The 144,179-nt window shown below is 34.8% G+C and overlaps 4 protein-coding genes and 1 long non-coding RNA gene across 7 annotated transcripts in view; 1 reads left to right on the plus strand and 4 right to left on the minus strand.

Annotated features, from left to right (window-relative positions):
- The window catches only part of LOC111051439 (opsin, ultraviolet-sensitive-like), a 21,861-nt gene extending 5,232 nt beyond the window's left edge, over nt 1-16,629 (minus strand). Inside the window, exons 1-6 of the mRNA XM_039429298.1 lie at nt 16,420-16,629; nt 13,101-13,280; nt 10,732-10,947; nt 8,023-8,153; nt 5,509-5,681; nt 3,206-3,366 (exon numbers count right to left, since the gene is read on the minus strand). Of these exons, the coding sequence (XP_039285232.1) occupies nt 3,206-3,366; nt 5,509-5,681; nt 8,023-8,153; nt 10,732-10,947; nt 13,101-13,280; nt 16,420-16,511 (953 nt within the window). The 5' untranslated portion in view covers nt 16,512-16,629. The remainder of the gene's footprint in view (nt 1-3,205; nt 3,367-5,508; nt 5,682-8,022; nt 8,154-10,731; nt 10,948-13,100; nt 13,281-16,419) is intronic.
- Nucleotides 16,630-25,691: 9,062 nt separating this feature from the next.
- On the minus strand, nt 25,692-44,502 carry LOC111058462 (pollen-specific leucine-rich repeat extensin-like protein 1). Its single transcript, XM_039429612.1, has 7 exons — nt 44,465-44,502; nt 42,619-42,720; nt 41,327-41,497; nt 38,620-38,716; nt 33,377-33,500; nt 30,976-31,311; nt 25,692-25,814 (listed from the first exon to the last, which is right to left on the minus strand). The coding sequence occupies exons 1-7, from the start codon at nt 44,500-44,502 to the stop codon at nt 25,753-25,755; spliced, it is 930 nt and encodes a 309-aa protein (XP_039285546.1). The 3' UTR covers nt 25,692-25,752.
- A 3,384-nt stretch (nt 44,503-47,886) lies between these two features.
- Nucleotides 47,887-85,802, minus strand: LOC111060840. Of its 2 annotated transcripts, XM_039429296.1 has the most exons (11): nt 85,614-85,802; nt 84,667-84,785; nt 78,393-81,000; nt 76,481-76,596; nt 72,591-72,695; nt 70,158-70,274; nt 66,802-66,879; nt 66,181-66,406; nt 64,362-64,508; nt 52,145-52,271; nt 47,887-47,953 (listed from the first exon to the last, which is right to left on the minus strand). In XM_039429296.1, the coding sequence occupies exons 1-8, from the start codon at nt 85,726-85,728 to the stop codon at nt 66,194-66,196; spliced, it is 3,471 nt and encodes a 1,156-aa protein (XP_039285230.1). In that variant the 5' UTR covers nt 85,729-85,802; the 3' UTR covers nt 47,887-47,953; nt 52,145-52,271; nt 64,362-64,508; nt 66,181-66,193. The 2 variants fall into 2 exon arrangements, with proteins under 2 accessions (XP_039285230.1, XP_039285231.1); XM_039429297.1 differs by lacking the exons at nt 47,887-47,953; nt 52,145-52,271 and adding an exon at nt 56,708-56,864.
- Nucleotides 85,803-86,092: 290 nt separating this feature from the next.
- Nucleotides 86,093-112,508, plus strand: LOC111060837 (post-GPI attachment to proteins factor 2). 2 transcript variants are annotated; one of them, XM_039429300.1, is made up of 5 exons: nt 86,093-86,372; nt 90,178-90,417; nt 99,690-99,936; nt 104,537-104,752; nt 112,359-112,508. In XM_039429300.1, the coding sequence occupies exons 2-5, from the start codon at nt 90,208-90,210 to the stop codon at nt 112,484-112,486; spliced, it is 801 nt and encodes a 266-aa protein (XP_039285234.1). In that variant the 5' UTR covers nt 86,093-86,372; nt 90,178-90,207; the 3' UTR covers nt 112,487-112,508. The 2 variants fall into 2 exon arrangements, with proteins under 2 accessions (XP_039285234.1, XP_039285233.1); XM_039429299.1 differs by having other exon boundaries at nt 86,094-86,372; nt 90,183-90,417.
- Nucleotides 112,509-142,446: 29,938 nt separating this feature from the next.
- LOC120351532 overlaps nt 142,447-144,179 on the minus strand; it is a 2,722-nt gene continuing 989 nt past the window's right edge. Inside the window, exon 2 of the long non-coding RNA XR_005571450.1 lies at nt 142,447-143,187. This is a non-coding gene — a long non-coding RNA (uncharacterized LOC120351532). The remainder of the gene's footprint in view (nt 143,188-144,179) is intronic.

Consider the following 144,179-nt stretch of genomic DNA (forward strand, 5'->3'; position numbering starts at 1 on the left):
ACTCTTCAAAAATATCTCTCGCTTCAACTTCTTAGTCCCTCATATTAATCCAAATTCATTTTTTTTAATAAGAAGATGGTCACGTGATATATGACTTTAACACAGAGTTCCAAAAGACAATGAATGACGAAAGCCGCACATTGATATAATATCAACCCGTATCAGTTCATTGATGTAAAAGTTGTAAATTATGTTGTATACTAGCTTACCCGGCGAACTTCGTACCGCCAAAAAGTCAATGTATCTCATGTCACACTCGACTTATTTGGTGAATCATTAAATGTATCTGACAATCAATATTATTTTTCGCCCCACTTGGATGTAATGAGCTGGGTTTCGTGCGTCATATGGAGGCCGAAAATGATTGTTTTCCGACCAGGCCGGTAAAATTTTTATGGCCCTAGGGCTGTAAAATAACCTTGAAGTCAGCTGATTCTGATTCGATGTGGACGTGTTTACAAAATAAGTTATGAAACGGAATCAGTTTATGCTTCTAGAATTGAATAAAGTATTTTGCAATAAAATACTATCATTTTATTTGGATGAATGAAATACAGATAAGATATATTATAAACCATTCAAATTCGATTTTTAGAGTAGGATAGAACTTCTAACCTAAACTTCCACAGTCGACGACAAAAATCATTGTTGAAGTTGACATTCAGATTGGCCAAATTTCAAGTTTGCTAAAACAGCTGATCAAAAAACTTTTCCTTATTTGTGTTTGATATTTAAGAATCAAAACATTTATAATAATATCATCTCATTGTCATTTGAAAGAATTTAAAAGTATAAACTCAACCGACCACATTAAAACATAATAATTGAACATAATCTTTTAGGTTATTTAGACAAATCAGAATAAAAAATAAAAATACTTGGAAAATTTCCTGATATTCAGACCTAAGATTTGCTAGAGCTATGACCTTCCAGTTTTGCTCTCGTAAGTGCCTAATAAACAATAATTATTCTCATAAATATTTATATTGTTTTATTTTTCTGTGTGGCGAAAAATAACGTTCGCATCACGTGCAAAAATGTTTTTCCAGCACTCAATATTTTCTAGTCCTCTGCCTACGGCCTCGGACTTGAAAACCGATTTCGAGCCGGAAAAGTCTCATTTTCGGCCCTAGGTGCGAAATATACTATTTCATCTACATCTCAATACAATACGGACTTCCTATGTGCTTAAAACTACCGTTTTAATACCAGTAAACAATTTTATCACAGAGTGATGTGTTTATTACAGCTGGTAAGTTTAGATGCTAAATCATATTATCAAAACATGATCTTGAATCATGATGATCTTCCCATTCTACGTTAGCCGCTCGGCCGACAATTTCGAAAACATAGGTCTGTAAAATGGAGCAATATATAATTATCATTAGCCCCCCTATTAAAATTTATGGTCAGAATCCATCCCCAATATTCACACAACATATTCCCAAAGTTTCATGCCGTTCTGTCAAGTAGTTTTCGAGTCTATAGGGAACAAACAAACTAACACACCAACAGACATTCATTTTTATATATAGAAGAAGATTAATTAGCTGAAATCATGTGTCAGCACATGAAGGACTGTCTGTGTGATAGCTTCCAAATAGCCTCAGCTGATGTTATCAGTGGAGAAACTGTAGTAATTGCATGCAATTGGTTCTTCAGCTGACTAAATGATAAATTACAACAAATTCTTTTCTTATGCACTTTCAATTATATTTTTATATCCTGAAAAAGGATGAAAGAGTGAGTCAATTTTGATTTTCAACGAACTTGACCTGTAAAAAGGTTTGAAGAATACGTGTTCAAAATTAAAAGCTAATTGATCAATTCTTTCTAAAGTTAGTGTAGAATATACAAACAGACGGACAACGACTTTGACCTACAGTGAGTCAAAAGTGAGAACTCGCTGACGCTGGTTCAATTAATGTTAAAAAATGATTTTATTTATCATGGTAAACCCCCATTTCGCCTAATGGAACCCTTTCATTTCAAGGGAACTGCTGAATCTTAAGGGAATATACGGTTTTACATTTGTCAGTTCGATTGTGAAATTTAGAATGAATGAATCCTATTATATTAAGCGAGCAATTTCTGTATGTCTGTTTATATTTTCATGCATTCATCATTTAATAAATATCGGGGCACCGAGCTTTGCTCGTTATCCTATTATATTGAGCGAGCAATTTCTGTATTTATATATCTGGTTATTTTTATATATGGCTATTTTTATATCTGGTTATTTATGTTCAACGGATCTCGAAAACGGCTCTAACGATTTTCACGAAATTTGGAACATAGTAGGTTTGTGATATAAAGATTCAATTGCACTAGGTCTCATCCTTGGGAAAACTCGCTGAACGACATTAAAATGATAATTCATCCTTGGCTGAAACAGCTGAGACTTTCGTCGTCTGTGGATAGTAAAAAGTGAGCGAGTGATTCTGTGAAAAATCAAAATATCGCATCCCCGAAATTCATAAGCTGAAGTATAGCTAGCTGTAAAATATAAACACGATCATTTTAGAGAATTGTGTTCTGTTTATCAATGAATAAAAAATATCGGGGCACCGATCTTCGCTCGTTATTTTTATTTATTGATAAACAGAACACAACTCTCTAAAATGATGTGTTTATATTTCACAGCTGGCTGTACGTCATCTAAAGTCATCAAATGAATTTCGGGGATCGATATTTTGATTTTCCACATAGTCACATTTTTACTAACCACAGCTGTTTCATCCAAGGATGAATTATCCTTTCAATGTCGTTCAGCGAGTTTTCCCAAGGATGAGACCTAGTGCAATTGAATCTTTATATCACAAACCTACTATATGTTCCAAATTTCGTGAAAATCGTTGGAGCCGTTTTCGGGATCCGTTAAACATAAATAACCAGATATAAAAATAGCCAGATATAAGAATAACCAGATATATAAATACAGAAATTGCTCACTTAATATAATAGGATAACGAACAAAGCTCGGTGCCCCGATATTTATTAATGATGAATGCATCTGAATGCATTCACAATTTGATTAGTAGGATGCATTTCAACTGCTCAAAATCAGTTTAAATTTATTTTATTCTCAGAAAGTGTAAATTTTGTAATACATTCCCCGGAAAATGACACGACCTCTAATATGGAACAAGTCCGTGTTCAATGAACGAACGAACAGAAGTTGAATGAATGAATCGTGACAACTCACTGATTGCCGAATGCGCCAATTAGAGCAACTATGGCATAGGGCGTCCAAGCAGCCACAAATAGAGCGCATATTGTGATGGCAACCTTGGCTATGCGCACCTCTGCCGACATGCTCTGCGCAGCTTGATTGCTCCTCAAAGAGTCTACATTCATTTTCTTCGCCTGCAAACAATTTATAAGTTCCATTAATTCTAATAGAGCTACTAATTAAGTTATCTCAAAGAAAATAGAAAGAGTACTAGTAAATCTATGTGATAAAAGTAGCTCATACAGTGAACTGTATCTCCTCAAATCTTTAAATATCTCTTGACTTTAAATGTCTAGAAAATCCCAAACTTCTCCGTGCAAATGAGGTGGTGCACCGTCATGCTGAACAAGATGAACAAGTGTCCTTTTACTTTCAGCATGACTGTGTACCAGCTCATTTCCATGGAGAAATTTGGAATTTTCTAGACAATTGCTTTCAACTTCGCTGGATTCACCATGCAGGGCCAATTGCATGGCCACCTCGCTCACCGGATTTAACACCGATGGATTTCTACTTGTGGGGTTTCATTAAGGATAAGGTTTATGTTCCGCCTCTACCAGACAATCTTAATGACCTCCGAAATCGGATCACATTCGGATCGTTGCGGTTGCACAAGTTACGCCTGATATGCTGGTACGAGTGTGGCAAGAAATCGATTATCGGTGGGATGTATGTCGCATTACCAACGGCTGTCACATAGAACCAAAATAACACCCACACCTTAAACTTGAAGTGTTTTGTAACAAAATGACACCTTTCTCAATTCTGTAGGTAATTCCAATAAATATTTATGTTACAGATGGAATTGGATAGAGAATGCATTTATTCAAATGCTAATTAATATATAATTATTATTTAACGAAAATCCTAAATAAATGCTGTAAATCACCCCGAAGAAATTGTCTGCAATGTCTGCAGTAGCAGAAGTCTTCGGGGTGATTTACAGCATTTATTTAGGATTTTCGTTGAATAATAATTATATATTAATTAGCATTTGAATAAATGCATTCTCTATTTAATTCCATCTGTAATATGGTTGGCCGCTATGGCTTCGAATAAAATGAGCGCTGCTATCCAGAGATTGTCAGTTTGGTGTAAGGGTTCCTGACTGGCAATTGGGAGGTACCGGGTTCGATTCTCGGGCTGGCAACTAATTTTTGGATAGTAGTTCTCATCGAATTTTCATCTAGCTGTTAACCCTGTTGTCAATGTCTGCAGTAGCAGAAGTCTTCGGGGTGATTTACAGCATTTATTTAGGATTTTTGTTAAATAATAATTAAATATTTATGTGATTTCAAAGTTGTAAATTCCTTTTATAAACACTCTGTATTTTATTAAACAAGAAAATTATATTTTTCAATAATTTCATAATATATTTTCATAATTAAGATGAGATATATTGTTTATGGAATTCGTCTCTGGGGCAACTCTTGTCATGCAACAAAGGTTTTTATTTGGCAAAAAAAAGGCAGTGAGAGTATTGAATAACTTGAAGAACAGAGAGTCTTGTAAAGAGAGTTTTCGAAGTCTGAAAATTCTAACGTTCCCTTCTCTCTTTATTCTTCATACCTTGCTATATTATGTTAAAATGAATATAGAATCTTTTCCGCGTCTGGGAGCCAATCATTCTTACTCCACCCGACGTGGCAATGATCTATCACTGCCTCAAATTAGACTCTCCAAGACAAGAAATAGCCATATTTTTCAACAAGCCAAAATTTATAACAATCTTTCTTTGGAAATTAGAGAGCTGCCAATCTATGAATTCAAACAAATTTTAAAAAATAAATTGACAGAGAGTATACATCGGTAGATGAGTATTTTCAGTCTACAATATAATGAATGCTCATGATGCAACATTTACCTTTTAATTTTTGGTAAAACTGAATAACTTATTAATATGAATTGTAGTTTGTTCCTAAAACTAAGACAAATTGTTATTGTAATATCTTCATATATTATACGATTTATTTTATCATATGCTTAATTTTATATCATAATTTATCTTTCATTTCACAAGTGTTATATTATTGTTATTATTTTTTTGACGTGCTCATACTAAGTAAAGTTGTTCTGGCAATAAATAATCTAAAATCTTGAAAATCTTATAAATTATTTATTCTACATTGTTAAAAGACGATCTAGCAACAGAGCAAAGTGAGAAAGACATAGCGCTGTCCCCTTTGTTGAATGATAGACAAGGATAGCAATACCATTGCTAATCAAACACTGCCATTATAACGTGGTCCTCATTATAATATGACATTCATGCTCACTTGTTTGCGTAGTGCCTTCTCATGGTTGACCACGTGACTGACTATTTGTGAGTAATAGTAGATGATCATACTCATGGGGATACAGTAGCAGATCACAAACATGGTGGCCGTCCAATAGCGTATACTATCAGTCTTGGTCAAGTAATCGAAAGAGCAGCTCGTCAGAAAACCCTCTGCAAAACACAACAAATTATCAAAATGGGAATACATGGGAAGCGCCTTGGCGTTTCAAAGGAAACATTCATCTTATAAATACAACATAAATATTCAATATATACAGGAATTTTGATTCAAAGGGCCGGTTTCCGAGCTCGGGATTCAGCTAAGTTCAAGACTTTAAACAGCTGGAGTCAGAAAATTGGCTTTCCGAAACGGGGCGTAGTCGCAGTTTTAATGATAATCTTCATTTTATCATTTTATAAATATCGGGGCACCGAGCTTCGCTCGTTATTTATTTATTGACTTTTGATAAACCGAACACAATTCTTTGAAATGATTGGGGAAGAACTAACAGGCACAGCCCAAAACTGTTTCTTTCCCGAATTTTAATTTATACACTATAAATAGTCCAGAAAGTAGGTTATGTTCCATAAACTTGAATTCAGGTTCAATTTTCTGATCAAACATTTGCAAACAAAAAATTTATAATTTATATTATATACAAACCAAATTGAATAACAAAATAACACTCACTAATCACTTGAAATTGTTAAATAATGATCAACTTTGAAAATTATGATATACTCTAGTTTAGGAGGATTATCATGTCATTTCAACATATCAGATTATGTTGATCAAATCGATTAAATTGTCTAGCTAGATAAAATTTCTCGCTGATTGATTATGATTACACAGCTGGAAATAATTCTGTCTCTTTCCCACACAGGCACACGCATCTTCTGTTATCGATAGACGACGAAATTATCATCCTGTTTTCCAAGGATGAATTATCCTTTTAATGTCGTTCAGCGAGTTTTCCAAAGAATGAGACCTAGAGCAATCGAATCTTTATATCATAAACCTACTATGTTACAAATTTCGTGAAAATCGTTAGAGCCGTTTTCGAGATCCGTAAAACATAAATAACAAGATATAAAAATAGCCAGATAAGAAAATTACCTAATAAATATAATAGGATTATTGGAAACAGTTTTCCTTGACGAAGTGAAACATTCCTGAATAGCTGAAACTTTACACTATTTTCTTTTTATTTTATTTTGTGTTTAATCTTCTAGTTTTTTTCAAAATTTAATTCAAACGTGGACTGCGACCACGCCCCGTTTCGGAAAGCCAATTTTCTGTTTAAAGTCTAAAACTTAGCTGAATCCCGAGCTCGGAAACCGGTTCTTAATATAATTTGTTTTTAATAGTTCAGTTGTTCAAACAGGAGATATACGTCTACAAAATGTGTAAACATAAAAACTGTTTAACATCAACTTGTGAACTGAATAGAGAATGATACTTTCTGTCTTGGATGTAAGAAAAATTTATTGGGTATCAAAAACTGAATGTGTAGCCTAATAAATGTGAGTATGAATGTTGTAAGTACATATAAATGTGTGAGTATTGAAGTTTATTTATTTATTCAATCATTCAGAATCACACAAGTTACAGAAAAGTACCACTGGATTACGCCCAAAACTGTTCCAATTCTAAAGTGCGAGATAAATTACTTTTAACATGAAGAGGAGAAACCCATTTCTCCCTCCACAGTTTGTAGCGTAGACACAGACGGACATCCTGCGCACAATTGGATGCGCCGTGTCATTTTGCTTCATGTTCTTGTAATGAAAACATCTCTGTAACATACACAAACCAAATATACCTGCTGACCAGTACACTACTTGGAGCATTGCCAGCAATAGATGGAGGGGAGTGTTGCCGCGTCGTGTTACAAAGCTCTCTCACTCAGACACAAAAGAAGGTGAATGCTGCTAGGTAGTGGGAGCGATTATTGGAGGATAGAGCATCGGACCTCTCCGTCTTCGAGAAAGAGCCGTGTTGAAAGTAATTTATCTCGCACTTTAATAATTGATACAAGTCCAAATGTAGCACAATAAAGAACAAGGAAAAACATAAAAGTCATATTTGACGATTTGAACGTTTGCCTTTTTCAATAAGACGGCAGAAGTTTTTAAACTTTTTCAGTTAGTTATTCAAATTTTAAAACAGTTTTTCAACGTTTTTTGTTAGTCTCTCAACTCTACTTTTGGTAGAGAGTTAGTGGGGAGGATATTTTTAATATTCTTTCCGAAGAATGGACATTGATATGTCCAAAGCTCCGCCAATTTATGTAGATGCATAACAATATAATTATCTATAGTTATTATATTACAAATTACTTTTTCATATCATATACAGTTCAATAATTATTTTCTTAGTCTATATTATGTAAATTCATCTATAATTTTGCTGTATTGTAAGCTATTTTATATAAGTGTATAAGCCAGTATATATTGTAATCTACATAAATAAAGTACTCAATCAATCAATCAATCAATCAATCAAACTCACCCGGCACAAATCGGCTCCATACTTCCAGCAGTGGCATTATAGACCATGGAGTGACGTAAGCCCAAATCAGTAGAATTATAAGAAACGCTTTTCCACGGCTCATCTTTCCATCAAACGGTTTTGCAATGACACTGTTACAGACATGTAAAAAACAATAAGTATCAGATAGCTTGCAAATTCAAAAGTAAAACGGTTGCAATAATCAGATATTATACTCATGTTTTTTTAGATATCAACTGCAATATTATTTGATAACTTGCAATGAATGATATCTTTCAAGTTCACTGATAACTTGCATAGAATGATATCTTGCAAATTCACTAATAACTTGCAATAATCCACTTTTTACTTTCCTTGCCCTATTACCATAGATAAGGAAAGTATTGCTTTCCGAAAAAAATTAAGGTACACAAATTTGTAAATATCTATAAATTACGTATGTATATATATAAATAACGTTTCAGTCCCCTGAGTCCAAAAGAGTGGTTTTTGGGTATTGGACTGTGTGTGTGTGTGTGTGTGGTGTGTGTGTGGTGTGTGTGTGTGTGTGTGTGTGTGTGTGTGTGTGTGGGTGGGTGTGTGTGTGGGTGTGGGTGTGGGTGTGTGTGTGTTGTGTGTGTGTGTGTGTGGTGTGTGTGTGTGTGTGTGGTGTGTGGTGTGTGTGTGTGTGTGTGTTGTGTGTGTGTGTGTGTGTGTGTGTGTGTGTGTTTGTAAAAATTCCAGGAGCTCCGCCCCATCTATACAAAGTTTGATTTTAGATTCTCAATTATCAGGATTTTGATACAATTTAAACAAGAAATTTCAAATGGAAAAGATTGAGCATGAAAATCTCTACAATCAATGTTCAGTAACATTTTCACCTAATTTTCAAAATAAGCTCGAAATTCGAGAAAATTTTTTTATTTCAATTGCAAACTGTTGATTCTATTAAATCATTCACTATGAAGAGATAGAAGACTTCGTGTGTCTCCAGCGTTATTGTCCTGTCACCAACTGGCTCAGATCTTTGAATAGTTGACTTGAGATGCGCGTGAACACTTGCGTCAGTTGATCAATTTTCATAACGGCAAGGAAAGTTGTGTGAGTGCGCCACACCAGATTTTTTCATGTGAAATAGGTCTTTCAAAAAACGTCACTCAAGCTATACGTACTGCGTTCTGGAGCGGACTGCCAGTGTGTTCCCTAGATATTCACTTTCAAAGAGTGTAAAAATTTTTTTGGACCCCTCTTTCAGAGAAAACAGAACTGTACATTCAAAGTGAATTATATGTGAATGATGTTGCACTTTGCAGGGTCGGTTCCCATTGAGAATCTCTATGTTTTTGCAGATGATACGACTCTGGTGACAAAGAGCCAAGACTTGAGAAAATTGGAAATTGAATCCTATGTTAAGATGAATAGTCTGTGCCAATATTTTGCAAATAATAAATTGATGTTGAATGCCTCGAAAACAAATTATATGTGTCTACAAACCCATCAGAGTAGGAGGTTGAGACACAATGAAACACCTAAATTATTCATTGGAGAGTCGGATTGGGGACCAAGAGCTCAACGGACTTCTTAGGAGTGAAACTGGAGGAAGGGCTGGGTTGGGGGAACAATTGGATAGGATTGAAAGTAAAATAGCGAGTGGAATTTTTGTCTTAAGGAATTTAAGTAAATTAGATAATAAGCCTCTATTGAAGTCGGTCTATCATTGCTTGGTGGAGTCACATATTACATATTCAGTGGCTCTAAGGGTAGCTAGAGAGATTAACCTTCAGCAAATTTTCATTTGTTAAAAGAAAGCACTGTGCACTCTGTTTAGGTTGCATCAACAAATTTATATTGTAGGGACTATTTTATTGAAATGGAGATTCTCAGTGTCCCCTGTCTCTATATTTTGTAAATGTAAATATAAATCAGTGGTTTTTTGAGAATTTCTTAGTCTTTTTCATTCAATTTTGGAAATATGTTTATATATTAGAAGGTGTTCACTACAGACCATTAACAAGATGCATGAATATAATACACGGCATAAGAGTACCTTCTCTGAGTATCATAGATTGATAAACCCAGAAAAAAAACCCAGTTATATTGGTAGAAAGATTTACCAAGTACTACCAATTCGGTTGCGGGAAATATTAGAGAGTTTGAACAAAGTTTGAAATTATTTCTAAAGGAGGAGTGCTTTTATAGTCTGAAGGACTATTTTGACTACTGTAATAGAGTTAAAGACAAATAGTAACTATATACTAGATATAAATTTCATGAATCATTAATGGTGTCTCGCTTTTTGCTAGCACTTTGACTTGTCTGACGCCGTTGAGGCCAACCACACGTAATATATATCTATCTCTTTTTGTGTAGTTGAGAAGTTGATATTGTGATAATTATATTCATATTGAATGAAAAAGACTAAGAAATTGTCAAAAACCACAGATTTATTGATACTTAGAAAGACTGGTTTCGGTTATTACACCATTGTCAATCTCTTATGAACTTTTTAGACACCATTGTCTTTAAGAGTTTATCAGAGATTGACAATGGTGTAATAAACGAAACCGGTCTTTCTAAGTATTAATAAATCTGTGGTTTTTTGACAATTTATTAGTCTTTTTCATTCAATATATCTATCCATCTATCTATCTATTTTACAGTGTAAAGCTTGAAGATCGTTTTATTCTATGCCCTCTCTGTATCAGAGTATTGAATGTGGCGACAACTCACTTGTAGCGATCATAAGCAATGGCCGCATTAGTAGCACTGGCGCCAATGCCTGAGAAGGACCCGATTGTGCCGAATATCTGGCAACCAAGATGGCCGGCCGCGAAACCCAGGTTGAACGAGTTGTAGATGAAGATCGGAATTTTCACCATCATCAGCAGGTCACAAATGGCCAGGTTCACCACGAACATGTTCGAAGGTGTACGCAGGGTTTTAGCTCTGTAAAAATCATAAAAATGTTCATAAGATCATATAATTTATATAATAGTTTATAATATTATAATTTATATATTTCCTTCTGCTCTTTAGTTTTTCGGTCAATATTTGCAGTAGTAAAAGTCCTTAGTTCTATTTATATAACTTTCATTGGATATTTGAAGTAATCATTATCTATATAAATAAAAATCGAGCCTCAAATTTTGACATTCAATAACTTTTTTATGTGTGCACCGAATTCGATGTTTTTTTTAGTTGTGTTTGTTATGTTCAGGGCCAGGTTTATGGCCTATCAAATTTATAATCCGACTTCAGGACTCTTTCCTACGGTCCTTCAAAGTTTACATGCAATCCTTATGGGAGAAGATTTGTGAGCTGGCCACACACAGAAATAAAAATCAGCTGTTATAATCATTGCGTCATCCAACAGCCGTCGGTAGATAGTAGACAAGAGTGTGCGCTGCTCCAGAACCGCCCATGTATTTTATTATAAACGCCCCGACTAGAAACAAAATGACTAGTTGTGTTGTGTATAGAAAAGCTTTAGAATAAAAACATTTTTTTTCAAATAACTGTTTTTTTGAATCTATTTCAGAGTTAAATAAACTATTAATAATATAAGATACAACAACGTCTGTTGGGTCAGCTCTTGGGCAACTATGAGCACATTGATGTGTCGGCTCAGTAGAGTGGTTTTTCTTATAAGATGTCTGAGAACTCTAGTTCCTCAGCAACATTTGAGGACGTCCTACTTCGGGTTTTTTCAGAGTTCAATTCAATATGGGCTTATTCTATGGGGCGGAGCAGCCAATACTAGTAGGGTGCTGCTTCTTCAGAAAACAGTAGTAAGGCTTATGGCCAATGCTGACTACCTCGCTCATTGTCGTCCAATATTTGTTTCGTTGGAGGTTATGACTGTGTTCACCCTGTACGTCATGCAACTCCTGGTCAGAGGCAGGGACGAGTTGGATGTTCTTGAATGTAGGTCTGAGATACACGGGCATTTCACCAGACAAGCCTGTCATCTGAATGTTTCTTTTGTCAGGCTAAAAAAACTTCAAGGACATTATAGAATATTATCAATCAAGGCATTCAATAAGCTGCCTGTTGGTGTGAAAAATATGAATTAAGCCCGTTTTAAAACACAAGTTAAAAAGCTGCTAACAGAGAACCCATTATATAATGTAGAGGAATTATTCAATTTGCCCGTCGATGTAGTAAATACTTATTTTGTGTGATGATAATAATTATATGTGTATGAATTGGCTCAGTAGTTTCATAGGATTTTATTCTTGACGACACCTAATGCACATTAAATTGTATTTGTTGGTGGATTAACGTATTCTATTCTATTCATTACAATTATCTTTGATACATAGATTTTTCCTATCCAATTTTTATTCGATACTTTACTGATATAAAATTTTAATACTATATGTTCGAGGAGAAAAGAATCACTTTCCAAATAAGTAATTAAAAAATACAAACTTTTGCACAATTAACTGAATTTAAAAACTAAATGTCTGAGGAGAATATAATCACTTTCCAAATAAGTAGGCTAATTAAAAATTACTAACTAAGCACATAGAAAGTCCATATTGAGATATGAATGTAAATACTGATTGTTGGACAATTTTCATAAAAATATAGTAATGCATCAGATTTAGCTACGGCTAAGAAGCACACCTGAGGAGGTGTGGCTTGGTGATACAAAGTATTGATCTTATGGAGATTGCCTTATCACACCATTCCACGCCATGCCCGATTCAGTGTGTGTGAGTTCTTTTATTCAAACCAATAAGCAAGAAGCACCTGGATGCAAAATGCCGCATCGCGCCTCCTCAGGTGTGCATCCAGCCAAAGTTTGTCATGAGATGCATTAACTATTTGGCGGTACGAAGTTCGCTAGTCACAAATAGAAACGTTTGTATTGTATTCATCCACTCATCCTCACCTGGGCTCAAAATTCTTGTGAAGAGTTGGTTGCCTTTGTAAATAAATACATACATTTATCAATAAATTAAGGAATAGTGAAAATGAATTATGTTTCTTTCATGAGAGACATAATTTTGGGAGTTCATTATGGTCCCTCATTATATAATGCATTATGTATCTTGTGACGTTATAATCATATATGAAAATAGTCCAATACTCACGAACTGAATATCCATATTACAAGACCATTGCCAATGAAGCTGAAGAACATGTAGAACATATAGACGAGTCCCAGTACGTAGTTGTAGATCGGCTCTGGGGCCGGATGGTTGAACCAATGCTCTGGTACATGTTCCAATTCCTCCAACGGGACGTTCCATATTAGTGTTCTCTCGGCAGTTCTGAAATAGAACAAAATTATAATGAGTAATATTTACTAGTAGTTCTGTGAACAGTAGACCTCACGCAGTATTTTCATCCACAAGTACCTGATTGAAACTATAGACCTTATGGAAATATAGCAATAGACTGGCTTCTCCACACATCTGTGTAATCACTTGTCAGCTGATTATGATGAATAATTCTATTGTCTGATTTTCACTCTAATATTGGCGTATGAAGGAGGCTCCTTTTTCCTTTTATATTATCCTTGAAATGCAAAATTTCCAAAAACCTTGTATATAGGCTACGTCGACGCGCGATTAAAAAAGGAACATACCTGTCAAATTTCATGAACATCTATTACCGCGTTTCGCCTTAAATGCGCAACATATAAACATTTACACATTAAGAGAAATGCCAAACCGTCGACTTGAATCTTGGTCAATAAAGATTCGATTGCACTAGGTCTCATCCCTAAGAAAACTCGCTGAAGGACATTAAAAGGATAATTATTATTCATCCTTGGAAAAACATCTGATAATAATTATTTCGTCGTCTGTTGGTGATGGAAGTGAGTGAACGAGTTCATGTGTGTGGGACTGTGTCAAAATTATGACTCAGCTGTTGAACTTTTGTAATCATTCAATCAGGTACTTAGTGCCGGTTGCAAAAAAGCCGCGTTATTTTCAATCCTGATTAACTCCAGTAGATCCATCTTTTTGAAATGGTCTTCTCTGATTTGGTTCACGTGAAGTTAATCAGGATTGAATTCTAACCGGCTTTTGTACAACTGGGCCTTTGTGAGGGAAATTTTTGAATTCCTCTGGGAATTAATCTCAATTTACTGTTATTAGTTGGAACATTTCTGTATGAATGTTATTATAATTTCATCTCTCGTAATAATTTTTTTATGCTTTTGTACTCCAGAGCGAAGCTCGGTCCCCGATATTGCTAAGTAAAAAGACTAAGAAATTATCAAAAACCACAGATTTTATTGAAAGTTAGAGTGACCGGTTTCGGTTGTTACACCATTTTCAATAATTGATAAACAGAACAGATTGAACAGATTGACAATGGTGTAACAACCGAAGCCGGTTTCTAACTTTCAATAAAATCTGTAGTTTTAGACAATTTCTTAGTCTTTTTATTCAATATGAATAATTACGACAATATCAACTTCTCAACTACACGAAAAGTTGTTATCATTAAACGAAAATCCAAATTAAATGCTGTATGTAATTCACCCCACAGACTTCTTCTACTGCAAATATTACAAAAATGGATTTTCGTTTAATAATAATTAATTCATTAGAATTTGAATAATTGCAATATCTCAGAAATTTCCATCTGCACACAAAAAGTGTTCACATGTTCTTTATTTGTAGTTTATTAGATGCTGCTATATATCCTGTTTATTGTTTGTCCATTGAAGTGACAGATATAATTTTGAATAACAATTTTCTGAGAGATGACCTTGAAAAATAATCTCTCATTAGAATAGCACTGAAATCAATCAATAATCCTTTTTTGTCATAAAAAAAGTGTTGTAACAAACATCAAAGATACAATAAAATTAAAAACAATCAGAAAAATTTGTGCAGTACATAATAATCATACCACAATCAATGTAAATGATAGAGGAACATGGAACTAAAATGAAAATTGAATTGATTGTCAATCAATTTTTCATCTGATAATTTTCGTTTTTCTCAGTTGAAAAACAGACACTGATCCTCGTGGACACTAGATAACGTAGTATTTACAGCAAACTTTACAATTAGAGAGAAATTTTAAATCAGAGATTTAAATAAATTAGTCGCTTATCAAAGTTATCCAAGTTTTCTAATGAATACCGATATTAAATGATAAATCAAATAGGGAGAACTACAACAGTTATAAAGATAAATTTGAATTCTGTGATTGAATAAATTGATTTCTAGAACTTTTTAATGTATAGCTTCAATGTACCTTCCACCATAATTTATGAGACAATTAATAATTCAATAAATCGATAATACCAAGTGTTTAAGAAAGAATGACGCAGTTTTAACAGTTATATTTATTTTTAAAAAATGGTGTACACAAACTAATTTTACATGAAATTACTCACAGAAGTATCAAGTTTATGATGATGTATTATAAGTGTTCTATGTGCCCTCCTTTTGAGGCTCGGACGACATTTAAACGGTAGCCAAATTCATCCCAGACTGTTCGCAAGATGTCTTCTCGGACTGTAGGCCTATAGCTACTGCATCAGTTACCCTTGTTTCTAGCTCCTCAATATCTAGTGTGCTAAGGGAGGAATATAAACAAAATCTTTAAAGCTGTTTCTCCCTTAGCACTTGATATTAAGGAGCTAGAAACAAGGGTAACTGATGCAGTAGCTACAGTCCGAGAAGACATCTTGCGAACAGTCTGGGATGAATTTGGCTACCGTCTAGATGTCGTCCGAGCCTCAAAAGGAGGGCACATAGAACACTTATAATACATCATCATAAACTTGATACTTTTGTGAGTAATTTGATGTAAAATTGGTTTGTGTACACCATTTTTTAAAAATAAATATAACTGTTAAAACTGCGTCATTATTTCTTAAACACTTGGTATTATCGATTTATTGAATTATTAATTTTCTCATAAATAATGGTTAAAGGTACATTGAAACTACCCTTTACAAAGCTTTAGAAATACATTTTCTCAATAACAATTCAAATTTCTCTCTATAACTGTTGTAAATCTCCCTATTTGATTAATCATTTAATATCGGTATTCCTTAGAAAACTTTGATAAGCGACTTATTTATTTCAATCTCTGAATTGAAATTTCTCTCTAATTGTAAAGTTTTTGAAATAAATATAACTTTAAAATTGGGTCATTCGTTTTGAAACACCCGGTATAATAATGCAATAATAATAAATTATTAATAAAAATCTTGTAGTACCCGTTATTTTTTAAAAACTTTAAAATATTTCAACAAATTTAGTAGGCTACCCTTTATTTTTCAAAAACTTTAAAATTGTTCATTTGTTGAACTATTTTAAAGTTTTAAAAAAATAAAGGGTACTACAAGATTTTTATATTGTTTTTATTAATTTGTTAAAACGTATCCCATGTGAGTGAAGTGTTTTTTCAATAATTATATATTTTTTGTGAACTCACCTAAAGCTGACCTGAGGACCCCAGACAGATTCGTTGGGACAATCGCTGGCCCCACGGAACACCTCCATTCTGTGGCTGCCGCGAACTGACATCCGATCAGCGCAAGAAATAGTATTTATAAAAGCCAATCTATCCAATTAGAGTCCATTGCGAACTGCATCTAATCTAATTACACTGGATGTAAACAATTGGATAAGTAATTGAATGGGTTTGTTTTGTGCATGTAGACCTAGGTAGCTAACAAAATAAATCGGTTTAACCGGATAAAGCTCAAGCTCTCCGATCAGAATCGACCAAATGTTTAAATAACAAACACAGAGAAATCCCATTGTTCGGTAGACGATCCATCGATACCTTAAAGCCGTAACTTCTGCTTTATTTTCTGTATATCTTTGAGTATCAGAGGTATACTCTTTTGGTAGAGAGTTAGTGGGGAGGATATTTTTAATATTCTTTCCGAATAATGGACATTGATATGTCCAAAGCTCCGCCAATTTATGTAGATGCATAACAATCTATAGTTATTATATTACAAATTACTTTTTCATATCATATACAGTTCAATAATTATTTTCTTAGTCTATATTATGTAAATTCATCTATAATTTTGCTGTATTGTAAGCTATTGTATATAAGTGTATAAGCCAGTAAATATTGTAATCTACATAAATAAAGTAATCAATCAATCAATCAAGTATCCACTTTTAGAAGTTGAAATGAATTTTATACATTTGTATTATATTTTAGTGAATAAATAAAAGCTTTTCGATTTGATTTGTAGCGTGTTGAACTAGGGAGGAAAGCCGAAACATCCACATTAATTTCAGTGAACTTGAGAAAAATTATTAGATCTAGAAAAATTGTAGAATTGTCTCTCTAGAATACCTGCCATATTATTATTCTTTATTGATTCATACAATAAGTACATCATCGAAATGATAGGGAGAGAAAAAATAAGGTAAAGCTGCTTTTACACTAAAGTTATAAACTTAATCCTTATAGATTCTATTAGATTGAACATAACTTATCATGCACATGATGAACATATGTGTTTGTCAAGTTCCGTTCAATCTAATAGAATCTATAAAGATTAAGTTATTAACATTTTGTTAATAACTTTGGTGTAAACGCAGCTTTAGGGACGGAAAGCCGAAACTTCCACATTAATAACTTATCATACACATGATGAACATATGTGTTTGTCAAGTTCCGTTCAATCTAATAAAATCTATAAGGATTAAGTTATTAACATTTTGTTAATAAATTTGGTGTAAACGCAGCTTTAGGGACGGAAAGCCGAAACTTCCACATTAATAACTTATCATACACATGATGAACATATGTGTTTGTCAAGTTCCGTTCAATCTAATAGAATCTATAAGGATTAAGTTATTAACATTTTGTTAATAACTTTGGTGTAAACGCAGCTTTAGGGACGGAAAGCCGAAACTTCCACATTAATAACTTATCATACACATGATGAACATATGTGTTTGTCAAGTTCCGTTCAATCTAATAGAATCTATAAGGATTAAGTTATTAACATTTTGTTAATAACTTTGGTGTAAACGCAGCTTTGTGGACGGAAAGCCGAAACTTCCACATTATTTTTCAGTGAACTTAGGAAAAATGATTAGATCTAGAAGAATAGTAGAATTACCTCTCTAGAATACCTGCTATATTATTATTCTTTATTGATTCATACAATAAGTACATCATCAAAATGATAGGGAGAGAAAAAATAAGGTAACCTTGTGCTATTCCTCTCCCAAATTTTTTGGTAGAGAGTTAGTGGGAAGGATATTTCTAATATTCTTTCCGAAGAATGGACATTGATATGTCCAAAGCTCCGCCAATTTATGTAGATGCATAACAATGTTATCTATTTTATCTATAGTTATTACAAATTGTTTTTTTTCATATCATATACATTTCAATAATTATCTTCTTAGTCTATATTATGTAAATTCATCTATAGTATTGCTGTATTGTAAGCTATTGTATTTAAGTGTATAAGCCAGTATATATTGTAATCTACATAAATAAAGTACTCAATCAATCAAATTCAGATAAGGTTACACATAGTCCGAAATAGGTTAAGCCTCTCTAGAATACCTGCCATATTTTTATCATTCATTATTGATTCATACAATAAGTACATCATCAAAATGATAGGGAGAGAAAAAATAAGGTAACCTTGTGCTATTCCTCTCCCAAATTTAGATAAGGTTACACATAGTACGAAATAGGTTAAGCCTCTCTAGAATACCTACCATATTTTTATCATTCTTTAATGATTCATACAACAAGTACATCATCAAAATGATAGGGAGAGAAAAAATAAGGTAACCTTGTGCTATTCCTCTCCCACATTTAGATAAGGTTACACATAGTCCGAAATAGGTTAAGTCTTGTAGTTTTTCAGTTCTTAATTATTTTCAGAAAGTAGATTTTTGAATTTAGATGCTTCAAAACCAAACATAGAAGAAATATTATACATTATTATCACTAAAATATGAGATATTAACATACAGGATGTTTCAGACAAACGGGAAATTTTGAAAGTTAAATAATTTCAAGTACGGTAAAACAAATCTATAAAGTTTTTCATATCATTCAATAGTAAAAATAATGCCATTTTAGAATAAATAATTCCGTAACATTAATTTTTTGAAGATGACATCTTGCAGGTATGTTCCTTTTCTACGCAAACATTCCTGTAGTCTCTTCATTACATTGTCGATGGTTTGACGTAACATTACAACCGGAATTTCTGAAATCGCTTCTCGGATCTTGGCTTTCAATTTTGCAACAACGGAAGAATTGAAAGCCAAGATTCGAGAAGCGATTTCAAATTCCGGTTGTAATGTTACGTCAAACCATCTACAATGTAACGAAGAGACTACAGGAATGTTTGCGTAAAAAAGGAACATACCTGCAAGATGTCATCTTCAAAAAATTAATGTTACGGTATTTTTTTATTCTAAAATGGCATTATTTTTACTATTGAATGATATAAAAACTTTATTAAAAGATTTGTTTTTCTTGAAATTATTCAACTTTCAAAATTTCCCGTTTCTTTGAAACACCATATATTAGAGAAATAATTTTGCAGGAGCAAAAACAAACTTAATATTCTGAAGATAATTATCAATAAATTATATTAATTTATTGATAATTAACATGATTGATGAGAGACATAATTATTTAATACATGAAGATTCTATTACAGTACCTTATATACCAGTATCTCATATGAATTAAATTTCAATGTATGAAATGCACCAACTAAAATAGGTAATGCACCTAGTATTTAATAATGTAATTAAAGTTTGCCTATAAACAATCTATTAATTTTTTTAGTATAATGTATATTTGGACAGTAAATTTTTGTAATATTTATAAAAAAATTCTTATAACCTCATTTGGACTATTTTAATCAAAATTAGGGAGAGAAACATTTTTGGGTCTACCCTGTTGATTCTCTCCCAATCGTTAATTTGATATTGTGGAATATAAATCTATATATATATATATATATAAAAGCGAAATGGCACTCACTGACTGACTGACTGACTCACTCACTCACTCATTCGCATAACTAAAAATCTACCGGACTAAAAACGTTCAAATTTGGTAGGTATGTTCAGTTGGACTTTTAGAGGCGCACTAAGAAATCTTTTGGCAATATTTTAACTCTAAGGGTTGTTTTTAAGGGTTTAAAGTTCGTCTTTTAGCATGTATATTCTTCTTCTCACAATCTCTTTAAATAATGAAATTAACGTTTTGGTAGAGAGTTAGTGGGGAGGATATTTTTAATATTCTTTCCGAAGAATGGACATTGATATGTCCAAAGCTCCGCCAATTTATGTAGATGCAAAACAATATAATTATTATCTATAGTTATTAGATTACAAATTGCTTTTTCATATTATTTTCTTAGTCTATATTATGTAAATTCATCTATAATTTTGCTGTATTGTAAGCTATTGTATATAAGTGTATAAGCCAGTATATATTGTAATCTACATAAATAAAGTACTCAATCAATCAATCAATCTCTTAATTATTATAATTGAAATTTCCATATCATATGTTACTATAGAACTATAATCTAGATAGAGTACCTCTTCGAAACAGTTGTTAACTGGCAACTAAATTAATAATTTTGTCAGGTTGGCATTAAGTTGAGTTGACTTTGTTAGGTTGGCACCAAGTTGAAGATTTAAATGCATTTATCGCGGGAAAATTGATTGGGCACTGCTACTTCAATCCTGGGAATATTATATTACTAGCCGTCAGGCTCGCTTCGCTCGTCATACCGTTTAGCCAGACGTTTAGTCTGGACCCCCGACTGGATTGTCCTAACATATGATAAAATGCCCAAATGAAAATGCAGGCGAGCGAAGCGAGCCTGCTGATCTCATTCTTGGACGATTCAGTCGGGGGTCCAGGGGGCGGAGCCCCCTGGCTAGACGGATATGGCGAGCGAAGTGAGCCTGACGGCTAGTTATGTATATTTGTACAGTAAATTTTTGTGATATTTATAAAAAAATTCTCATAACCTCATTTGGACTATTTTTATCAAAATTAGGGAGAGAACCAGTTTTGGGTTTACCCTGTTGATTCTCTCCCAATCATTAATTTTATATTGTGGAATATAAATGAATAAATTTATTTATTGCATTGTGGAAAGCAATAAATAAATAAATGCATAGAATAATTTATTTACCACTTTCATTTGTGAGTTGAGGCTAATAATACGAAAATAAGTACGAGCAAGTTTCATGAAAGAAAATCTTTAATTTCACGAAATGTTCTTACGTAACAAAAATATTCAACAAATTGAAGCACAAGAGTTGTTCAAGTTTATAATAAGATATTTTTGACTTTATCACTTTTAAATTACGGTCAACGCAGACTCTGTACATCCTATTTAAACTGGAATACATTTATATCTTTCAACAAATTTTGTTTTGGAAGATATTTTTTTCTCTTTAGTTTGTAATGTACCTACGGTACATCAAATAACTTTCAAGTTATATTTATAATTTTGAAAATGTTACATTTTGAGAATAAATCTTCGAAATCACAAGCTTCATATTCACACGATGTAGGCCCTACATTTTTTTTGGTAACAATACTCTTACACAAATTTTTCCAAGATGTTTGGAAAAATAATATTGACCGAACCATAAAAAACAATATTTAATTTGAGACCAATTTTGCAGAGGATTATAACGAACAGTACTAAGTGGGCTCTAGTCTATTGGCAATATTATTAACCTTCCGGCAGTCGCGCTATTGAAAAAAGTACAACAGTGTCAGATTTTTTGCTGTACAAAACTATTGAATGGAGTGGTATCAGTGAATGAGTCACCTATGCATTCAAAAGCTTTCCTCCCATCACTCCACTGAGTTGCAGTATCAACCGAGCAATGGTTCAGTCTTTGGGTGCCATTTAGTCGCCACAGTGCATAAGATAGACTGTAAACGAACCAATAACACAGAATTGATGGCTTTGATTGATGTACCTTATTGGGCTATGAAATGGTTATCATCCAAATTTCATAGGCGTAAAATAATCCAAGAAGATGGAAAAAGTAAATATACAATTAATTAATATGTTTTGACAGTAAACAGAGTACATAACACTTAGAAAATTGGATGTTGTAAAAAATACAACACGCGACTGCTCGTGTGATTGAGTAGGGCGCTACTACCGGAAGTTTAATTAGATGATTACTGGGAGAAGAACGATTCTAATTCCTTCGAGTTCGTGATACTTTAATGCTTTTTGATAGCCCGCTGAAAGAATAATTTTCATACTTTTTGAATACCATCGTGTTCCCTAGTGAAAAACTTTCTGAAAAGTTGGGCGGCCAGGAAAAATTGTAGAAATTGTATCATAAATATTTACAAAATAGAACAACAAAATTGAACGCTGACTTTCAATGAATCACAGTTTTATAACTTCAACAATGAATAATCAGATCTTGAAATATTTGTCCTAAAAAGTAGTATTCTTCCCATCTTGAAACGACCTCTATGTTTTTGAGAGCCTGGAATAATTATATGATTACTGATTAGTTTTAAAGGAGCATAATTAGAAGTCTTTGGATTTTAGGTGTACGTCAAATAATACAGTTTACCTAAAGTTTAGAGTTAGAACTACAAAATAAATTATGAAAGAAGTACTTTTTATCCAAGTAAGTCTCATCCTAGTTTATTTTTCACTGTGTTCCATTATAGATGGAGATCAAATTCCTTATCAAGGGCCAAAATGAGCTTTGCCTTATGATCGGACCCATCAAATACATTTTCAAAATACAAAACGATAAATATTTCTGAAAATCGACGTTTCTCATTAGACTATTAATTATTTTCATTTGAATTTAATGTTTGCTCCTATTCCAGAAGAGGAAGATTTATTTATAGTTTTTACAAAGAAGCACTGTTCAATTTATATGTAAAATCCTCACCAGTCCTTTTAATGACTTATTATCAAGTTTTTATTTGAATTACACAGCAAAAATCACCGAGAACCTACAGAAATCAGTCATTTAATTATTATTCAGACTTGAATCGCAGGTTTCTTACCATGAAACCAGAGTTAAACATCAATTAAACAACTACGGTTTAAGGCAAGTTTAATAGTGAGGTCCACGTTATAATGGCAGTGGAGAAAGATAGGAGAACAACGTTGCCGATCCTCTGTCTTGCCAATGCCTTCTATAGACGGTAGCTGATACAGGTTTATCGATGTAATATTAACTGTTCATTCTCGTTTAAAATAATCTATATAAATAGAAATCGAGCCTCAAATTTTGACACTCAATAACTTTTTTATGTGTGCAACGAATTTGATGATATTTTTTAGTTGTGTTCGTTATGTTCAGGACCAGGTTTATGGCCTATCAAATTTATAATCCGACTTCAGGACTCTTTCCTACGGTCCTTCAAAGTTTACATGTAATCCTTATGGGGAAGATTTGTGAGCTGGCCACACACAGATAAAAATCAGCTGTTATAATCATTGCGTCATCCATGTAATCCTTATGGGGGAAGATTTGTGAGATGGCCACACACAGATAAAAATCAGCTGTTATAATCATTGCGTCATCCAACAGCCATCGGTAGATATTAGACAAGAGTGTGTGTTGCTCTATAACCGCCCATGTATTTTATTCTAAACGCCCCGATAAAAAATAAAATGACTGTTCTGTGTGTAACCATCCAGCAGTGCGGCCTCAGGTTGAAGACATGCGCTAAAGACATTGCTTTGTTTCGAATAATTGTGCTGTCTTCCGTGTTTAGAATTAATTGATTTTTAGTAAATTATTTATTTTGCAGTTGGAAAATTATCTATATAAATAAAATCCATCAAAATTGATAATTGGAATAATATGAATAACAGGATCTGCTATTCAAAACCAATGAGCAAGAAGCACCTGGATGCAAAATGCCGCATCACGCCTCTCAGGTGTGCATCCAGCTAAAGTTTGTCATGAGATGCATTAACTATTTGGCGGTACGAAGTTCGCCGGGCCAGCTAGTCAATTATATTTTATTAAGCAAGATTAATTATATTTTTCAATAATTTCATAGTGAATTTGCATAACTAAGGGTGCGTACAGATATACGCGCCGCGAACATGAGCAATTCACTTTTAATCAGCTGATGCCAAGCTTTTTATATCTATATCTTACCGTTTCTGTAAAAATACAGATATAGTCAGCTGATTAAAAGTGAATTGCTCATGTTCGCGGCGCGTATATCTGTACGCAACTTAAGATGAAATATTTTGTTAATTAATTAATTCTACATTGTTGAAAGACGATCTTGCAACAGAGCAAAGCGAGAAAGAGATAGCGCTATCCGCTTTGTTGAATGATAGACAAGGTTAGCAATACCATTGCTAATCAAACACTGCCATTATAACGTGGACCTCACTATAGAGTTGTCGCTTATAGTGAGGTCCACGTTATAATGGCAGTGTTTGATTAGCAATAGTATTGCTATCCTTGTCTATCATTCAACAAAGCGGATAGCGCTATCTCTTTCTCGCTCTGATCTGTTGCCAGATCAAATCAAATCATTTTATTGCCACAGACAAACACTTTACAATTTGTATCGGCCACGTCAATATTACCAACTAAATTTGAGATCATACAACAATAGCAATTACCTAAAAATCAATGTTAACATTGAAATATTCATCTACATAGATATTGCTGATAGTTGCAGTGATAGTAGTTTAAATTTTTCTGCTCAAAATTTTCAAGTTTATTTCAATATTATTGAAACTTTCGGATTGTTTATTGTTATTTCCCGCTCTTATCAACCCTTCGAAATTCAAAATTCATCAGTCATATCTCGAATACGTATTCTCTGAGAGTCAGTTAATCTTGGTGAAAACAGAAATTTTAAACTTAACCTCACTTTGGACTATTTATGTGCCAAAATCAAGGAATTGAAGAAGCTTTGGGCAATTGCCTGTTTCTCTTTCCAAATATCGTGTTTGTGACTGTTCTAATAAATAAATAAATAAAAACACTATGAAAACAATTTTTTAAAAAAAAATCTCAATTCTTAGTTTAAATTCCCTGAGCGTCAAACCTCGAACATTTGGTGGTAAATTGTTATAAACTTTATTGGAAAGGCTTTAAAACTCATATGGCTGAATTTGTAAGAGCAGTACTCATTCCTCAGATTCGATTTATTCCTTGTGTAATAAGAATGAATGTTGTCATGAGTTGAGAATAAATGTAGATTTGACTTTACCAAAATCAGTCAATTAAACACAAAAATACAAGGTAAGCTCGTCTTTCAACAAAGTAGAATTAATGATAACTAACAAAATATTTCCTCTCAATATGAAATTCATCATGGATTATTGAAAAATAAAATGTCTTGCTTAATAAAATATAATTGTTCATTTTCAAAACGAGAATGAACAGTTAATAACCTTAACAGCTACCGTCTATACCATTATAACGTGGACCTCACTATAGACACCTGGACTGGTGTATCGCCCAAATATAACACTGTTCCACAACACCCAACTCCTACCCTAATTTCTTACAAACCTGATACAGTGATTATTATCACCAGAAGGCATCCATAGTATTTCAATACCGGACTGAATTTCATCGACGTCAAAACGAGATTTATTTTAGAGTAATATCATAGCACACAATAAGTGGCTTTTAAACTATCTTGTGATTGAAAAACCCTACTAGTAACTATGGTAATAAAAGTACAATGTAGAATAGTTTTCATTCGATATTTTACAGTACTGGATTCAACTTAAAACTATTATAATCATAACTACTATCTTTTACTTCTTCGATTTGGTCTGTCGTGGTGTTCAGAATACCCAGGAGACATCGATTCTGAAAAAAACACACACAGAAAAGCTACGTCAGCAATAATTGGAAATATTGTATTGAGAGATTTCATGTATCAATGTGAGATAGATTCACAAATTCTTTCAGTTGAAATACAACTCAAAACTAACGATTTTTTTAATTTTAGAAGGAGGTCGTTCATTCAAAACATAAATTGAAAGCGTATCAATTCAATTTGGTTTAATGTATATTGAGTTAGTGATAATCCTATTATAATAATATTCCTAACTCCGCCTTATAAAGATTTTTTTTATTTTATTTTCATATTATAATGTAATACGAGGGCTATTTTTTTTCAACTTCCGATGTGGTATAAAAAAGAAATGAGTGAGAGTAATTGAATGAATTTATTATCAAAAGTTATTTACATTATTAGTTACTTCTTAACATAGTCACCATTCAGATTGAGGCATTTTTCATACCTGGGTACAAGCTTCTTAATACCTTGTTCATAGAATTTAGCTGCCAGTGATTTGAGGTGGTTTTTCACAGCATCTTGCAGCGCATCGTCTGTTCGGAAGCTCTGCCCTCCTAGCATTTTCTTCAGTTTTGGGAAAAGGTGATAGTCGCTTGGTGCTAAGTCTGGGCTATACGCCGGATGGTCAAAAACGTCCCATTTTAAACCCGTTAAGAAGACGCTTCGTCACAGCAGCACTGTGAGGACGGGCGTTGTCATGAATGAGCACCACTCCCGATGTGAGCATTCCTCTCCTTTTTTTTCTGAATAGCTCTCCGCAAACGTTGTAATGTACCGCAGTATCCTTCCGTTTCATTCTACGGTGAATTTCTGCTGTGGATAACCCTTCAGCTTGCAAAAAACGAATTACACTTCACAACTCACACGATGAACTGGTAATGACGACAGATGGCCGAAAACGAGTGAGGTTATAGTGTGAGATGTGACTAGTCAGCTGCCGCGCATTGTTGGCCAATGCCGCTCGCATTGCCATCTAGCGGCACGATCGGAAGTTGAAAAAAAATAGCCCTCGTATTTTCATGTACTGTAATATTACAATGGAAAACAATTCATTCCAGGGAAAGTTGAACAGAGTACTACATGCTTTTAAACGCCTTTGTTAGCATTTTAATGAGATCATATAGATTGAAACCAAAGGCTTTATGAAGATGTAACTTTTTTGCTAGAACAGAATATGTATCAACGAAATATTCAACTGCAATGTACATACACCTAGTCTAAACAAATATTTAAAGTTAATAATGGTTAAATTGAATGATAAACGATTTAAATAATAAATTGTGCTCATTCAACAGCATTAATCCTGAACAAAGTAAAACAAATTTAACGAATTTGACTGAAAGAATTTTTTTGTTCGGTGTGCTTTTCATTTTTATTAAAAATTGTGCCATGTGCATGGACAAATTTCAATATGAATGTAGTTGTCTCAGTAATAATGTTCACAATAATTCATTCATTTATTGACAGTAATTCAATACAAATTTGGGGTGTACCAATAGGCATCGCCCAAAATTATTTATGTTCTTTTTTCAAATAAAATAATCTCAAGGTTATGTTCATAATAACTTTATGATATTACAGTTGAACTATCAATATCCTCAATGTTGTTTTCCATCACGAACTGCTCATTACTAAATCACTTTCTGCTATTAAAAAGAACGACTAGCAGTCAGATATTTTACAATAAATGAATTTATTCACTTACAGTGACAACGAGATCTTTCGGCAGGTCCGCCTGGTTCACAACCAGGAAGATGGCAGACCTGCAAAAGATCTCGTTTCACAGTGAATGATTAATTCATTTATTGTAGAAAATCTGACAGCTAGTCGTTCTTTTTAATAGCAAAAAGTGATTTATCAATATCTTCTGAATAACAATACAAAAAATAGAATGACAGATTATTACTGCATACATTGCGATGGTTGAATATGGAATTACTCGAAAATATTCTAATACAAAATTTGAAAAATAATACATAGGCCACCTTTATCCATTGGACGTTTGTAGAGTGCTCCAGAACTGTCGAACCTTATTAAAATTGTTTTCTAAACGTGCAAGCATGCAAAACAAGACAAAATACAAAATTATTGATTGTAATACGACATATACAGCATGCATATAAATATGATAAACATTTGTAAAATGAAAAAAAAAATACAATTGCATATAGAGAGGTCCATGTTATAATGGCAGTGGAGAAAGATAGGAGAACAGCGTTGCCGAACCTCTGTCTTGTGCCTTCTATAGACGGTAGCTGATACAGGTTTATTGATGTAATATTAACGGTTCATTCTCGTTTGAAATAATCAATTATATTTTATTAAGCAATAAATTATATTTTTCAATAATTTAATAAAGAATTTTCATGATTACGATAAAATATCTTGTTAGTTAATTATTAATTCTACATTGTTAAAAGACGATCTGGCAACAGAGAAAAGTGAGAAAGAGATAGCGCTATCCGCTTTGTTGAATGAAAGACAAGGATAGCAATACCATTGCTAATCAAACACTGCCATTATAACGTGGACCTCACTATAGAGTTGTCGCTTAGTAGTGTTTGATTAGCAATAGTATTGCTATCCTTGTCTATCATTCAACAAAGCGGATAGCGCTATCTCTTTCTCGCTTTGCTTTGTTGCCAGATCAAATCAAATCATTTTATTGCCACAGACAAACACTTTACAATTTGTATCGGCCACGTCATTATTACCAACTAAATTTGAGATCATACAACAATAGCAATTACCTAAAAATCAATGTTAACATTGAAATATTCATCTACATAGATATTGCTGATAGTTGCAGTGATAGTAGTTTAAATTTTCTGCTCAAAATTTTCAAGTTTATTTCAATATTATTGAAACTTTCGGATTGTTTATTGTTATTTCCCGCTCTTATCAACCCTTCGAAATTCAAAATTCATCAGTCATATCTCGAATACGTATTCTCTGAGAGTCAGTTAATCTTTGGTGAAAACAGAAATTTTAAACTTAACCTCACTTTGGACTATTTATGTGCCAAAATCAAGGAATTGAAGAAGTTTTGGGCATTGCCTGTTTTTCTCTTTCCAAATATCGTGTTTGTGACTGTTCTAATAAATAAATAAATAAAAACACTATGAAAACAATTTTTTATAAAAAAATCTCAATTCTTAGTTTAAATTCCCTGAGCGTCAAACCTCGAACATTTGGTGGTAAATTGTTATAAAACTTTATTGGAAAGGCTTTAAAACTCATATGGCTGGATTTGTAAGAGCAGTACTCATTCCTCAGATTCGATTTATTCCTTGTGTTATAAGAATGAATGTTGTCATGAGTTGAGAATAAATGTAGATTTGACTTTACCAAAATCAGTCAATTAAACACAAAAATACAAGGTAAGCTCGTCTTTCAACAATGTAGAATTAATAATTAACTAACAAAATATTTCCTCTCAATTATGAAAATTCATCATGAAATTATTGAAAAATAAAATGTCTTGCTTAATAAAATATAATTGTTCATTTTCAAAACGAGAATGAACAGTTAATAAACCTGTAACAGCTACCGTCTATAGAGGATCGGCAACGTTGTCTCCTATCTTTCTCCACTGCCATTATAACGTGGACCTCACTATAGTATGATGTAATGTGGTGTACCTTTGCGGTCGTTGGGACTCATGTGGGGCGGCTTGGGCAGAGGCCTGTGAGGCAGCGGCGGAGGCGGGGAAGGCGAGTGCTGCGGGTGGGGAAAAGGGGGCGGGTCGAACAGGTAGGGCGGGTGCGGGGGCGGCGGCGAGAAGCGGGGGTGGTGGTGGTCGAGGGGCGGCGACGAGATGCGGCCGAGGGTGGGCGGCCGCGCGCTGGGGGCGGCATCGGGTGAGGGGTAGAGCGGTGGGGGCGGCTGGAACATCATGAAAGGCGGCGAGGTGGGGGGTGGGGGCAGGAAGCGAGGCGGTGGGCTGGACGGGTCGCCGTTGCTCACTTCGCTTATACCTGTCACATAAAATCATCAAACACAATGAAAATGATCAAAAGTACCCTTTATTTTATTGCAACACTATTATAGTACGTAAAAAATTACTTCTGACTTGGAGGAATCTGCGGCGCAGTGAAATGGAAGGAGAGATCAGCCAATTATAGTGAGTCATAGGTAGAAGCGCAGTTGCCAATTTGTCAGTCGTCTGACTGCTTTCAGACAGGAAACTTCGCATCTGTAGCATGAGCACATAAACAGTCACTAGATGTTGGAGATCGCTGGCCGCTTCAAAACGGCAACATCGCACCTCTTTATCCCTCCCGCTGTATGATTTCTCTGCTGCGCATGTCCATCCCAAGTAAGAAGTAATTTTGTCCAGAGTATAGTCTCAACTAGTTTCAATTAGAACTAAAATCAGTATTTCTATTATAGTGCATGGAATAAAGAATTGGCAATATTATTTGTTTAGATCTATTTTTTAATAAATTTTATTCCATGTACGTTGGACTTTGTTTATATTTTTCCTTATTTGTTTCTTTATTGTAAAATTATTTTTATTTCTTGTGTTGTAATTATGTATATCTACTTGCCGTGGGAATCTAGATTCGTTAGTTTTTATATAATTATAATATTGTCCTATAAATGTACAGGCTGTACACAGTCATGAACTTTAACTTACTGAAGAATGGCTTGCATAATTGCTCTCTATCAAGATTTAGAATTATTCTTTTTGTAATAGGAGTATTTTATATATCTCATATATACCCCATATAGTTCATAAAAAAGTGATATTTTTGAAAATTCGATTACTTGTTTATTCTAGCGTAAATCGCGAAAAAACGCATATTAGAATAGAGCCAATAATATACTGAATGTATAAAGAAAAAAACTTAAATGGAAAATTCGAAACCGTTTATGATCTGGAAAGAAAACGGAATTAATATCTTCAACAAGCCATAACTCGCTTATTAGACCACTTAAAAATTTCAGTTGCCACTTTTTCTCACTCTTTCAATGATCTTAACAATTATATTGAAAATGATTATCGAATTTAGATAAAAAAGTGTACCTATTACATCAATAATCCTGAATCAGCTACCGTCCATAGAAGGCATTGACAAGACAGAGGATCGACAACGTTGTTCTGCTATCTTTCTCCACTGCCATTATAACGTGGACTTCACTATAGTATGATGTAATGTGGTGTACCTTTGCGGTCGTTGGGACTCATGTGGGGCGGCTTGGGCAGAGGCCTGTGAGGCAGTGGCGGAGGCGGGGAAGGCGAGTGCTGCGGGTGGGGGAAAGGGGGCGGATCGAACAGGTAGGGCGGGTGCGGGGGCGGCGGCGAGAAGCGGGGGTGGTGGTGGTCGAGGGGCGGCGACGAGATGCGGCCGAGGGTGGGCGGCCGCGCGCTGGGAGCGGTATCGGGTGAGGGGTAGAGCGGTGGGGGCGGCTGGAACATCATGAAAGGCGGCGAGGTGGGGGGTGGGGGCAGGAAGCGAGGCGGTGGGCTGGACGGGTCGCCGTTGCTCACTTCGCTTATACCTGTCACATAAAATCATCAAACACAATAAAAAATGATCAAAAGTACCCTTTATTTTATTGCAACACTATTATAGTACGTCCAAAATCACTTCTGACTTGGAGGAATCTGCGGCGCAGTGAAATGGAAGGAGAGATCAGCCAATTATAGTGAGTCATAGGTAGAATTGCAGTTGCCAATTTGTCAGTCGTCTGACTGCTTTCAGACAGGAAACTTCGCATGTGTTGCATGAGCACATAAACAGTCACTAGATGTTGGAGATCGCTGGCCGCTTCAAAACGGCAACATCGCACCTCTGTATCCCTCCCGCTGTATGCTCTCTCTGCTGCGCATGTCCATCCCAAGTAAGAAGTAATTTTGTACAGAGTATAGTCTCAACTAGTTTCAATTAGAACTAAAATCAGTATTTCTATTATAGTGCATAGAATAAAGAATTGGCAACAGTATTTGTTTAGATCTTCATTTAATAAATAGCTTACATTTCCAAATTGTAGGCCTATATTATGAATACTTGAAAGAATAAACTTTATTCTATTATGAGGCCCGGTTGCACAAAAGCCGGTTAAATTTTAATCCTGATTAACTTCACGAGCACCAATCAGAGAAAGCGTTTTTAAAAGACGGCTTCTCCTATCGGTTCTCGTGGAATTAATCACGATTAAAATTTAACCGGATTTATGCAACCGGCACTATTAGTTTCAATCAGAACTAAAATCAGTATTTCTATAATAGTGCATAGAATAAAGAATTGGCAATATTATTTGTTTAAATCTTCATTTAATCAATAGCTCACGTTTCTAAATTGTAGGTTTATATTATGAATACTTGAAAGAATAAACTTTATTCTATTATGAGGCCCGGTTGCACAAAAGCCGGTTGAATTTTAATCCTGATTAATTTCACGAGCACCAATAAGAGAAGGCCTTTTTGATAAGACAGCTTCTCTTATTGGTTTTCGTGGAATTAATCACGATTAAAATTACACCGGCACTGACTCTGCAAGAGCCATTTTTAAATGCGATTAAAAAAAGCTGGTGTGGCGCACTCACACAACTTTCCTTGCCGTTATGAAAATTGATCACCTGACGCTAGTGTTCCCGCGCATCTCAAGTCTACTATTCAAAGATTTGAGTCAGCTGGTGACAGGGCAATAACGCTGGAGACACACATGAGGTCTGCTATCTCTTCATAGTGAATGATTTAATAGAATCAACAATAATTTGCAATTGAATAATCACATTTTCTCAAATTTAAAGCTTATTTTCAATTTTAGGTGAAAATGTTATTGAACATTTATTGTAGAGATTTTCATGCTCAATCTACTCCACTTGATTTTTTTTTGTTTCAATTGTATCTGAAGCCTGATAATTGGGAATCTATCTGCATTGATGGGGCGGAGCTCCTGAAATTTTTACAGATATGGGACTTGTGGCAGTTGATAGAGCTTATCGATGACTATTTTAGGTATGAATTTGATCAAAATCGTTGGAGCCGTTTTTGAGAAAATCGCGAAAAACCCTGTTTTTGACAACATTTTCGCCATTTTAGCCGCCATCTTGAATCGCATTGGATCGAAATTGTTCGTGTCGGATCCTTATGGTGTAAGGACCTTAAGTTCCAAATTTCAAGTCATTCCGTTAATCGGGAGATGAGATATCGTGTACACAGACGCACATACACTCATACACACACACACACACACACACACACACACACACACACACACACACACCACACACACACACACACATACAGACCAATACCCAAAAACCACTTTTTTGGACTCAGGGTACCTTGAAACGTATAGAAATTTACAAATTGAGGTACCTTAATTTTTTTTCGGAAAGCAATACTTTCCTTACCTATGGTAATAGGGCAAGGAAAGTAAAAAGGTGGACCATCCTCTATTTTATCTAAAATTGTAAGACTATCCAACACATTATTAATAAAGTATTTGTTTAATTTATAAATGATAAAGGGGTAACAGAACTCCTTTCTAAGACAACCTTACAACTAATTGCTTATCCTAGTTTTAAATGAATAATTTTTGCAAAAAATGGTACTGACTCTGCTTTAGATCGTCCGTACTATGATTGGTGGAGTTCTTCTCAATCATAGTCAGCATATTCCTCAGCTGAGTTGCTTCACCTTGAGATTCTTTCAGTTTTCTCTCGAACTGGCGCGAAGTTAACTGAAACATAAACAATAAATCCATTAAATACGATAGCACGTCCAGAAAGTAAGTTCCGTTTCAATTTATATCAGCTACAGCGCTGCGATCGCAGTTCCGCACATGTGCGGTAGACGCTCTGTATCAAGGAGAAGAAACGTGCGCCATTTGGAGATCGCTGTCAGCCACGTACGTTTAGTTGTGCTTGTTTACAATGTCAGTGTTGATTAAAAATCCCGCCGCTTGTGAAATCAGGTCTGTGATTCATTTTCTGAATGCAAGGAAAGTGAACCCAAGTGAAATTTATCTGCAAATTTGCGATGTTTATGGACAAAGTGGGATGAGTGATTCAATGGTGAGAAGATGGGTCCGTCAGTTCAATGACGGACGTAGTGATGTGCTTGATGAAGAACGAAGTGGGCGTCCATCTTTGGTTACAGAAGAACTGGTTCACGCGATTGATGACAAGATCCATGAAAACCGAAGGTTTACAATTAGTGCTCTCGCTATGGAATTTCCCCAAATTTCACGATCACAAATGCATGAAATTGTTACCGGAAAACTGAAATTTCGACAAGCTGAAAGAAACTGTTCCCAACTGGTTCCCAACTTCTGACACAGGCGGCAAATTTCTATGAAGAAGGCATACAAAAACTTGTGCCACGCTATGACAAATGTCTGCAAAATTTCGGTAGTTATGTGGAAAAGTAGTTTAAGAATTGTAGAATTTTGTGCAATAAATAACTTTTCTGTATCTGTACACAACTTAATTTTATTACCACATTATCTTATATTACCATATATTATTTATTACCATTATTCATCAATAAATTTACAAAAAATAATCGACCAAACGCAGTGAGGTCTTGTTTTTAATTCAAATTTTCTTTTGTCTGTCTGTATGTATTTAACGCATTTACAGCCAAACGTGTTTATAGAATTCTATGAGATTTGGCAGGAATATTCCTTTCTTAACTGCGCGTCGATGTATACACATGATTTTTTTGAAATTGTATTATTTTAAGGACAATATGAAAGGAAAAGGAATTTCCTCCATACTCCGATATCACTGGTAGATTAATCCACTACCTCCTAAACAAAGCCATAGTGCATTCGTGTGATGTCAGCTCTCTCTCTCTCTCTCTCTCTCTCTCTCTCTCTTGGGTTAACAGCCGTAGGGCTGGTTGGCAGCAGCTCTCCATGCTTTTCTGTCGTCCGCTTTCCGCTTCAGCTCGTAGTATGATCCACATCTCATATCCCGTAGCAATTGTTTCATATACTCCAGCCTAGGTCTTCCTCTCATATTCCCTCCCTCAACCATTCCCTCCATTATCCTTGTCAGTAGAGTGTCATGTCTGATGATGTGGCCAATCAGCTGTGCTCTTCTTTGCTTGATGTCAGCACAGGTAGAAAAACTAATAAAAACTCTAGCTGATATAGATCAGCTGAAATCAACGAATTTTTATTGGTGTAGGAGCCCTGCCTACCTGTGCTGACGTCACACGAATGCACTACGGCTTTGTTTACGGAGATAGTGATTAATCAGACTATAGATTTATTCATAATAAATCAGCTGACAAGTTGATTATTCATTGCATGCATTACACAGATGTCTGAAGCCGGTGAACAGGTGACACCAGATACTTGTGGATGAGAAAACTGCGTGAGGTCTACTGTTCACAGAACTACTAGTATGGATATGAATATGACTGGGCGAGAATAGAATAGAATAGACCAGTGGTTCTGGTCACCCCCAAAGTGTGGGGCGCGATGATTGCTCAGGGGGGGGGCGCAAAGCTTGGTTGGAATTTTTTTTTAATTTACTTCAAAAATAATTACGATAAGCAATCTTTTTATTTTTAAAATTACTGTGAGTAGTTTTTACTCATAAAATATTCATATCAACCGTATTGTAAAACTCAAATTCTCAATCAATAAGTGCTCCCTCAACATGATAGAAAAAGAAAACCTCATTGATCTCCAAGGTGACTTTTAAAATGAAGTTTAAAGAACTTTTTTCTTCCATCCTTCTGGATTGGTGTGCTAAAGGAACACCCAATTTTGAGTAAAAAGTCATTGAAGATATAGATTACATTTGCTACAATTTATCCGTGTGAAACTGGGTTTTCTGCTCTAGCTGCCATGAGAAGTGAATATAGACCAAGACTGGATGTGACCCAGGAGCTTAGAGTAGCGTTATCGGAGCTGACTGACACCTTGTTTCAACAAACTCCGTGCGAAAAAACAAGCTCATCCAACAACTATGTACTATAGTAGCTGTAATACCTGGATAAATTATAATTTATTGTTTGTATAGTGGATAGCCCAAATTACAAGCGAGAGCAGAGGACTGTCGATAAATTTAAAGAGCAAAATATTGAATGATAATATGCTAGAATAAAGAGAGCAATAATTAATAGATTGAATGTAGTAAGTAATATTTTCAGCATTAAATTTATACCAGAAGTGACTTATTTGGTTACTCACCAGCAAGTAGTTTTCTTCAAATACTAAATACCAACTTACTCCAGGAATTGGAATTAGGTTTGTGGCAGGACAAGACGGAGTCGGGAAAAGGTGTTGGCCTCTCTTGTACATCTGCTACCCCTATCCGATGTATGTTAATTCTGGCATCAATTTAATTACTGATCAGTCCGAAAATTTCTTGGAAGATAACTTTACTATATTGACTATTACTTTACACTGCTGTACAATTCAAAGTCCGATCGCACTAGTTGAATATTTCAATTTATATATTCACAAATAACAAAGAAAAACTGTACTTTTCCCCAACTTGGGACAGTTAATATATCGATAATAATTTTAACACAACGACGAACGTGTAAAATTGAATTTCAACGGCAACAATCGAAAAAACAACAACGATCCTGTTTTTTCACCGTCCGATCCGAGCTGACGACTTCAACTAACGATTATGCGATAGAATAATCTAAATACTAACTTATCCGCTAGGGCGCAGCAGCTGCCGGCCTCGCCACTACAACTACCGCGACTTAAAACTAATTTAAAACTAGACTTAATCTAAATACGCTAAAGGGCGTCACCAATAGAATTTTTTGTTTTATTATGATTGAAACTATTGCAACATTGGGTTATGTATAGAATGTGCAAAACTCAACTAAATAAATATTGAGTGTAAAATATGTAGGTATTGTGACAACTGTTTCTGGAGCCAACGTTTTCTTCAGTTTCAAGTTCCAACTTCTACCCAAAATCTGCAAGTTTTGTCATTGCTATGGCAAGGGAGTGTAGAGGTTGGAACAAAAACCCAAGGACAGGCGACAATGCCAGCAATTAGTCATGCTGAGGGTGCGAGCTGGCACGAAGGCCAAACACCAGCAACAAAACACATGTACCACATTCCAGCCACTAGGGGCAGCACCTCCCGGAGCAGTTGAGGGATGAGACAATGGGCCAGGGGAAGGTGACAACCACGAGGAGTAACGAATTTGGACAGTCTTAGACGAGCAAGGCAAAGAGCATGTCATCTAAGGAGTAGACGTTTCCAAACCCGCAGCCCGATGGGCTGAAACGCAGCCGCCTCCACCTCAATACAACCCACCACCATTCTTCATCATCAAGTGAACCACCAGCAAATTCGTGCTAAAATAATTAAATTGTGTCTCGTCGTAATAATGCTTTGTGCTTCGTAAATAGTGTCGTCGGGGAAAAAAAGGTTAGTTTTAAGATGTCATTATAATCTATTATTTGTTGTTGTTTGTCTGCCACCAGAATTGAAATAATTTATTTGTCTATTGTTGTTTTTTAATTTATTTACAGTGGTTGTAAATTCACCAGTATAGTAATTTCCTAATGCATTTGACTTTATTCATTTATTTTAGTCAATGTTTCTTAAGAGTAAAACATGTCATAAGGGACTTGCCCTACATCAACAGATGCGTTTGATTCTAAAATAAAATGAACAATTCTTTATCAATCAATGTAAAACATAAAGGGTAAAACATAAACTTAAATTATGTAAAATATTCTGTTAAATTATTATTAAATTTAAATCAATTATTATTATTTACTTACGTTGGTCAACTCTTGTTTATTTGTTTCATGTTCATGTACGATACATATGAATCGATATAATTTGTGTGCTTGTAATAATTTGATCAAATTTAATTATTTCAATATAACGGCGGTATTTGAAACACTTCGTTTTCATTCTAACATCCACGTTATATCCCCTCCCTTCTGGACTTAGTTGGGAAAGTAATGTGTAGATCACACTTATTGATTGCAGGTTTTCTTCATTTTTTTTTAATGTTTATAATTGTTTAGTTTTCATGTTCTGCCAGAGGGCTAGTCGAGGTAAATTTAAATTTTGTTTTCAAGGGTCGTTCCTTCTAATTAACGTGGCGCCAGGGGTTTTTTTTATTATTGTTTTATTTCTTTGTAAATTTCTTTAATTAATTAATAACCAGCAGTCAGTAGGTGTGAACTAGACAGTATATACGTACGTATACGTACGGAGAACCACTGGAATAGACTATTGGTTTGTGAACAATCAAAATTCGAAATTTTGTTTTCAAATATTTTGACTGATAATTGGACTTGAATTCAAATGTGTATGGAACATAACCTACTTTTTGGACTATTTATAGTGTATAAATCAAAATTCGGGGAAGAAACAGTTTTGGGATGTGCCTGTTGGTCCTTCCCCAATCATTTTAAAGGATAGTGTTATGTGTATCAATAAATAAATAAATATAAACTATGTTTTTATGCGTCTATGCTTTTGTACTACAGAGAGAAGCTCGATGCCCCGATATTAATAGAAAAAACAAGCAAAGGAATCTGTTATGTAATACCATAGAGAAACAATAGCGTAAGTAGATATCCCATGGTATAGGGCGTTTATGTCGCAACTTTTACTGTTATATCAAGTCGATTACTGTTGATTATTGTCGAATTTTACTGTTTTGTTGGGGTGAGAGTGTATGAACGGCACAATATGAGAGACTACCAGTGTCACACAGCTTCACTGGAAAGAATTACATGAACTATGGGCTTGAGATAACAGTAAGAGTTGCGACATAAACGCCCTATACCATGGGATATCTACTTACGCTATTGTTTCTCTATGGTAATACATTGATAAGCCATCACTTACCCAGTTTTCATACGATTTCTGCTCAGCTTTGGCGATCTGTGATTTGTAATCTGTCTCTGATTCACGTATTTCTTTTTGTAGGGATTCAAGTTGCGACCTGAAACATCAAAATACAACTTTAGCACTGCAACAAGCTGAACATTAGTGCAGTTCATTTTTCAACACAATAACTAGTTGTTCTGTAAACAGTAGACCTCACGCAGTTATAAACCACAGTCCATTCTGTCCATCAGAGTAAATTCTGTCTTGTCCTGTCGTGTCGGCGAGAAATCAGTGTGTAAACGGCTATTGGCTGTTGGGGTTGATGTATCAAAAATGCTAACATCAAAAGCTAATCTCCTTCAAGACATACTGGGAACAGGTCAGTCCGAATTGAAAGCAGAGAAAGGTCGAGAGGGAATACCATGTTACTTTCAGTTATTAATTGCATGCGTCATTGCATGCAACTAATAGTCCACACAACAGCTGAGTTTCTACTAAGTTACATTGAGATATTGATTGCATGCAATTTATAATCCACTCGACATCTGATTTATAATGAATAATTCTATAGTCTGATTTTTACGGTAATATTGGCGTTTGAAGGAGACTCCTTTTCCTTTTGTATTATCTTTGAAATGGAAAATTTCAAATAACCTTATATATACATCGACGCGCCTTGTTTCAAAGTACTTGTATACCAAATCTTATCCAAATCGGACAATAACTGCGACTGTAACTGCGGTACAAACAAACAACCAAACAGACAAAAGCCGATCGAGTTGAAACTAAGAACTCAGCTTCGCTTCGGTCAATTATCCAAGCGAAACGTTATTAAAGGTATAGAATTATTCAAAAAGTTGCTTAGTTGAGAGAGGTATCCTTTTCATGTTACTAATTTTCATTTCTATCAAATTTGATTCAAAGTAGGTAGGCTACACCTATAGCCTATGCTATTTCTTATAAATAGAATGTTTCCTCTGGAACCACATCAATCATTGCTTTTATTTATTGAGAACCACATTATTCTCTCATAGTTTATGTTGATAATCCGCTGAAAAATATTAAGTTTCAACATTTTTTAATATACAATATTACAACTGTAATCTAAAAAAGTGCTCGAAAAAAGAAAATGCTATAAATATCAATTACTAAAACAAAGGAACACATCTACTAAAACATATAAGATAATTTTTCCAAGCTGAAAGATTTATGGAGTGAGCTACAAAAGCAGTTACATGAAATAAATTATGATCAGAAATATCGAAAGCCGTATAAATTTAAGTAAAACAGGGTTCTCTTTTACTATGACACTACCTATGTATCTCACCAAGAGTGTATAACATGTTACCCTTAAGGTGCGTACAGATATACGCGCCGCGAACATTAACAATTCACTTTTAATCAGCTGACTATATCTGTATTTTTACAGAAACCGTAAGACACAGATATAAAAAGCTTGGCATCAGCTGATGAAAAGTGAATTGCCCATGTTCGCGTATATCTGTACGCACCTTTAGAATTGAAACAGCTGAATAATATGGTAAGCTTCAAGGTTAAATTGAAAGTCTGGTTATTAGAAACGAATGATGTTGAAGTCTTCTTCAACAAGTTAACTTGAATCCTGATAGAAATAATTTTGTTAAAATATTTTTTTTAGACTTCGAAATCTACAGTTGATTCCAATGATGTATAATTCAAGTAAAGGACTGATTCTGAATAATATTGACAACACAAAATTTAAATATCCCAATCCTCCGCCATTAAATTCAAATAGATCTTACAAAAATGCCAAAATATTGCTTAGATTATATGATTAATAATTTCTTTGCATTCGAGCCATATTGATAACATAGATTACACAAATTTTTACACAAAATCTAGTACATTTATATAAATATATATAAATATTTTTGAATTGGCCTACAGTTGCCGCCTATTAACTGCCGTTTTACTATTGGTGCATGCAAATTTTATTCGGTATTCATGCGCCTGGTAACTCTTATTTCCTGAATACATTAAATTATTTTTATTTGGTTTTTTATTTATGCTCTTTGCATGCTAGTTAATATTCTATACATTAATATTAATTCCATGCTACCTAATAATTAGCCACGTGGACGGGTGTTTTTTCACATTGCACACCATCCGATTGCAATAAAGCTCTGCCAAGGGTTTTGGTCAGATTCTACGTTCTTCGGTTTGATCGATCTCTAGGTCACCGATCTGTGAATACATCTACCTAACCTCAATCTTCAAATATTTTATAAATAATCTATTTATGAGTAGTAAACTTCCTTCAAATCCTTTTTAAGTTCTTGTACCATTTAGCCAGAACAAGCTGATGCTATCTAATCTTGTTTATTATCTGCTTGGCGATATTAGCCAATTACTTTATTTTTAGACCTATTACTATTTCTGTTAGGGCTTTTCATCTACCCAGATTTAAATATGTTACAACTTTTAAATGGCAATATGTCGATATTATTAGAAATGTTTAATTCTTGAATAATAACCACAAATAATGAAAAGTTATCTAATCAGCTGTTTTAGCACACTTGAAATTTGGACAATATGAATGTCAACTATGCTTGTCGTCGTCGTCGACTGCGGAAGTTTACGCACAAACGAAAATGCACCTTTAATTTTCAAAATAGTAGACACTCAACAAAAATACGAGGATAATTATCTAGGAGGGGGGAAAGGGCTTTTCAAAATTGATGTGTACCCAGGAGCCGGCTGCAACGATCCAGGGGGGTTACCCTTCACTTTCTTTTTCTTCTTCTTTGTCACACACAGTACGCCGTTCGGTGAAGCTTGCTGATTGTGATGATTTTGATGATGATGGTGCTGACTAATGAGTTGCCCCTGACTTGCATGCTGTTGCAACTGATTTGTTCTGATGGAAATAGTTGATTAACAAATTCAATAATTGGTAAAAGTTTCAATGTTGAAGATGAATCAAATAATACATTTGTGTATAAATTAGACAGGTTGATTTTTAATCGTGTTAACCAATATTTAATGTAATTTATGAAACGTAAATTCAGTCGTACTAAAAATGAATGGTTTTTAAATACAAAAGAAATTTGATATTTTACTATATTTACAAAACAAAATTTCCTTTATTAGAAATAAATAGCCAAACACATACAAAATGGTAAGGTAACATGAATAAAACCTTGTCAACTTGCAAAATCACCCTGTTTATGCTTTCATTTGATAATATACATCAATATTTTCTTCAATATTATGACAACTATAAGAATATTGTCAGCTGTTATTTATGAAAAATGTCAGCTGTTGTAGCTATGGAGAAAGTGATATTTTCGAGCTCAAAATTTAAGTGATTTTATTCTATATTTTGTGAATATTTGAAGTTTGGTTTTTGTTTTAACGGAAGTTTCATTATCAATCTATCTAAATTTGAAATTCTTTGTTTTATTCTGATTCATAGTTTCAGATTGAAGATTTGGTGTTGAAATTGAAGTGAACATAACCTACATAATATTTGGACGATTTGTGACAAAATCAGGAAATTGTAGAAGTTTTGGGCAATAGCCTGTTTTTTTCTTTTCCGACTATTGTATTGTTCGCTCTATCTAATAAATAAAAAAAAAAAATAAATAAATTCTTGTCAAGAGTGTGACTCAATTCTATAACCTGGAATGAGTGTCAGAGGAACGTATCTTGACATACGGCTGTCTGATTCTAACAAGATTGTGTTCTTGTTGTTGTCAAAAAACTGTAACTCGAGGTAAGTTTCTTTCAAATTAACGTTTTGTGAAAAATATTGGAAATACGGTTTGCTATCTTTTTATCCATGAAGCCTGGAGATACGGTCTTTTGACAGTAAATAAAAGGCTTCTCTCTGAATCCAGTGGTGCTTTTAGGTAAAAACACGAATTTTTGTAGATACGTCTCTTTGACACTAAACCCTCACATATTATGAACATATTATGTTCTTGAGATAAAATATGAAACAATAATACCAATTATTTACGTGAAAACGATACTTACTTGTACCGTTCATTTTCTTCTCGTAGAGACTTCATCTGTTCATAAATCGTATTATCATCGCTCTGTTTTTGAAGCCACATCGATTCTTTCAGACCAAGCTCTCTGCAAAAGATACGACTAATTAATAAAAACTCTTATAACCCCAAAAAATAATTAATAAATTGCTTGAAACTAGTAAAATGAGTAATTATTATTAAACGAAAATCCCAATTAAATGCTGTAAATAGCCCCGAAGACTTCTGCTACTGCAAATATTGACAACAGGGTAAACAACTAGATGGAAATTCGTTGAGCGCCCGGAAATGACAAATAATTTTTGTACAGTAGTGCTCATATCGAATTTCCATCTAGCTGTTTACCCTGTTGTCAATATTTGCAGTAGCAGAAGTCTTCGGGGTGATTTACAGCATTTAATTGGGATTTTCGTTTAATAATAATGAATAAAAACTCTGCTTATATGTAATAGTATATTTCGCACCTAGAGCAGTAAATGGAGAGGGTAACAATGTGTAAGGATCTTGGTATTGTATTCAGTTGTACATTGTCCTTTTCAGCACATCATGTTGATCACATCATTGGCAGAGCGAACAAGCTATTGGGCTTTGTTCTGAGAAACTCTACCGGCTTCAATAATGTTGAGACTGTTGTAACTCTGTATCAGTCGCTAGTCAGAAGTGTCCTAGAGTACGGATCTATTGTCTGGAGTCCCTCTACTCATCAGGATACATTAAGAGTCGAGCAAGTACAGAATAAGCTCCTTCGCTTCCTATTCTATATGCAATTTAGAAGAGCCTGTCCCTTGGGTTTTCCTTCTGGACGTTTGAGATCCCTTTTCAATATGGACTCTTTGAGGGCTAGACGTGACAGGTTTTCATTGATGTTTGTGGTGTCACTTTTGAAAAATTACATTAATTCACCCGCTCTCCTCTCTAGGATTGGTTTCAATGTCAGAAGAGTTAGGACCTTTCATGTACCAAGATCAAGGACCCTTCATAACTTCTGCTCTCCACTTAATAGAGTTTTGAGGCTATTCAATAGCGTTTGTGAAGTTGTTGATGTGCATGGCCCTGTTAGTGAGGTTAGAAGGCGCATTATTGAGGCTATTCATAATTAAATTTGAATTCAGTTTCTGAATTGATTCAATTAATATGATGTCCGTGATTCTTATTAATTTTATAGAGTTGATCAAACCTACAGTTTAAATCCCTTAAATTTTATACTTGAATAACTGTTGTTGTTAAAACTTTTTCTTTTCTTCTCTGCTTTCATCAATTTTCTTCCCACAATGTTTTCCCTTAACCTGTTTCTATGCTCAATTGTAGGCCTATTCTTTTTATAACTTATTGGATAAGTTTTAGATGAGTTTTATTCTGTATTTATTATTTATGCTTAGATTGACTGACTGTGGGTGGAACAGGGTGAGTGAATCACCCTAATTGGCAGTGCCTTAGGCTGGTTTGCCTTATGACTGCTCATAGCATTAACAGAACTGAAAATTTGGGGTTGCTCCTAGATAATAGACCTTAAGTGAATTTGGCTATAATATATATATATATATATATATATATATATATATATACATATATATAATATAATATGTTTTGTAATATGGAATAGTTGTAAAATGCATCACCGAATGATTGAATAGTCAGTTATAATATTGAATATTTGTAATATATTTGTATCTTTGAATATTTATCTATTTTTCATTAAGTATATATTTGTTCATTTGACAATTTATTTATAAATTTATACATTTCATTTTTTTCCCAAATTCACTTTTTTGGGAGAAGTGTGATGGAGATGTGTTCACCTCAGGGGAATACGAGCTGTTTACAATGGTGACCTTAAAGTCAAGTTGCTGACCATCAGTCTGGCCACCATTGTTGAAAAGGGAGTGGCTTTTTGGTTTGAACTGGTCATGGTATCTCGTACATCTGCCTTACTGATGTACGCCACGACATTGATGCTGTGTCATGAAGTTTTCTTGATGTGAGCTGAATGAAGTCAATCAGTTGGGGAGTGGAGACATATTCATAGAGTAGCCTATTGTTCACTGTGTAGTGAAAGTTGCAAATGGTTCTTATGAGTTTGTTTTGAAGGCCAAATAGTCGTTTTCTATTGGTCTTCGATAGGTATGGGAACCAGACAGGGGCGGCATAGGTCATGTATGCCCTGATGATGGCTGTGAATATGAGCAGCCGAAACTTCAGGGGGAAAGAGGGGGTGATAAAAAGAGGGAATAGTTGTCCAAACAGCACACGACAGTGTTGTATTTTCATGTCAATGTGTTGTTTGAAGGTAAGGTTTCTGTCCAGAGTAACACCTAGATACTTGACGGTGGGGGACCATGGCAGGGCGTGGCCATGGATTGTGAGAGTGGGAGGAAGTTTACATTTTCTGGAAAAGGCGACAGCCACGCATTTATTTGCATTTATCTCTACCTTCCAGGATGAACACCAGGATGTGAGCAGGTTCAACTGCTCTTGAACATTCCTGGCCGCCCTCTCGAGATTCATGCTGCTGGAGTGGAAAGTGGTGTCGTCTGCAAAGAGACTGGTTTGAGCTGAAGGTAGAGCTGGCATGTCGTTGATGAAAAGGGAGTAGAGAATAGGACCAAGCACCGATCCTTGGGGGACACCTGCTGTTGATGGGGTGAGAGCTGAAGAAGCTATTGAAGAGGGGGTACGGATTTGGACTTGAAAATACCTATTAGTAAGGTATGACTTGAAGAGTTTGACTGTTGGGGGTGGAAAGACAGATGAAAGCTTATAGAGGAGTCCATCCAGCCACACAGTGTCGAAGGCTGCTTTGAAGTCTATAAAGACTGCAGCCACGTGCTCTTTCTTGTTGAAAGAGTCTGATAATTGAGAGCAGAATTTCATTAGTTGCAGAGTTGTTGAACAACTTGCACGAAATCCAAACTGCTCTGGCCTAATCACACTATCTAGCGTATCTCTGATGTGTTTCTCCAGAAACATTTTCTCAAAAAGCTTTGAGAAAAAGCAGTGTATGGAGATGGGCCTGTAGCTGGATGGTAGGGTGGAGCGTTTTCCTGGCTTTAGGAGCAGGAATAATTTGCTCTTTTTCCATTCTGAGGGGAAGTGTTGGGTGTTCAGAATGGAATTGAAAATTACAAGCAGGTGTTGGGCTAGTTCTGGTGGCGCATTGAAGATGGCCTTCACTGAAATACCATCAAGGCCTGGGGCCTTTATTGGATTGGTTTGCTTAGATTATTTACAATTACTTATGCTTTCCTCATACTTATCATCTTTCTTATGTATTTGTGAATTGCATGTACTGTATCTCTCATTTTAATTTATTTTAGTAACTTACTTTATTCGATCGTAAATGGTAGTGAAGACTGTTTTGGGCTTAATGCCTGTAGTCTGTAATAGTTGTTCTGTAATAAATAAATAAATAAATGAGATTTTTCCGACTCGAAATCGGTTTTCAAGTCCGAGGCCGTAGGCCGAGGACTAGAAAAGATTGAGAGTCGGAAAAACATTTTTGCCCGTGGTGCGAACGATATTTTTCGCCACACTACAGGTATTGCTGACAAAATAAATAAAGAATACTTGTTATCGTACCTATCTCTTGATTTTAGTGGTAGAAGATTTGCAGTCAGGATTTCAGATTCTTTTAAAATTTCACTTGGAATATCACAGGCGTCGTAATTTGGAATGCGCTAATCAACAATAAATAATTGAATAAAACTGGTTGCGAAGCAAATGCTGAATTAGTTTGATTGGAAACTCGAACTGAAATCATGGCGACTTCAGCTGATGAAGAAAGTGGACACTCGCCCGATCTAGCGGAAGACTTATTAACTACGGACTTCCATGAGCGGCTGGAAAGTGACCACTTTCTGGCCTAGACCGGAAAAGAAACCCTTTTCTGACGTCAGACGAGAGTCGTCTGCAAACAAGGTCTTTCATATCTACGTAGGAACTGGAAAACAGCTGCTTTCTGTGCAGTGTGGCGAAAATTACAATTTTCAGGCTCTGGAAGATTCTAATGGTGTTCAAAGTGTAGAAATATTTGTCCTCTTTGGAGTAGTGTGAACGTTCTTATGTTCAGCTTGACCGAGAAAGCTATTGAAAAATTGGAATTCGGAGTTTTTATCATGCAAAATAACATTTCTATCATTTTTAATCATAATTCACTGCTGATGATATACCTCTAAATTCTTGAGCAAAGTGAAATCGTTTAAATCAATACATATTTAAGAAAACCCTGTCCCCCTACAATCTCAGAATGTTTTCAAAGGTTGTCATCCTTTATATTTATTCGAAAATGATGTAAATTTTTTGAAACAAATTTCATAAATTAAAAAGCTCCTAATACAGTAATCGACTATAGTGAGGTCCACGTTATAGTGGAAGTGGAGAAAGAACGTTGCCGATCCTCTGTCTTGTCAATGCCTTCTATAGACGGTAGCTGATACAGGTTTATTGATGTAATATAAACTGTTCTTTCTCGTTCAAAATAATCAATTAGATTTTAGTAAGCAAGAAATTATATTTCTCAATAATTTCATAATAATTAAGATGAATATTTTGTTAATTAATTATCAATTCTACATTGTTAAAAGACGATCTGGCAACAGAGCAAAGCGAGAAAGAGATAGCGCTATCCGCTTTGTTGAATGATAGACAAGAATAGCAATACCATTGCTAATCAAACACTGCCATTATAACGTGGACCTCACTATAGGAAATGAACCATTTTAATCAGACCAGTCGATTCTAGTCTCCGCGACGTCATCATTTGAAAACACTAGAGTCGAGTCTCTTCTAGCGTGAGTGTGATTTGAGCGAAATTGATATAATTTTTACTTGAGAAGGGTTTCATAAACTAACGAAGATTTATTTATTTATTATAAGATCAACATAATCTAGGGTTAAGTTGAATTGACGTAACTAAACTTGACTTGGAGATTGCATTTCACCACTTACTCTACTCGAGAAGGGTTTCCTAAACTTACGAAGATCAACTTAATCTAGGGTTAACTTGAATTAACTTAACTAAACTTGGTTTGGAGATTAACTTTCAACACTTAATTATGTAGTTGAGTCTCTTTTTCTTTGAAATAATTCGAATACTGACGAGGATCATCATAATCTAGAGTTAACTTGATTACTTGAATTAACTACTCAACTAAACTTGACTTGGAAATTAACTTTCTCTACTTACTTCTGGAGTTGAGTCTCTTTTTCTTTGAAATAATTCGATAAAACTTGAACTTTGGTTAATGCTTCAATTTTCTCCTTTTCGGCCGCTTCGTAGTTTTCTTTCAAGGAGGCCACTTCTTGACTTATAACTTGCACATGACCTACAAATTGAACACAAAAGTACAACATAAAACAACAAAGTAAAGTAAAGTAAGATGAACAACAAATAATAATTGTTGGACAGAGGGAAAACCAAGATCTAATTATACAGGGTGTCTATAAAAGAACTCCGGGGTTTAAAAAATTAATATTTTTTCAACTATAAAAGATAGCAAAATTTGATCAATTCCTTTGAAACAAGCAGCTCAAAGAGTTTTACTCATACCAATTGGGAATGTTTCTCTCAACAGTTGGCAGCGCTGCGGAGCGTTGACCTTGAAATGACGTAGCGGCTGCGGCAGGCAGTCAGTGTCGTCTGGACTGCCGCGCTATGGCGACGCCTCAACAAAAGGCTCAATGTGTTATTTGGCTCATAGAAACTAATTCTGTTGTTACTGTACAAAGAAACTTTCGACGTAGCTATGGTGTTGACGCGCCTACAGACAAAACAATTCGTCAGTGGTTAAGTGCCTTCAAGGAAACAGGAAGTGTTTTGAAGCAAAAGTCGCCGGGTAGGCCGCGTGTGTCTCAAGAGAATGTGGACAGAATCCGAGCTTCATGCACTCGAAGCCCTAAGAAATCGTTAACAAGACGCAGTCTGGAGTTGGGGTTACCAAGATCAACAGTCCATAAGGTAATTCATAAAAGACTTCGTTCAACTGCCTACAAGATTCAACTTTTACACCATATCAAACCGGCAGACAAGGTTAAGAGATTCGACTTTTCTGTTTCCATGCTAGATAAAATTGATGAAGATAATGATTTTTTAAAAAGTGTGGTTTTTAGTGATGAAGCTACTTTTCATGTGAACGGAACTGTAAACAGGCATAATTGCAGAGTTTGGGGTTCAGAGCCGCCCCATGAGTTTATTGAGTACGAACGTGACACGCCCAAAGTGAATGTTTGGTGTGCTCTTATGCATGACAGAGTCATAGGACCCTTCATTTTTGACGAAAGGAATATCAATGGTGATGTCTATTTTGACATGTTAGAGGAGTATGTTTATCCTCAGTTGGATGACATTGAGGCGGAGAAAGGTTTAGTTTATTTCCAACAAGATGGGGCGCCGCCACACTTCAGTTTGCGTGTCCGTGAGTTACTGGACGCTCGTTTCGGCAACAGGTGGATTGGAAGGGAAGGACCTATTCCATGGCCACCAAGGAGCCCTGATATGACTCCGTTGCACTTTTTCTTCTGGGGGCATATCAAGAATCTTGTATATGCGGAGAAAATTCGAAATGTTCGCCATCTCAGGGAACGAATAGTGAATTGCGTGGCGTCCGTTCCCCCAGACATGCTCGCCAGGACATGGGAAGAGGTAGAATACCGTTTCGACGTGTGCCGTGCCACTCACGGAGCTCACATTGAACTTTACCAAGTTGTTAAAAAATCTTGAAAATATAGGCTTTCTAATCATGTATAAAACATGTATGTACGTTTTTTAGTTTATTAAAATATTTTGTCTTAAAACCCCGGAGATCTTTTATAAACACCTTGTATTTCACTTGGTTAAAAATTATAGTATGTATTCCGTATTTCACTCAATGATCAACCACTGACATGGCGAACCTCTAAAATGTGACATTAAAATTTACAATAAAAACTGATCACAAATATGAAAAAGGACAGAAAATAGCAATAAGCGATTCAAAATACGAATTCAATCAGTTATTGTTACAATATTTTATCATCAATAAGATGCAACTGAAAAGATTTGATCAGAACATGTAGAAACTTTGAATGATTTAAACTTTTGGAATTTATTTCAAATTTATTTAATCTGAATACAATTTCAATAGAGACAGTAAACATAATACAGAGTGCATAAACATAATACAGAAAGCACATAAATATTTATTGAAATATTACATTAGCAGTAAATTCATAAATATACTAGAAAGTGAATTTCCACTTAATAATTTCCGAAATAATAAACACAGTAAAAGAGCCATAGAGGCATGGCTAAACTTGAATTATTTCCAATCGTTGACTTTTATACAATAATCAACTTCATATTATAAATTATATTTTCGAACACTTCATACGCTAGATTAAAGTTTATATATTACATCCCTGATTAAGCTGATTTACGACTCACACTGGCGCACAAGGAGTCTTCCTTTTGCCGGTGTTTTTGCCTCACCTACTGTACTTATGCATGTGATCATAAATTGAATCTTCATTTTAAAACTATTGTTTGTAATGTAAAGGATATCATTTCGTTATTATATCTAATTAAATAAATGTATGTATCTTGGTATAAGTGCAGTAGCATATACTTATATTTATTTTTTGTAAAGCTTTTTTGTATTTTGTTTTTGCAAATAAAATTCATTCATTCATTCAATTACTAACAGAATTGAGAAAGGTGTCATTTTGTAACAAAACACTCAAGTTTAAGGCCAGTTACAGAGCTCGACCGACCGTCAGTGCGTACGTCAGTCGCGCTTGTGTTTTCCATAGATATTCCATGTATCCATACAGAGCAGGACTGACGGCACGCATGCGCACGGTCAGGACCACGCGTTTTATACTGCGTACGAAAACCATCGGTCGAGCTCGTGCGCATCCGTTCCATCGGTCGACTGACGCGCTATTGAAACAAAATATAGAAGCTTTCAGAGCTGTACTGATCAGTAGCCCGATCCCAAAATAACCAATGTGCTGACACCTCTGCCCGACAATCAGCTGATATTGAATTGCATAATGAATGAATTCAGTTAATAGTGTCATATATTTGAATTCAAAGTTTTTCTATACATTTCTTCAATCATTTCTAATTTTTTTTATTGAAAAATCATATATTACTAATATTATCTACATTTATTTGATCCGTAGCTTAAAATGACTGCAGGTATTCCCAATGGTGATACAAGCTCGAAATAACTCATCAAAATTTCTGATGGACATTCTGAGGTAGTTGAAAAATGTATCTTCACCCCAAGCAATGATGTATATAATGGTACTAAATTCCCTTTGAAATGCTCTTTGGGCGACCATCGGGTGAACTTGATATCTACGTCTTTTAATCTTTCGTTTACGAAGATAATAAGCTGCAATAAAACAATCTGTAAAGGCGTCCATTTTGTGAGTCAGAAAAACTGATGTATGGTCAGGATGGTGCATACGCACTGACGGTCGGTCGAGCACTGAATGTGTAAAACTGATTCATCGATGCGTACGGTCAGGATGGTACATACGCACTGACGGTCGGTCAAGCTCTGTAACCGGCCTAAGGTGGGTGTTATTTTGGTTGGATGTGACAGCCGCTGGTAATGCGACATACATCCCACCAATAATCGATTTCTTGCCATACTCGTACCAGCATATCAGGCGTAACTTGTGCAACCGCAGCGATCCGAATGTGATCCGATTTCGGAGGTCATTGAGATTGTCTGTTAGAGGCGGAACATAAACCTTATCCTTAATGAAACCCCACAGGAAGAAATCCATCGGTGTTGAATCCGGTGAGCGAGGTGGCTATGCAATCGGCCCTGCATGGTAAATCCAGCGAAGTTGGAAGCAATTGTCTAGAGAATCCCGAATTTCTCCGTGGAAATGAGCTTGTGCACCGTCATGCTGAAAGTAAAGGTCACTTGTTCTTCTTGTTCAGCATGACGGTGCACCACCTCATTTGCACGGAGAAGTTTGGGATTTTTCTAGACATTTAAAGTCAAGAGATATTTAAAGATTTGAGGAGATACATTTCACTATATGAGCTACTTTTATCACATAGATTTACTAGTACTCTAGTAGATACGGTGCACCGTACCACCTCATTTCCACGGAGAAGTTTGGCATTTTCTAGGCATTTGTCAGTATTTGAAATCCCTCGGCTATTAGCTATTTGAGGGGTGAAAGTTAAAAGATATTTAAAGATTTGAGGAAAGTTAAAAGATATTTAAAGATTTGAGGAGAAACAGTACATTTCACTATATGAGCTACTTTTATCACATAGATTTACTAGTACTCTAGTAGATACGGTGCACCGTACCACCTCAATTCCACGGAGAAGTTTGACATTTTCTAGACATTTGCCTGTATTTGAAATCCCTCGGCTATTAGCTATTTGAGGGGTGAAAGTTCATCTGCTAAAGCTTCAAACTTCACGTCCTAAATTCTATAATAAAGCTGACTTAATGTTATGTTTCATTATTAAAATGTGAGAATTAAATGAGAATAAATTTTCCAACCTTCAAGTAGTTTTCGGGCACCCTCCTCTTCGAGAAATTTTTCCTTGAAACAGTCTCTTTCTGCCTCAGCCTGTGTCAATTTTCCGGTGACACTGGCTACATCATATAAATTATTCAGTTCTTCCTCCTATAATCATCAACAAAGTTATGAATTATACATCTAGAGCGGAAAGATGCGGTGAAATAACCGTTAAAGCATTTTGTGAGAAATTGTAAATAGAATAATCCATTAATAAAACGAATAATTCAAGATGACTTTTTGTGTAGTTGAGAAGTTGATATTGTGGTAATTATTCATATTGAATGAAAAAGACTAAGAAATTGTCAAAAAACCACTGATTTATTGATAATTAGAAAGACCGGTTTCGGTTATTACACCATTGTCAATCTCTGATAAACAGTTTATCAGTCATTCTAATTATCAATAAATCAGTGGTTTTTTGACAATTTCTTAGTCTTTTTCATTCAATGATTCAAGATGAATCAACAATAAAAGCATTTCTTTCTATGAATATTAAACATTCAAAAAATATTTTTTCTTAGGTATGTTTCCAACCAAAATTCGGGAATGTAATGACTATGGCCCAGTTGCACAAAAGCCGGTTAAATTTCAATCGTGATTAATTCCACGAGGAACAATCAGAGAATCCCCCTTTTCAACGAAGCTTTCTTTGATTGGTTGAAAAATTGAAAAAAGTGATAAAATGCCACAAAAACCAATAAGAGAAACCTTTTTTCATAGAAGCCTCCGCTGATTGGTTCTCGTGGTATTTGATTCCTGTTAAAATTTAACAGACTTTTGTGCAACCGGGCCTTAGTCATTCAATTTCAAATTTAATTGGCGCTCATATTGAAGAAGATGTACAAGTGACCAATCTGGTCGAGTAAGGAAAACCAATCAAGGTAACAAGTCTGTGATTTGTCTGTGTTTTGCTTCACATGAACTTTCTTTGAGGATAGACATTTTTAATCAAGTTAATGTTGGGATAGAAAAATTAACTTATTGCTATTTATGGCCGGTTTCCGAGCCCGGGATTTAGCTAAGTTCTAGACTTTAAACAGCAGGAGTCAGAAAATTTAGGCTTCCGGAAACGGGGCGTAGTCGCAATTTTCATGACAATCTTTATTTTCTCATTTCTATAATTCGAAACGTTTTACCTTGACGAAATTAAACATTCACAAATAATTCAAAATAGCTGAAACTTTACACTATTTTCTCTTTATTTTATTTTGTGTTCAATTTTCTAGTTTTTCGAAATTTATTTTAAACGCGGACTGCGACTTCGCCCCGTTTCGGAAAGCCAATTTTTTGACTCCAGCTGTTTAAAGTCTAGAACTTGGCTAAATTCCGAGCTCGGAAACTGACCCTTAGACTAGGTAGCTCAAAGACCTTAAATATGCATAGACTCACATGCAGCGCTAGTGTCGTACTTGGAATTGAAATCCGCCATTGAGGGGGCAACCCATAAGATTATTACATACCAATGCCACCAATGCCTTTGTGATCTATCGTATTACAATATATATATATATATATAATATATATATATATATATATATATATATAATATCTCGTGCTAAAATACCCCAATGGCGGCCTTCAATTTCAAGTAAGAGCTATCATTGGGAAGGCATAGGCATTGTGGGTCTATATCTCTTTAAGGTCTTTGAGATAGCTGAATGTATATTGTACTCAGCTTATATCAGTATATAATATTGACTATAAATAACTCATGTGTCAACATAATAAATAAATAAATAAATAATACACATATCTACAGGAAAACAAGGTTATCTACAACAACTCACACATACTATACTATTATATAAATACAGGATTCGCAACAAATATGACAATACTACAGTATACATACAGTATGGAAACTCGGCTAGTACCCTGGCGCAAAAATCCGCCATCTTGTTAGAAAGTTCCGCATTATGGTAGTATTGATGGGAGGTTCGGATCACTTTACTGATCCGGATCAATTGATCTCGTTCACTGCCGCGAGCCAATCAGAAGACCAGGATTGGAACTTCCTAAGGTCACGTGACGTGTCTACTATTTGTGCCATGTAAAAAGCATTGGTTAGATAGGCGTTTGATTGACAGTTTCCATTCTGTACCTATTCTGTGATAATACTATCAAAAGTGATAGGATTCCGTAAATTCAGGGCTGCAGGTTTTCAAATATTGGATGGATTATTATTGGATGCAGATAATTTTGTGATAGTGATGATAGATACCGTGAATCGATGTCTTCTTCAACATTATTCATATCCAATTGTTATTATGAAGTCGAATCATATTGTCATGTAGTCCTATTTTCTTGAATTACCAGAGAAATAAAAGAGAATCGACCTCCAAATCGATATTATACTTGTACAAGGTGCGCTAGAGAAACTTACTTATTTGAAAAAGATCCCCCGCGGTCAATTTGACGTGTAGAGGGTCATGAGGGGATTGATATTGGATGGATTACTAGGTTCAATTGGGAATCAAAACAAGAGGTACATGATGATTAGTTGATAGAGAACATAAAATTGAAATAATAAATATCTATCTGAATGCAGATAATTTTGTGATTGTGATGGTAGATAGCATGAATCGATGTCTTCTTCAACATTAGTCATATCCAATATATTAGTATGAAGTCGAATCATATAGTCATGTAGTCCTATTTTCTTGAATTACCAGAGAAATAATAGAGAATCGACCTCCAAATCGATGATATTATACTTGTACAAGGTGCGCTAGAGAAACTTACTTATTTGAAAAAAATCCCGTGCGGTGGATTGGTGGAGAGGGACATGAGGGGGCGCATCTGGAAGAGGAAGTTCCCAAATTTATCCTCCCTCAAGTAAGTAGCCATCATACTCTGGTCTAGAGACCAGCGGGGCTTCGCAGTTGATAGCTTCTTTCCTAATGGTCGATCACTTGTTCTTGCTACGCAACATGCCTACAGCGCTCGATTTGAAATTCCTACTCACAGGCTCGTTCCTTACCGTAATTCGATTCTGTCGGGGGTTAACTCATTTCGAGAGTGAGGAAGTGTCGCTAAACCCAGAAATGAACTTTAAGGAACCAACAGAACTCCAGAAAATATCGAAAGAGTGAGGCAGTCAGTTGTGCGTTCTCCCCGGCGTTTGGCTCGCAAAAACACGCAGCTGCTATAGCAATTTCTGACTCAACTGTTCGACAAATTTTCCATGAAGACCTTCAATTTATTTATTTATTTATACGTTGATATAATTACAAATCATATGAATATGATCGGGATAGAACAACAGGCATAGCCCAAAACTATTATGTTCCCAAATTTTGATAAATAATGAAATGTCCGAAAAATAGGTTATGTTCTCACTGAGGAAATTTAAAGTTCAAAGTTCTGTCCAAGAATATATATTAGTTAGAAAATTTGAATTTAGAATGATTAAAATACCAAATTATAGTCAATTTCATCCCTATAAACTGGCTGTTGTTCAAGAATTGACTGAACGCGATTTTGTAGCCCGTCAAAATGCATGTGATATGCTGATTGACAACTTGCCTGAAGACGCGGTCATTTGACAAGGCTCATTTCCGTATAAGTTTCCTCAATGCGATTTTTTTAAGGGGTTATTTGAAATCTCTCGTTTATGTCGATGGAACACGGACCATAGCACACCTCAAGAACAACATTCGCGACGCCATTGCCAACATAACGATTGATACCAACCTAACAAGTGGATACCAATCTTAAAAATCGACTTCATCAGTGTATGCGCAGTAGGGGCCGTCATTTATCTGATGTAATTTCCAAGATTGCATGAAAAAAATTGGGATATTTTATTTTCAAATAAAAAAAGATTGAAACAATAACTTAAGTACTTTTGTTTTTATTAACCTTTCAAATAAGTAAGTTTCTCTGGCGCACCTTGTATTATGAGTGATTAATGCTGAGTTATTTCTCCTTAACGAATTATAGGTTTGAATGAAAAAGACTAACTAATTGTCAAAAAACCACTGATTTATTGATAATTAGAAAGAAAATTAGAATAAGAATTTTGACAATTTCTTAGTCTTTTTCATTCAATATGAATAATTACCACAATATCAACTTCTCATCTACACAAAAAAAATTATAGGTTTCTAGAGTTCAAAATTTGAACGGTGTTGACAATATTTTACTTCAAAATCGATAATAGTTCCAGGCATTGCAATGTAATTGATAAATCTGATAATTTAATGATAAATAGGTAGATGTAATGTGATGTAAGCTTTTCCTGGTTGGAAATCATTTTTTTAAATGTTAGGGTCAACTCAACGCGACTCAGGTCGAGAAGAGACTCGACTCTAGTCGAGAGCATGTGTTTCCAAATGGTGACACTCAGACCAGTCGATTCTAGTCTCCGCGACTGTCACCCATTTGAAAACCCATGCTGTCGACTAGAGTCGCGTAAGTGTGAGTTGAGCCTTAATAGTTAGTTTTCTAGTAGAAACCTTTGCTTGTCCCATGAATGAATCTCCCTACACATGCAGTTTGTTAGTAACTGGAAAATTGTATTAATCTAGAGCCAATTCTCACCTTCAAATCAGTTTTAAGCCTACTGATCAAATCTTTGAGAGCATCAATTTCACCGTTACGATCGCCAAGCGCCGTCTGCGTTTCAGTTAAAGTGATTTGCAACCGGCTCAACTCGTTAGACAGCTTCAGCTTTTCTAAAGATTTAGATTCCATCAGCTGAAAGTTGAAATTGATTCAACAATGTAGCCATCATAATAGTTTCAATTTCAATATCAGCCGCCACTTCGGGAGGGTCTCAGTTATTCACGATTTCAGTTCACCAAGTGACCATTTAACAGATTGAAATTACTGAGATGTTACAATTATTCAAATGCTAATGAATTAATAATTATTATTTAACGAAAATCCAAAGTGAATGCTGTAATTAACCCCGAAGACTTCTGCTACTGCGAATATTGACAACAGGGTAAACAGCTAGATGGAAATTCGATGAGCGCTACTATTCAAAAATAATTTGTTCCCGGGCTGACAAATAATTTTTTCCTCCACCTACTGTCTAAAGTACTTACTTTACTCCCTGAAACATAATACTAAAGTGTCACTTTTTCGCTCTCGGTAGTAAAAAACAGAAAAACTCCCTAGGGAGGAAAAGTGACTCCATTTAAATAACATAGGAAGCATCTCTATTTTAAAACTTATATTGTAATAGGTTAGAAGGTCTAAGCTCAGATGAGAAAGCATAATAGAGGTGTCTGTCATTGAGTCAACTGAATTCAATACCACAACCAGAAATTTGATTAACTCATGAAATATATGTTTGTATGATATTATATTCTTAATATTAGTAGACGATAGAAATTTATACAATTTTAAAAATATTTTATTCTATTCAAAATACCAGCCAACAAATATTTTTGATCTGCAATTCAAATCTGAACCGCGTGATCTGGAGTCAGCCATTTTTGGTAGACGCCCATCTGATATAATTGTTACAACTTTTGCCGATAGATAGCGCAATCGGCAGTGCCAATCAGACGACCGGTTTTTAGGTTTCAGATTTTAGGTTATGTTGTTAGGAAACATTGTCACCAATACGTAAGTTATTAAAATGATATTATTTGCAGTTTCTATAAAAAAATGTAGATGGAGGAAAAATGTTGTGTACATCACGAGCGAAAATTACGTTTTCTCCCTCGGGAAAATTGTTGCCCTCGGCTTCGCCTCGGGTTCAAACTTTTTCCCACAGAGAGAAAAAGTCGTACTTTTCACTCTAGATATACAGATAACTATTGAATAGTAGCGCTCATCGAATTTCCATCTAGCTGTTTACCCTGTTGTCGTTATTCACAGTAGCAGAAGTCTTCGGGGTGAATTACAGCATTTAATTTGGATTTTCGTTTAATAATAATTAAGTGACCATTTCTTGAGAAACTGAGCCGTTCCGTTCGTTGAGTCTCACGGAATTAAGTTTACGTTGCAGGCTGATACACAGGGAATATTGATTTGATTAATTCTTTATTGATTGATACAAAAGTACATCATCAAAATGATAGGGAGAGAAAAAATAAGGTAACCTTGCGCTATTCCTCTCCCAAATTTAGATAACGTTACACATAGTCCGAAATAGGTTAAGTCTTGTAGTTGTTCACTTCACAAAATATTCAGTCTTTAATAATTTTTTCAAAGTAGAGTTTTAAATTTAGATGCTTTATAGCCAAAAATAGAAGACATATTTGTTGGTTGTGGTTCAGTGGTAGAGTGGACATCACTGTCCAAACTTCGCCACGTAAACAAATAATATTCTAGACAAGTCAGCTACACCGTTGCAAACTGACGAGGATAATTTCCAATAATAAAATAACCTAAAAAGTTATGTTTATTATTGTTTCAAAGGTAAGGCTCACACCAGTTAGTCAAGACAAGACAAGACATGATCAGACAAGTTTAGTCACAATGCTTCACATTGTTGCTTATGACGCAACTCAAACTGATTAGTCATTGCAATTAGAGATGTCCTCATAAGCAACTATGTGAAGTATTGTGACTGAACGTGTCTGATCATGTCTTGTCTTGTCTTGACTAACTGGTGTGCGCTTTGTCTAAGGCTGGTCACACACCGATTAGTCAAGACAAGACTATAGTGAGGTCCACGTTATAATGACAGTATTTGATCAACTTAGGTTTTGCTATCCTTGCCCCTATCATTCGACAAAGCCGGTGTTACTATCCTTATCTAGGTTCACAACGATGCCAATTATGTTTTTGACAGTGTTGAAATATAATTAATTATTGCAGAGAATCGGCATCGCTATTCTTCTATCTTTATCCACTGCCATTATAACGTGGACCTCACTATAGTCATGTTTAGTCACAATACTTCACATAATTGCTTATGGAATCATGTCTAATTGCAATGACTAATCAGTGTGAGTTGCGTCATAAGTAGTAGCTGAAGTATTGTGACTAAACGTGACTAGTCTTGTGTTGACTAATCGGTGTGTGATCAGCCTTAGACAGTAGGTTAGGGGGTTTTGCTTTTAAATGACAATACACTGGTATTTTAGGAAATGTTTTGATAATTCAAATAATGTTTTGAATATTCATTTAATAGGTTTGAACAGCTCAGGCCCAGTTGCACAAAAGTTAGTTAAATTTTAACCGTGATTAATTTCACGAGAAGCAATCAGAGAAGGCATTTTTGATAAGACGGCTTCTCTCATTGGTTCTCGTGGAACTAATCACAGTAAAAATTTAACCGGCTCTTGTGCAACTGGGCCTTAATAGACAGCTTTTATTCACGTTAATACCTGAATATATTCATGTATACTGTATCAATCGACACAGTGTATCAACTAGAAATCCTGAAAACAACGGCAACTTGTTGAACTGGGATTTAGACAAACTGAGACCCATCCAAACAACTGATTCATGATCAGCTGAGAACGTGATGAAGTGAATTCATCTGCCACTTCCATACCTCCCAGCTTCTTACAGCACATTTGAGACTCAAGGTGCCGGTTGCACAAAAGCCGGTTAAATTTTAACCGTGATTAATTCCACGAGAACCATTCAGAGAAGCAGTCTGATCAAAAAATGTCTTCTCTGATTGGTTCTCGTGGAATTAAAATGTAACCGGCTTTTATGCAACCGGGCCTAGGTATGCTATAGTGAGATAATAATAGCAGTGGAGAGAGATTGATTAATTGATTATATGCCTTTATCAGGGCGGAGTTAGGACTCCTGGTCCTCTCTGCCACACAACCCTGTGTAAATTTTTACAAAGTGGATTTTTGAATTTAGATGCTTCTAACCCAAACAGAAGTAATATTTGTTAGTTGTGGTTCAGTGGTAGAGTGGACATCACTGTCCAAACTTCGCCACGTAAACAAATAATATTCTAGACAAGTCAGCTACACCGTTGCAAACTGACGAGGATAATTTCCAATAATAAAATAACCTAAAAAGTTATGTTTATTATTGTTTCAAAGGTAAGGCACACACCAGTTAGTCAAGACAAGACAAGACAAGACATGATCAGACTCGTTTAGTCACAATACTTCACATTGAAGCTTATGACGCAACTCAAACTGATTAGTCATTGCAATTAGAGATGTCTTCATAAGCAACTATGTGAAGTATTGTGACTGAACGTGTCTGATCATGTCTTGTCTTGTCTTGATCAACTGGTGTGCGCTTTGTCTAAGGCTGGTCACACACCGATTAGTCAATACAAGACTATAGTGAGGTCCACGTTATAATGACAGTATTTGATCAACTTTGGTTTTGCTATCCTTGTCTATCATTCGACAAAGCCGGTGTTACTATCCTTTTCTAGGTTCAAAACAATGCCAATTATGTTTTTGACAGTGTTGAAATATAATTAATCATTGCAGAGAATCGGCATCGCTATTCTTCTATCTTTATCCACTGCCATTATAACGTGGACCTCACTATAGTCATGTTTATTTATTTATTAGATAGAGCGAACAATACAATAGTCGGAAAAGAAAAAACAGGCTATTGCCCAAAACTTCTTCAATTTCCTGATTTTGTCACAAATACTTCACATAATTGCTTATGGAATCATGTCTAATTGCAATGACTAATCAGTGTGAGTTGCGTCATAAGTTGTAGCTGAAGTATTGTGACTAAACGTGACTAGTATTGTCTTGACTAATCGGTGTGTGACCAGCCTTAGACAGTAGGTTAGGGGGTTTTGCTTTTAAATGACAATACACTGGTATTATAGGAAATGTTTTGAATATTCATTTATTAGGTTTGAACAGCTCAGGCCCAGTTGCACAAAAGTTAGTTAAATTTTAACCGTGATTAATTTCACGAGAAGCAATCAGAGAAGACATTTTTGATAAGACGGCTTCTCTCATTGGTTCTCGTGGAACTAATCACAGTAAAAATTTAACCGGCTTTTGTGCAACTGGGCCTTAATAAACAGCTTTTATTTACGAGTACGTTACTACATGAATATATTCATGGATGAAACTGTATCAATCGACACAGTGTATCAACTAGACATCCTGAAAACAACGGCAACTTGTTGAACTGAGATTTAGACAAACTGAGACACATCCAAACAACTGATTCATGATCACCTGAAAACGTGATGAAGTGAATTCATCTACCACTTCCATACCTCCCAGCTTCTTACAGCACATTTGAGACTCAAGGTGACGGTTGCACAAAAGCCGGTTAAATTTTAACCGTGATTAATTCCACGAGAACCATTCAGAGAAGCAGTCTGATCAAAAAATGTCTTCTCTGATTGGTTCTCGTGGAATTAAAATGTAACCGGCTTTTGTGCAACCGGGCCTAGATATACTATAGTGAGATAATAATAGTAGTGGAGAAAGATTGATTGATTGATTGATTATATGCCTTTATCAGGGCGGAGTTAGGACTCCTGGTCCTCTCTGCCACACAACCCTAAAAGATAGGAGAACAATTTGAATGACGCTTTTCATCAATTTACTAGAGGAAAGTGACAGGTAATGGTCGTCTCTAAGGCTACTTCTACATTATTAGAATTTGATAATTTTTTGAATATTCACACACCAATATAAGAAGCAGATATCCATTGGATTTCTATCTAAATTGGATTTTAAGTTCTACATTAAAAAGAGATTGGATACTAAAGAAATTATTGTGCGGATTACAGCAATCAACTACCACTGATTAGTACGATCTGATATCGTCAAATTTATAAAATTAAATTGCTATCAATTGAAAATTGGAACTCTAATTAGTTATTAATTGAACGTTGAAACTCTTATTAGTTAAGCCTTTCTGATAAGACAAGCCGTCTTATCAGAAAGGCCTTCTCTGAATAATTCTTGTGAAATTAATCACGGTTAAAATTTAACCGGCTGTTATGCAACCGGGCCTTTGAGTAATATTATTATTTTCATGTCATGTATTTTCAGTAAATAAATAAATTATTTAGAATGTTGACGAATAAGGTAAGTGGATTTTCTCAATCACCTGTTAACCTTATTAAGCTGCTGCGTTTACACCAAGGTTATCAACATAATGTTTATTTTTCCGTCCTTATAGATTCTATTAGATTGAACGGAGCTTGACACATATGCACATCATGTGTATGATAAGTTATGTTCAATCTAACAGAATCTATAAGAATCTATTGATATTATTATCTATGTTCAATTATTATGCTTAAGGTATGTATTTGTATTACCAATTGTAATGTTCAACCATTATGTTTAATGTATGTATTTGTATTACCAATTATTGTAAAAATGCAGTGAAATGAACGAATTATAAAAAAAAATAGAACTCAAAAAACTATTTGATCATAGCTTCTCATTAGCAGAACAGTTGTTGCGAGGACGGGGAAATAAACATTTTGCTGTCAACTTTGGTGTAAACGCAGCTTAAGATTAATAGATAAAACTGAAAATTATTTAATTCAGTTGTCCCACAATAGAAAAACCCCTAAGATAGCGGTGAGTTTTGAGCCACAAAGTTTGAAAGCACCACTTAAACGCTACCATGGAGCTATAACTTTCAAAGATACCGAAATAACTCAAGTCGCCTGGACCCCTCCAAATAAAATAACAAGCAAATAATGAAACTGAAAATTTGAAAATCTCTTTTTGAAATATCAAATTATTCTATTGAGATAGAAAGAGATAAATGTATCGTGGTGAATTTTTACAATCATTTAGTTCAATTTTTAGATAGATTCTTAGAGAAACCCTAACAATACCGGGTGTTTGAAAAAGAATGACTCAATTTAAAACAATAATATTTATTTAAAAAATGGTGTACACAAACCAATTTTACATCAAATTACTCACAGAAGTATCAAGTTGATGATGATGATGTATTATAAGTGTTCTATGTGCCCTTCTTTTAAGGCTCGGACGACATCTTGACGGTAGCCAAATTCATCGCAGACTGTTAGCAAGATGTCTGTCTTCTCGGATCAGTTATCCTGGTTTTTAGCTCCTCAATATCAAGTGCTAAGGGAGGAAAAACGTTAAAGATCGTTTTTATGATCCACCCTTAGCACTTGATATTGAGGAGCTAAAAACCAGGATAACTGATGCAGCAGCTACGGTCCGAGAAGACATCTTGCGAACAGTCTGGGATGAATTTGGCTACCGTCTAGATGTCGTCCGAGCCTCAAAAGGAGGGCACATAGAACACTTATAATACATCATCATAAACTTGATACTTATGTGAGTAATTTGATGTAAAATTGGTTTGTGTACACCATTTTTAAAATAAATATAACTGTTTGAAATTGGGTCATTCTTTTTCAAGCACACGTTAGATCCCACCAAATAAAATAAAACAAGCATAAGATTGCAACTGATAATATTAAAACTCTTTGAGAAATATAAAATTATTCTCATAAGATAGAATGCAATGTCATTGACTTGTAGAGCTACAGAAATACCTTCCAATATCAATATCCAGTAATAAATCAAATAATGAAAAGATTACAACAGATAATTGAAAAAAACTCTAAGGCCGGCCATACACGTTGCGGTAAACCGTAGATGTATTACCTGAGCAAGTGACCTGTACAGGTATACCGGATCGTGTGTGCGAGCCACTTCAGGCAAACCTGCACAGGTAGACCGACCTGCGCAGGTGACCGGAGAACAATCTAATTTCAATTCTTTTTACCTGCACAGGTGTGCTCACCTGAGCATGTGTGTGGGCCGGAACGGTATACCTGCACAGGTTTGAGTCAATCGTGGTGAATACTCGACTAGAGATACCCAGCATGTCATCTTGTTCGCTCGGCATTTCTCCAACTAAACATCCTTCACCCATCCGGTTTACCGTAACGTGAGCTCATGGCTGTACAAGCATATCGGAGAGGAATACCTGCGCAGGTATATCTCTCCGGTATTCCACAACTATAAGAATTCTTGTCAAAAGTGTGACTCAATTGTAGATTTTCTCAAGTTAAATATGAGACTAAGGCCCGGTTGCACAAAAGCCGGTTAAATTTTAACCGTGATTAATTCCACGAGAACCAGAGTCTTTTCAAAAACGTCCTCTCTGATTGGTTTTGTGGAACTAATCACGGTTAAAATTTAACCGGCTTCACTTGAAGAGATAAATGTACCGTGATATAGAACTATAAAAACACCTCCCAATATCAAAACCCAATAATGAATAACGAAAATAATTATTGTGAATATTTTTGTAAAATTGACATACGTCATCCAGTTGAGTAGAGAGATCTCGATTAGATTCTTTCAGCTGCAGCATCTCCTCATCATTGTCGCGTTTCAGAGTGGTCAATTTTTCTTGCAGTGATTTCTTGGCTTCTTGATTGGCCTTCAGTTCTTTCCGGATGCTGTCTATCTGGATACAAAACAAGACAATTAAATTATTCCACTGAGGCTATAGAGAGTTTTGGAAATTAAGAAAACAGCTCAAAATTTCTTCTACAAGGATAACTTGACAGTAGGTTTCATTGGATGAGTTACATACGAGTATTGACTTGGAATAGAGCATACTTAAGTAACATAAAACTTTTGAAGAACAGGCTCATTTATGATTTGATTGTATTGTATGAGATGTTGTGGTATTTCTCCATAATTGAAAGAATAAGACTTTGATATAAAAGTGGTATTGACAATATCAAAGTCTTATTCTTTCAATTAGGTTCATTTATGTAGAAACACAAAATATATGAAATCCTGATTCGACCTGTTGTAACAAACGGCTGTGAATCTTGGACGCTAACAAATGAAGACAAAAACCATCTACTGTGAGGTCCACGTTATAATGGCAGTGAAGAAAGATAGGACAACAACGTTGCCGATCCTCTGTCTTCTCAATGCCATCTATAGACGGTAGCTGATACCGGTTTATTGATGTAATATTAACGGTTCATTCTAGTTAAAAATAATCAATTATATTTTATCAAGCAGGTAATTATATTTTCAATAATTTCATAATGAATTTTCATAGTTAAGATTAAATATTTTGTTAATCAATTATCAATTCTAAATTGTTGAAAGACGATCTGGCGACAGAGCAAAGAGAGAAAGAGATAGCGCTATCCGCTTTGTTGAATGATAGACAAGGATAGCAATACCATTGCTAATCAAACACTGCCATTATAACGTGGGCCTCACCACGATATATAGAAGAAGACGGTAGGTGTCACGCGCATGTTTGTGCTAAATTTCCGGTGCTAAAATCATCTCTTTTTAACAAATAAGTTTCATAAATTGCCAATAGGTATTAAAAACTTCGGTTGGTGGCGATGACGCAATCTAGCTGGCTGGCCACTGCGCACACACTTCACGACCCCTACCGTTTTCATCTAAATACCGTGGGCCTCACTGTACTAGTAGTTCTGTGAACAGTAGACCTCCCGCTCAGTAAGTTACATTGACATGTTGTTATGTTCTCAAAAATTGATAAATAATTTATCAATTTAAAATGTCTAGAAAAAATCCTAAATAAACATAGAGCTTTCTGTCCTATCGTACCGTGACGTGTCATCCCGGAATGTGAGTGTGAGCGCTGTTATCAGTCTGGCTGCAACTGTCTACAACGTTCATGGAAAGATACATTTTCAAGATGTTCAATGTTTTTGAACGGGTAGTATTGAAGTCCACTAGACAGCTGATTTATGATGAATAATTCTATAGTCTGATTTTTACTCTAATATTGGCGTATGAAGAGGAGGCTCCTTCTTCCTTTATATTATCCTTGAAATGCAAAATTTCCAAAAACCTTGTATATACGTCGACGCGCAATTTAAAAAGGAACATACCTGTCAAATTTCATGAACGCAACATATAAACATTTGAACATTAAGAGAAATGCCAAACCGTCGACTTGAATCTCAGACCTCACTTCGCTCGGTCACTAATTATGATGAATTTTAATTTTACAGAGTTGAATAAACCCCTAACCTCGTCAGATTTCTCATTGAGAAGCCTATTCAGTTCTTTCATTTCCATAATATGCTAATTTTCCAATTAACCTTGAGTTTTATATAGTTGAATAAACCACTAACCTCTTCAGATTTCTCATTGAGAAGCCGGTTCAGCTCCTTCATTTCCATATTCTGATTTTCCAATTTGGCCTTGAGTTTTGTCGACCGTCTCGAGGAGCACAGTGGATCCGTCGGGAGTGGACAGCGACTCAGACAGCAGATTGTTCATCTCCAGGTTGGATTCGGTCGCCGTTTGAAGGTCACGCTCGGTTTCCATCAGCTGATCTTCAAGGTCACGTTTCTCAGCCTGCAAACCAACGGTACAATCGTACTCAAATTATACCGAAAGCACAAGAAAGAGCTAACAGAAACAGAAAAAATTATATAATTTCTTATTTCATATTTTGTAAGTTCTTAATGACTAGTATTGAATTGTATTAGCAACTCTCACCTGCGCATAGGATTTTCCTTGCAGGTTTCTAATATTTTTGCTGAACGTTCTGTTTTCGTTAAATTTTTATTTTGAAGAACTAATAAAAAAATATTGAATCATTGAATTATTGTGTGTAGTGTATTTATGCGATTGGATAAATCGAATGCATCATAGATAAATAGACAAACCCAACTTAATCAAACCAATTTTCTATATCAAGAAATAACCAGAGAACGGAATTCACAATATTATAGATATGATTTACTCACCAATAGAGTATTTTTCTCCTCAGTTAGAGCAGCTATTTGTGATAAATAGCTCGACTCAGCTTCGGTGTTTAGAGTTGACTGTGAAAACAAAACAAAACCCATTATCAGATATATTTGAAATATTATTTCTCAACAGAAATTACAGGAGAGACTTCAAGACAACGCCTTGAAAAAATATAGACAACGGTGTAGTATAAATATACATGAAAGTCTTAAAAAAGTCTAAAAATTCTTGCTTTACCTAGTGTCTACATTCTGGAGGCCCTTTGTTTTGTTGAGAGAATTCAATGTTATTTCTGGTGTTCTATTATTTGTCGTGATGATATTAATTTCCATGATACCAGAAATAAACACCTGTTGAGAGATGAGATGCATCGCTCCACTATCTATGAGAGAGGCGTCAGAAGCTCTGGCATCCAATTATATAATAGTTTACCTGATTTCATAAATAATATGAATTAACGCGAGTTGAGATCTAAATTAAAAATCGATTTCTCCAATAGTGCTTTCTACACAAAGGAATAGTATATTGATTATTACTCTACAAGAATTGTATAATGTTTTCTTTTCCTTTGTCTTGTTTTTGTTACTGTAGGCTGCGTCTATTTTGTTCGACCATTTAGATTTTTTGCAAGATCCCCCTGATTAGCCTATGTGGGCAGTAGATACTATTTAATCCATCTATCTATCTATCAAATAGTTAATAATCATTTTTCAGGAGTACTAGAAAGACAGCGCTTAAACCATCATTTTCGTGATGAATAATTTTAGAAAAATGGAATTTCCTTTTTAATTTTTAAAGGGAGATTAACTAGACCTCAATTGTGGAAAATAAGAAACTTTGGAAAATAAATTTAGTAGAAGGGAATTTAGTACAAGAGATGTTATTTTAGTCAATCGAGTCAAAAGCCTGGTTTTAATTAGTAGAGTTAGTGGTAGTTTGCCCAGTGAGAGTTCCCTGGGCAAGTACTAACAATCGTGTGAACTCTCCCAATGAAAAGGTTCATGGTAGAGTAGAGTCATGATAGAGTACTAGTTTTTAGTAGAGTATAGTGGGATAGCTCCGTGGGATAGTACTCTACGACATGCCTTCCCACACCACCGCTTCTCACTCTACTCTACCACTACTAAGCTAATTAAAACAGTCTCGAGCTAGTAGAGAAGAGTCGTGCCGTAGGCTATCAATTTTAAGAAGTATTGTTATCTATTAAAAGTATTTATTTATTAAAAATTATTGAAAAGTGTTAATTTATTCAAGTGTTAATAAGTGTTCAAGTGTTAATTTATTAAAAAGTATTAACATTTTAAGGTTAGTTCAGTTCATTAGACAACACACTTTACCTACTATTCTCAATTGTAGTGAAAACAGTTGGGCACAACTCACACTTACGTAACTCAGGTCGAGAAGAGACTCGACTCTAGTCGAGAGCATGTGTTTTCAAATGGTGACAGTCGCGGAGACTAGAATCGACTGGTCTGAGTGTCACCATTTGTTAATTTATTAAAAAGTATTAACATTTTTAGGTTAGTTCTGTTCATTAGACAACACACTTTACCTACTACTCTCAATTGTAGTGAAAACAGTTAGGCACAACTCACACTTACGTAACTCAGGTCGAGAAGAGACTCGACTCTAGTCGAGAGCATGTGTTTTCAAATGGTGACAGTCGCGGAGACTAGAATCGACTGGTCTGAGTGTCACCATTTGGAAACACGTGCTCTCGACTAGAGTCGAGTCTCTTCTAGAACTTCAGTCGCTCAAGTGTGAGTTGAGCCTTACTCGACCAAGTAAGTAGAGTAGAGTTAGCTCGGTAGAGTTAGTATGCCAGTTAATCGACCACTAACTCTACTAGTGAAAACCAGGCTTTATGGTCGAAATTTAAAGTTGAAACTTCCAATGATAGCGGAAAACTACGATACACTGTAATTGCTCAAATTTATTGAGCTCTATTTTGCTCCAAAACTATTTTACTCTAGTTGCTCCAATTTTCAACTTCAAATTTATATTAGAAATCTTTCATCAAAGTAAGTGGATTTTCAGACAACTATTCAATGAATCCAGCTTGGATTCCCATAATACCTGTATAGTAAATTATTCTTTAGTAGTTCAAGATTCTGATAGTCTTCTTTAAATTATCACAAATTACCATTTTCAAAGGAGAGTATTGGAATTGAGGAATACTGGGACTTCCGAATTGGGGACTAATTTGAAAAAATATTCAATTTTTGGTCAATTTCTATCTAAATTTTGGAAAGGAACAGTTTGGGCTTTAAGCCTGTTACACCTTTCCCAATCATTCATTTGAGAAATTATATTGGATGTATCAATGTACAGGGTCCGTATAATAAGTAATCGGAGTGACCTCGGGAAATTTTTATTGGCAAAATATGTACAATTTTTCTATAGAATCTTCAAAGTAGTCCCCATTGGAGTCGATAACACGCTGATACGGGATTTTCCAATCCCTGAACGCTCCCTAGAAGTCAGCAACCTCTATGCTGTCTAGAGCCCTCGTCGTAGCATGTTAAACGTTTTCCAGAGTCCCGAACCGCGTCCCCTTAAGTTGTCTCTTGATCTTGGGGAACAAAGAGAAGTCCGGTGGTGCCATATCCGGGCTGTAAGGAGGATGTGGCAACGTTACCCTCGACTGTTTGGCCAACTTCTCGGTGACGAGGAGGCAGGTGTGTGACGGAGCATTGTCGTGATGGAGGATCCACGAGTCGGCAATCCCCGGACGTACTCGATGAACCCGGGCGGTTAGTCAACGGAGCACCTCTTTGTAGTACTGGCCGTTCACGAAGAGTTTGTGCCACCCGACCAAACTGTGAACGGCCAATTCTACAGAAAGGTGCTCCGTCGACTAACCGCCCGGGTTCATCGAGTCCGTCCGGGGATTGCCTATTCGTGGATCCTCCTTACAGCCCGGATATGGCACCACCGGACTTCTCTTTGTTCCCCAAGATCAAGAGACAACTTAAGGGAACGCGGTTCAGGACTCTGGAAAACGTTCAACGTGCTACGACGAGGGCTCTAGACAGCATAGAGGTTGCCGACTTCTAGGGAGCGTTCAGGGATTGGAAAATCTGTATCAGCGTGTTATCGACTCCAATGGGGACTACTTTGAAGATTTCTATAGAAAAATTGTGCATATTTTGCCAATAAAAAATTTCTTGAGGTCACTCCGGTTACTTATTATACAGACCCTGTATAAATAAATAAATCTAAGTGAGTACTGGTATATTCATGAATACATATTAATACAGGATAATAGAATCATACTAATCCTATTCATAAATACATATTTTTTTTCAACTAATTGAAAAAAAATAGTTAAATAATTAACTAAGCAACTCACCGTTTCGCTCACATGCAACAGTTTGTCTTTCAACTGGTTCTTTTCTTTCTTTTCAACTAGATTCGCCTTCTCCAAAGAGTTTATTTTAGCTACAAGCTCCCCTTCTCGTTTACGATTCTGTAATAAAAGTAGTCATTCATAAGATCTCATCAGACAAAATCTCAGATGAAGACATCATTCATAAGATAAATATTGGTTATTTTTCTTCATTCACTTTCATAACCGTTGACTTTAATATTAGTGAGGAGACCAGACAATTCAGGTAGGGTCTTATTGAAAGATTGTTTTTATGGTTTATGGTGGTTTTTGGAAAATTGAATTATCCGTAGCTAATACAGGAATGAGCCTCATATAGTGAGTGAGATCCAAGTTATAATAGCAGTGGAGAAAGATAGGAGAACAGTGTTGTCGATTCTCTCCATTGCCACTGCCTCCTATAGTGAGGAGACCAGACAATTTAGGTAGGGTCTTATTGAAAGATTGTTTTTATGGTTTATGGTGGTTTTTGGAAAATTGAATTATCCGTAGCTAATACAGGAATGAGCCTCATATAGTGAGTGAGATCCAAGTTATAATAGCAGTGGAGAAAGATAGGAGAAAAGTGTTGTCGATTCTCTCCATTGCCACTGCCTCCTATAGAGGATAGCTGATACCTGTATATCTTATGTAAAATCAAATGTTCATTTGTTTGAAATAATAAACTATATTTTATTCGTCAAGAATATACCTTATATATTTTTTAGTAATTAAATAAGAAGTTTTCATAATAATTGAGATCATAATAAATTATTGATAACAGGCCAATTACAGGCATTCAAAATCACTTTCCAATCGTCCAAAGCCCTCTAAGAATCATGAACGCACTGCTTATCTTGGTCAGATCATCATTCTATAGAGAGGTCCACGTTATAATAGCAGAAAGATTGGAGAAAGGCCTCACCGACTCTCTGCCTTGTCACTGCCTTCTGATACAGGTATGTCTGATGAAATATTAACTGGTCATCCTTGATTAAAATAATCATTTATATTTTATTCGTTTAAGAAAATATATTTCTCAATTATTAATCAATAAATTCTCTTAATTCAGGTAGAATATTTTCCAATTAATTACATTTCTACATTGTTGAAATCAATCTGACAACGTTGCGGAGATAGTAAAAGATAGCGCTATCAGCATTTTTGAATGATAGACAAGGATAGCAACACCAATGTTAATCAAATACTGCCATAGCAACGTGGACCTCAAATATGAGGCTTATTCCTGTATTAGCTAGGATAATTCAATTTTCCATACAATATTAATAATTTCATTTATTCTTCCAATTGATACATTTACACATAATCAGAAATTATGAAGAGTAGAGTAGGCCTACATCAAAACAATATTGCAAATTTTAAAAAATGGGACAATTTTTCAATAAGACCCTGATTGTAAATTTCAATTTAAAAATAGTAAGTGCCAGTTGTACAGAAGCTGGTTAAGTTTCAATCGTGATTAATTCAACGAGAACCAATCAGAGAAGCCGTCTTATCAAAAATACCTTCTCTGATTGGTTCTCATGATATTAATCACGGTTATAATTTAACCGGCTTTTGTGCAAACAGGCCTTAGAAATTAGACAAATCAGTCATCAACAAAAATATAGTGCCCGGTTGCACGTATGTCATAAGGTGCGTACAGATATACGCGCCGCGAACATGAGCAATTCACTTTTAATCAGCTGATGCCAAGCTTTTTATATCTATATCTTATACCGTTTCTGTAAAAATACAGATATAGTCAGCTAATTAAAAGTGAATTGTTCATGTTCGCGGCGCGTATATCTGTACGCACCTTAATAAATTTAATAAAGTGACATCATCGTTTTGTATCAAGTAGGTTCTTCTGGCCGGCAAGTTGTATGACGTCATTTTACAGCGGATTAATTAAATAGAGGGAAGTGAGGTACAAATAATCTTTATGTCATCGACTCACCTTTGCGATATAGAAAAGAAACTAGTGATTTACACTTTTATAGTGGAGTCCACGTTATAATGGTAGTGAAGAAAGATAGAACAACGTTGCCGATCCTTAGTCTTGACAATGCCTTCTATAGACGGTAGCTGATACAGGTTTATTGATGTAATATTAACTGTTCATTCTCGTTTAAAGTAATCAATTATATTAAATTAAGCAAGAAATTATACTTTTCAATAATTTCGTAATCAAGATTAAATATTTTGTTAATGAATTATTAATTCTACATTGTTAGAAGACGATCTGGCAACAGAGCAAAGCGAGAAAGAGATAGCGCTATCCGCTTTGTTGAATGATAGACAAGGATAGCAATACCATTGCAAATCAAATACTGTCATTATAACGTGGACCTCACTATAGGATGACTAAAAGTTGGGAGAGAAAAAAATATAGTTTTCAGATTAAAAACTGCTTACCTCAATAAAATTGTAACCCAATGAAAATCCAACAACAGCACAGGCAGTAACAATCAAGCAAAAAATAGGACCACTCGAAGTTTTTTGTAAACCGTCCATTAATGCCTGAAAAAAACAATATTATTTATATATTTATTATCACAAAATTTCAATCGAATAGATCATCAGAGTATTGTAATTCACTACCAGTACCAAATTATTAACATTTGCATCCCATTTACATAAATTTCTAACATTTAACATCCCTCAAATAACTAAAAGCTGGAGAGATTAAAATATATGTAAACTTTATTTATTGAAATTGTATTTTGAAACGAATAAATTGAAATTGAAATTTGGATTTCTAAATTGTAAATTACAAAGCAATCATTGAGGAAAGATACATTTTTAAATTTTGAAACTTGAAATAAAATTTTATTAATAATTCAGGAGCGCAATTGGAGCACAACGCATCTAAATGGCAGTTTATTATTATTATCATTATTGTTGTTATTCATGGCACTTAGTTGTATAATATGTAAACTTCATTAAAACTCACACAATATGCCACCTGTCAATTACATATACTGTATATGTTACATACAAGATTAGTATTTTATTAGATACATTTTTTAATTTTTCTTAAAAGCCTATATGTCAAACTACCAGACAAGGACCTCATTCCTTCTTCAACACTAAAGGGACAACTCTTTAATAGTATCATCTATTTTATTTTTGAATACTTTCAAATTATTCTCAGTTTTCAAAGAGTTATATATTTTTATGGCTGAATTATAAGGCTCCCTTCTCATAGGCGGTAAGTCTGTGCTTGGGCAAATAAAGATTATTGTTACGCTGAGGAAACCTGTAAATGGGGTGGTTGTCAGCAATTATCTCACTATTTCTTTTCATGTACATTAGAATGTCATTGAATTTAAGGGTGTATTTCGTTTATTTAGTCCAGGAGTTCGATTACTCCAGGTGCTCGATTGGTCTAGGTGTTCGATTACCCTAAGTCGGACCTGGACCAGGACCTGGTCTAAACGCACACCTCGGCTAAACGAGACGGAATGCTCCGATCACTTCAGGAGGTCTAAACGAAACCTGGTCTAATCAAGACACAGCACCTGGTCTAATCGAGAAACGGGCTAAACGAGACGGAAAACTTCGATTAACCCAGTAGTTCGATTACACCAGGTGGTCTAAAGCTAAACGATATCTGGGGCCCGTTTCACAAAGGTACAAGTAGGTTACAAGTCTTGTTGCCAACCATGGTTTTGGAGAACAGCTGATTACTAGCGTTTCACAAAAGCAGAATTGTAAACTTGTAGTTACAATGAATTTCTACAAGTTTACAAGTGATTTGCTTGTTACGAACAAGTGTTTCACAAAGATTTCTATTGTAGCCAACAATTTTTGTCGAAATTACTTGTTCGTAACTATGAAATTTCTACCGAAGTGGAAAGCTATGTAAAGGATTTACAAGTGATCATTAAAATGATTTTAAATATTCAATAAATATTTCTAATAATCAAAAATGCCCTATATTTCTCTAAAATTCATTATTTTGGAAATATATGCATCAGGAAATTGAATTTAATAAATTTCCAAAATAGTTATTAATGTGTTACCTCATAGGTTATGTGTACTATTACAGTATATATAGTATACATTATATATAGTACATCTACTACATATATACAGAGTACATATAGTGTGTAGGTTAAAAATTCAGCAATAAATAAAGTAGACTGTACAAAAAACATTATATTGCTTTCAAATATTTTCAAAGTAATTATTGAAAAGTACAAGTAACCTTTATAAAGGATGAAAAAAGGAAATCATCATGAAAATAGGTTATGTTTACTATTGAAGTACTTGTAGACTTGTAGACTTGTAAACTTGTAAACTTGTAGATCATAAATTTTTGTGAAACGTGAGTACTTGTAAACTTGTAACTACAAGTACTTGTTCGTAACCATGGTTGGTAACAATACTTGTACCTTTGTGAAATAGGCCCCTGGTCTAATCGAGACACAGGACCTGGTCTAAAAGAGACGGAAAGCTTCGATTAGCCCAGTAGTTCGATAACACCAGGTGTCATATATACTGCAATGGCAACCGGTCTAATGGTATATTGTAACGAAACCTGGTCTAATCGAGACACAGGACCTGGGTAAACGAACTACAGGGTTAATCGAAGCATTCCTATCGTTTAGCCCTTAGACCAGATATAGATAAACACACTGGCAAGTCAAACCTCTGAAGCCAACATGTATGACGTCATACTGGGGCATTCCATGTTATAATGGCAGTGAAGAAAGATAGGAGAAAAACGTTGCAGAGTCCCTTAAATTGACTCCATTTTGTCACTGAGTACACACAGCTGTTAGTCAATTTATTCCATTAAATTTGATCTAATATTAGTCTCCATTTCCTTGATAAAATAATCAATTTTATGTAGTATTAATTAAATTTATCGATGAAATAATATCTTTTTTCGTCATTTGATTCTAAACTTTGCTTTGGGATCACATTTTTATGTTCATACAAATCTGAAATGGCGGCTAATTTGAAAAGCTGTGGCACACCAATCTGAATTTCAAAACAACAGAAAAAATCTGGTGTGGCGCACTCACACAACTTTCCTTGCCGTTATGAAAATTGATCACCTGACGCTAGTGTTCCCGCGCATCACAAGTCTACTACTATTCAAAGATTTGAGCCAGCTGGTGACAGGGCAATAACGCTGGAGACACACATGAGGTTTGCTATCTCTTCATAGTGAATGATTTAATAGAATCAACAATAATTTGCAATTGAATAATCACATTTTCTCGAATTTAAAGCTTATTTTCAATTTTAGGTGAAAATGTTACTGAACATTAATTGTAGAGATTTTCATGCTCAATCTACTCCACTTGATTTTTTTTTGTTTCAATTGTATCTGAAGCCTGATAATTGGGAATCTATCTGCATTGATGGGGCGGAGCTCCTGAAAATTTCACAGATATGGGACTTGTGGCAGTTGATAGAGCTTATCGATGACTACTTTAGGTATGAATTTGATCAATATCGTTGGAGCCGTTTCCGAGAAAATCACGAAAAACCCTGTTTTTGACAACATTTTCGCCATTTTAGCCGCCATCTTGAATTGCATTTGATCGAAATTGTTCGTGTCGGATCCTTATAGTGAAAGTACCTTAAGTTCCAAATTTCAAGTCATTCCGTTAATTGGGAGATGAGATATCGTGTACACAGTCGCACATACACTCATACACACACACATACACACAGACCAATACCCAAAAACCAGTTCTTTGGACTCAGGGGACCTTGAAACGTATAGAAATTTAGAAATTGGGGTACCTTAATTTTTTTTCGGAGAGCAATACTTTCCTTACCTATGGTAATAGGGCAAGGAAAGTAATAGAAATCTTATTTATACTAAGATAATTTGAATGAAAGTAATTTTGATATGACCTTTCAATATTACCTATACAAAACAAACAACAATACAAAGAAACTCTACAGAAAAGTTTTCTATCTGATGCTGACGTCACGATGGAGCGATATGGCAGTAGATGTTGGCTTCATCGACTTTCAGTGTGAATATACAATGGGCCGTGTCTATTCTGTATCTGGTCTAAGGTTTAGCCCATGTCTCGATTAGACCAGGTCCTGAGACTCGATTACACCAGGTCCTGTAACTGATAGACGAGGTTTCGTTTAGACCACCTGGTGAAATTGAACTTCTGGATTAATAGAAGCTTTCAGTCTCGTTTAACCAAGGTCTGCGTTTATGCCAGGTTTTCAGCTTCATTGTAGAATGGGTCCTGGTGCAAACGAAACCTGGACTAATCGAGACACTGCCGGATTGAAATATTGTTTGTAATGAGTTAATAAATTACCCCAAGCAGCTCGTCACTTTCCGAGATGAATGGATCCGATGGAAGATCTCCATGCAATAGCTTTTCCTCCAAATTGTCCAGTTTACATGCCACATCATCACTTGAACACTTTCCATCTGGAAATGAAACAGTTGGTGATATGATATGGAATGAATATTTTGTATTAATTAACAATATAGATCATAAAATGAAAAAGACTAAGAAATTGTCAGAAAACCACAGATTTATTGATACTTAGAAAGACCGGTCTTTCTTCAATCTAATCTTTTTCATTCAATATGAATAATTACCACAATATCAACTTCTCAACTACACAAACAGATAAATCATTGAAATCAATAACAATATTCAATAGAATTAATTGGAATAAAAATCAGTGCTATCAGTTATTAGTACAAGAAATAGACTATGGAGAGAACATTCATAAGGAAAAAATCAATTTTTTTTTCAATTAAGTTGACATCCTCTTAAAAACAATTATTTTAGACTAGCAGGTAACCCGTGCTCCGCAAGGGTCCATTTTAAAACATGACAAACTGAAAACTTGACGTAATGAAATCTTGAAAAATTGAAAACAGGCCTATAACCATTCTCGGTTAATTAAGAATCTATATGCAAAATTACAAGTTAATCAGTTCAGTAGTTCAGACATGATAATGCGTCAAACATAATTTTCCTATCCCGTACGTGTATAAGCCAGTTCTTTACTTTATTATAGTATAGATTAAACTAGGTATATTGTAGAACAATTAAGTCAAGATTAAACTAGACAAAATCCATGTAACAGTGATGAGATATTAAAATTGAAGATGCGTTGTGATGAGATATTTCTCCATAATGAATAAACACAAATAGTAATGATGCCAACACCTTATATGATTCACATTTATATCATAAAAGAACCAGGTCCCGTCGCCGAACCAGTCATATCTTCAGTTGTGTTGTTTAGTAAAGTTTAAATATCGATTTTGTCATGATATAAATGTTAAATATCGGGGAACCGAGCTTTGCTTTGGAGTGTAAAAGCATAGAATTTATAGTTTATATTTATTTATTCATTTTCTCAGTCGTACAATAAGTTTTACAGTTATTTGAGGAGGCACAACAGGTTTATGCCCAAAACTGTCCCTTTTAAAATTTATACTACAGTCCAAATCAAAATTTAGGTTAAGCTACTATCACTCATCAAAATAAAAATTTATTCAAACTTCAAAAAAACAAACACATCATCAATTATTACAAATAGATATACTATGAGTTTGATTTAGAATGATATACTATGTTTGCTACAATATTTGTGAATATACTATGCACTATTCTACATTAACAGCATCTAGTTACTATTTTCGACTTTCTGAAGTAAACAAGTTTTCTAAAAAAAAAGAAATAACCGAAAATAAGTTTCTCTTGCTGAATTTTTCTTCTCGTGAGATCAGCTGGATGATCCCACACACATGCACTCGTTCACTCACTTCCACGGTATCGACAGACAACAAAATTTCCAGCTGTTTTTCCAAGGACGTATTTATCCTTTTAATGTCCTTCAGCGAGTTATCCCAGGGTTGAGACCTAGTGCAATCGAATCTTCATATCATGAACCTACTTTGTTCCAAATTTCGTGAGAATCGTTTTCGAGATCCGGTCACATACAGATATAAATATATAAACAGAAATTACTCATTTAATAGTATAGGATAATATTATCATAATAATAAGAATATAATATAATATTGAAAAGTGATTGACAACATTTATTTATGGTTATTCACCTCTGTCTAGTCCGTAACGCCTCACCCCCTCATCCCTTGCTACTTCTAGGCGTTACCCTGTCAGTAATGTCTACCTAAATTCCTCATATCTCTACTATTATTTGTACAATGTTAATGGACGGTAAATAATTGTAAGATCTTACCTGTTAGTTTAGGTTCCTCCTCACTTGAAGGCATGGACGATGTCGTTACGTCATCAGCAGTTGACTTTGGATCCTCAACAGATTCTTTAGAAGCGAACAAGTCTGTGATAGCTTTCATACTGAACCACCCACTCTCAGATTCTGCCTCTTCGTCTAGATTGACAATAATCTCTTCTCTAGGAGGCTGTGTCGTCAGGTGTTCTTTGTCTTCCTCTATTTCAACTTGTGGCCTATCTGTTACTTCAACTGTTTCAGAGATTGTAGCTTCTGAACTGGTAGGCAAAATTTCTGTACTAGTTTCTACATTTTCGGTCACCATTTCACCTGAATGATCATCAACTTCTATAGAAATATCTTCAGAATCTTGTTTTTTAATTACATCCTCATAATCTTGTTCCTTATTTACATCCTTAACATCTTCTTTCTTAGTTACTTCCTCATAATCTTGCTTATCAGTCACTGGAGGTTCCTCAGTAGTTGTTAGAGTCTCTTGACTACTGGTGACGGAAGCACTAGGTTTAATGGTCCCAACTGTACTAGGTTCCACCTTGGAAGGTTGCTGAGTGCTTTGGTACATATTTTGATGATGCATGCTCGATTCCATATTATGATGATGCATATTTCCATGCTGATGTTGGTAAGCATAAGCGTTGGGATAGTCTGTTCGATATTGTCTGTAATTGTTGTTATTATAATCATTCATCCGGCCTCCATAATTATTATGTTGGTGCTGTTGATAATTGGGAGGTGTGTTGTAGGCATACTGGTTCTGTTGATACATGAAGTCACGTTTCACCCTTCCTCCTCTACCTTCTTCTTCCTCCTTTTCTTCATCTTTTGGTACCCCACCATATATACCACCAATCTGTTCTCCATCTTTTGGCACCCCACCATACAAATCACTAATCTTTCCTCCATCTTTTGGCACCCCACTATACATATCACCAATCCTTTCTCCATCTTTTGGCACCCCACTATACACACCACCAATCTTTACTTCATCTTTTGGTACCCCACCATACAAACCACCAATCTGTTCTCCATCTTTTGGTACCCCACTATACATACCACCAATATTTTCTCCATCTTTTTGCACCCCACCATACATACCACCAATTTTCACTTCATCTTTTGGCACCCCACTATACATACCACCAATCTTTACTTCATCTTTTGGTACCCCACTATACATACCACCAATCTTTACTTCATCTTTTGGCACCCCACCAATTTTGTCTTCATAAGTTCCTCCTATCTCCACTGGTTCCACCACTTCAGTAGCATTATCACCCTCCATAACTCCACTTACATTCAAATCTGGATTGTCAACTTTTTCGACGGATTCTACAATTTTGTCAGGTTGTATTCCTCCTCCCAATGTACTTTCCACAACTTTTTCGACAGATTCTTCAATTTTCTCGGGTTGAACTTGTTCTAATGTACTTTCCACAACTTTTTCGACAGATTCCACAATATTCTCGGGTTGTATTTCTCCAAGCTTACTGTCTACAACCTTCTCAGTTTGTGTTTTTTCTAGTGTAGATTCAACTATTCTCTGAGCTTGTGAGTCAGGTATCTCTTGTTTTTCAGTAAAATTGCTAGCTTCAACTATTCTCTCGGCTTCTACAGTACCAAGTTTACCTTCTTTCTCAGTGAAATTGCTAAATGTATCTTCCTGTTGACTGCCATTGTTGTCTTTTTCAGCGCCTACATCAATTTCAATACCCACCGGTAGCTTGACGCTATCAAACACTTCGTTTTTCAAGTTCACAGTTTCTGGCACTTCCAAGTTTCCAGTGAAGTTGACATCTTCAGCACTGGGATCTCCAGCACTTTCAACAGCTTCTTTTCTGACAATTTCATCTTGTTTCTCTGCAGTTCCCTCTTCTTTCTCCACATCTGTTCCTTCTAGTTTCTCCATATCTTCAGCACCTTCCCTCTCCATATCTTCTCCATCTTCTTCTTCGTCATCCTCTTTAGAATCTAGAGCGGATCCCAAAAATCCAAACAAACTACCCCCATAACCTACAGAGGCATCATCTGCAACTTGGACCGGTTCTTTTTCGGCAGCATTTGTATCCTCAATTTCTTTTACAGCACTCTGAGGTACATTATCATCAGCTAGTCCTTCATTTAAATCTCCAACTTCAGCACTATCCTTAACTGTAGTGGCTTCAATATTGTTCATACTTTCAGGAGGCTCATTTTGAACAGTTTCTAATGTATCAGTGAAATTATCCTCAGAATCAAGACCATCTCTGGGAAGCCCTTCCTTCACATCCTCACGCACCTCAGCGGGAATTTTGTCGTCCTCTGTAGAGCTCGCTCCGGGTGCATAGGGGACTTTCGGCAATGACGAATCAGCGGCAGCTCCAGCCAATAGGAAAGCGCCTTGCATAACTGGAGGCGGCATTTCAGGCGTGAGATTGACGATATCTATAGCTGGCTCCATTGAAGAAACTTTGACATTAACTTCAACCCTATTAGCCCTGTCCATGGGGGCATCTATGCTCTCTGCGGTGACAACATGCTTGAGATCCGCGTCCCTTACTAATACTCTGGTTTCCATGACAACGGTCTTGGGGATATGTCCTCGTTTTCCATCCACCTGAAACACGATTGAAATATAATTAGAAAATTGAAATGAAAAAATTAAAATATTTTATAGGACGTTTATTACACAAATAGGACTGGACCAAATATTTGTAGGCTGATATTATTTGTATATTTTAATATGTATTATCTAATAAGAATAAGAATAAGAATGTTTATTTCGCCAAATTTTTACATAATAGTTACAAAACATGAATGATTTGGCACAGCCAGCAAAGTTAAACTTGTGCGCTAGCTGTGAGTTCATAAAGCAAACAGTACGAAGTAGCCTATAGCAATACTGAAAAAAGGAAAAAAATATATACCTATGTAATAATATTATTATAGTAATACTTCTTATAAATAATACAATGATAAGAATTGAATAATTTCGTGTTAAAACCAATTATACAGGTGATAACCAAAAACAAGACATACAGCCTACATTTAAATCTTCTAAATGCAAACTAATGAAGAAGAATACAATAAAAAAAATTTCAGTTGTGAGCACATCCCAGTGCTTAATCAATTTTCATAAATAATACAAAAGATAGAAAGACATTCAAAACTCAAAAGAATCATGAATAGATTTATTAACATTTAGGCATTGTAAAATATATATTCTGCTTAACCCATACATTTATTTCCTTGATAAGTGCTTTAGTAATTTTTGAATTAATTAGTTTTATCGGAATTTTGTTTGAAAATATATTGCAAAGATAGGTGAATTGATGTCGACAAACTACTAGTTTTATTAAGTTGATATTGAAATTATTTAATGCTAATGAACGAGTTTGGTACGGTATATTTCTAATTTCTAGATTACTTCTATTCTTATTTAACCTATAATTGACGTTTATCAATACATTGTTGACAATGTCTACGATAATAAAGATTCTTAGGACCGTTTGGACAGTCAAAGCTTAAACTGAATTCAATCAGCTGGTGGCTTAAACTAAAAATGAACCACATTATAAGGAACGAGACTTGATATGGATTTAATCCAGTTTAAAATGAAATTTAGTTTAAACTGATACTGTGCAAACGGCCCTCAATCTTATTCGTATTCAAACGATAGTGTAATATCCAAGAGATATTACATTTTATATCTCTTTCTCTCAAAGACAGAGATGCCCCATGTTCTTTCCTTCACCAATCACTGCCACTACCTAACAGCATTCTCCCTATAGTGAGGTCCACGTTATAATGGCAGAGGAGAAAGATAAGAGTACAAAGTTTCCCATTATGGAAGCGATGGGAAGGTTCAGAAAACGTTCAGCTTCTCATCAATTTTTTCGCTTTATCCTACAACTCTAAAATATTAGGTCGAATGAAAATAGTAGTAGGTCTGGATATTAACCACCATTTATATTGTCTAAATATCTTACTTAGATATATATGGCCATGGCAGTAAGTATCAATATTCACAAGAAATACATTGACATCGTCCAGGTGAATATAAATAAAAAATTGCTTAATGGTAACAATAATACAGCAATATAGAACACTATAGTGAGGTCCACGTTATAATGGCAATATGAGAGAACAACGTTGCCGATCCTCTGTCTTGTCAATGCCTTGTATGAACGGTAGCTGATACAGGTTTATTGACATAATATTAACTGTTCATTCTCGCTTAAAATGATCAATCATATTTTATTAAGCAAGAAATTCTATTTTTCAATAATTTCATAATTAAGATAAAATATTTTGTAAATTAATTATTAATTCTACATTTTTGAAAGACAACAATCTGGCAACAGGGCAAAGCGATAAAGAGATAGCGCTATCCGCTTTGTTGAATAATAGACAAGGATAGCAATACCATTGCTAATCAAACACTGCCATTATGACGTGGACCTCACTATAGCAATATAAATTATAAAATGAGACTGATACTGGAAAAAATACGTGGAGAGATATGTAGAGTTAGAAAGTTGATCAAAATTGAAATGAAATGAGCAGTAACTTATGTGAGTATATCAAGTGTAATTAGTTTCATTTTATAGAGATGGAAACTGGAATTGGTATGAACGAAATACGTACCTAATGGAAGTTGAAATAGTTATTTGTGCAACTAGTGCGCAAAGTGACAGTTTGCTGCACCGAAAGAAACGTTTACGCCCGAGCCGTAGGCGAGGGCGGAATGGTTTCTTGAGTGCAGCAGAGGAACTTTGCGCACGTATTTCACATTAAGTTTTTCCTACAGTTACCATTGAATATGAAAAGTGGGTAATTATGGGTAAAATTGCCTGAAATGCATCAAATGTTTTTCTGTGTAATTTTATTATTGATAAAAACCTTAATTTATTGTCAAATTGAATAAAAATGTTGTCCTTGGTTATAATATCTAATACTAATAATTTGCGCGTTGTGCTTCGTTGCACCTCTGCTCACTATAGCAGCCCAGTCACTGTTACCAACTTCATTTGGATTTTGCTGCACTGTTGCTCCATATAACCTACTAAGTATTTTGCGTTGCCATGTTGCAAATCTGGAGTGCAGAAAAATTTTTCCCGCACTAGAGCGGAAAAGTGATTCTTTGCGTTCTGTAATCAGTGCAGCAATGGCCACTTTTCAACGTAACTGTAGGAAAAAATATTTTGAATAAATGTTTAAAACTGTATAACTTGGGATCAGGGATTGTGTTGATTGTGGAGTGCCTCAGCGCTCTGTCCTGGGGCCTCTGTTGTTTCTTATTTCAGTTAACGACATAGCTCGGGTTGATGGCAGATGTGTTGTCTGTTATGCGGACGACACCACCTTCTTCAATGAGATGGGAGGGCTGAGGGCAGCTATGGTGGAGACTGAAGCGTTTGCGTCGGACTGGTTCTCTGCCAATCGCTTCCTCCTCAATGAAGACAAAACACAGTCTATTGTGTTCAGTCTCAGAAATGGGAATGAATACAATTTTGCACCCGTCAAACTGTTAGGGTTTACCCTTGACAGAAAGCTTTCATGGGGCGAGCACATTGAGACAGTCTGCGCCAGGTTGAGCAGAGTGGTTTTCCTGCTGAGAGGTCTCGAATACAGTGTGCCACCTCATTATCTTAAAATGTGCTGTTTTGGCTTTTTTCAGAGCGTGATTTTATATGGCCTCCCCTCTGGGGTGGAGCCACCTTCGTCTCCAGAAGAGGGCCCTGAGGATTATTTGTGGGGCTGGTAGATTAGCCCACTGTCGCCCGCTATTTATCAAAGAGAGGATCCTCACCATCTTCTCCCTCTATGTTCTTCATACCCTTTGCAGAACACATGCAAACGTGGGGTTGCTCGTGACCCGACAGAGCTTCCAACCGTATGAGACTAGGGGTAGACTCAGGCTGGATTTACCCTACCAGAGGCTGAGCAGAACTCGGACTGGTCTGGCTCATATGTCTATCAGCCTCTATAATAGGCTGCCTCTGTTGGCCAGGGATCTGTTTGCTGTGCGGTTTCGAGGGGCTCTGAGGAGCCTGCTGACGGATCACCCTCTGTACTCACTCCGTGAGTTCTTTATGTTGGAGAGCAGTGTGGTGAGTGCCTATTTTCTTATTTGATTTCTGCATCAGGGCAGTTGTTTTTCTTTTACTTTTTTGACGTGTCCCAGTGGGCTTCACTTTAGTGATCCCTTTTATGGACCTATTTGATTAAATACTAAATACTAAATACTAGTAATCTTTTCAGAGAAACGCAATGATCTTACCTCCACGTCATAAGTTTTTGATCCTTTGCCGTAGATAATTACTTTTTGATCTTTTCTTAGAGATAGATTTCTCAAACTGTTGTATTGTTTCAGAACCGGCTTCGCTTCTGAAATCGGCACTAGAATATAAAAAGAAAACCATGTTAATTTTTTCAATAGTCATCAAGAATTTTTTATGCAATATCTCAATAGCCTAACTATTGACTAAATAATGTTATGTTTATTGATTCATTAATCATGTGAAAATGGTGAAATCTTATTTGATATTTTATTCCAGTACAATGTAACTGGTTTATACGCTTGCTTTGTGGAAAATCTTACACCAGACCTGAGCCAGCCAGGTCATTTGGCATCATTATTATCATAAATTTATTTGAAAAATACAGGTTTGTAAAATAACTTCAAGTAAAAACATACCTAGCCTAAGCTTAACGTTTTTTAAATAGATTTGCAAATATGCTATTTACATAAGATAGGGAATAAGTAAATTATGAGTGTTTAGGACAGATTGTAACCGGGATATTGTGCTGAGATAATCAGTATGTCTACTATAGGTTACAGTATGTTTGTAAATCAGGTAGCCTACGTTACTGAAACCTGTATTGGCTCTAAACATTTGATTCAATTCAGCAATTCCATAGTTTTGTATCTAGGTAGTATTACTTATAGACTACAGACGAGGAAAATATATTTGATAGAGGTTTTATTGTGGTCGGCTTCTTACTAATGATGTTGCCTTAGAACTATTTAATATGAATAATTATTAAAAGATCTTTCACAATTTCATCCAACGATCAAAACGCTTGAAAGGCAGTAATAATTTGAATAGGATTATTTAAGCTAGAAGCCGATACTTTATGCATGTTTATTTTATAGAAAATATATCTTTAAAAATGACGGTTGCTTAGGTTACGAAATGAGTAGGCAGTCCATGACACAGCTATTACCTGAACACTTGGGATCCGCACATTTCCATGATTCTGGTAATTTTTGGGGAATTAAACCTGTGGTCCTGGTGTAGAAATAAACCACCGAAATTATTAGAACACTCCAAAAATTCATTATGCATCAAGCCAACTCATCAAACATCGACCATTGTTGGGTATGAAAACTGAAAACACTCAGTTCAGAGAAAACAGAATGCAGAAACTTCAGATTTGCAGTGGTACCAGCTTTGATTCAAAAACATATGATTTGAAACTTTGAAAGATGACAGTGCTTTGAGTAATTTTACTTCAAAATTCAAAAGATTATGAAAAATTATGTATTTACAATCATAACAAATGTGTGAATCATTTTTTCAACTAATTATCAACAGTGATATTGTCAATGGACGAAGTTTATATATCCAGCTGGAAGGAAACTTTCCTTTGATGTGGTGGATAAACTGAAATTGATAAAGAGTGACTGATGTCTGATTCGTTTAGAAAAATCAGCTGTTTGGTTGATTATGTGCTTAGGCTGTGATACATGTTGTGTGTGTAAATACATAAAACAATTTCTTTTAAAATGAATCGCTATAGTTTTCAATGTTGAACAATCCAGTAACATTCAATAGATTATCAAAAAGCATAATGTATTTATAATTTACAAGATTCCTCTTAGGAAATGTAGCTTCTTGAATCAATCAGACCCTTATGGATCAATGGACTGATCAGTCGTCACTAGCCACGGTTTTTTGTAAATGAAGATACATAAGGATAAAAGTGAGTAAAAACGTATAGCTCTTTGATTTTTTTAAACTTACTTATTAACATTGACTTTGCAATATCTCACCGTTCTACAGAAATTTTCAACATATTGTAGTCTTATCTAAGAACTACATGCTATTGTTCTTTGTCGAAATTCAATTTGGACGCTGCCAAATATTCTTGTATTCATTTTTAAGAACTCGTTCACATTCAATAATTTTGTTCATTATAAGTATTCACTCTTGTTTTTAATCTTATCTGTAGCTAACCTATTTACAGCATTCATAAAATCCTTTAATGCATAGATGCATTGATTAAAAATAATTATACAAGTTTGCATAATCTCTCCTGTTGGGTGAATCCATTTAGAATGGGATCATTCATTTTGGAAAAATATTTCACAATCATCATACATTAATATCAGTATGAAAAACAACACAGTTACAATATCACAAATTTTAGCTATTAACAGACTATCCTTGTCATAGAGTTATAAAAAAAAGTGTAACTTAATTCTGGAATGATCCTCATATTTTCTTCGCTAGCAGTTGTAAGTCACGACATTATCACAAATTTTAGTCATTCATTTATTTATTAACCACATTGCACATTGTTTATAAATACTTTACATTTTATTCAATTATTAAACATAACATAACTTCCAGGATATTACCACAGGCAAGCCCAAATCGACTACAATTCTAATTTTATAGGAATTATTAAACATAACATAACTTCCAGGATACTACCACAGGCAAACCCAAATCGGTTACAATTCTAATTTATAGGACTGTCCATAAATGTAGCTAGGTTTTGTGTCACTTTCTCAGTTATTAATAAATTATTCTCTGCATGTAAATTTTTTACAAATGTTTGGCAATTCAACAACAACAATGCAAGCAACAACAACAAATCAATCATTTGTCAAGAATTGACAGATATGGCAGCACCCCCGAAAAACCCTGACATACTATGTCTTTGTTTATTAGTCACTTTTTGAATAATACACTCAAATATCCAAAGTCTTGATCGTTAGCCAGGTGTTCCCTCCTTGAACATAGATGGACTCCTCCTTAAACATAGATGATGTTTGCATGTATTCTTTTGTTAATATGTATCAAACTTGTATTGCGTGTGAAAATAAATTTAATTAAAAAGTTATCGCATCAAAGAAATAAGTTACTTTAAACTTCAATCAAGATGGAGTGGCATCACTGTCCCTCAAAGGAAATCACTGATACTGTGATAGCTTCTTTCAATCAGCCACCTTGGCAGCCTCTTCTTGAAAACACTGTAATAGTGTGATATTGAGAGGGTAGTATTGTAGTTGTTTGTGTGTATCTTATATTATTTTTCAGGTTTTTGAACTGAAATGAACTTTGATTTTACTGTTTGTTGAACCCTGCGTTTCTAGTGTGAGAATTGACTCTGTCTTGTTTGAATTTGCTAACTTGTTGCTTAGTTGTCAAAATTAAAGCAATTTTCGTGCATTTTCCAAGTGCAGTTTCAATTTCATGTCGAAAAAGCCACTGTATTTGAAAATTGTACGAGCATTGACCTTTTTGCAGCTTTGGCTTTTCCACTGGAAGTTATGCTCAACGCTCGTGGAGGGGGAATAATTTTCAGTGAACAGGCCACAGTGGGAATTGAGACGTAACTGGGAAAACATGTAACGGTGTGCGAGCCTCGGTCCTCTGAATGGGCCCATTTCCCATTCAGAGGGACAAATTGTTATGTTTTCAGTTATCAGTAATTTTTATCTAGTTGAATAGGAAACCAAATTTTATAGAGTTAGTAGGAGTAGAACCAGGAAATTATTTGTGCGTGTGAGTTCAAGTATAGTGAGTTTTATTAAAGCGTATGTGAGTGTTTCTGAAGAGTCCAAGTTTGAATATTGTTAAAATGGTGAGTGCCGAACTTTTGTTGTTTTTCTTATTAAGCTCATAATTTAATTTTATAGAATGACCGAGGCCCAAATTTAAATGCAGCAAGTTAGCAGGTTCCCAAAATGTATAGATTAAAAATTAAGTATGTCTTCTTGACCTGAATCGATTGCTGAATAACTTTGTTGTGTTTGAAAATTTGACATGTTACCTGACATTAATTCGTTCTACCTATTTAGAGTTCAATAAACCTGAAGTTGAATTTTATTAGTATTTTTCATTGAAGTTCCTGGCTCGTAGTTGCTAGTTGCTAAAATAGGTGACAATTAGATAATGATGATAATCTGTGCATTTGAATGAACGAATCCACTAAAAGCTCCCAACCAATCAAGGATTCAAATACCGGTAGATGATTTAATAGCAGTAAACTTTGGCATAATTTTAGCAAATATTATAGAAAAGAAGAATCAACCCCCCTCCGTTTACATTGATGGCCAGCGGTGGTATAGTCTGCAAGAATGACTATCGAACCACATGTATTTCATATTTCATTTTTTGGAAGGTTAACTCAATAGAGACAAATATGTTACCGGTTGCAGAAATGATGTCAGGTGTGGTGTAGGGTTAAAAATACCTCCACAGGTTACAACACCAATAGAAAGATCCCTCACTGAGCCCGGCAGCAGGTTGAACATTTTGAGTGACAACACTGGGAAAGAATCCTTAACTTTTGACAACCCGAAGACGGTGTGCACTTTCAGGCGTCTGAAGATAGGTTGACAATGGGCAATGAAGTCACTGTATGTAAGGATCCGCAGTGCCTTCTTTTGAAGAAGCAGGATGTCATTGGCATGCGGAGAATGGCCCCAGATAAGAACTCCATACTGCACTACAATTCACAGTTCAATGCAAACCAAAAACACAGTCGTTGACTATTCTTGTAAATTGTAGCAAATATTCTATAACTCTGTTGTAGTTCTGACACTGTGTTACTTGTAAATATTTGAAAAAACACTTACTTTTCTCGGAGTATTGAGGAATGCATTTCACTCCTGAAGAGTGATGAATCAGCCTGATGAAGCTCCTCTTCAGGAGTGAAATGCTTTCCTCACTACTCCAAGAAAAGTGTTTTTTCAAATATTTACAAGTAACACAGTGTCAGAACAACAACAGAGTCATTATATAATGTTTCGTCATGGAAAGCAACATCAATTTCAAATATTCTATAGATGGAAATAATTTGGAAGTTACATTTGTGATGAATAATTATTGTTAAACAAAAATCCCAATTAAATGCTGTAAATCACCCCGAAGACTTCTGCTACTGCAAATATTGACAACAGAGTAAACAGCTAGATGGATATAGAATGAGCGCTGCTATCCAGAGATTGTCAGTTTGGTGTAAGGGAAGCATTCCTGACCGGCAATTAGGAGTTACAGGGTTCGATTCCCGGGCTGACAAATAATTTTTGTATACTGGCTTACTTACTTGTTACTGTACTTGTATTTGTCCTCCGGACAGTCTGATGGCTGGGGAGTCGTCATTATTGTTTTTTCACGGCGGGTGATTTCCTCATTGCTAGCGCTCATCGAATCAGCTGAATTATAAAATAAAATTGATACATTAATTGCCGGTCAGGAATGCAGGAATTTCCAGGCTGACAGATAATTTTTGAATAGTAGCGCTCATCGAATTTCCAACTAGCTGCTTACCCTGTTGTCAATATTTGCAATAGCAGAAGTCTTCGGAGTGATTTACAGCGTTTAATATGGATTTTCGTTTAATAATAACTATTAATTAATTAGCATTTGGATAAATGCAATTTTGAATTTATTTCAATCTGTAAAAAACACAGTGATAAACTAACTATCCTTGTAATACTGTAGCAAATATTCTATCCTAATCTTTCTATGCATTAATAAAGTTTGAACCTGGTTACAGGCACTGGTAACCCAGAGGATGAGTGATGACCAATAAGCCAGTAATGATAGCTAGCGGCTACCTGCCGCTCAGTCACCGAGGCCGAGGTCTGAAGGCCAGCGATGGATGGGTGCTGCGTCTGCCGATTCCCAGCCTGGCTTGGCTCACCTGTCTCCTGCCTCTGTCCAGTTTTGTCTTCTGCGTTGTCTGGTCGCTCATCTACAATTTCGAGGACTCGACGTTCACGCATTGCAAGGTCAGTGAAATTCGACGACAGTTTTTTCTAGTTTAGTTCGATGAGGAAAATGCTCGATGGGGTGAGGTCAGGTAGGTAGAAAAATAAGAATTAGTTAATATAAAACGCTCGATAGGGTGAGAAAGAGGAAGTAGAAAATAACAAATACGGCGATGAAAGAGATAGATAGATAGATAAATGCCTTTTATTTCCACTTTACAACATTATACAAAAAGTGATGTGGGCGAAGTTAAGGCAACAAGAGCCCCCTCTTTCACTTAACCCACGATGTTATTGGTAACATGAAAAAAATATAAATAAAAATATACCTTAATCATACAACATTTCACAATGAAGCCAAAATATCAATTACAATTTCAATAAAGCAACTAAATTAATACCTAAATCATAAATCAAATGAATGAAAAAGCAACAGAGAAAACAAAAAGCAAGAAATCTTCATAGTGGATAAATAATAATTACACAAATATCCACACACACACACGCACACACACTCTCTCTCTTAGACGTAGAGACGTAGAAGAATAGGAATAAAACATGAAAGAAGAATAGGGTGAGGAAAAGGAAGTAGAAGAATAAGAAGGAAATAGCTAAAAAGAAGAAGAGGAAGACTATTATACTATTATTGTGAAGACTCTACCACTACTATGCTAATGAAAACAGTCTCGAGCTAGTAGAGTATAGTAGAGTTCCGTATAGTTTGAGTACCTATAGTGAGGTCCACGTTATAATGGCAGTGGAGAAAGATAGGAAAAAACGTTGCCGAACCTCTGTCTTGTCAATGCCTTCTATATCTGTATTTGATTTGTGCATTGTTGAATGTAAATAAATGAATATAGACGGTAGCTGATACAGGTTTATTGTTGTAATATTAACTGTTCATTCTCGTTTAAAATAATCAATTAGGTATATGTTTTAAAGAAAGAAATTATATTTTTCAGTAATTTCATAATGAATTTAGGTACATAAGAAGGGGAAATATTTTGTTAATTAATTAATAATTCTACATTGATAAAAGACGATCAGGGACCCGTTTCACAAAGGTACAAGTAGGTTACAAGTCTTGTTGCCAACCATGGTTTTGGAGAACAGCTGATTACTAGCGTTTCACAAAAGCAGAATTGTAAACTTGTAGTTACAATGAATTTCTACAAGTTTACAAGTGATTTGCTTGTTACGAACAAGTGTTTCACAAAGATTTCTATTGTAGCCAACAATTTTTGTCGAAATTACTTGTTCGTAACTATGAAATTTCTACCGAAGTGGAAAGCTATGTAAAGGATTTACAAGTGATCATTAAAATGATTTTAAATATTCAATAAATATTTCCAATAATCAAAAATGCCCTATATTCCTCTAAAATTCATTATTTTGGAAATATATGCATCAGGAAATTGAATTTAATAAATTTCCAAAATAGTTATTAATGTGTTACCTCATAGGTTATGTGTAGTATAGTATATATACACAGTATATATAGTATACATTATATATAGTACATCTACTATATATATACAGAGTACATATAGTGTGTAGGTTACAAATTCAGTATATACAGTATACATTATATATAGTACATTTACTCTCTCTCTCTATATATATATATATATATATATATATATATATATATATATATATATATATATATAATATATATATATATATGTATATATATATATATATATATATATATATATATATATAATATATATATATATATATATATGTTTACTATTGAAGTACTTGTAGACTTGTAAAATTGTTAACTTGTAAACTTGTAGATCATAAATTTTTGTGAAACGTGAGTACTTGTAAACTTGTAACTACAAGTACTTGTTCGTAACCATGGTTGGTAACAATACTTGTACCTTTGTGATTATCGAATTCCACTTCTTAATGCAATACAATCAACAATAATAATAGGAAAATACAGCAGAGATCTAAAGTTTAAGGTAAGCCTACTGGTGAAACTCAGCCTTGACTAAAAAATTCCTAGTAATTTTTCCGTAATTCATTATTAAAACTTTTAGATAATTTTTCTTCAATATCAAACCATATAGAGAAAACATTAGGCCCACTCAAGATTGAATCTTCGAATGTTTTCTCTATGATTTAACTATTTTCAGAGCAATATTTTGTTGTGAAAATGCCGGCAAACCGGCTTAAAGTTTGCCGCTATAGGCTACACTATATTATAGTAGCCTACATACGTTACCTGACTTACAGGCCAGTTCGATCAAAAGGAGCAATGGCCGAGAGTGTAAAGGCGTGTACTCAAAAGCTCTAAGCTCAGTGAATTACAAACATGATCTAGGTTCGAACCTCGGTCAGTGACATTTTTTTTTGTCGATGAATTTCGACTTTTATTAGCTATTTTTATATTAGTTACCGTAATTTAAATTTCAATCAATTTTTTAGATATATTTTGAGACAAAACTGTGAAATATGCAATTATATTAATTTTTTAATCACATTATTTCACAATAGTAATGAAAATTCTATTCATCCATCTATCCATGAGATATTGCACCAGGTGCAAAGCGCGAGCTATAAAAATTCAAACAATTATTCGAAATATTAATAGTATAAAAATATTGTCACTATTGTAAATCATTAATTAGTAATATTGAAATTAATTGACAGTGAAAGTTGTCATAACCAAGATTCAAACTATCAAATAGGCTGTTTGAATTTTATTTATTTTTTAATTTCTTATATATTGGGAAGTTTTTTTTTGGTGTGGCGAAAAATAGCGTTCGCACCATGGGCAAAAATGTATTTCCGGCTCTCAATCTTTTCTAGTCCTCGGCCTACGGCCTCGGACTTAAAAACCGATTTCGAGCCGGAAATATCTCATTTTCGGCCCTAGGTGCGAAATATACTATTACGCCCGAGCCGTAGGCGAGGGCGGAATGGTTTCTTGAGTGCAGCAGAGGAACTTTGCGCACGTATTTCACATTAAGTTTTTCCTACAGTTACCATTGAATATGAAAAGTGGGTAATTATGGGTAAAATTGCCTGAAATCCATCAAATAACTTAGTAGTGTTTGAATGGCGAGGCGGCTGTGTGGTGTGTGCTGTGGTGGCACTGTGCTGTTGCTGTCCTCGATATAATATATAATAGTAATAATTAGCGCGTTGTGCTTGGTTGCACCTCTGCTCACTATAGCAGTCACTGTTACCAACTTCATTTTGATTTTGCTGCACTGGTGCTCCATATAACCTACTAAGTATTTTGCGTTGCCATGTTGCAAATCTGGAGTGCAGAAAAATTTTTGCCGCACTAGAGCGGAAAAGTGATTCTTTGCGTTCTGTAATCAGTGCAGCAATGGCCACTTTTCAACGTAACTGTAGGAAAAAAAAATAAGAGTCCATAACCTTTAGTCCCAGTTGAAGTCCATAATGTGATAACAGGAACCAAATCTAAGAGTGCGCATTGAGCCATTTTTGAGCTAAAATCCACATCAATTGTAGGCTATAGGTATGAGAAAGCTTGTGTTAATAATTTAACAAAACATTAGTCACGATATAATGTAAGAAAAGGTTTAATAATCATGTTCTCTCCAACAAAGTCACAAATCGATCGCTTTGATGAATTTACTACTTCCTCGGTTCAATTTTACGGGATCTATGTGTGAAACTATAAAAATCTGGTGTGGCGCACTCACACAACTTTCCTTGCCGTTATGAAAATTGATCACCTGACGCTAGTGTTCCCGCGCATCTCAAATCTACTATTCAAAGATTTGAGCCAGCTGGTGACAGGGCAATAACGCTGGAGACACACATGAGGTCTGCTATCTCTACATAGTAAATGATTTAATAGAATCAACAATAATTTGCAATTGAATAATCACATTTTCTCAAATTTAAAGCTTATTTTCAATTTTAGGTGAAAATGTTACTGAACATTAATTGTAGAGATTTTCATGCTCAATCTACTCCACTTGATTTTTTTTGTTTCAATTGTATCTGAAGCCTGATAATTGGGATTCTATCTGCATTGATGGGGCGGAGCTCCTGAAATTTTTACAGATATTGGACTTGTGGCAGTTGATAGAGCTTATCAATGACTATTTTAGGTATGAATTTGATCAAAATCGTTGGAGCCGTTTCCGAGAAAATCACGAAAAACCCTGTTTTTGACAACATTTTCGCCATTTTAGCCGCCATCTTGAATTGCATTGCATTTGATCGAAATTGTTCGTGTCGGATCCTTATAGTGTAAGGACCTTAAGTTCCAAATTTCAAGTCATTCCGTTGATTGGGAGATGAGATATCGTGTACAAAGACGCACATACACTCATACACACACACACACACACCTACAGACCAATACCCAAAAGCCCGTTTTTTGGACTCAGGGGACCTTGAAACGTATAGAAATTTCGAAATTGGGGTACCTTAATTTTTTCGGAAAACAATACTTTCCTTACCTATGGTAAGTTAATAGGGCAAGGAAAGTAAAAATAATACGACTAATTGACATAAAGAGAATCCGTGCTTAGTCCAGAGTTCTCTCTCTCTCTCTTTAGCCTGATTTCATTAGTAGAGTTAGTGGTAGACTTCCCTGGGCAAGTACTAACTATCTTGTGAACTCTCCCAATGGAAACGTTCATGGTAGAGTACTAGTTTTTAGTAGAGTAGAGTGGAATATCACCGTGGGATAGTACTCTACCACTTGCCTTCTCCCACCACCGCTTCTCACTCTACTCTACCACTACTATGCTAATGAAAACAGTCACGAGCTAGTAGAGTAGAGTAGAGTTCCGTATAGTTTGAGTACCTATAGTAAGGTCCACCTTATAATGGCAGTGGAGAAAGATAGCAGAACAACGTTGCCGATCCTCTTGTCTTGTCAATGCCTTCTATAGACGGTAGCTGATACAGATTTATTGATGTGTAATATTAACTGTTCATTGTCGTTTAAAATGATCAATTATATTATATCAAGCAAGAAATTATATTTTTCAATAATTTCATAATCAATTTTCATAAACTAGTAGTTCTGTGAACAGTAGACCTCACACAGTATTCTCATCCACAAGTACCTGATTGAAACTATAGACCTTATGGAAATACAGCAATAGACTGGCTTCTCCACACATCCGTGTAATCACCTGTCAGCTGATTTATGATGAATAATTCTATAGTCTGATTTTTACTCTAATATTGGTGTATGAAGGAGGCTCCTTTTTCCTTTTATATTATCCTTGAAATGCAAAATTTCCAAAAACCTTGTATATACGTCGACGCGCAATTAAAAAAAGGAACATACAGCTGTCAAATTTCTTAAAGATTATTACCGCGTTTCGCCGTAAATGCGCAACATATAAACATTTAAACATTTAAACATTCAAACATTCAAACATTTAATCATTTAAACATTTAAACATTTAAACATTTAAACATTTAAACATTTAAACATTTAAACATTTAAACATTTAAACATTTAAACATTTAAACATTTAAACATTTAAACATTTAAACATTTAAACATTTAAACATTTAAACATTTGAACATTTAAACATTTAAACATTCAAACATTTAAACATTAAGAGAAATGCCAAACCGTCGACTTGAATCTTAGACCTCACTTCGCTCGGTCAATTAAGATGAAATATTTTGTTGATTAGTTATTCATTCTACTTTGTTAAAAGACGATCTGGCAACAGAGCAAAGCGAGAAAGAGATAGCGCTATCCGCTTTGTTGAATGAAAGGCAAGGATAGCAATACCATTGCTAATCAAACACTGATTTATCTACACATAGGGTTCTGTTTATTTATTACTTTATTATTGAATGTTTAATTATGAAATGCTTTTAAATGTAATTTATTTTTATTGGTTGAATGAATTATTTAAAGCATTTACTGCCATTATAACGTGGACCTCACTATAGTCTCACTAAACTCTAAAGCAGTGATCGCCAAACAGTCGATCGCGAGCTACCGGTAGCTCGTGGGGTAGTTTTTGGTAGCTCACAGAAATGCTCGTGCAAAAGAATGTCGTCCAGTTTGAATATAAACACTTTCCCAGTCTGAAGAAAATCAATGACGAGAAAAATCCTCCCCAGCACCGCAGCAATAACCAAGAATACGTTACAATTCTTTCAGACTTCAGACAACAGTTTGATCAACGATTTCAAGAATCTAAAAGCATATCAAATATGGTACAATTCATCAACTCTCTTTTGTAGAGATCATGCAGAATATTTTGCAGCTGTGTTGTACAACATTTTGGTGGAGATAAGGCTTCAGTTTAAATGGAATTTGTGGATTTTCAAAATGATCTGTCTCTCAGATCACTTTCTAAAACTGGAAATATAAGTCCCCCCAAAAAAATATATCCAAATATTATTCAAGTTGCATTGAGGTTGAAAGCTATGTTCAGCTCTACTTACTTGAGTGAAGCATCTTTTTCAAGTATGAAAGTCATGAAAAATCGATATAGGAACAGACTGACTGCTGAACATTTGGACAACTGCATCAGAATGGCGGCTACAACGTACACTCCAAACATCAAGAAAATACTTGATGACCAGAAAGAGTTCCACTGCTCTCATTGGAATGTACATTTCAATTTTGTTATACTTTTTACTATGAGATAAGTGGATTTCATTACTAGAAATGTATCTTTATAGGCAATAAAAGATACTTTCTTCAGTCTAATATTCCTTGGTAGCTCACTAGAAGTTTTATAAATGCTATTCTAGCTCACATGCTCATAAGTTTGGCGACCATTGCTCTAAAACAATGGTAGTATGATGATGATTATGATGAAAATAATGATGATGATGATAACGATGATTACAATGACAATTAGAGAATATTAAAGAATAGAAGAAAGCAGCTTCATGAGTTTTATTGAAAAGGTCATTTCTTTTGACTCCCAATCTCCCGTCTATTTAGAGCTGAGCAGATAAAAAATGTAGGTGTTGCATTGTAGCAGACAAACTCAGCAGACTTCAGTAATTGAGAGAGCTAAAGGGGAGAGTGAGAGAGAGATAGATAGACTTTAGAGAGAGTGAGAGCGACTGAGAACTCGTACAACTGCACATTCCGACAACATTCCATTGTATTTGGCTTAGCACATTTTAGTATACCGTGTTGTACAAACTTGGATTTGTTCCATTTATAAACAAAAGATCAACATGAATTGTATGAATTTATATGAAGCTTTCTTGAAAATTGTGTGATGTGTGCAACTACAAGACTTGACCTATCTCAACCTGTGTAACCTTATCTAAATTTGGGAGAGGAATAGCACAAGATTACCTTATTTTTTCTCTCCCTATCATTTTGATGATGTACTTATTGTATGAATCAATAAATAATGAAGCAGAATGTTCTACCTGTATGAAAATTGATTTCTTATAATTTTTCAATCAACTATTACTAATTAGTGATTTATTTATTTATTTATCACATTGTGTACAGGTACTTAACATGAGGAAAGGCACAACAGGCTCATGCCCAAAACTGTCCCATTTCCAATATATACTACAATGTCCAAATCAAAATGTTGGTTATGTCACTTTCACTTTTCAAAATACAATTTACGCTCTTCAATACTCAGATAAACGAGCAAATTTTGAATCAAAATCATATTTAGTCTAAAATATAAAAAAAATCTAGAACAGTAACTTATTAATTATTTAAAAATTTTGAATGAAACTGATGCATTTCTTAGTAAAATATTAACATCATACATACAGGGTGTGTATAATAAGTAACCGGACTGACCTCAGGAAATTTTTTATTGGCAAAATATGTACAATTTTTCATTAGAAATCTTCAAAGTAGTCCCCATTGGAGTCGATAACACGCTGATACCGGATTTTCCAATCCCTGAACGCTCCCTGGAAGTCGGCAACCTCTATGCTGTCTAGAGCCCTCGTCGTAGCACGTTGAACGTTTTCCAGAGTCTCGAACCGCGTCCCCTTAAGTTGTCTCTTGATCTTGGGGAACAAAAAGGAGTCCGATAGTGTCATATCCGGGCTGTAAGGAGGTTTTCGCAACGTAACCGTCGACTGTTTGGCCAACTGCTCGGTGACGAGCAGTCAGGTGTGCGACGGAGCATTGTCGTGATGGAGGATCCACAAATCGGCAATCCCCGGACGGACTCAATGAACCCGGGCGGTTAGTCGACGGAGTAGTACTGGCCATTCACAAAGAGTTTGTGCCACCCGGCCAAACTGTAAACGGCCAGTACTACAGAGAGGTGCTCCGTCGACTAACCGCTCGGGTTTATTGAGTCCGTCCGGGGATGCTCCGTCGCACACCTGCCTGCTCGTCACCGAGCAGTTGGCCAAACAGTTCGTCTTCTAACAATGTAGAATTGATAATTAATCAACAAAATATTTCATATTGTTTATGAAAATTCATTATGAAATTATTGAAAAATATAATTCCTTGCTTAATAAAGTATAATTGATTATTTTAAACGAGAATGAACAATTAATATTACATTGATAAACCTGTATCAGCTACCGTCAAGAAGGCATTGACAAGACAGTGATGATCGGCAACGTTGTTTTCCTATCTTTCTCCACTGCCATTATTACTGATTATAAAAATATAATTTCTTGCTCAATAAATTATAATTGATTATTTTAAACGAGAACAGTTAATATTACATCAATAAACCTTTATCTGCTACCGTCTATAGAAGGCATTAATTGACAAGACAGAATATCGGCAACGTTGTTCTCCCGTCTTTCTCCACTGCCATTATAACGTGGACCTCACTATAGGCTTGAGTTAACAGTGAAATAAACACCCTATACCATGTGATATCTTCTTATGCTATTCATTCATGATTGTATTAATTTTATTTATTTATTTATTCATTCAGAATTACACAACTTACAGAAAAGTACCACATGCTTATAAGCCCAAAACGGTTCCAATTCTAATTTATACAACAGTCCAAATGTAGCTAGGTTATGTGTCAACTTGAAGGTGCGTAGAGATATACGCGCCTCTAACACGCTCCGTGCACGTTCCGCACTCGCTCCGCAATAGCTCCACGCACGCAATCGCTCCGATCATGAACGTTACGGGAAATGTTAGCTCTTCTCGCGTTCCACTCTTGCTCCCCAGTCGATCATCAATCGCTCTGCTCGAGTGACGTTCGATTGCGGAGCAGAGCGAAAGTCTGTACGCACCTCAACATTCTTCAATTACACATTCAATTTAAAATTCAAAACACACAAAATTACTCCCATAGATTTAATAATCTGATCGATGATTTTTGTGATTTTGATTCAGGTGCCGAACTTCCTGCCGTCGATTTCGGCGGCGATCGGCAACTACAAGACACAACGCCTGGTGTGGGGTGCGGCGATTGCCGTGCACGCAGTGCCACGCTTCCTGTTCACGTCGATGTACCGCAAGTACTACCGCGACGTGCTCAGAAATCGCGCGCAACGATTGGCCACGCTCGCCTGCGCACTCAACATCATCGAGAATATTGCGCTCATCGGCCTCACCTTCATTCCGTCGGCTTACAACTACGGTAATATAAAATAATAATACAGGGTGAAACAGAATAACGGGAACTTTTAAAAATGCTATAAAACATTAGTGGGAAGGGCAAAAATGATTTTATTCAAAGTAATGTAAAGTTCAAGACTTACCATTTCAGATTTATTAATAACATCTATCACTTTTTTGACAATTTTTAAAAACGCAGATAAGTTTAAAAACTTTTAAAAACGCCATAAAACATTAGTGGGAATGGCAAAAATGATTTTATTCAAACTAATGTAAAGTTCAAGCCTTATCATTTCAGAATTATTAATATCATCTATCACTTTTTTGACAATTACTTCTTTAAGATGGCTTCCTCCTGAACGAATTCACTTTTCAAATCTGTGTTGACGATTCCTCATTGATCGCTGCAACATCTGCGTTTCCTGGTCCCATGATCTGTCCACCTGCGATTTTCTGTTTGTGGCGCTATCTCGAATCAAACGTTTTCACAAGTTGACCAATAACTGTGGTTGAATCATAACAGACAATTCAAAATGAAATTAACAATATCCCTGCTGAAATGTTGCAGGAATCTCAACACAGATTTCAAGAATGTATTCGTGCAGGAGGAAGCCATCTTGAAGAAGTAATTGTCAAAAAGTGTTAGATGTTATCAATAATTCTCAAATGGCAAGTATTGGACTTCATATTAGTTTGAATAAAATCATGTTTGCCCTTCCCACTAATGTTTTATGACGTTTTAAAAAGTTCCTGTCATTCTGTGTTACTCTGTACAATGTGTACAAAAAAGAATGACCTGATTTTAAATAGGTTTATTCATTAGGAAGAAGGGCTTAACACTAACAAATTGCATACTAAAATACTCACAAAATATTGGAGTTCACGAAAAAGTATCATACATTTTTTTCAATTTTTTTTTCAAATTATTTATTCCACACTCATAACTACATATACGTACATGAATCAAACAAAGCTCAACATGACAATACAATACAACCAAAGTGTAATAATAATAAACGGTAAGTGAAAAAAACACTGGCATAAGATGACTCTTGTTCGCCAGTGGGAGTAGGAGATGAAATTATAATACGCTTAACCTGATTTAAATTTATTTAGCACAGAAGCAAATATTTTTACAGAATAGTAAATTCTGAAACGAGGAATCGAAACAGAATTCACAACAAAAAATTAAAAAATTCTCTCGAGTATCTTAATATACTATATAACTATGGTACTCTCTTATTCATATAGTGATCCATAAATACAGTGTAAACAGGGTATATAGAACGCATTTCATGGTAAATGGGAAGAGGGAAAATCATAATATTCTTATAAAAACAAAAAAATTCACAAAATATTAAATTGAAAATAAATGTTCAATATGTTCTCCATTGGCTGCACGGACGACATTATGATTCAATGAGAACTTGCCTCAACGTTGGACAGGGCGTACAGGACCGCGAGACCAAGCATTACACTCTTGGCCTCCTTGGTCCCCTGACATAACACCAAGCGATTTTTTCCTGTGGGTATATGTTAAGCAACATGTTAACGCTCCTCCCTTACCTCGTGACATTGATGAACTGAATACCCGAATATCAGCGGCTGTAGCCTCAGTGACAGAAGACACCCTATGCTCAGTTTGCGATGAATTGAGCTACAGACTAGAAGTCGTCCGTGGAGAACATATTGAACATTTATTATGCATTTCCGTGAACTCCAATATGTTGTGAGCATTTTAGTATGCAATTTGTTAGTTAAATGAAAAATACTAAGAAATTGTCGAAAAACCACAGATTTATTGATACTTAGAAAAACCTAAACTAAACTAAAACTTTTTTTAGTTTATCAGAGATTGACAATTGTGTAATAACCGAAACCGGTCTTTCTAAGTATCAATAAATCTGTGGTTTTTTTGACAATTTCTTAGTCTTTTTCATTCAATATGAATAATTACCACAATATCAACTTCTCAACTACACAAAAAGCAATTTGTTAGTGTTAAGCCCTTCTTTCTAATAGCTAATTAAAATCGGGTCATTCTTTTTTTATTCACACTGTATTATTTAATAATACAGGATGATTAAAAACAGACTTTACAACTTTAGAATCACATAAATATTTATTGAAATTACTTACAGGATTGAGAAAGGTGTCAATATGTTTCAAAACACTTGGTGCCGGTTGCTCAACAACCAATTAAATTTTAACCGTCTTATCAAAAAGGCCTTCTCTGATTGGTTATCCTGAAATTAATTACGGTTAAAATTTAACTGGCTGTTGTGTGCAACTGGGCCTAAAAGTTTAAGGCGTGGCCGCGTGGATGTTATTTTGGTTGAATGTGACAGCCGTTGGTAATGCGACATACATCCCACCGATAGTCGATTTCTTGCCTCACTGGTACCAGCATATGTGGCGTAACTTGTGCAACCGCAGCGATCTGTTTGTGATCCGATTTCGGAGGTCATTAAGATTGTCTGGTAGAGGCGGAACATATATCTTATCCTTAATGAAACCCCACAGGAGGAAAATCATCGGTGTTGAATCCAGTGAGCGAGGTGGCCATGCAATTGGTCCTGCACGGCCAATCCAGTGAAGTTGAAAGCAATTGTCTAGAAAATCCCGAACTTTTACTTGGAAATATGCTGGTGCACCGTCATGTTGAAAGTAAAAGGGCACTTGTTCATCTTGTTCAGCATGACGGTGCACCAGCTCATTTCCACGAGGAAGTTCGGGATTTTTTAGACATTCGCTTTTAACTTCGCTGGATTGGCTGTGCAGGGCCAATTGCATGGCCACCTCGCTCACTGGATTTAACACCGATGGATTTCTTCCTGTGGGGTTTCATTAAGGATAAAATTTATGTTCAATCTTACCAGACAATCTTAATGACCTTCGAAATCGGATCACTTTTGGATCGCTGCGGTTGCACAAGCTACGCCTTATATGCTGGTACAAGTGTGGCAAGAAATCGATTATCGGTGCGATGTATGTTGCATTACCAACGGCTGTCACATCCAAGGTTTGAGTAGTCTAAACTCCAAGGACCGGTTTCCGAGCTCGGGATTTAGCTAAGTTCTAGACTTTAAACAGCTGGGGTCAGAAAATTGGCTTTCCGATACTGGGCGTAGTCGCAGCTTTTATGATAATCTTTATTTTCTCATTTCTATATTGACGAAATGAAACATTCCTGAATAATTCAAAATAGCTAAAACCTTACACTATTTTCTCTTTATTTTGTGTTCAATTTTCTAAGTTTTTCGAATTTTAATTTAAATGTGGACTGCAACTACGCCCCGTTTTGAAAAGCTAATTTTCTGACTCCAGCTGTTTAAAGTTTAGAACTTAGCTAAATCCCGAGCTTGTAAACCGGCCCAAAATGTTTAATAGAAATAGTTTCTCTGGTCGAGGGTACAACACGACCAGATGAGTTTATTCAAAATATAGACATGATTACAAAAAGCATATAAGCTACAATTATTTACAGAGTATTGATACAATTGGTTGATTATTTGCCGATCTAAGAAAATGTGGTCCCCACTTGAAAATGTGTCGGGATGCCACTAATTTTGCTATTGTTTAAAGCTGCGTACACATATTCGCGCTTCCAACCAGCACCGAGCACGCTCCTCCCTCGTACCGCCCTCGTACCGCTCTCGTACCACCATCGAACCACAGTCGCACCGCCCACGCACCCATCATGAACGTTATGGAAGATGTTAGATCTTCTCGCGTTCCCCGGTCGAACCACTGTTGCTCCCCGGTCGATCATCAATCGCTCTGCTGGAGTGACGTTCGGTTGCGGAGCAGAGCGAAAGTCTGTACGCATCTTTAGAGTTCATGCCAAAAGTAAAATATTCCAATAAAGATACATCTTGCGAGTCATTAGAAATTCATGAAAACGACATTTGTATACATAAATTAAAAGAGAAAATTGATAACCTATGATGTACAAATTTTAGATAAATTCAACATAGCAAACATTTATAATACTCATAGGAAAAAAAATCATTAAAATTAAGAAAATAAGAATGAAACAGTATGGGATTTTTTTCATAGAACTAATTGTTCTCCATGATTGATTATCAAGCAGCCACTTTTTTGTTTTCGATTTGTTTTAAAAACAACTAAAGGAAAGCATGAAAAGAAAAAAGACATGATATCATGTATAATATTCATTACTTTCATCACTTTAGTTATTGCCACCCAATTATTTAGGAGCTCTAGACTACTAAGATTAGGTTAAGAATGTTTCTGTATCCTCATTCCTCAGTACAGCTGAGCTGATGATGCGTTGGTTAACTACGTGAAACCATGGTTCTGTTTTAAAGTTTTTAATAATTTTTTAGTGAAATTTGACAATATCTTTGTTTTCTTATTATGGAGAGATTTCACAACATCACCATCAATTCTACTAATTTTAGTAAAAAGACAATTTCAAGAATTATATTGGATTTGTTAATTTTTAATTATATAGTTTTGAGGTTTTGACATTTTGAGTTCAAGTAAACTTGACTTCAAAATCGTCCATTCAACTTGAACGTTGAAAACCCTTTAATTCAAGTAACGTTGCCCAATGTGATCGCCCCTTAACCTATGTGCTGTTAATTTTTGTTTGGCAGCCATCCACGAGAAATGCTTCATGACGTTTATGGTGACGTCAGAACTGTACATGGTGTTGACATGCATCCTGCTCACGCGCTATCGCGAGCAGCCGGCCGACAACGTGGAGAATCGCTCGCTGCGTCTCAAGTATCAGCTGCTAGCCATCAACATGGTGTCGTTCGCCTTGGCTGGCTACTTCTTCATCCGGCATAACCTGCATTGCGAGCCTGGAGGTAATCAATCGATCAATCAATCTCTTTATTCAAGTCATACATTGGATCTTCTACAGGAATGCGTCACATGTTTTCTAACTATGAGAAGCTCTATCTATGTGTACGTTCTGGGAACACGAAGAAGTGGTAAATTGTTCTAATTCCAGTGGTAAATTGTTCAATCACTTGACTAAAGTCTCTGAGATATCACTTTTAACATGGAGAGGAGAAACCCATTTCTCCTTCCAGAGTTTGTAGCATAGACACAGAGACGGACAGCCTGCGCACAATTGGATGCGCCGTGTCATTTTGCTTTACGTTCTTGTGATGAACACATCACTCTGTAACATACACAAACCAATATACCTGCTGACCAGTAAATGACTTGGAACATTGCCAGCAATAGCTGGAGGGGAGCTCTCTCACTCAGACACAAAAGAAGGAGAGTGTTGCTAGGTAGTGGGAGTGATTAGTGAAGGATAGAGCATCGTACCTCTCCATATTCGAGAAAGAGCCATGTTGAAAGTAATTTCTCACGGACTTTTAGCAGAAGACAATTCAACTATACAACAAAAAAGCTTATTTATTTTATGCCAGAACATTTCATTGCAAGAAAACCTACAAAAGCACTTAAATTAAAAATTGAAAGCTGGATAAAGACAGAAGATATCATACCTAAAATATTTTAATTTGATGTACATATACTGTCTTCCTCAGTTCCTCTGAATTTATTATTAGTAGGGCTATACTCCCAGATTAATTTTCTCTCTCTGAGTTTAAGTTTTATTTTTTGTGTCATGTGTACTGTATTGTATTGTTTTTATAATTCTCTCTTTGCTTACAAAAGGAATTGCATATATGCTAAAAATGAATTACATTATATTACTAAATGGATTACATATGTACAGTGAAGTGTAGATTAATAATTACATGAGCCATCTCTTTTTCTTTTGAGTTTTTTAATTATTATGAATTCATTCTAGTTTTTCTGCTCTCTTAGTACTTCTTCTTTTCGGATTGAAATTTTTTTTCTCTGGTTTTTCATACATTCTATATGTTTTTTTTCTTTATTATATTTTTTCTATTTTCGACTGAATCTCAAGCCACTAATTATAGCCGACTGATTACTCGTTGCCATCGCTCAAACTACTTAGTTTTGCTGGTAACGCCAATGATAATATTATAATCGATTTTTAAATGGAAAATATTTTAATTTTAAGTTTTTGCAATGTATTGTATATAAAAATTTTTATATTTTTCACATTTGTAAAGTTTGTTCAATGATTTTGGCAATAAATATTTCTTTCTTTCTTTCTTTCTTAGTGCAAAATGTTCTCATGGAACGCCATTCCAAATCGTTGGTTCAAGCTTTTGGCGCGCACTTATAAAGTTGATTTACACCAAAATGTGTCGTTTACTAGCTGCGTGAATGAAGAAAGGCTGTTCTACAAACTTACCGTCTAGAAAAGTGTGCATTTCTTTCATTCCATTACTCTCAAATTTTCTATAGAGAAAAATTCATTCAACGAATGGTTATCAAACATCATTTTGTTGGTTATGTATTCTATGGCTATGCTATGGTAAACAAACAAGCTATCAGCGCATGCGCAGATAAGCAAGCAGACAACAACTCAATCGACCAATGAGAGCTCTGAAAGTTTGAACTATCACAATTTACCAGGCTTCGACTGTGGGGCAGGAACTTGGAACTGAACTGGTTTCTGGAACAGAATCTGTCAAAATCCTTCCCATGGTACGCGGAACTTTTTACCTGGTAAATTGTGAATCGGACAATTTACCACATTCTGTGTTCCCAGAACGGGCTCTATGTATATAGCATTTATGTATTATATATAGCTTTTTAGACATTCCACATTGTTGAGTGTTGCTCTCATTTCGTTGTACAGAAATTCCAGCTCTTTTATTTCCATGTTGATACTTTCTTCTAGAGCTCTTTGATAGTTATAAGGTAGACTCTCGCCGTTCTGTACGCCTCTTATCCACTTCATGAAACCGCCAAACTGCTCATAGATGACTCTGAGTGACTCAGAGAGTCGCCGAGTCTGTGACTCGTGTTGACTCGCTGACTCGGTCGGTTGCAGAGGCGAGTCAAGGGCTGACTATATATTGGTTGAAATATCAACCAAGTTCCTAGGCATCTACATAGACCAAAAGTTAACATGGGAGCCTCATTGTAGAAATCTTTGTGGCAAGCTCTCAAAGTCTATTTACCTTATAAGGTAGAATAACCGTCCCTGGAACCGTATTCAACCGATTCGTTCGGCCGTTGGATCGGACGAATCTGCCGGCCATTAATTCGGCCGAATATGGTCGTCCATTGGAACCGTTCATGTCAGTCTAGTTCAGTAGTTGGCTGAACTATTGAATATTGAATTTACTACTTATCATAGCCATCAAAATCTTTCATAACCTTGATTATATTGAGATTTTGAAAATTGAATTAACAAATATCCACTAATAATAATAATAAATTAATTATTCATTACAATAACCACTAATAATAATTAAACTAAATTAGTTATTCATTACAATACCTTCAGATCCTATTTGTTCAGTAATCTTTGTCTACAGATTCCTTTGAACATCACAATGATGATATCTTTTGTCTCGCATATCTCACAATCGAACATGCTCTTGAAGCAAACTCATCAACTTTTCCTTGTGCATAGTTACAACTTTATAAAACAGAACAACTTCAAAAAACAAAAACAAACAAGACTGTGAGACAATTTTAGGTTAGGAACACTTTGTTGTCTCAGCTCGACTAGTTAGTTCGGCCGGATAGAGCCGGAAAATCCCATTCAATTCGGATCGAAAAATTGATCGGCCGGAGACGGCCGTGCACAGCTGTATGAACCTGTTGCGTTGGACGAGCATCTATTCCTTTCTTTGTTGGGGGATCGTTAGGACGAGTTCGGAAGTTATCGGCCGATGCTAGTTCGGACGAAAACGGTTCTAGTGGACGGCCCACCTTAGATATCTCAAGAGCCAACTGTCGAATGATTATTTGCGAATGGCTTATTTCAGTTTGTTCCACAGTCTTCTGTCATATGGTATCCTACACTGAGGTGGAAGTGGTCATGTTTCTGGTGTTGTTCTTCTCCAGAAAAAAAGCTGTGAGAATAATAGTCGGGGCCACTTTCAGCGAACATTGTAACCCGTTTTTGTTTCTCTTGGTATATTAACGGTTTACAACCAATATATTTGTATTGTTGCCCAATATATAAATAAACATAAGAGTAAAATGAACACAAGAGGTATGGTTCATTCATACAACACCCGCCAAAGGCAACAACTTGATACCCAACGTACAAGATTAACCAAAGTACAGAGTCCCATCACGTCTTAGGAACAAAGGTCTACAATAGGTTGCCAGAGTATATCCAGTCTCTTTGCTCAGCAAATCACTATTTGATCTGCGTGCAAACACCTTCTATTCCTCTAATGAGTTTTTCACATTTTATTTTTAACTAGTGAACAGTAGACCCCACGACCAGTAAGACTTGCAAAACCGTCGACTTGAATCTTAGACCTCACTTCGCTCGGTCAATTAAGTGTTAAGTATTGAATGAAAAAGACTAAGAAATTGTCAAAAAAACACTGATTTATTGATAATTAGAAAGACTGGTTTCGGTTATTACACCATTGTCAATCTCTGATAAACTCATCAGAGATTGACAATGGTGTAATATTGTCTCTGATGAGTTGTAAACTCTGATGAGGTGTAAACTCTGATGAGTTTATCAGAGATTGACAATGGTGTAATAACCGAAACCGGTCTTACTAATTATCAATAAATCAGTGGTTTTTTGACAATTTCTTAGTCTTTTTCATCCAATATGAATAATTACCACAATATCAACTTCTCAACTACACAAAAAGTAAGTGTTAAGTGTTACTAGTTGTTCTGTGTACAGTAGAACTCGCGCAGTTAAAAACCACAGCCTCCTCTAATACTGTCTATCAGAGTGAATTCTGTCCTGTCCTGACGTGTCGGCGAGATATCGGTGTGTGAACAACTAATGGCTGTTTGGGTTGTTCAATTTCAATTTTCAATTTCAATTTATTTTCCTTTACACAAATACATAAAATACAAGTAATATTAAATTACAACAAGAATAAACAACTAGCAAAATTAGTACAAAAAAAAAACAAAAATGTCCGTACAAGATGCTAATTCAGAATTTGGTGTAAAGGGGTGAGATTGAAGCTCATCCAACTATGGTAACCCATGTACTAGGAAGGCTTTCAATCCTTGAGAGGGAAAATAAAGGATTAGGAAAAAAGGTGAGGTGGGATGATAGGATAGTTAATTTAATAAAGAAAAATAAATAAAAAGGTCCACACTAGATTGGTAAGTGAGCACACAAAAACACTAAGTTCCTCTTTTACTTTGTTTAATTTACAGGTAGAAAAAATAGTTCGTTTTAATCCAAATACTAATATCATGTTTTATTTTTTTAGTCAACTCTGCGCAGCAGATATATTCTTCAGGAATTTTATTTATCAATTTAGTGCTTAAATATATAAGTTGTCTTCTGATGGTTTCAATGTTGGTATTGTACATAAGATACTTATTTGAGGAGGGTCTCAGATTGTACAGGTTATTGATTGTGTTATTTGTGCAAGGAAAATTAGCTTTATGTTTGATTATATATTTCGCTACATTTATTACGTACAACTGCCTAACTGTTAACACATTAAACTCTTTGAAAGTCAAGTCGGTTGGGTAAAGTCTGGGTTTATTTAAAATTATTTTGATTATTGATTTTTGAATTATGAAAAGCTCTTGTAAGTGAGTGAGTGTTGTTTGGACAATGTTAATAATTTGATGTAAACTGCTATGCTACTATCATCGAAAGCTTACCGAGTTGAAAGCAGAGAAAAGTCGGGAGAAAATTAATAATATGCTACTTTGAGTTATCAATTGCATGCCTCATCGCTTAATAGTTCACACGACAGCTGACGTTTTACTAGGTTATATTGAGATATTAATTGCATGTAATTTATAATCCACTCGACAGCTGATTTATGATGGATAATTCTATAGTCTGATTTTTACGGTAATATTGGCGTTCGAAGGAGACTCCTTTTCCTGTTGTATTATTCTTGAAATGCAAAATTTCAAAAAACCTTATGTATACGTCGACGCGAAATTCAAAAAGGAACATAGGCCTATCTGTCAATTTCATGAAAATCTATTGCTGCGTTTCGCTGTAAATGCAGAACATTATAAACAAAAATAGTCATGTGAACAGTAGACCTCACGCAGTTTTCTAATCCACAAGTATCTCATGTCACCTGTTGTAGTTGATTCAGTTGAATCACAATTCACAGATGAATAATAATTTACTCTTAAAAACTGTTATTTGTTTTCTCCAAGATCTAAAACTCACTTAAGTTAATAGTTTGAATTTGTATCCCATATGATGATACATTCAGTTTCGTGATAATCTTTCCATCTGATAAAAATATTTCTCAACTGTTTTACGTTCCTTGCCCTATTACCATTTGTAAGGAAAGTATTGCTTTCCGAAACAAATTAAGGTACCCCAATTTCCAAACTTCTATACGTTTCAAGGTCCCCTTAGTCCAAAAAAGTGGTTTTGGGGTATTGGTCTGTGTGTGTGTGTGTGTGTTGTGTGTGTGTGTTGTGTGTGTGTGTGTGTGTATGAGTGTATGTGCGTCTGTGTACACGATATCTCATCTCCCAATTAACGGAATGACTTGAAATTTGGAAGATAAGGTCCTTACAATATAAGGATCCGACACGAACAATAATTTCGATCAAATGCGATTCAGTATGCGATTTCGATTCAAGATGGCGGCTAAAATGTCGAAAATGTTGTCAAAAACAGGGTTTTTCGCGATTTTCTCGAAAACGGCTCCAACGATTTTTATTAGAGTTATACCTGAATTAGTCATCTATAAGCTCTATCAACTGCCACAAGTCCCATATCTGTAAAAATTTCATGAGCTCTGCCCCATCTATGCAAAGTTTGATTTTAGATTCTCAATTATCAGGCTTCAGATACAATTTAAACAAGAAAATTCGAGTGGAAAAGATTCAGTATGAGAATCTCTACAACTAATGTTCAGTAACATTTTCACCTAAAATTGAAAATAAGTTTGAAATTCGAGAAAATGTGATTAACCAATTGCAAACTGTTGGCAACTGTTGATTCTATTAAATGATTCACTATGAAGAGATAGCACACCTCGTGTGTCTTCAGCGTTATTGCCCTGTCACCAGCTGGCTCAAATCTTTGAATAGTAGACTTGAGATTCGCGGGAACACTAGCGTCAGGTGATCAATTTTCATAACGGCAAGGAAAGTTGTGTGAGTGCGCCACACCAGATTTTTAAAATAATATTTTTCAATCAAGAATATTATAATTTTTTTGGGCATTATTCAGTTCATTTTATCATTTTTTATTTTATTTTCAATCACCTATTAAATTTGTTTTTCAAATGTGAGAATATTGATACTGATGGACACGCATCATAGAGAATATTGAGAAACCCTACCTTATAGAAATAGACACGGCCAAACATCTGTGTAATGCATGCAATGAATAATCCACTTGTCAGCTGATTGATTATGAATAGTTCTATTGTGTAATTAATCCTATCTTGAAAGTAGATTATTATTATTATTATTATTGTCATTTGTTACGTGAAGCCACAAATCTGAGCAGAGCTCAAGTGGCATGTAACATGTCATGAACATTTTTTCTATGCAAAGGGTATCCATCTGTATAAACTCAAAGTATGAAGGCACCACAACATTCCTCCATTGTATAGGGACACGCTTCCACAAGTACATTAGTAATTGAAGACAAGAAAAGCCTATGACTACCACATAACCGTATTCTTTCAGGTAGACAATTGAAGAGCTTCAGTCCCGAATAATATGGTCCTTTTTCCAAAAGTGTCAGTCTGTGAGCGGGGTACTGATATACAGCTGAACTCTTTGCTCTTGTGCTATAGCCATGGCAAACTACATTTCCCTCAAATCTCTCTGAATTTCTGAAGACAAAATTTACAGTCTCAAAGGAAGTGCAATGCTGGGACCGTGAGAAACCTGTATTTTCTAAAAATGGGCCTACATGAATTGGATGGCCGCAAGCCCTCCAAAACACGAACAGCTTTCTTTTGCATCTTAAATATTTTATATAAAATTATTTTTACTATTCCCCCATATAAATAGTGATTATATATAAATAGTGATATCAGAGTATGGAGGAATTCCTTTTCTTTTCATATTATCCGTATAATGCAAAATTTCAAAAAACCTTGTGTATACATCGACGCGCAGTTGAAAAACGAATATCCCTGCCAAATCTCATCGAATTCTATCAATGCGTTTGGCCGTAATCGCGTTACATACAGACAGACAAAAGCAAATCGAGTTGAAACAAAGACCTCACTACGTTCGGTCAATAAACATGAAGAGAAATGCAAAACCATCAACTTGAATCTTGGACCTCACTTCGCTCGGTCAATTAAGTGTTGAGTGTTATGAATATTTTACTGACGTTGCTGATGACTGTAAAATAATTATACAATAGCAAAAGAATTAAATCGATCTATCTATCTGTTGCAGTGTACTCGCTGTTCGCCCTGTGCGAATACGTGGTGGTACTAACGAACATGGCGTTCCACATGACGGCATCTTGGGACTTCCACGGTCGCATCGTCACCGTCGACCAGTTCGGCATCGACATCAGCTGACAGCTTCCGCTGCTGACGCCGTCGCTCAGATAACATTTGTCGTCGGCCGGGGCTGACGGAGCGGGAGGAACCAGCGGTTCGTCGAGCGGTTTCAGCGAGGGTGGCTCGTCGAGTGCCTCGACCGTTTCCTCGTCGATACCCTCGTCCTCGCCCGAGGTGAGTCCCGAGTTGCCGGCACGCACCTTCGATCCCATCAAAGACTATATGAGTGTGACGCCACAACCGCCGCCCGGCTACACGCCGCCCCAAAACATCTACGTCACTTTCCTCGACCCGTTGAAGTCGTGTCCCAACTATGCCCTGACTACTGGTGAGGTGGATTATCGGACTATTGTTCCCCTGGCCGTTGGCGAGTGGCTGCTAGCCGTCGACGGACGCTGGGTCACCTACCCCCTGCCCAACGCGCCCCCCAAACATGTGTCCCCCCATTTTGTTATATCTGTACTTAATTCCTCCTGATATTCCTCCTCCTTGTCTTCTTCTCCAGCTTCCTTGTTGCACACTAGGAGGCCACCGCCCAATTTTGGTGTGGCTGTCTAAGGCTGGTCACACACCGATTAGTCAAGACAAAACTAGTCACGTTTAGTCACAATACTTCACATAGTTGTCTCTTTTCTGTATAAGGCTACTTGTAATATAAATAGAAATGAAACTAATAGTATATTTCGCACCTAGGGCCCAAAATGAGACTTTACCGGCTCGAAATCGGTTTTCAAGATTGAGAGCCGGAAAAACATTTTTGCCCATGGTGCAAACGCTATTTTTCGTCAAACAGAAAAATAAACAATATATATATATATATACATATATCAATTCAATTTCAATTCTTTTTATTTGCCATCAATACAATTTACATTAAATTATTCAAGAAATTCATAGAAATAGAAATAAAACATAGCTTACAATCAAAACAAAAATTATAAATTAAATATATTTAAATCAAAATCTATTCATTACGGCAACAACCCAGCAAGGAAAATCCTGTCCGCTGGCGTGACACATATATATATATATATATATATATATGGCGTAATATATATATATATATATATATATATATATATATATATATATATATATATATATATATATATATATATATATATATATATATATTGTTTATTAAGCACTTCCAAAAGCAAAAGTGGAAGGTCATAGCTCTAGCAAATCTGAGGTAATCTGAATATCAGGAAATTGTCCAAGTATTTTAATTTTTTATTCTGATTTGTCTAAATAACCTAAAAGATGATGTTCAATTATGTGGGAGGTTGAGTTTATACTTTTTTATTCTTTCAAATGACAATAAGATGATATTATTATAAATGTTTTGATTCTTGAATAATAAACACAAATAATGAAAGGTTTTTTGATCAGCTGTTTTAGCACACTTGAAATTTGGCCAATCTGAATGTCAACGTCAACAATGCTTGTTGTCGTTGACTTCGGAAGTTTAGGTTAGAAGTTCTATCCTACTCTGAAAATTGAATTTGAATAGTTTATAATATATATCTTATCTGTATTTTATTCATCCAAATAAAATAATAGTATCTTATTGCAGGATACTTATACAATTCTAGAAGCATAAACTGATTCCGTTTCATAAACCATTTTGTAAACACGTTCACATCAAATCAGAATCAGCTGACTTCAAGGTTATTTTACAGCCCTAGGGCTGTAAAACTTTTACCGTCCTGGTCAGAAAACAATCATTTTCGGCCTCCATGTGACGCACGAAAACCAGCTCATTACATCCAAGTGGGGCGAAAAAACATTTTTGCCCATGGTGCAAACGCTATTTTTCGTCAAACAGAAATATAAACAATATATACAGTATATAATTATATATAGGAGAATAATTGTTTATTAAGCACTTCCAAAAGCAAAAGTGGAAGGTCATAGCTCTAGCAAATCTGAGGTAATCTGAATATCAGGAAATTGTCCAAGGATTTTAATTTTTTATTGTGATTAACCTAAAAGATTATGTTCAATTATGTGGGAGATTGATTTTATACTTTTTTATTCTTTCAAATGACAATAAGATATTATTATAAATGTTTTAATTGTTGAATAATAAACTCAAATAAAAGTTTTTTGATCAGCTATTTTAGCACACTTGAAATTTAGTGGCCGGAAAGGGTACTCTTTCCGGCCTTAGCCGGAAAGAAACCTGTTCTGACGTCAGACGAGAGTCGTCTGCAAACAATGTCTTTCAGATCTACGTAGGGACTGGAAAACAGCTGCTTTCTGTGCAGTGTGGCGAAAAAATCTTAGTACCCTTTTTTGGAATTATTTATTGGATTTAATTGGAATTATTTATTTTAACATGTTTCAACATTGATGCCATTTTCCAGTGATGAAATTTTCATTTCTATTCACATACAATAGTTGCTTATGAAGACATGTCTAATTGCAATGACTAATCAGTGTGAGCTGTGTCACAAGCAGCTATGTGAAGTATTGTGACTAAACGTGTCTGATCATGTCTTGTCTTGACTAACTGGTGTGCGCCTAGCCTAAGGAGTGAAGTGCGGCAGTTCGACCCCCTTCAACACTCGAGTTGTGGCTAGGTTGGGTTTGGCTAAACTTTGAAAACATTCATGAAAATTAAAAAGAATAAGGCCTGGTTAAATTTTAACTTCACGAGAACCAATCAGAGAAGGCGTATTTGAAAAGACGGCTTCTCTGATTGGTTCTTGTGGAATTAATCACGGTCAAAATTTAACCGGCTTTTGTGCAATCGGCACTAAGACGTTGATGTTGTCAATAGTACTGTATAACATTTGTTGAATAAGAATTGATTTTCTGGAATTTATTCATCTATTTATCTATTTAATCATTCAGAATTACACAACTTACAGAAAAGTACCACAGGCTTATAAGCCCAAAACGGTTCCAATTCTAATTTAAACAACAGTCCAAATGTAGCTAGGTTATGTGTCACTTAACATTCATCAATTACACACTCAATTTGCAATTCAAAACACACAAAAATCATGTTTAAATTATTAAAAAAAACTTCTAAACTAAATTAAATCAATCACAATTAATTAGAAAATTCCAAACTTTGGAAAAACTATAAAATTTTGAGACCGAAAAGACAAACTAATAATTTAAAATGGAATCTTTTTATTCAAACAATGGTAAGTATATTTAATTTCTCCTTAATTGAAACAAAAACAGTTTTATTGTTGTCATACCCTTATTTATAGAGTTGAAACATAGACTGCGTCCGGTTCTATCCTTAATGAAATCCCACAGGAAGAAATCCTTCGTTTTTTTGTAGTTGAGAAGTTGATATTGTGGTAATAATTCATATTAAATGAAAAATACTAAGAAATTGTCAAAAACCACAGATTTATTGATGCTTAGAAAGACCGGTTTCGGTTATTACATCATTGTCAATCTCTGATTGTATCAGAGATCTGTGGTTTTTGACAATTTCTTAGTATTTTTCATTTAATATGAATTATTACCACAATATCAACTTCTCAACTACAAAAAAAACGAAGGTTTGATAAGCTAATGTCTAGAAAATCCCGAACTTCGCCGTAAACCGGCACTTGGAGTTTAGACTACTCCAACATTGGATGTGACAGCCGTTGGTAATGCGACATACATCCCACCGATAATCGATTTCTTGCCACACTCGTACCAGCATATCAGGCGTGACTTGTGCAACCGCAGCGATCTGATTGTGATCCGATTTCGGAGGTCATTAAGATTGTCTGGTAAGATTGAACATAAATTTTGAAACCCCACAGGAAGAAATCCATCGGTATTAAATCCGGTGAGCGAGGTGGCCATGCAATTGGCCCTGCATGGTAAATCCAGCGAAGTTAAAAGCGAATGTCTGAAAAATCCCAAACTTCCTCGTGGAAATGAGCTGGTGCACCGTCATACTGAAATTGAAAGGGCACTTGTTCATCTTGACGGTGCACCACCTCATTTCCACGGAGAAGTCTCTAGACATTGGCCCATATGAATGAAACCAGAGCAAATGCTCATGAGCAAGAGCATGGAGCATAAGGTTTTGCTCATGAGCAAAAGGTAGGAGAATTTGCTCATTTTTATATGAATAAGCTCACGTATTTTAAAGATTTTTCATCAGCTGATTCGCTTTTGTAGCCTTACTTTGTTTTTATAGCTCACGGAAGCGCTAAATATGCAAGTAGGGGGCACCGCTTGTGTTTGCGTCGTCTGCTCTGTTTTCTATTTATGAATAGAGTTTTAGGTTAGTTGAGTTTAGAATTTTGAAATAATAGCGTGAAAAAATGTCATCTCTATAATAATCTTTAGCATATTCTTATAATATCAATAGCCTTCTTATAATCGTCTACACTCTCTTCTTCTTAAATGCCTATTTCCTATTTTGTGATGGTTATCTTTATATCAGGTAGGCTATCTTTTGTATTTATTCTTTTGTAGGGATAATGGTGATATATATCATGGTTGAGATTTATAGTTCTCAACTATTGGTTGTGATCGTATCTGGTATAGTTTCTTCTTCCTCATACGAATTAGTTGAGCCATTTTACTATGAGCAAAAGGTGATAAGCTGCTCTAGACTAGACTCACCTTTTTTAAAGCATTTGTTTCAAAAGTTGAGCAAATGCTCTAGTTTATTCATACAATTTTGAGTATAAGCTTTTACTTTTGAGCAAATGCTTAAACTATTTTTTTGATGAGCATGAGCAATAGGTTTTGCTCACGTTTATTCATAGAAAATGAAGCAAATGCTCCATATTTTAGAAGAATAAGCAAATGCTCAATTTTATTCATATGGCCCAATAGCTTTCAACTTTGCTGCATTGGCCGTGCAGGGCCAATTGCATGGCCACCTCGCTCACCGGATTTAACACCGATGGATTTCTTCCTGTGGGGTTTCATTAAGTATAAGATTTATGTTCCGCCTCTACCAGACAATCTTAATGACCTCCGAAATTTGATCACAATCAGATCGGTTCGGTTGCTCAAGTTACGCCTGATATGCTTGTGGCAAGGTAGAGAATCATCAACGCTGTTCTCCTATATTTCTCCATTGCAATTATAACGTGGGCCTTACAATAATTGTTTCAAGTGTTTGTGTTTTGTTTCATTGTGGAAGTTAGTGGAGAATTGGAAAGTCGCACATAATCTTTATTTGGACGATTTATTTTATGAAAAGAAGTTTTGCACTGTAGTCTGTTTCTTTGTCCTTAAGTTGATTGTAAATTATTAATAAATAAATAATTATTCAGCACCACTCGAGTGTTGAAAAGTGTCAAATTACCCAAACTTGGGTACGTCCGGTCTCCCTGTAGCAGAATTAAGCGACATGTGATCATCTATAGAATAGCTGTAAGTCTGTAAGTATTGCTAAGCAAATGTATTTTGTTTTAACTTATGTTCTTTCCTGTTCATACGTGCTCATTCATTGTCAAATCAATGTAGTTTCTAGTTATTTCTGTAGTGGTTAATCGGTATATTTCATTAACAAAACATTTTCCTTGAGATTCGAAGCTTTGATTCTCAAAAAAATTATGTCAGGATTGTTTTTTCACCTCCAGAATGTGTGATATCCTTAGCTCATAATCAGCTGTTTTCTTTTCAACAGTATTGCAATAATTGAATTGTGCATACTGGGTTATGCCCGGTTTCACCACTACCTCCGTAAACAAAGCCATAGTGCTTTCTGGTGACGTCAGCACAGGTAGGGCTCCTACACCAATAATAGTTATTTGTATATCTAGAGTGAAAAGTACGACTTTTTCTCCCTGTGGGAAAAAGTTTGAAGCCCGAGGCGAAGCCGAGGGCAGCAATTTTCCTGAGGGAGAAAAAGTATTTTTTGCTCGTGATGTACACAACATTTTTCCTCCATCTACATTTTTTTATAGAAACTGCAAATAAAATCATTTTAATCACTTACGTATTGGTGACAATGATTCCTAACAACATAACCTAAATCTAAAACCTAAAAACCGGTCGTCTGATTGGCACTGCCGATTGTGCTACCTATCGGCAAAAGTTGTAACAATTATATCAGCTGAGCAGCTACCAAAAATGGCTGACTCCAGATCACGCGGTTCAGATTTGAATTGCAGATCAAAAATATTTGTTGTCTGGTATTTTGAATAGAATAAAATATTTTAAAAATTGTATGAATTTTTATCGTCTACTAATATTAAGAATATAATAATTATCATACAAACATATATTTCATGAGTTAATCAAATTTCTGGTTGTGGTATTGAATTCAGTTGACTCAATGACAGACACCTCTATTATGCTTTCTCATCTGAGCTTAGACCTTCTAACCTATTACAATGTAAGTTTCAAAATAGAGATGCTCCCCACGTTATTTAAATGGACTCACTTTTACTCTCTAGGGAGTTTTTCTGTTTTTTACTACCGAGAGCGAAAAAGTGACACTTTAGTATTAGGTTTCAGGGAGTAAAGTAAGTACTTTAGACAGTAGGTGGAGGAAAAAAATGTTTATTTCAGCTGATCCATATCACCCAGTGCTTTTATTGGTGTAGGAGCCCTACCTGTCATGCACTATGGCATTGTTTACGAAGGTAGTGGTTTCACCCAATGTACCTAGAATACTAGGCATACCTACAATGTATTCTATGTACATAGGGTTTCACCAAGCTCGGCCTAGAGATTTTGAACATGGACGAACCGGGTTCGCTATTGTATGAGTGCACTGGAATTATCGATAAAAGTTATCGCCATAGAAATCATAATATGTTCAGTGCATTCATTATAAAGCGTAGGCGATTTGAAATCGGACACTATAGGCTAGTTTCGAAGCTCGGGATTTAGCTAAGTTCTAAACTTCAAACAGCTGGAGTCAGAAAATTGGCTTTCCGAAACGGGGCGTGGTTGCAGTCCACGTTAAATTAAATTTCGAAAAATCTAGAAAATTGAACACAAAATAAAATAAAGAGAAAATAGTGTAAAGTTTCAGCTATTTTGAATTATTTAGGAATGTTTCATTCCGTCAAGGAAAAACGTTCTCAATTACAGAAATGAGAAAATGAAGATTATCATAAAAAATGCGACTACGCCCCGTTTCAGAAAGCCAGTTTTCTGACTCCAGCTGTTTGAAGTCTAGAGCTTATCTTAGGGTAGTCGTCCACTGGGAACCGTGTTCAACCGATCCGTTCGGCCGTTGGATCGGACGAATCTGCCGGCCCTTAATTCGGCCGAATATGGTCGTCCATTGAAACCGTTATTAAGGTGAAATAAAAAGGTGTTGTCAATTCCACAAAGTTTTTATTTGAGTCCAAACTAGTTTCGATGCACTTGGCATCATCATCAGTGGTAGATGATGATGATGCCAAGTGCATCGAAACTAGTTTGGACTCAAATAAAAACTTTGTGGAATTGACAACATCTTTTTATTTCACCTTAATATGGAGAAATTCCACAACATCTCTGTGCAAAGTGTTAATTTTAGAAACCGTTATTGTCAGTCCAGTTCAGTAGTTGGCTGAACTATTGAATATTGAATTAACTACTATCAAAGCCACCAAAATGTTTCATTAACAATAATTATATTGGATTTGGAAAATTGAATAAACAAATATCCACTAAATTAGTTATTCATTACAATAATCTTACCTTTAGATCGTATTTGTTCAGTAATCTTTGTCTACAGACTCCTTTGAACATCACGACGATGATATATTTTGTCTCTCATATCCCACAATAGAACATGCTCTTGAACCAAACTTATCAACTGTTCATTGTCCATAGTTAAAACTTTATAAAACAGAACAAGTTCAAAAAACAAAAACAGACAAGACTGTGAACGATGATATCTTCTGTCCCTCATATCCCACAATAGAACATGCTCTTGAACCAAACTTATCAACTGTTCATTGTCCATAGTTAAAACTTTATAAAACAGAACAAGTTCAAAAAACAAAAACAGACAAGACTGTGAAACAATTTTGAGGTTAGGATGATGTTGTCTCAGCTCGACTTCGGCCGGATAGAGCTGGAAAATCCATTCAACTCGGATCGAAAACTTGATCGGCCGTGCACGGACGTATGAACCTGTTGCAATGGACGAGCTCTATAGCTTTCTTTGTTGGGGGATCGTTCGGACGAGTTCGGTAGTTTTCGGCCGATGCTAGTTCGGACGAAATCGGTTCCAGTGGACGGCCCACCTTAATCCCGAGCTGTGATAATGACAATTCAGTGAATTATTGTTTACTGTGTTGGTAGCAAAATGTATCAGAAATAAGGTGTCGCATTTTCAAGGTATTTACAATATTTTTGTCATTATTTGTGATTGAAATTGCGTTGTCTTAAAATCATCTGAAATATTTATCTTGTTACAATAATCATGAATAATGACATGTTTTTGTTTCATTCTTCATTCCTCTTGTATTTTTTTCGTTAGTGCTACGTTTGAATATAAATAAAAATAGAAATCTAAGTATCCTTTTTTAAAATTGTTTACTTAAAACATGTTTAGGCTATGATGCCATTATCAATAATAATAATTTTGTAAACTATGTGTGAGTAAACAATTTTTACGAAAGGGTTTTTATTTTTATTTCTATTCATTCCTCTTGTATTTGTGGAATTTTAATAGTTCTTCCCAATACATTTTACAACTACCAAGTTCATTTCGATAAGTGAAGACTGGTTGTGTATTTTATGTGGAACTTGAAGTTCTGTTGAGAAATAAATTACTAAAATTCTAGTTGCAATGAAGCTAATCCGTTAAGAGTTCTGTTGAGAAATAAATTACTAAAATTCTAGTTGCAATGAAGCTAATCCGTTAAGATTTGACATTTTCTTGAGGTTTGAATAAAAAATATTAATGAAATTGGTTAATATAAATAATCAATTGCTAAATTCAATATTATGAATTTTATACATTCATCTAAATGAAAGGAACAAAAAATTCAATACGACTGAAATTAAAAAGGTGTTCATCTGTAATGATATAAAAATGTACTTGAATTTTAAATGTAGCTTGTAAATAATGAAAACTATTATCAAATGTACATAACACATCGTCTTGTTAACTATGGTGATACTAATTTTATTTCAGAAGGGATTATGTTACTAATCTAGTCTTTGTTTTTAAGTAGGGGTTTTGTAATTATGTGGTTGAGGGGATTGTTAAATGCCGGTTGCACAAAAGCTGGTTAAATTAAATTCCATGAGAACCAATCAGAGAAGCCGTCTTATGAAAAAGGCCTTCTCTGATTGGAGAATCAAATCTATGATTGGAGAACCAATCAGAGAAGGCCTTCTTCATAAGACGGCTTCTCTGATAAGTTCTCGTGGAATTAATCACGATTAAAATTTAACCGGCTTTTGTGCGACGGGCACTAAGTAGTGTTTTAACTTTATTGTATCTTTATGATGATGTAAGCGTGATCTTATGGATAGTAATATTATAATATATTTATTATAAATTGAGTATTATTCTAATTGTTTGGTAGTCTATATTTGATATTATTAAGAACAGGGTATTTTCTGTTTGGTCCGAGCATTTTATACTTAATGGGAAATTCATATCGTTGTGTGACCATATCGTTGTGTCACCAATTCAAATGATCCATTTAAATTCACAGACAAAAACTTGATTTCACTCTATAGAACTATAAGATTAATAATAATAATAATATCGAGTGACCTGGCTGGCTCAGGTCTGGTGTCAGAGTTTTCAGGTCGCCGCTGATCAATTTCAGGGCCTCTGACATGACCTAACGACTGCTTTTTAGGCAGCCGGGACCGACGGCTTAACGTGTCCATCCGAAACACGGGAGTGGCCCGAGATAAATATCTTGCCCGGGCCGGGATTTGAACCCGGGCCTCTGAATCATAAAACTATAAGATTGCCAGTCAGTTTCTATGTGGTTACCGAACAAAAAAGAATGAAAATACTGTTTGTTTTGTTCAGCTTTTTTGATGCAAAAATGAGAATCAAAATACATTTCCGAGATGAAATTTTATTGACAAAGATGATGATTATTATACGAGTAATAACTCCATAATTATTTTTCCATTTCTAGAAATTATTATACATTTGCATTAACATTCTATTTTTCTATTTTGCTAAGAATTTTCATTTCTGTTCAAGATAATCCACGTAGTTTTGACAAAATAATAAATAATTATTCTTATTTTTTAATGTTTCCTGGACATGAAGAGATTGCATTTTCCAACAAGTAATTTGTCTCGGTGCAAAGCACGGGTTACCTCCTAGTGTATCATATCTATTTATTTATTCTTGGAGACAACAGGTTAAACCCCATTTTGCCTCCTTCACAAAATACAAAAATTTTAAAATTAGAATGAAATTGTTAAATTAGAAAATAAAATGTTGGGATCAAACAGGAAAGGCCTGTCCCTGGAAGTTGTAGCCCGCTTTTTTGACTTTATTCAGGTAATTTTGGGGTGTGGAAACCCTTAAAACTTGGTTTATTTTTGGCAAAAGAGTAGCTTGTGCATTTTTTAGTCACAAAATATAGTCACAAAAACCTTAGTTAGCATCAGTTCACGATATAGCCTACACGGACAATGTAGATGTAGTTCCATTGCGGTTATACTAAATTGTTTGATTTCACCTTATTTTATTCTACAGTTTGAAATAAATTGGAAATTGCATTTGTTGAAATGCCAATTAATGGATAATTATTTTTAAACGAAAATCACAATTGAATGCTGTAAATTACCCCGAAGACTTCTGCTACTGCAAATATTGACAACAGGGTAAATAGCTTGATGCAAATTCGATGAGCGGTACTATATTTGTATTATTTGAGCGCTATTATTGTATTTATTGAACATTGTGACGTTTCCGATTGTGTAATCTATATGCTTAAAGGAATAAAATCTATTCTATTCTATACAAAAATTATTTGTTAGCCCGGGAATCGAACCCAGTACCTCCCAATTGCCGGTCAGGAATGCTTACCCTTACACCAAACTGACAATCTCTGGATAGCAGCGCTCATTTAATACGAAGCCAAAGCGGCCAGTCAGTCTAATAAACAAATTGGAACTTGCATTTGTTCAAATGCTAATTAATGAATAATTATTATTAAACGAAAATCTCAATTAAACGTTGTAAATGTGGCTTCATATAAAATGAGCGCTGCTATCCAGAGATTCTCAGTTTGGTGTGAGGGTAAGCATTCCTGACCGGCAATTAGGAGGTACCGGGTTCGTTTCCCGGGCTGACAAATATTTTTTTTATAGTAGCGCTCATCGAATTTCCATCTAGCTGTTTACCCTGTTGTCAATATTTGCAGTAGCAGAAGTCTTCGGGGTGATTTGAAGAATTTAATTGTGATTTTCGTTTAATAATAATTATTTTATTCATTGTTCCACAAACAGATTGTCATTTACCAATTTCCATTTGTATCAAATCTCCATCCATTTTCAACGCTTACTACTCATAAAAAATCATCGTATGTTTTTTTATACTTGCTAAGATTCTAAAAATATTGTTTCTTAGATTATTACAAATTATATGTGTGCTAATTATTGTACCATAATATTATTCATAAGTGAGGTTGTTTACTCTCCATTTTATTGTGCCTATTTCAAATTTTTATGAAAATCGATTTCATCAAGCTAGAATAATGTATGTCAAACATAAATAAAATAGAAATCTAAGTACCCTTTCTACAATTATCTATTCACAACATGTTTCGGCTATACTAGTAGTTCTGTGAACAGTAGACCTCGCGCAGTTATAAACCACAGTCTCCTCTAATACTATCCATCAGAGTAAATTCTGTCCTGTCGACGAGATTTCTGTGTATAAACGACTAATGGCTGTTTGGGTTGTTGTTTTGACAGTGCTAATAATTTGATGTGAACAGCTATGCTACTATCATCAAAAGCTTACCGAGTAGAAAGCTGAGAAAAATCGGGAGAAAATTAATAATATGCTACGTACTTTGAGTTATCAATTGCATGCCTCATCGCTTAATAGTTCACATGACAGCTGACGTTTTACTATGTTATATTGATATATTAATTGCATGCAACTCGGTAAGTTGAAAGCAGAGAAAAGTCTGGAGAAAATACTAAGCTACTTCAAGTTGCATGCCTCACTGCATGCAATTAATAGTCCACACAACAGCTGTTTTTTCACCAAGTTACATTGGGATATTGAATTGCATGCGTCATTGCATGCAATTTATGATCCACTCGACAGCTGATTTATGATGTATAATATTCTAAAGTCTGATTTTTACGGTAATATTGGCGTTCGAAGGAGACTCCTTTTCCTTTTATATTATCCTTGAAATGCAAAATTTCCAAAAACCTTGTATATACGTCGACGCGAAATTCAAAAAGGAAGATATCTGGCAAATTTCATAAAAATCTATTGCTGCATTCCGTTGTAAATGCGGAACATAAAAACATAAATGTAAACATAAAGAGAAATGCAAAACCGTCGACTTGAATCTTAAGGTGCGTACAGATTTACGCGCCGCGAACATGAGCAATTCACTTTTAATCAGCTGATGCCAAGCTTTTTATATCTGTATCTTACCGTTTCTGTAAAAATACAGATATAATCAGCTAATTAAAAGAGAATTGCTCATGTTCGCGACGCGTATATCTGTACGCACCTTAAGATTCAAGTCGACGTTTTTGCATTTCTCTTTATGTTTATATTTATGTCTTTATGTTCCACATTTACAACGGAATGCAGCAATAGATTTTTATAAAATTTGACAGATATCTTCCTTTTTGAATTTCGCGTCGACGTATATACAAGGTTTTTGGAAATTTTGCATTTCAAGGATAATATAAAAGGAAAAGGAGCCTCCTTCGAACGCCAATATTACCGTAAAAATCAGACTTTAGAATTATACATCATAAATCAGCTGTCGATTGGTTATAAATTGCATGCAATGAAGCATGCAATTCAATATCCCAATGTAACTTGGTGAAAAACAGCTGTTGTGTGGACTATTAATTGCATGCAGTGAGGCATGCAATTGATAACTTGAAGTAGCTTAGTATTTTTTTCCAGACTTTTCTCTGCTTTCAACTCGGTAAGCTTTTGATGATAGTACATAGCTGCTTACATCAAATTATTAGCATTGTCGAAACAACAACCCAAACAGCCATTAGTCGTTTATACATCGATATCTCGTCGACAGGACAGAATTTACTCTGATGGATAGTATTAGAGGAGACTGTGGTTTATAACTGCGCGAGGTCTACTGTTCACAGAACTACTAGTATAGCCGAAACATGTTGTGAATCACCTTAAGACCTCACTTCACTCGGTCAATTGAGTCCATTATAATTTACTTGATAATGGCATCATATAGCTAAAACATTTTGTGACTGAATAATTTTAAAAAGGGTCCTTGATTTCTATTTTATTTACATTTAAAATTAGCCCTAGAAGGGAAAATAATTTTATGTCAAACATGTATGTTTAACTCTTGGGCGCTACGAGATGGGTGAATTATTGTACTGTATTTAAATTTTATTACACTATTGTATTGACAGAATAGATAAATTAGATTATGGTGTGCATACTCTACAACTAATGATTCAATATTATATATTCACAGTAATTCATAGCCGATGATATTTTGTTAACTGAAAGTTTTATCGACATTTTAACACATGATAATATTAGTTTTCTAGATCCTCACTCACTCATCCCAGGATCCCACACCGTGAGGGTTTGTAGTGAAAATATTACCTTCATAGCATAATGGATTGATTTTGATTCGAATACTATAGTTTATTCTTCTGGAATATAATTTGGATGAGAACAAAAATAGTGGACTGAAGAAGGGAGACTTCTGTTTCGGTGCTAAGTGAAATTTCCCACTATTACCCACAATGCTAATTTCCCACTTTCAATTCAAATCTGTTACTTTTTGACGCGAGCTTTCAACAATACCGGGTGTCTCAAAAAGAATGAACCAATTTTAAACCGTTACCAATTTTACATCAAATCACTCACAGAAGTATCGAGTTTATGATGATGTGTTATAAGTGTTCTATGTGCCCTCCTTTTGAGGCTCGGACGACATCTAGACGGTAGCCAAATTCATCCCAGACTGTTCGCAAGATGTCTTCTCGGACTGTAGCTACTGCATCAGTTATCCTGGTTTTTAGCTCCTTAATATCAAGTGCTAAGGGAGGAACAACGATAAAGATCGTGTTTATGTTAATATCAAGTGCTAAGGGAGGAACACGATCTTTATCGTTGTTCCTCCCTTAGCACTTGATATTGAGGAGCTAAAAACCAGGATAACTGATGCAGTAGCTACAGTCCGAGAAGACATCTTGCGAACAGTCTGGGATGAATTTGGCTACCGTCTAGATGTCGTCCGAGCCTCAAAAGGAGGGCACATAGAACACTTATAATACATCATCATAAACTTGATACTTCTGTGAGTAATTTAATGTGAATTGGTTAGTGTGCAACATTTTTCAAAATAGACATAACTGTTTAAAATTGGGTCATTCTTTTTGAAACACCCGGTATTATCAATATATTATGTTCGATTTTCACTATAAAGTTGATATTCTAAATAAGTTATATACTTCTTCAAGGATCATATTTGCTGGGTAAAATAATGTTGATGTTCTATGTACATCCACCTTAATTTAAGTGTAGCTCGGGTTGTAAAACTACTCTTTTTTAATTTCATAATTTTAATTACAAAAAACGTTGATGAAAGCTTAAAGGTTTCCACTTTATTTTAACTTTCTCTCACAATTTTTGTGCTTACTATGGCCTACTCATAATTATTTTGCTCAATAAGAATATTTTTATATAATTTTTCTCAAGGATCTAACCAATCAATTATTTTAAATTTTTTTTTACTTATAAATTCAAAGTTTATCATAATGCTAATTACTGTTTGGTGTGTATTGTACCATAGAGAAACAATAGCGTAAGTAGATATCCCATGGTATAGGGAATTTATGTCGCAACTTTTACTGTTATCTCAAGCTGATTACTGTCGATTATTGTCAATCTTTACTGTTTTGGCCGGGTAAGAGTGTATGAACGGCACAATATGAGAGTCTACCAGCGTCACACAGCTGTATAGGAAAGAACTACGTGAACTATCGGCTTGGTATAACAGTAAAAGTTGCGACATAAACGCCCTATACCATGGGATATCTACTTATGCTATCGTTTCTCTATGATTGTACTGTCTAATATCGAAAACATATTATTTTGGAAAGATTTATAAATTGTGATAATTAGTTTAAATAATTTTATATTATTTTTGCCTATAAGGTGAAGAATACACTGATTCTTCAGCTCATCATAGGATGGCTTTTGGATATTTTTCAAGTATTATTTAAGATTTTTTTCAAAATGAAACGACTGTACGAATAAATTGATTTTATTAATTTCTATGTATTATCTATATCTCACTCATTCACCTAAGACTGGGCTGGTTATTGAACTATCCTGTGATGCTTTCTAAGTTATTATAGCCTTTTTTATACTATTTCTCTTGTGTTCTGAAATAGTAATTATATAATTGTATCATGTTGAGAATCATTTATTGTATCATGAATTGTATCATGTATCATGTTGAGAACCTTTATACTTTCATTTATCATTGATCAACCATGAACTGTCTCCTTTTGTGTTGCTTGTAATAATTGAAAAACTATCATTTTTGATTCTATTATTAACAAATAACCTTTAGATTGAAAACCCTTTAAATTTATTTTATTAATAGGCTACTTGGATGCAAAGTTAGTAGACAGAAGGTTGGTCACTCATCTATAGTATTTTAGTCGAAATGCAATTGGAGTGGGGGAACTGCAGCCGTGACGTAGGCTGTAGTACAGAGTAGGCAAAATATCGCATTCTTGAAAATCATATGGTGACGTATAGTCAAATTATATAACAAAAACATTTTCTGACATGCAAGCTTTCTGTTTCTGCCTTACAATAATTATCAAAACATCTAAATAATACAAGCATTTTGCTATATAAAAGCAAAAACCCCACCTCCTAACTTTTCTTTTCAAACCCTTAAGGTTTCTTCATCTTCTAGCTCCTGTTTATATTTTATAATTTGGCTATACATCAGCATGTGAATTTCGGGGATGAGATATTTTGATTCTCGTAGAACATGTGCTCGATACCAGCATATTGTGTTCAGTGCATTTATATGAATGAAATTTATAGGATTTATCGGGATCGGTTTATTGCAATGCGTTGGTTTATCAATATTTTTTATGCGTTAATCTGAAATTATAATAGTATATGACGTTGTCTACTAACGCTTTACCAGCTTATTAACTTTTTCGTGTCACGTTTTTAGATTATTGAAAAACTTTCAACTCCATTTTGTTCATACAAGTTGAATGAACTTGAAATATTTAACAACATCATTAAAATCGGTGATCCATTCGCTATAAGTATGGAGAATTTTCAAGTTCCAGGTCAATCTTGAGGGCAAGAAACGACGATGTATTTGAAGATACAGTGAATAAACTGTATGCTCAGTGTGGTTACTCATTTACTACACGTGACGTCACGCTAGTGTTCCCCCCACCACTTCGAATCTTACACCTGTGAGTGATCAACCTTCTGTCTACTAACATTGACTTGGATGTACATTCTCTTTTAGTGGTCTTCCATGTTTGACTTATCACAAAATGATTATCGAATTTCGATTGAAATTATTCTAAGATTGTTTGTTTTTTAAGCCTTGATGTTAAACTATATATGATAAATCTATCAACCCTCATCTCTACCGAGCATTTCTCATAAGCGTGTGGGTTATTACATTGCTTCTATGCAAAATGATTTATATTTTGTTCCAAGTTGAATCATGAAATCTGTAAATATATTTCAAAGTACTGTTTCTATCTCTGTTGTGTTTATTGATAAGATTTTATTTGTGATATTCTTTTTATACGTCATATTCTATGAGAGACAATGTAATCTTACTTGTAAACCCTTGTTTACTGTACAAATGTCTATATTTTTAGTTTTATTTGAAAATAAACTTTATTTTTAAAAGTTTAACATTTTCATTATTAATTATTCTACCAAGAATGACAAAAATAGAGAGAAGATGCCGTGATCTATACTCCTGAGAGTATATTATACTATACTCTGAGTATATTATACCACTATCCGTCAGGCTCCGCCCCCTGGACCCCCGACTGGATCGTCCAAGAATGAGATCAGCAGGATCGCTTCGCTCGCCTGCATTTTTCATTTGAGCATTTTTACCATATGTTAGGACGGTCCAGACAAAACGTCTGGCTAAACGGATATGGCGAGTGAAGCGAGCCTGACGGCTAGTAATATAATATTCCAAGGAATAGCTCTGAAGTAGCAGTTCCCAATCAATTTTTCCGCGATAAATGCATTTCAATCTTCAACTTGGTGCCAACCTAACAAAGTCAACTCAACTTAATGCCAACCTGACAAAATTATTAATTTAGTTACCAGTTAACAACTGTTTCGAAGAGGTACTCTCTCCAGATTATAGTTCTAACCAGATTATAGTTAACTTATGGTATGGACGTTTTTCAATAATAATTAAGAGAATAAGAAGAATATACATGCTAAAAGACGAACTTTAAATCCTTAAAAACCACCCTTAGAGTTAAAATATTGCCAAAAGATTTCTTAGTGCGCCAACTGAACATACCTACCAAATTTGAACGTTTTTGGTCCATTAGATTTTTAGTTCTGCGAGTGAGTGAGTGAGTGAGTCAGTCAGTCAGTCAGTGAGTGAGTCAGTCAGTGAGTGAGTGAGTGCCATTTCGCTTTTATATACTATACTGAGAGAGTATTGTAATGTTGATGAAATGTATGAATCATTCTTAAAAATATTAACCTCTCACAAAAATCAGGCTTTCCCGCTAAAAAGAAAGAAAGTATCACAGCTTAAACAGAATAAATGGATGAATAATGATGTAAAAAGAGCTAGGCAATACAAAACTAATACTCTCAAAAACTTATTAAAACAAAAAAATCTGGTGTGGCGCACTCACACAACTTTCCTTGCCGTTATGAAAATTGATCACCTGACGCTAGTGTTCCCGCGCATCTCAAGTCTACTATTCAAAGATCTGAGCCAGCTGGTAACAGGCCAACAACGCTGGATACACACGAGATCTGCTATCTCTTCATAGTGATTGATTTAATAGAATCAACTTACAGTTGCCAACTGTTTGCAATTGAATAATCACATTTTCTAAAATTTCAAGCTTATTTTCAATTTTAGGTGAAAATGTTACTGAACATTAATTGTAGAGATTTTCATGCTCAATCTTCTCCCTTTAAATTTTTTTGTTTAAATCGTATCTGAAGCCTGATAATTGGGAATCTAAAATCAAACTTTTCATAGATGGGGCGGAGCTCCTGAAATTTTTACAGATATGGGGCTTGTGGCAGTTGATAGAGCTTATCAATTACTATTTTATGTATGAATTTGATCAAAATCGTTGGAGCCATTGTCGAGAAAATGGCAAAAAACTCTGTTTTTGACAAAATTTTCGCCATTTCAGCCGCCATCTTGAATTGCATTTGATCGAAATTGTTCGTGTCGGATCCTTATAGTGTAAGGACCTTAAGTTTCAAATTTCAAGTCATTCCGTTAATTGGGAGATGCGATATCGTGTACACAGATGCACATACACTCATATACACACACACACATACAGACCAATACCCAAAAAACACTTTTTTGGACACAGGGGATCTTGAAACGTGTAGAAATTCAGAAATTGGGGTACCTTAATTTTTTTCGGAAAGCAATACTTTCTTTACCTATGGTAATAGGGCAAGGAAAGTAAAAACGTTGAGACTTTGAGAAAATATCCGTCTTGACAAAGTATTTGAAAAATCAATATTTTCTTGCTATAAACCATATGACTAGATTGACCACTCTGTATCTAATGTGTTGTCGAATTGAATACATTCTGTCATATGGGGTTGCATGGAAAGATTGAAATTCTCACAATTTGGCAACAGGAATATTTTTCCTAGTCTCAAGTTAGGTTTGTATGGCAGAGTGGACCTAGGGTCCTAGCTCTGCCCTAAAAAGGCATATAATCATTCAATCTCGACCTATTTCATACAGACTTTAGTTGTAATACAAGCTCAAAAGTATAATCGTAATGGAGCACTATGATTGGCCGAATAAATTCCTCCCACTTGTCTCAAATTACTGTTAGCCAATCATACCTCTCGGATGTTCGTTCAGCTTTCGTGAATGGAACACAAAATGGAGGATTCCCTTGTTTACAATATTACTCATCATTTGGTTAGTCAATTGGTAAGATTTACTTTTAAATGTCTAAGGCCCGGTTGCAAAAAAACCGGTTAAATTTTAACCGTGATTAAGTTAATTTTACGAGAACCAATCAGATAAGACCTTTTCGATAAGACGGTTTCACTGATTGGTTCTCGTGGAATTAATCACGATTAAAATTTGACGGGCTATTGTGCATCGGGCATTAAATTGGTTGAATGGAAGTGTTACAGTGATATTTATAAGATAAGCATATAAAGCTGGATTCTCACAATGATATCAGTGAAAGTGAAAATATAATGTCCATGGGTTTTAATGAGACAATACATACTTGCTCGACCGTGCTGTGTGTGAATAGTCCAATCAGAACTCATGCAAATTATATTTTCACTGTGCCGGTAACTTTCACTGATACAGATAAATGTACTGTACGGGAATCCAGCTTAAGGCTTTCCGTTCTACCTATGCTAACAGTGGTTTGAATAAACAAACAAGAGATTAAGATGGTTTTTTGCGTTTTTTATTAAAAAAACTGAATTTACTTAAGCTGAGTTTACACCAAAATTATTGACAAAATGTTAATAACTCAATCCTCATACTAGATTCTATTAGATTGAACGGAACTTGACAAAAATATGTGTTCATCATGTGTATGATAAGTTATGTTCAATCTAATAGAATCTATAAGGTAAAGAAAGGAAAAAGAAAAAAGATGTTGTCGAATTCCACTATAACATTTTTATTCACCAAAACTAGTTTTCGTTGCCTATGGCAACATCTTCAGTGGCAACTGTTTCCCATCTGCTTCCTGTCAATATCAGCTTCAGTTGCCACTGAAGATGTTGCCATAGGCAACGAAAACTAGTTTTGGTGAATAAAAATGTTATAGTGGAATTCGACAACATCTTTTTTCTTTTTCCTTTCTTTATCTTAATATGGAGAAGTTCCACAATATCTCTGATAAAAGTGTTAAATTTGTTGAATCTATAAGGATTAACATTTTGTTATCAACTTTGATGTAATAAACGCAGCTTTACTGTTAAGTTATGTAATATTACATTTTTTTCTCGATTGGAATCGAATCTTCAATTCGAGATCTATTAAACTTTATAGTAAATATCAGAGTAATCGATATACGGACAACTTTTTGACTGAGAATTTATCATATATAATTGTGTTGCTTGTTCCATGGTATCACCGAAAAAACAAACTCTGTAAACAGAGTTAACAGAATTAACAGATCATATAGATGATATAAATTTAAAATAACAATTTCGAAATAAGTTTTATTGAGAACAAATGTAAAATGTGAATTCTAACTTGTAATTTATAATTTTTTGGTGACGTGTCCGTGAAGTCGTCACTGGTTTGATTTGTCTTTGCTCTTTACTGGTGGCTTCCTTCTTCTCTAAAAAATGGTGGCTGGCTATTGAAGGTGTTTTGTGCTCTCTGAATATTTTTCTATTTAATTGAAATTTTAATGTTTTAATTGAGTTTTGAACAGTTTATAGTGTTCTAATTTTTGTCTATAATTATTTCTTGTGTTTACAAGCCTATAGCATTGTTTTTTCAACTACATAGTGGATAAGTATTTAGCTCGTAATGATTTTAGATGCTTAAGTGTGTAAGGTATTGTTCTTTGTGGATTTGTGTTATATATTGCCAAAATTCTTCTGAAGATTATAAGTTGGTTTGCTCTGAAAACTGGACTTCTCATTCATAGGCAATAGATCCATTCATAGTTTATCAAGAATCTATTACGTTGGAGCCGATAACTTTCCTTAGGTTAATAGGTGAGAAATGCTATCCAACCGATTTAGGAGAAATTGGTAGCACGGCAGTTATTGAAAATTAACTTGATAAAATAATGTACAAAGATTTTAAACAATACGTTTCTTTATTTAGAAATGAAACAATTAAAAATTGATTTTGTTATTTTATATTTTTTGAAAACATATGTTTCAGTAAACATAATATGACTAACTTCTATTAATCAATAATTACAAACTACAGTTTACAATAGTTGGCCTCCTCAACACCCCTTATAGCCAACCCTAACCACCTCTAGTAAATAACAATAGAAAAATTACTAAGTTATAATAAATTTAATTACAAACTAAAAGGAAAAACGTTTACAACAGCTAGATTGAACAAATTTGTTTACCGACAAAAAGTTATATAGAAAAAATACAAAGTTATAAGAAATTTAATAACAAACTAAAAGCAAAAAAGTTTACAACAGATTGAAAAAAATTAATAACAGGCGAATATTTTTATATCAATTTCCAAATGTGATTTCTGTAAAGATATATTTCAATACAATTTTCAAAATAAATTTTAATTGAATCGTATAAGCTGAGCTTTGGCTTCAGTTGAAGTTACAATAAATTCACTTACAAACTAAAGTTTACAATTTATAGTTGGCATCCTCAAAACCCCTTATAGCCAACCCTAACCACCTCTAATAAATAATAGAAAAATTACTTATAGAAAATTACAATGAAAAGTTACAATAAATCTAATTGAAAACTAGAAGAAAGAAAGTTTACAACAGTTGGAGTGAACAAATTTGATTACAGGCAAAAGTTATATGATTTCCAAGTAGTGTGACTTCTGCAAAGATTTGAAATTGAACATTACTTCAATTAATCACCAACAATTGATAAAGTCTTATCTTTGAAATACAGTAAAATTTTGAGACTAAAAATCAACCGCACTATCTTAAACTTGTTTTGAGTTTATTCAGGCAATAATAAGTTGATAATTTTATAAGCTGAGCTTTGACTTCAGTTAAAGTTACAATAAATTCACTTACAAACTAAGTTTACAATAGATGGTAAACTCCTCAACACCCCTTATAGCCAACGCTAACCACCTCTAGTAAATAACAATAGAAAAATTACCAAGGGCCGATTTCCGAGCTCGGGATTTAGCTAAGTTCTAGACTTTAAAGAGCTGGAGTCAGAAAATTGGCTTTCCGAAACGGGGCGTAGTCGCAGTGTCGTAGTCGCAGTGTCGTAGTCCACGTTTAAATTAAATTTTTAAAAACTAGGAAATTGAACACAAAATAAAATGAAGTGAAAATAGTGTAAAGTTTCAGCTATTTTGATTTATTTGGGAATGTTTCATTTCGTCAAAGAAAAACGTTTCCAATTATAGAGATGAGAAAATAAAGATTATCATAAAAATTACGACTATGCCCAGTTTTGGAAAGCCAATTTTCTGACTCCAGCTAGAACTTAGCTAAATCCCGAGCTCAGAAACCAGCCCCTTAAAGTTACAATAAATTCACTTACAAACTGAGTTTACAATAGATGGTCTCCTCAACACCCCTTATAGCCAACCCTAACCATCTCTAGTAAATTACAATAGAACAATTACTAAGTTACTTACAATGATTTAATTACAAACTAAAAGGAAAAAGTTTAGAACAGTTCAATTGAACAAATTTAATAACAGGCTAATATTTTGATATTAATTTCCAAATGTGATTCCAACTGCTTTTAATTACAACTGAAAGGAAAAGGTTTAGAACAGTTCAATATTGAACAAATTTAATAACAGGCAAATATTTAAATAAATTTCCAACTGTGACTTCTGCTATATTTTTGCAGAAGTCACACTTGGAAATTCATATAAATATTCCCCTGTTATTAAATTTGTGAAATCCAACTTTGTTTCAATACAATATCCAAAATACATAGTTATTTCAACTGAATGGTATGATCAAAATATAAAATAAATATTCCAATTTTAAAATTATTAAATTCAATACAATATCCAAAATACATAATTATTTCAACTGAATGGTATGATCAAAATATAAAATAAATATTCCAATTTTAAAATTATTATTCAACAAAGGAAAAATTAAAAAGAAACAGTAATATTGTGATGTAGTCCACCCACCATGAGCTGAGCGTTGGCTTAACAGTTTTGTATCAAATTATGGTGTTGTGTATCAAGTTGAGATTATAATTATTCTGTATAATGTTGTGGTGATACTGTATCATATGTGATTAGCCTATACTGTATCATTTATGGTGGTGAAGCCATAGAGAAAAGATTGCTTAAGAAGATATCACATGGATTGTGGAATTAATTCAAAGTTTGCAAGTTCTGTATAATATTATAGAACAACATATTATTTCGATATATTTTGCTCAGTCGAATTGTATGATAGATATTTATATTTAATGTTAGTGTAGCCTTCCATATAAAATGACTAAGGGCCGTTTCCGAGCTCGGGATTTGACTAAGTTCTAGACTTTAAACAGCTGGAGTCTGTATTACAAGTCAAGTATTAACAAGTTAATAAGTATGAGCCTAATATTTCTTCAATGAATTAATTATCAAGTAATTAATTTTAGAGGTAAGAGATAGAAGGTAGAAGTTAGAATCAGTTAGGCTTTGACTTGTCATTTGATGAAATTATAGGATTAAAATTTTTGACAACATGAGCTAAGCTATGGATTCTTCACTAATTAGAGCATTGACCTGTGGCTAAACGATTGAAATTAGTATTAATATTTTATCATTAGAAGAATAAATCTTAGTATGATTATAGAATCAGTAAGGCGTTGGATTGTTGAATTGAAGTAACTAGTATTAATAATTTCGACAAAATTAGCTAAGCTATGACTTGGCAAATTGAAAAACATCTTAGTAGTGTTTTTTAATGAATTATGTAGAAATTAATATTGGAAGAATTAGTCTTAATATTATTATTGTAATATTACATTTTTCTTCTCACATTTAAATCGAATCTTCAATTCGAGATCTATGGAACTTTATAGTAAATGTCAGAGTTATCAATAGACGGATAAACCTTTTGATGGAGAATTTATTATCGTAAATGTTTGTTGCATTGTTCCATAATGTCACCGAGGCAGGGTTAACAAATTACTAAATAAATCGTTTATTTGAATAGAATATATGTATAAAAATTTAAAATAACATTTTCAAATTAAGTTTTATTGAGAACAGATGTAGAATGTGAATTCTAAATTTATAAGTTATAATTTTGTGTTGACGTGTCTGTAAAGATCGATATTGAACAGGGCGTTGTCTTTCGTGACTGGCAACTTGTGTCTTTTTCCTGTTGGACCTTCTTCTGAAAAACATGGCTGGCTGTTGCTTGTATAATTTTGTGCTCTGAGTTATTGTCTGTTTAAATGAATTTATTAATGTTTTAGATTGAAGTTTATATAAATTTTTGTGCAAAATTTGCTGTTAGTGTAGTAAAGCCAATAGCCACTGTGTTTCAACTGTAAACTAGATAAGTATTTTTTAGTTCGTAATAATTCTGAAATCATTAGGCTTGTAAGTTATAATTGTTCGTTTTATATTTCTGTGTTTTTGCCAAAATTTTCATCTGAAGATTATAAGTTAATTTGCTCAGAAAACTGGATTTCTCATTCATAGGCAATAGATCCATTCACGGTTTATCAAGAATCTATTTTATTGGAGCCGACAACTTTCCTTAGGTGATAGGTGTTATATGCTAATCCAACCGTTTAAGGAAAAATTGGTAGCACGCCAAATGGTACGCCCTGGTGTGGGACTGAATCACCACATTTGTTCCAAATGTTACCCCTCTGGTGGGACAGAATTACAAAATAAATATGTCCCAAATGGTACACTATGAAATCCCTGGTTATAAAAATTATTAGTAGGATAGATATCTTGATAGGTTATGAATGGTTTGTTGCTGAGTGGGAGATCAGTTCAAGAGAGATCAAGTCCTAATGAATATATTATCTGTGCAGACTAGCAAAATGGCATACAATATGAAAAATATTAAAAATGATGATGAGTTAATAGCTGCCTTAACACAAGTGTTTGATAATTTTAAACAAGATCAAAGTGCTAGGTTTGATGATATGAAGCAAGAATGTACTAGCATAAGACTAGAGCAGGTTAGTATAAACCTTCTATTGAAAGATGCACATGAAACATTGAAAGATGAAAACAAATTGAAGCATGATAATAGTAGTGTTAAGATACAAGATCAGCTCATTCAAGTTTCTGACAATGTAGGCCTAGTTACTGTTGTTGAAAAAGTCAACCATAGTGAGACAGTAGAATTGAATAAAGAAGTAGGTAGGGAGTTGTCTTCACTGAAAGTCAACTATCATGAAAGTAATATTGCTACATTGAAGGTTAGGAAAACTATAAGTAAAGTGAATGTTTACATGAGACAGGTTTCTGTAGAGGTTAGGAATAATGTAACAAAATGAATGTTGCTTTGAGTCAAGTTGATGAGTTCAACTTTCAACTGAGAATTGAAAAGGTGTATGCAATGCATTCTCAAGTGAACATGACGAACTTTTGTAGGCAAAACTGCTTGGTTGAAACAAATGAACCCATGGATAAAATCATGCTATTGAAGAAAACAAAACGCAAAGTCACCATTGATGTGTTAGTATTCAAAGGTTGTTCAAGTTGCTTACTTACAAGATGATGACAATGAATCACATGATGAAAGGGTATTCCCCAACACACAATGATTAGGAATCCTGTGTTATGCCGGGATTCAGAATAGCATAATCGCTACACAGTGTATGGTAAGAGTCCATAATTGTGTCTTTTTTCTTTCCTGTAGCCTATTTTCTTGGCCCTTAATCTTTTCAATTTTCGATTCTTTCCTGTCTTTGTGTAATATTCAGTAAATTTCTTCTATGATGCATATCTTAACCAATCTTGTCCATAGTCATTTAAATTTGTATTTTTCTGAAATAATATTAGAAGTTGAAATAGTAGCTTATTTTCCTAATCTTTAATTTGTTGATAAAACTTAACTTTTCTAAAATCTATCCATTGTAGTGTAAATAATTGTTTGCTTGTGGTATATTTTTTCATCATGTATCACTTATGTGAAGTGTATCAATTTTGTGTGTATTGTTTTAGGGAATTATTTACCCAGTTTTCTTTTTCTCTTGTTTGTATTTTTTAGGGAACTTATTTACCCAGTATTTCATCTTGATCATCTTTGTATCATAATCTTGAAATGTTTATACTTATTATACAGTCTTTAAATTTTAAATTATTTTAAAAAATATTTGGTTCAATTTAAAACGTTTTGTTATATTATTAATTGAAATAAGTGTTTTGTAATTGATATTTTTTTTTTTAATTTTAAAACTGTTTGTTCTATAAATTTTGATATGATTGATTATCATTTGAAATGGATGCTGGAGTGTATGTAGAATTTTTAGTGGGGTTTGTTGATTAGAATTTTGCTGGTATGTGATTGTTTTTTTTTTTTGAGATGGAAACCCATTATTGCCTAAAGAAGGAATAACAGAGGTTATGACTTAGAGAGGCAGTAATGAGATAATATTTTTTGTGTTGATTACTTATGTTGATTGCCATAGATGCAAAAATTAATGATTAATAATGTTGATTGCCATAGATGCAAAATGATGATTACTTATGAATATTGTTTGCCTTTGAAGCAGAATATTATTGATGTTTTGAATGATTTCTTGTTTAATGTTTGATAGTAAAGTTTTGTCATGAAATGTAGTTTGTGTTTAGAACATTGAAGAGTCGAAATAAACTATAGTATCCAACAAACGATGATTAATAATATTAAATAATTTGCTTTTTATACAATTTTTGAACAAAATTAAAACTAAATAATTTTGAAACCCTGAATGATAAATCATAAATGTGAAATGAACATGCTATAAATGAAATGTTATATTAAATAATAATGAAATGCAAATATATTATGAAATGATTGAATAGAAGACCAAATGTCTGAAATTATTGAAATATGTATTGAAATTAAATTTTTGTTGTGTTGTTATGATGTTTGTTTTTTACAATTTTGATAATGATACAGGGTGTTATGAACTTATATTTCTATTTTGAAGAATGGATTAAAATTTTGATATTTGAACAGTGAATAGATGAAAATGAATGATTTTTTTTTTTAAATTTATCATTGATATGTCCATATTTCACAATTTATGTATTGCTGACTGTATAATAAGATGTTAACAAATTTCAATTTTATATATATTTAAAATTAATTTTATGTGTATTAGATTGTATGGATAGCCTAATCAAGTTTTTCTTTTTAGTTTATAAGCATTTTAAGACAACAGGTACAGCACAGACATTAACATTGAAATAGTTATCATGTGAATCTCGAAATCAGTAACAAGTGAACGCCATGAAGAGTGTTAAGAACATTTGGGTGATTTTCAAACTAGTGTGACATAACTACGCCAATATCTACGCCTAAATCTACGCTGCGGCCTACACCAATAACTACGCCAATGTCAACACCAATATCAACACCAATAACTACGCCAAAATCTACGCCGATGCCTGTGCTGATGTCAACGCCAATATCTACGCCGATGCCTGCGCCGAAGCCAATATCTGCGCCAATGCTGATGCCAAAATCTGCGCCAATGCTGATGCCAACAACAAAAATCAATGCCAATGCCTGCGCCAATGCCAATAGCTACGCCAATGCCAAAATCTGCGCCAATGCCAACAACAAAAATCAATGCCAATAGCTACGCCAATGCCTGCGCCAATGCCAATAGTTACGCCAATGCCTGCGCCAATGCTGATGCCAACACCAAAATCAACGCCGATGCCTGTGCTGATGTCAATAGCTACGCCAATGCCAAAATCTGCGCCAATGCCAATATCAACGCCGATGCCAAAGCCGACACCAAAGCATACACCAATAGCAATGCCAATGCTTATTGCTGACTCTGTATCTCAAACTTCAACACTACTGCATTACCTGGAGGTAATTGCCATCCATGTTCACATTCACAACTTTGAATTCAGAAGAACAGTCACAGTATCATGAAAGAATTGATTCAAAAAATCCTCTCCTAAATTATTCCTGTATGCAGAACTCTAAACCTTGAAAGCTGAAGATATCAAAAAACCAAACCTTACCTAAATTAATCCTCACCTAAATTAATCCTGTATGCAGCGTCTATCTCTTTTCCAAAAAAAAAAAAAATGAATTACATTGTCATTTCAAGCCTGAAATGTACATTGTATAATTACAAATATGATACAAAATTTATGTGACTCTGTATTGAATTTGGAATGCAGCCGTCTACTACAAACATGAAGCAATGCTAACTGAGATGTCACCGGTATCAAGTTTGGAATGCAGCCGTCTACTACAAACATGAAGAAATGCTAACAGAGATGTCACCTGTATCGAGTTTGGTATGCAGCAGTCGACTACAAGTATCAGCCCAACACTACGTGCATCCAGATCAGCCCAACACTTAACGTCATCACATTGGAGTCACACTTAACTGAAAATCATACTGAGTGCCTTAACGGACTGTTTTCCAAAATGTGCATCAATAAAATCAACGGCGTCAATAGTGAAAGAAATGAACATTTTTGATTTATTGAAATTTTATGTGAAAATTAAATGTAACAATTCATCAATTCATTTAAAAAAAAAAAAAAAAATAATAATAATAATTTTTTTTATTCAACATACTAAATTTTTTTATGCAATAAAAATTAAATTTTCTATCTATTAAATTATGTGCAATTTCAAAAAACTATTCTTTACATATTAAACTTTCTGTTGAGATATTTTTCTTTGAATTATAAAGCTAAATCAAAAGTAATATTGATATTCTATATTTTGAGATATTGTTGGAAACATATAACAAACGCTATTGATGAATTTTTATAATAATTTTCAATATTTTTGGATGACATGTAATGTTTTTCTAGAAAAAATTGTTACTGTTCTCAAATTTAAATTTCAACAATTTTCATTAGGGTCAATGTAAATTTTTTTCTTTAAATTTTTCAAACAGTAAAATTTTTTTATGTCAAGAGGGGGGTATTTGTAATATTACATTTTTCTTCTCACATTTAAATCGAATCTTCAATTCGAGATCTATGGAACTTTATAGTAAATGTCAGAGTTATCAATAGACGGATAAACCTTTTGATGGAGAATTTATTATCGTAAATGTTTGTTGCATTGTTCCATAATGTCACCGAGGCAGGGTTAACAAATTACTAAATAAATCGTTTATTTGAATAGAATATATGTATAAAAATTTAAAATAACATTTTCAAATTAAAGTTTTATTGAGAACAGATGTAGAATGTGAATTCTAAATTTATAAGTTATAATTTTGTGTTGACGTGTCTGTAAAGATCGATATTGAACAGGGCGTTGTCTTTCGTGACTGGCAACTTGTGTCTTTTTCCTGTTGGACCTTCTTCTGAAAAACATGGCTGGCTGTTGCTTGTATAATTTTGTGCTCTGAGTTATTGTCTGTTTAAATGAATTTATTAATGTTTTAGATTGAAGTTTATATAAATTTTTGTGCAAAATTTGCTGTTAGTGTAGTAAAGCCAATAGCCACTGTGTTTCAACTGTAAACTAGATAAGTATTTTTTAGTTCGTAATAATTCTGAAATCATTAGGCTTGTAAGTTATAATTGTTCGTTTTATATTTCTGTGTTTTTGCCAAAATTTTCATCTGAAGATTATAAGTTAATTTGCTCAGAAAACTGGATTTCTCATTCATAGGCAATAGATCCATTCACGGTTTATCAAGAATCTATTTTATTGGAGCCGACAACTTTCCTTAGGTGATAGGTGTTATATGCTAATCCAACCGTTTAAGGAAAAATTGGTAGCACGGCATTATATAGATAGTATTTTGATAGATATTCATTTATGTTAGGCCCACCGCAAAGTAAACACACGATAATCCACGAAAAGCAACCCACGCCGTGGGATGTTTTGTAAACCATCCTATAGAATTATTCATAATCAATCAGCTGACAAGTGGATTATCCATTGCATGTATTATTATCATTACACAGATGTCTAGAGAAGCCTAGCAATGGTTTACAAAACATCCCACGGCGTGGGTTGCTTTTCGTGGACTAGCGTGGATCTACTTTGCGGCGGGCCTTAACCAGCCAGGGCTAAGCTTATTGTAGGGTACAAAGTTACAAATAATTCACTTACAAACTAAAAACTTAACTATGTTTACAAAAGTTGGCCTTCTCAAATTTATTTTCAGCTAATCCGTTCCACCAGAAGTTGATTACAATGGACAAATGACTTAGTTGGAAAAACTTACTTACAACTGGAAGGAACAAAATTTATAATAGTTAAATTGAATAAATTTGATAACAGGCAAAAATGTATATGAATATTCAACTGGACTTCTGCAAAATTATATCTAATGAGGAAGCTACAAGTAAAGCACAAGAAGCCATCAAGAAAATTGGACTAGAACCTGGCGGATTAAGTTGAATGAAAGCAAGTCCACACATGTTGTCTTCACAAATAGGCATTATGTGTACGTCCCAATAAGATTAAACAACTTAGAAGTTCCGTTTGCAAATGAATATAGGATGAGAAGACTGCCACCGACGTTCAACTTCCAAAAGAGAGCTGCCACCACTAGAATACTGGGAGAAGGCCTGTCAGAGAAGGCTACCAACCTCAAAGAACCTCAGACGGTCGACAGACCATGAGTGATGTATGCAAAAAAAAAAACTTAGAAATACACTTACAACGCATAAAAACTTCTAAGAAATCAGAAATATATATTAATAGCTTTGTTCTAGCTTAGACACTGTTTTACATTTGTGAATATTTGAATAACACTTACTTTTCTTGCCGAATTGAGGTATGAATTTCACTTCTGAGGAGGAGCCACTGATGTAGCTCCTCCTCAGGAGTGAAATGCATACCTCAATTCGCCAAGAAAAGTAACTGTTTTTCACATATTTAAAAGTGTAACACAGTGTCTAAATTACAACAAATTTATCATAGGCTATAGCGTTTCGTCATGGAAAGCAACATTAATATATCAATAACTTTGTAAATTGATCCATTTTTTGCTGTTTTCAATATTCTGTTTGTAATTTTCAAGAAATCAGAAATGTATATGAATAACTTTGTATATTGATCCAATTTTGGTTGTTGACTCTATTCTACTCTGTACTTCAATTTTCAATTTTATAGTGAAACAAAAAAGGCTTGAAAAACCACACACCAAGTGCTTGCCTAATAACCTAATCTGTACAGTCTTGCTTATAGAAGAAGATTTTTGTATTTTTACAACCAAAGCTTGACAAACTAGAATTATAAATCTTTTGAATGTGGCAATTTCAAAAACTTGACAAAGTTGAAATTTTATAATAAACTTAGGCTCAACTCACACTTACGCGACTCAGGTCGAGAAGAGACTCGACTCTAGTCGAGAGAATGTTTTTCTAAACGTTGACACTCAGACCAGTCGATTCTAGTCTCCGTAACTGTCACCATTTGAAAATACATGATCTCGACTAGAGTCGAGTCTCTTCTCGACCTGAGTCGCGTAAGTGTGAGTTGAGCCTAATTCAATAATAATAAAAAAAATCACCGGCTGTCCGATTAAAAAGTTAATTCTCGAAAA

Source organism: Nilaparvata lugens, chromosome 5, assembly GCF_014356525.2.
Source record: "Nilaparvata lugens isolate BPH chromosome 5, ASM1435652v1, whole genome shotgun sequence".
In the NCBI taxonomy this organism is placed as follows: domain Eukaryota; kingdom Metazoa; phylum Arthropoda; class Insecta; order Hemiptera; family Delphacidae; genus Nilaparvata; species Nilaparvata lugens.

Excerpts from the sequence above, each read along its gene's own strand:
- LOC111058462 (XM_039429612.1), bottom strand. The coding sequence starts at position 44,502 with ATGGTGGCCAGACTGATGGTCAGCAACTTGACTTTAAG. Across the intron at positions 42,721-44,464 it reads GTCAGCAACTTGACTTTAAG|AGAGCTTGGTCTGAAAGAAT; the intron begins GTCACCATTGTA and ends TATCTTTTGCAG. Across the intron at positions 25,815-30,975 it reads GAGTCCCAACGACCGCAAAG|AATCGATGTCTCCTGGGTAT; the intron begins GTACACCACATT and ends TGTTTTTTTCAG.
- LOC111060837 (XM_039429300.1), top strand. The coding sequence starts at position 90,208 with ATGACCAATAAGCCAGTAATGATAGCTAGCGGCTACCTGCCGCTCAGT. Across the intron at positions 90,418-99,689 it reads CGACGTTCACGCATTGCAAG|GTGCCGAACTTCCTGCCGTC; the intron begins GTCAGTGAAATT and ends ATTTTGATTCAG. Across the intron at positions 99,937-104,536 it reads TCCGTCGGCTTACAACTACG|CCATCCACGAGAAATGCTTC; the intron begins GTAATATAAAAT and ends TTTGTTTGGCAG.
- LOC111060840 (XM_039429296.1), bottom strand. The coding sequence starts at position 85,728 with ATGAATTTTTGGAGTGTTCTAATAATTTCGGTGGTTTATTTCTACACC. Across the intron at positions 84,786-85,613 it reads TGCGGATCCCAAGTGTTCAG|TGCCGATTTCAGAAGCGAAG; the intron begins GTAATAGCTGTG and ends TTTATATTCTAG. Across the intron at positions 72,696-76,480 it reads AAAGTGACGAGCTGCTTGGG|GCATTAATGGACGGTTTACA; the intron begins GTAATTTATTAA and ends TGTTTTTTTCAG.